A 144,179-nucleotide genomic window follows, 5' to 3' on the forward strand; every position below is an offset into this window, starting at 1 on the left:
TGCAGGTGCCTGGTCAAGCAGGTTGTGCTAAGGTTCAGAACGTTAATGCCTCGCTTCAGGCTCTGATGGCACTCGGGTCTTGTCGTCAGCACATTGTTTGAAGAACTGCCACGCCAGGGAACTCCTTGAAGCTGCCTTTGGGGTGCTCGGTCCCAGGTGGCGGTGGCCAGTAGCAGGCGAACTCTCTTGACGTTCTGCTTTTGCACCCTGCTCCCTCTTTTGCTATGCTGTTGGCTCGGTTTCACCACTGCCTCTTCCTCTGAAAGTCAGTGGCACGACCTTCATTCCATGTGGGGTCTAGGACCTCATCGTCCCCTGCATCGTCTTCCACCCAGTCTTCCTCCCTGACCTCCTGTTCAGTCTGCACACTGCAGAAAGACGCAGCAGTTGGCACCTGTGTTTTTTCATCATCATAGACGTGCTGAGATGGTATTCCCATGTCCTCATCATCAGGAAACATAAGTGGTTGCGCGTCAGTGCATTCTATGTATTCCACCGCTGGGGAAGGGCTAGGTGGATGCACTTGGGAAACCCTGCCAGCAGAGTCTTCAAACAGCATAAGAGACTGCTGCATAAGTTGAGGCTCAGACAGTTTCCCTGATATGCATGGGGGTGATGTGACAGACTGATGGGCTTGGTTTTCAGGCGCCATCTGTGCACTTTCTGCAGAAGACTGGGTGGGAGATAATGTGAATGTGCTGGATCCACTGTCGGCCACCCAATTGACTAATGCCTGTACCTGCTCAGGCCTTACCATCCTTAGAACGGCATTGGGCCCCACCAAATATCGCTGTAAATTCTGGCTGGTACTGGGACCTGAGGTAGTTTATTCACTAGGACATGTGGCTGTGGCAGAACGGCCACGTTCTCTCCCAGCACCAGAGGGTCCACTAACACCACCACGACCATGTCCGCGTCCGCGTCCCTTACTAGATGTTTTCCTCATTGTTACCGTTCACCACAATAAGAAAAAATTATTTGGCCCAATGTATTGAATTCAAATGTAGGCCTTTTTTTTACAGGCACCTAACACTATCTGGCTATCTAGTTATGTACTGTATTACACTAATACAGGCACAGCAGTAACCACAGATTTAGGGGAATATAAATTGTAGGCCTAGTATTTAGGCCCTGGATGAAAGGTATCCTTTTACGGACAGAATTACACTTGGAGATTCACAGTAGCGTGTAAAAAAATATATAGGATTATGCTTTGAGCACTTGTATTTTAACACTTATTGTAATATACACTTTAAGGTCAGCTGCAACGTCAGAGGGGAGACCCCGCGCAGCTGAAAAATAAAACCCATCTGTAAGCGCACAGGATGGTGAGCATGCCTGCAATATTAATATTGAAACAGTAATTCAGGGATATAAACCCCCTCATCCTCCCAAGGAAAAAATAGGCCAGCCCATTAACTTGGATAATATACAGGAGTTTCTGACATTTCTGTCTCAGAAGGGATTACCTAATCAGGAACACGCTTGGTCATCACATGATTACTCTTCTGATTTAGAATGAAAGATTTATCCTGAAACCTCAAAAAACTCAATTATTGAAAAACATTTTGTTCCTTCAGTACAGATAGGTGGAGGTATAAAGGATAGTGCATTTGGGGAAACAATGCCATGCCAAATCTCTTCCTTGGGTTTTCATTTACCCAAAACAGTGAAGGAAAGAATATGGCATATGGAATTTGTGGATGTTTTTTCTCTTTTACCCTCAAAAAAAGAGTTTAAAAAAGATGAGGAAAAAAAAAAAAGTCCTCAATTTTTTTTTTCAATTGGTTGCAAGGATTTTGTATATACTCAGTGGTAATAGGGGAAAAACATCCGAAACTTTGCAGAGGATTATTTCATCATTTAGACTCCTATTTTAGAAGCCTATAGAAATTTTGTAGGAACAGCTTTGTGCGCATATGATGAGTCATTTCGCCACAAACTAGCAGTTTTTCTAGATCTAAATTGGTGTCATAAGGACGGTGGATTATGGATTTATCTTATGCTCCCACAAAGACAATTTTCGTCCCTAACTCCCCAAAAAAGAAGTCTGTTTCTCTTTCAACGAAACTTAATGCAAATGGCAGGGAAACTGTAAATATAAACATGAGTGCACGTTTTGTGCAGGAAATCATCCCGCCTCAAAATTTTGAAAAAATTTAACAATAGCAAAGAATCTATTAGAGGAAGTGACACTGCTGAACTTAACAAGACTAATACAATGCTTAAAAACATATCCAGACAGACAGAGAGCGGATCTACTAATTGACGGCTTCTCTAATGGATTCTATGTTCTCTTGTTTCAAGGTTCAGGTCTTCAGTTTTCAGACAATTTAAAATCGGTCAACATAAATAACAAGGTGGCTTTAGAAAAAATAAAGAAGTCTCCGAAAATAGCGTTTCTTATCCTCCATTTCTGAATTTTAGAGTATCTCCAATAGGCCTAGTCCCCAAAAAAGAATCTAATAGCTTGAGATTAATACACCACTTATCATAACCGAAGGGCAAATTCTGTTAATGATTTAATTGACAAAAAATCTGCTTCAGTACAATACACATCATTTGACCAGGCTTTATCTTATCTCAGAAAAGCTGGGAGAAATGCTTTATTATCTGAAACTGACATTAAGTCAGCATTTAGGTTATTACCTATAAACCCGAATGGTTACAATTCATTAGGCTTTTATTTCAAGGGTAATTTCTATTACGATAAAGCCTTACCCATGGGCTTTTCCTTATTGTGTAATTATTTTGAGGCATTCGCAACATTTTTACAGTGGATGGTAGAATCTCACTATAAAGGAGGTTATACCCTCCACTATTTGGACGATTTTCTATTTATTGGTTCGAGTCATTCCAATGACTGCATAAATTTATTAAATTATTTTCGCCATATTGCGGATTTTTTAAAAATTCCTATAACTGAGGAAAAAACTGTATTTCTAGGTATAGACATTGACACCATTAACATGGAATTTAGGATTCCAATGGAAAAAATGTTTTCAACTAAAGCCATGTTGATAAATCTTTCTAATAGTAAAAAGAGTACTTTAAAGAAAATTCAGCCAGTGCTGGGTTCTTTAAATTTTATATCCAGGGTCATTCCCATGGGAAGAATTTTTCCAAACGGTTATATGCTGCCACGTGGGTAAAAAACCTGTGGGATCATATACAACTAAACAAATTATTAAAGAATGATATATCGGTATGGATTGAATTTCTTGAAAAATTTAATGGAAAATCGGTATGCAGAAAGAATTTGTGGCTGCGGATTCTCTGCACTTATATACCGATGCTGCTGCATCGATCGGTTATGGTGTTGTATTTAAAAAACAATGGTCTGCAGAAAGATCGCCATCTGATTGGTAGATCTTACCATTTATCAAAAATATACATTTTCTAGAACTATTCCCGATTTTGGTGTCATTAACAATTTGGCGAGACCAACTAAAAAACAGACCTATCTTATTCTACATGCATAATAAGGGAGTGGTGTTTGCGATAAACTGCTTGTCTGCAAAATCCGAAGCCATTATTAGCATTTTGAGACAGATAGTCCTTTTATGTTTAAATAACATTTGGATCAAAGCACAATATTATCCATGAAAATCTAACACTATTGCTGACTCTGTCTTGACAGAATCTCGCAAAATTCAAACAACTTGTACCAGATGCAGAAAAAAAATGTATTCCTTGCCCAACAAGATTATGGAAATCGATTGGTTGAATATCATCAGCCTAATTGGTAAAGCGGAAGCAAAAAATACATGGGTCCCATATTCGGCCGCATGGAAGAGGTGGACTATATTCTGTTCAAACAATATTTATAAACCTAATAACAAAGAAATATTACCAGCGATTCATTTCATAGATGAATTATTAAAAATCTAAAAAAGGGGTCAACATATACAAAAAATCCTGACAGGTGTTTTCTTTTTTCAAAAATTATTGGACATCCCCCCTTTATCGGGTAATTTTTTGTTAAAGCAGATTTTAAAAGGCGATATAAAAAACCAACCAAAATTAGCTAGAACTCACCCACTATCATTTGAAAACCTAAAAAAGTTTATCCTTTTCTTACCTTCACTTTGCTTATCCGTTTATGAAGCCTCCCTATTTAAATCCTCCTTTTTACTGGCATTCTTTGTTGCGATGTGGATTTCTGAATTTGCTGCAATAAATAGAAGAGCAGATGCGCCTTTACTTTTAGATGACCTAATTCTATCGTCTAACAAAATTTGTATTTTATTAAAAAGGTTGAAAACAGATCAATCTGGAAAAGGAACATGGATTCATATCAACAAAATTCCTGACCATACTATCTGCCCAGTTTTAGCACTCAGGGAATGGATACAATGTAGACACACTTCTCCAGGACCGTTGTTTTAACATTCAGATGATACCCCTCTTACAAAATATCAATTGAACTATATGTTTCAAAAATGTACAAAACTATTTAAACTAGATGATTTTAAATTTTCATCTCAATCATTTCGCATAGGAGCAGCTACGTTTGCACATAAGCTGAGCCTACATGCAAAAATGATAAAAAAGCTAGGCAGGTGGAATTCTGACAGGTTTAAATTATATATTATATATAAGACCTGATCTCCTATGTTGATCTTTTTCAGAACCGAAGATCATTAGGATAATAGGAAATGAATTGATCTCTTCTGCCTGCGATCGGTCTATAATGCAGTTTAAGTCGGATACTCTAGGCTTTACCTAGCCTCTAGGTGGTTATTTTCTGGAGGGGTATTCACAATATTCGAATAAAAAAACATTTTTGATTGGTGTCTACAATTTAAGAAAATTTGTCCGACCTTGGATCTTTTAATACTTTACAATGGAGATGATGACCTAGGGAAAGTGAGTACCCATTTTATTATAAACGAATTACAGAACTCCCTGTTAAACATACAAAAATTTTACCAAATACAAAAATAGCTTTTTCCGAGATTATAGCAAAATGGGTCTGGAAGTCTGAACAATTACATTTTATGGAAAAAATTTGAATAAGAGTGAATAGAAGAATTGGAAAATTCATATCTAAACTAAATGGAGTGTCAAGTAGACATACAGAACTTGAAGGATTTACGGCTGGTCTGTATGATAGAAAGAAATTAATTGTCCGAAATTGGATTAGATATTTTCAATGTAGGCTTGCAAAATTTTGTAGAAATTGGCTGTGGTGTAGATTAGCCATTTTAGCCATGAGAGGCTATATGGCGAATGGGGGAAATAGTCGCTCAACGAGCGGACTAGGTATTTAAGGTTAGTAAAGAATGGTAAGGGATTGATAATTTAAGCAATGGGATGTTTTATTTATTGGATATATTAATAAGGTAACAATAAACACTGTGGCCAAATATATGCCAAATTTAAAAATAAATTAAGTTCAGAACTTATTTGTGGTAATTTCAATTATTTATTTAGGTTTTTATCTGATGGGTAAATATGACACCATGAGCAAGCCTTTTTGCGGATGCAAGAAAGGGGAACATGGTGTCATGAACCGTCAAATGTTGCATGTGCAATAAGTTAAGATGGTTTAAAATTTACCTGGGTTACAGATGCAAGTGGTGCAGTCTGTGGGGTCCACGAGGTTGGATGAAGATTGGTGGTTCTGGTAAATGACGTCTGGGGGGGGGGTCTGTAAAAGAAAGAACAGCAGGTAGGTGCTGCGCACAGACAGCGGGATTTCGGAAGAAACTCCCAATCAAAGAAAAATATGTCAGTGTTTGTTTGGGGAAATAGTCGCTGAACGAGCGGACTAGGTATTTAAGGTTAGTAAAAAATGGTAAGTGATTGATAATTTAAGCAATGGAATGTTCTATTTATTGGATATATTAATAGGTAACAATAAACACAGTGGCCAAATATATGCCAAATTAAAAATAAATTAAGTTCAGAACTTATTTGTGGTCATTTTGATTATTTATTTAGGTTTTTATCTGATGGGTAAATATGACACCATGCTTTGTTCTCCTTTTGAGATCTAGCCAAAGGGGCACAGAGCTCAGTAAAGTGCTTTGGCCCTTTTATTTCAGCGATCATTGGGTCTCAGCACCTGGACCACCATAATCAGAATTGCATGAAATGGGTACACATTTTTTGACAACTTATTTACAGTATGCCATTATTTATTGACCTGGGGGACATTTCTATAACAGTTTTAGGATATTAAATTGTCGCAAGAGATTGTGTTAAAATGTCACACATTTTATGACTTTTAATGACCCGCGCCCTTCCTACCTGCCTTCAGAAATGGAGTGAGAAGTGGGTCAGGTTTTGGCAGTAGTTCACTTCTAAGTAACATTTATGAAGTGCGAATTTTAAAAAATGTCACAAAAAATTTCCAGCAGGTCACAACTCCACATCAGGTAACCCAAAGGAAAACCTTACACTTGTGCTGAATTTATAAAGACATGCACCACGTTTGTAAATTTGGTGCTAGTCAGCATTGGAACTCTAATCTTAAAACTAAGGGAGGCATTTATTAAGACCAACGATTTGGGGGGGGGCGGAGCCAGCGCTTGAGCCGGATGGACGTGTAGAGCGCTGATCTCCCGTCTGCACAACCCTCACAGCACCTTATCTTAAGCGCACCGAAGCTAAAAATGGTAAAAATCGGGGGCCAAAAGCCTACTGACCTCCCTGGAGGTAATAGATCCCAAAACCAAACGGGGGAAATAGAGAAATTTATGAAAAAAGCAGCCGCTGCTGCTGGAAATCGAGACTCCAAGATGGCGCCCGGCACCCCACGCTCCGGTCACAAACAGTCTGCCGCCTGCAGCAACGACCAGGTAGGAAGTGATCCTGGGGAAGACGATTGCTTACCACTCTCTAGAGCATTCCTGAGAGAAGCGCTGGCAGAAGCCCTGGGCCCCATAAGCATGGACATTTCCTCTATAAAAGAAGATATTAGACACATAGGGAGAAGAGTGGAGGTTCTTGAGGAAACACAGGCCACAATCCTCCAGCATCAGGACGAAGTGTCCTCTAGTTTATCACTGACCCAGTGCCACCTAAACGCAGTGTACACAGCCTTAGAAGACCAAGAAAACAGAGACAGGCGGAACAACCTGCGCTTCAGAGGAGTGTCTGAGACCATCTTAGCAGTGGACATCCCAGAAACAGTAATCCAAATATGTCTGAAGATTTTGGGCCCTGACACGACACATGAGGTCCTGATTGAACGGGCACACAGAGCCCTCAGACCCAAACCGAGGGAAAACGAGCCACCCAGAGATATAATATGTAGATTCCTACACTACCCTGTGAAGGAAGCCATTCTGGCAGGCGCAAGGAATTCTAGCTCAATAGTTTGGGAGAGCAGCAGCATTACCATCTACCAAGACCTTTCACAGTCAACTCTCAAAAAACGCAGAGCTTTAAAACCACTTACAGAATGGTTAAGGCGAAAAAGGATCATCTACAGATGGACATTCCCCTTTGGTTTATCCTTTCTTCATGAAGGACACCGCATCCAGATCTCCTCATTTGCAGACCTAGACAAGACATATGATCTTCTTCAAATTCCCTCACTACCAATTGATAATTGGGACATGGTCCAGAATTTGAACTCTCTTCCAGAATTACCCAGGACGATCCCCTGGGAGCCTCAGCGTACCCCAAAGGCACAAAGAAGCAGCAGAAGAAGAGATTCCTTCTCCACTCCTAAACGCCTTGCCTTGGCGGACTGCTAATTAACCCCTTTTTTCTCTCCATAGGATTAAAAGTACCAAGAAATCCACCAGATGGATCTTGACACTGCTGAGCTCACATATCTTATTTTAGGTTCAAAATTGTGACTACATGCAAATTACGCGGTGTAGAGTTGGGCCTGCTTCTTTTTGGGCCTTGCTCTCCACTGAGTAATTTAGGTAGCGACAGTAGGGACTCCTTATTGGAGCTGTCCCATCTGTTTGAAAGCTAGGTTAGTCATGCTATTACTATATATAGTCTTTACACCGATGATTCCCGCCTGTCTAGGTCATGCTAAACTGAGAAAGCTGAGTGGGAGACGACACCCAATATAATATTCGCCAGGGTTTTATAATATCCCACCAGATCCTGTCCCCTAATAGCTGAACCAGTTGTTCCCCGCCATAAGCTACATGTTTCCCACTGGGTTCTTTCTTAGTGAGAAAAAATGGAGGTTAGACATTAAACCCTACAGAACCCCGAATGTGACAGTGATAATTTGCTGATATTACCTAGCTCGTATCATCCTAATATAATTGATATTATTGAGGGTAGTGCTTCTGGGTATTTTACCCTTCCCCCCTCTTACAAGATGTCTAAGAAAAAAGACAAAAATGTTATGTTCTTCCTGGTTTGGATATTGTTTTTCCATTCCATGTTATCATCTGTTGTTTTACTTCATGTTTTTAACTGTTACTGTTTTGACAGGTACCATGAAAAATATTGTGCGTCTATCCAAATGAAACCGCAGATGCCTATATGGACTCAGGGTTCACTGCGTGAGACTCATCCCCCTGTCCGGACGCTGATGGGCTCCTTGCGAGGCCGCACTCCCCTCTCTGCTTTGCGCCTGGTTGGTCAGATTTTCTTTGCTATTACACACAGAACCCCTCCCCCTCTCCTTGATGAGACATGGTGGACTTTAAACTAGTCTCTTTCAATGTCAAGGGGATGAGGTCCCCCTCCAAGAGATCCCAGATTTTCTCTCTCTTACATAAGGAGAGGTCCTCTGTGGTCTTTTTGCAGGAGACTCATTTCAAACACGAGAACTATCCTAACCTATCCCACTCCAAATACCCAAACTGGTATCACTGTGGTGCCGGGGGTGCGGCCTCGAGGGGAGTCAGCATTGGCTTTGGTAGAGGGTTCCCCTTTCAGTATAGATCACATGTCCAAGACCCAGAAGGCCGTTACTTAATACTCATAGGTCAAATTGGACAATCTATCTTTACTTTTGCCAACTTATACGCTCCAAATGTAGACCAAAATAACTGGCTTACCCCAGTACTTGCGCTTATAGAAAAACATAGAGAGGGATTTCTGATCATAGCGGGCGACCTGAATGTAGCTCTAAACCCGTCATTAGACACCTCCTCTAAAAGATCCCCCTTATCAGCAAAAACTCTTAGTCTGATAAACACTAAGCTTTATAACCTAGGAGTATTAGATGTCTGGAGATGTCATAATCCTGATGCAATAGATTACTCTTTCTACTCCTCAGCCAACAAGTCCTATAGTAGAATAGATTATATATTAATCCCGAAAGAAAAATTACAATTTTGCTCACTCCCAAAAATCGGAAACCTCACTTTATCTGATCACGCCCCCATATTTTGTGAAATCCGATCTGATCAGAAAACCACTAGACAAGCCAATTGGAGATTCAATGAATCCCTTTTAAATAATGCAAAACATACCGCCCTTATTTCCTCGTATATTGAGGAATACTTTCTTATAAATGTTATGCCTGAGATATCACCTCAAACCCTCTGGGACGCCCATAAGGCCTATGTGAGAGGAAGGTTGATTGGTCTGTGCTCCTTCCTGAAAAGAGAATCAGAGAAGAAACTTAATGATCTACTTTCAAAAATCCATTTAGCGGAAAAGGCTCATAAACAATCCTTATCAGATACTCAGTTTACAGAGCTTTCTTCCCTCAGAACTCAATTAAAAAACCTACTAAATGAGCGTTCGGCCAAACTCTTCCTCTCAGTACAACAAAAGGTCTTTGCTCATGGCAACAAAGCTTCCAGGTACGTCATGAACCGTATTAAACATAGGAGAAATTCCCGTTTCGTTCACTCCCTTAGATCTCAACAAGGTAACCTTTTGTTCAAGGCTGAAGACATAGCAGAGCAATTTAAGATATTCTACAATTCCTTATATAATCTAACTGCCCCGGAACCCCTCGACACCTCTTCTACTAGAGAAACCAATATCAACGCTTTCCTCGACACACTTGACCTCCCGACCCTAAACTTAAAACAACGAGAATCCCTGGCCAAACCTTTCACTACCCCAGAATTAGAAGCAGCCATTAAAGCTACTCCCAAAGGTAAATGCCCTGGCCCGGACGGACTCCCTATATCATACTTCTCTGCATTTAAAAATATACTTCTACCACACCTGCTCCCAGTTTGCAATTTGGCTTTATCCAATTCGCCACTCTCGCATGATATGACTAGAGCCACCATAACTATTATACCAAAGGAGGGTAAGGATTTAGCTTTATGTTCCAACTATCGTCCAATCTCCCTCCTTAATGTAGACCTTAAGCTTATAGCTAAGATGTTAGCCACTAGGATACAAAGCTTTTTACCCAAGCTGATCCACCCAGACCAAGTGGGTTTCGTAAAGGGGAGAGAAGGTAAGGACAATACCACAAAAATATTAGACTCCTTGTTTTACGCTTCACATAAACACACTCCCTTGGTTTTGATAGGCACGGACGCCGAGAAAGCGTTTGACAGGGTAGACTGGTTATTCATCAGACTGACCTTGTTGAAGTTTCAGCTCCCAGAGAAATATATTAATGCAATATTTACAATGTACACTCACTCCTCGGCGTCCGTGTCGGTCAATGGCATAATATCATCAAGTTTTCCCATAAGAAACGGGACTAGGCAAGGATGTCCCCTTTCACCCCTTTTATTCGTACTCGTGATGGAGTCCCTCCTACAAGCCCTTAGACAAAACAATGATATTAAAGGTCTGAGAATAGGTTCTCGTGAATATAAAATTGCAGCATTCGCTGATGACTTACTGATCACCACCACAAATCCACATATGTCTATGCCCAAGATTTTAGCGACACTAAACCTTTTTGGCTCTCTATCAAATTTCAAAATTAACGCTTCCAAGTCCCAGATCCTCCATATAGGTCTCTCGCCCACGAGTATCTCATCCCTTAAAGTAAACTCCCCATTCAATTGGCATACCCAGCAATTAACCTATTTGGGGATCAAACTCTCTCCACATCTACATGACTTATTCCGCTTGAATTACTTGCCCCTACTGTCGGCCATGCAGACTCAGATGAACTCCCTAGACTCTCATTACCTCTCCTGGTTTGGCAGGAAAAATATTTTTATGTCTCTGATAATGCCTAAACTCACATACCTAATGCAAGTTCTACCCATAGAAATACCCAAATCGTATTTTACCTCTCTTAATAAGTATATACGCAAATTCATATGGCAAGGTAAAAGCTCTCGCATCTCTTTTGACACTCTGACCAAACCCAGATCATCAGGTGGTATAGGTCTCCCTGACCCGGAAACTTACATGACCGCTATTCAGCTATCTAGAACTATAGATTTAATTAGGGAACCAAATCACAAATCCTGGCCTGAGTTGGAGAACGCTCTTTTCCCATCTTCCATTAGGGCTTTTATACTGGCCAATAAATCATTACCTCAACTCACCAAGATTCCTAACCCTATCATACGTAACACCCTAAAGGTCTGGAAGAAATTTACCGCAAATCCTGAAAGCCCCTTGCTCCCATCCCCCCTCTTACTTATTAGAGATATTATTGAGCTGGCACCTAAAGAATTGAAAGATAGCTGCCCTATAGACATTAGAAACTCTGAAATTGCTGTCTCACAATTATTAGATGAAGAAGGCTGTGTTATTTCAGACTCTGAAATAAACACAAAGTTAGAGACACAGATTCGCAACCCAATGTTACTACGTTTCCTTAAAACTGAGATCCTCATTTATGCAAAACAAATCCCCCAAGAGAGAGAGCTCAACTGGTTCGAGACAATGCTCGGGGGCAAGTACTATCCCTCCAAAACCATATCTAAGATTTACAAACAGCTGAAATCCCCTCCCTCTCCGCCCAAGCCCGCGATTGTAGGTTTGTGGGAAAGAGATTTAGAGCGCAATCTATCATCTCAAGAGATCACCAAACTATTAATCTCCCCTCACAAATTATCCAGATGTATACGCATACAGGAGAATGGTTACAAAATTCTCATGAGGTGGTATAAGACCCCTGATAAAACTTGTCTGTACAATCCATCAGCTTCAGATGTTTGCTGGAGATGTCACACCTCAAAAGGCTCATTTATGCACATTTGGTGGTCTTGCGATCTAATTGAACCTTGGTGGCGCACAATTTTTCAACTCTGTAATAAGATCTGCCAAACGTCTTTCTCTTGTAAACCGGAATTAGCTCTCGTCTCTTTGGGTTTGGAGGGAGTTGGGTCAAGCAAATCCTCTCTATTCTTGCTCCTGTTAGCAGCAGCTAGATTACTCCTGCCCTTACATTGGCTTTCTACAGACGTTCCAAGCATAGACCATTGGATCAATAGAGTGGACCAGATATATAGATTAGAGGAGATCTCCCATTGGGAATCACACTCTAGGCCTAAATTCCTAAAAATTTGGTCCCCGTGGAAGGAATACAGAGGATTTACATAGCCAACTATGGGCACCTGGTCGTACTTCTCAGTGGTTACTTCCCAACAACCTTTTAGAGGGTTGGCAATAAACTGAGAACCCCCCCCCTCCTCCTTTTTCCTTCCTCTATACGTACTCTAGTACATACCTCAAACTCATCCCAGCCTAAGCACTGTGCCTTGAGATCCATCACCTTTTGTTTGTCCCTCACTACTTTGTATGAATAGAATTTTGCTCAAGTCTTTCAGATGTTAGTACCTGTCCGTGTTGGGCCTTACCGCCCGCGTTTTACAAAAACCTGTGACGATTCTTTTGAATTCATAAAATGCCCGCTTTTATGTCACATGTAACTTTGTTGTATCTTGTCTTAAGCTTGTACCATGCTATGACGAATATAAAAACAATAAAAATTGTTAATAAAAAAAAAAAAAAAAAAGACCAACGATTTGGACGCCAATCTTAATCCATTAATTCTCCTAAGTTATTTAGAGGCGCTGGTCTCCTCATGTACATTATGTGCTCAGCTCTATGGAAATGTTAATTGCCACTTTATGGCAGTATTCAGGTATAAACAATCAGACACAATAGTGTAGATGTCTTTGTTTCTTGTATTGATATTTGGACATTGCATGAACAATTCAAAAAGAGGCAGTGGGTCCCATATTTTGCTTGTTTCCCACAGCCCCTTTTATCTATAAGTTTTTCCCTTTGATCTAGTGATGAATGTGAGACCTCAACACCCAGACACCCAGCAGTATAAATGTTTAACACTCAGAAGCTTATTTAATTAAATGGTAAGTACTTTTTGATTAGTTTACCGATTACAGTTGGGAATCTGGTAATTTTTGGGATTTAGTGCTTCATTGTGAAGGGTGAAATAAACTTTTAAAAGTTAAAATACTAAATGAAATAATTACTATTCGGTTATTTGATCAGAGGGCATCTTCCAGGATTTAATAATTCAGGTCTGGAAAGTCTTAAAGTCTCAGGACGCAATTAAATCTCTGTAAAGTGTTCTTGATTTCATTAAGCGTCATTTAAATACTGCAGCTTAGACTAAAGCTAAATGAGTCTTGTTTGAGACCAATAATACAAGTCATACTTGGTTCATTTTGCAGTTAATAGCACGTATAAACTGTCATTTAAATGCTCTCATTTACATCACGGTGTCTTCTTAAACGGTTCTGCAAAGTCTGTGCTCTTCTCTTAACATTTTCGTCTTTCACGCAATAAAATAAATATAGTTAAAAGCAGCTTTTCTTTCACATGCATCCTAAAAGTAGATAGTTCAGGTACAGTTTGGTTAAATGTGTTTATTCCAAGGACACTTTAAAGGGGTTTTCAAGATAAAAAGGACTCTATATTTTTTTTTAAACAATCCCACCTTGTTGTTGGATTGTGACTGGTATTGCAGCTCAGTCTAATTTCAGTAATGATTTTATGAGGGAATCTTCCAAACAATGATACATGTACCACACAGACATAGCTTGTGGCTCTTATGGAGGCTAGCAAACTACTGGTTGGACCCAAACTACTGTAGTTAGGGAAAGAGATGAGACATTAACTCAAGGGACAAGGAGGGCATGAAAAAGAAACAAACAGCAAGCTCTTTTGTAATAGATGGCACAACCCTGTACCATAATGTAGGGTTCATTCTGATTTTCGCTCTGGTGACTCTTCTATTGTATTTATGGAATTACAGGGGTTGTCAAACAATGACTTTTTTTAATTGCACTCCCACTCCACTGGAACATACTTAAATGCTCCCTGTCGCTTGGTTATGGCATTTTAGGGTACAACCTCTCTTCATAGCACTTCTAGTCCCTCATGTAAACTTCCTGCATATATAGGGACACATGCACTCTTGCAGCCAATGAATGGCCTCAGTGGTGAAATTTCCTCAAGCAGGAAGGTTACATGCAGAAGTGGTGTGAAAACAACTTGGGACCCACTTGTCACGCCTCAGTGCGGGAGGGAAACACCACACCAAGCACAGGAGGGAAGGGGGGAACTGGGAACCATGCCCGAGAACCAGAGAAGGAAGATGGACACCTCTTAGTAAAACTCTAATCAAAATGCTGACTCACTACCAGTATGAACAGACCCCAGAGGTAGGTGTGTTCATACACAGTAATACCTAGACCTATCTAGCCCTATAGGACCCTGGTACTAATGGCAGGGACGAGACTACCTGTTCCTCCAAAAGGAAGGATGAACAGGAGTCTCCTTCAGGCCTTATTCAAACAATAGGGAAATGAAACACAAAGAACCCAAACAAAATACAAAAAGGGAAAGGAAAGACGTAAGTTCAAAGGAGCTATAGAAGCACCAGGAACTTCACCGAGATCCACACACCAGCTATCCACAACTTAAACTGAAGCTATAAACTGCACAGCATAGTGGGAGAAGCTACAATAAATATGGAAGGTTAAATGACCACATTAGCAACACCTGAGGCAAGTTGTGTGACCATTACCAGAAACAACACAGACGCCTATTGATCTACAAGAAAAACCTGTCAGATCAAACCACGTGTTGCCAGTCTCACTGATCTCCTGCCACCTGTCGCGGGAACGTCTGTTCCACCACTAAGCTAGAACTGAGTGGAAGTAAGTAGGTAAGTATACTTTCCTTGACAGGTTGGAGGTGATTTTATTTTTCAGTCAATGTTGAACCATACCTTAAGACCTGTTTTTTTTTTTTTTTTTTTTTTTTTTAGGAAGCTATGACTGCTGATTGTTATAAAGGTTAACTTGGCTAAATCAATTTGCAATTTTATTTGGATCAACTGTGTAAGCTTTTCTGCACATATATATCTTAGATTATTGGAAATAATTTCATTGTATGGTCAAGAAGACACCTGTATTATGGAGTTGGTAGATGCCAAAATTATATTTAAAAAATATTGCAATTCATGGCAGGTTTGCATTCAATACAATGGCAAGGCTTGATTTAGTAATATATGTAACCTTATGTATGTGCAATATTTCATGTTGTCATTTTAATTCCTCTTGTAAATGATGTCATTGTTTATGTATCATCACAATGACAACATCTGGCCATCTGTACGCATCAAATTCACATTAAAAAACGTAGTTGTAGTAGCCTTTGCAGTCAGGGGCCAATACTATAAATCATATGTCCAGCCCTGTTTGCTTGACTGCTTTGGTAAATTGCTGCATTTTACAAAAAGAGAGGGCACCATTTAAGTAGGTCATTGGACCGAGACCTCTGTGTTCTGGCCTATTCTTTATTTTTGGTTACAACATGAAATAGAAGAATCTCTTTCCTACTATTTTCCCCTGGTCAAGAATAGATTGCTAGCTCACCAATAGTCTGATACGTAGAACTCCTTTCCATAAGGGTAAATGTTCTCAAATTGCACATGACATCAGTCATAGATTTCAAAGAAATTGTAGTCCATTGATAAAATACAAAAATAGAAGGCGTGCAGGTTTACATTTACCTGCCCCTATTTCATTATTTTGTCTAATTTGACACTAATAGCAATGGCAAGATTACAGGTATTGTATTTTAAACAAGGTTAGACATGACTGCTCAACGTTACGTTGATTAAATCTTATTACTACCATTGGCTTACACATGTATCATTGGATCAGATTTTGGAACGTTTTATCTTAAAACCATTTGTAAACCAGATATCTTACACAAAAGAAAGGAGGAGGGTGCGCTCACCTGGATGATGAAGGAAGCACAGAGCACGCTGGGAACAAAGCGTGAAAGTAACATCCAAAAAAACTGAAATCCAGCTTCCAGTACAAAAAAGTGGCAGCTTTTATTGGAGTGCATTAAAAACTAAAGTATTCATGTCTACGAATCATTGGATCATGAAGTGTTGATCCTTACTCATGACATGACTGGAAGCTGGATTTCAGTTTTTTTTTTTATATCTTACACAATCCAGAGGAAATATGAAAAGAGGTTTCAATAATTTAAAAGCATGAATTTCTGATTATTCAATTAAGTCATTTATCTCCCTCCTGCGATAACAAAAACATGCAAAAACATGCAATGCACACTAATATTTTCAAGGAAACCTGATAGCTAAATGAACTAGAAGAGAAATGATTACCTTAGGGACTAGTGATGAGCGGCAGGTGCCATATTTGATTTCGACGAAATTCGCTAATATTCGATAGAATATTCGTTTTTTCTATTCGTCTAAATCGAATATTCGTCATTATTCTTGTTATCGCGATTAATATGCGATTTAATTAAAATAATCGCGTATTGCGATTTTAACTTAAAGGCTACTCTCCTATTGAAATAGCAATGCGATTAATTCAAGTTATAATTATCGAATTTCGATTTTAACTTAGCACTGCTATATTCCATATTCGTTAATTCTAGCTTAATATGGAATATAGCAGTGCTAAGTTAAAATCGAAATTCGATTATTATAACTTGAATTTTTTTTTTTTTTTTATTGTTATATTTTTTTTCTTTCCCCACTTCCCTAAAGTTGTTCTTACCTGTCCTTTTGGATTCCTGGCTTCCTGGCTGCTCCAGTCAGTGCCCGTTGCCGCTTCTGCCGACTTCTGTGCTCATGGAGCGTCCCCATCACCATGGGAACGTCTCCATATACTAGAATGTACTGTCGGATTTGAGAATTACGTGAAAAATCGCAATTCGATTTTTTTAAAGTTATAATAATCGAATTTCGATTTTAACTTAGCACTGCTATATTCCATATTAGGCTAGAATTAAATATAGCAGTGCTAAGTTAAAATCGAAATTCGATTATTATAACTTGAAAAAATCGAATTGCGATTTCAACTTGGACCTGGTTTACTATGGTTGGCTTGGTAGAATTAGCGAATATGACGAATGTATTCGTCATATTCCACAAAACGAATATAATGAATGTATTCGTCATATTCCACAAAACGAAGATAACAAAGTATTCTGCATCTTCGTTTTAGCTACCTATTCATCAACTTCGCTAATTCTAGCAATCATATAGGAAAGTTTACTATAGAGACAGCTAAGTTTAATTCGCTATGCGATTATATTACTTTGCTTTTTTTATAAATAGAATAATTATAATAATTATCAGGTATTATAATTATTCAATTATTTTTTTTTTAAAAAGCAGTCATATAATCGCATAGCGAATTAAACTTAGCTGTCTCTATAGTAAACTTTCCTATATGATTGCTAGAATTAGCAAAGTTGATGAATAGGTAGCTAAAATGAAGATGCAGAATACTTCGTTATCTTCGTTTTGTGGAATATGACGAATACATTCGTCATATTCGCAAATTCTACCAAGCCAACCATAGTAAACCAGGTCCAAGTTGAAATCGCAATTCGATTTTTTAAAGTTATAATAATCGAATTTTGATTTTAACTTAGCACTGCTATATTTAATTCTAGCCTAATATGGAATATAGCAGTGCTAAGTTAAAATCGAAATTCGATTATTATAACTTGAAAAAATCGAATTGCGATTTTTCACGTAATTCTCAAATCCGACAGTACATTCTAGTATATGGAGACGTTCCCATGGTGATGGGGACGCTCCATGAGCACGGAAGTCGCAGAAGCGGCAACGGGCACTGACTGGAGCAGCCAGGAATCCAAAGGACAGGTAAGAACAACTTTAGGGAAGTGGGAAAGAAAAAAATATAACAATAAAAAAAAAACAAAAAAAAACGAATATTCGAAATATCGAATTTATATCACTATATTCGAAATATTCGCGAATTAGCGAAGTGGCGATATTTACGAAAAAAATTCAATATTCGAATATTCGCGCTCAACACTATTAGGGACCCTGGGAGGTGGACAATATACAAGAATATGATAGATAAGGAATATATTAAACTTGCTCACTGAGGATCCAGAATAAATATGTTTCTATTTTTTTATAAAATATATTTATTCCATAACATGGAAAAACAAGAATAAAGAATATCAGGAAAAAAAAAACTAAGGCTGGAGTTCCCAAACTGGTTTGGTTTGACCTCACCAAATTGCACAGATAGTAGTAGTGGTCAGACTTTAGTTTTTAACTTTGGATGCATGTGCTGTACATTATATATATATATATATATATATATATATATATATATATATATATATATATATATATAATGTTAATACCAGGGAATTAGGCCAGCCACCATACATGTATGGTGCTGGAATGGGCGAGGGCTCAGTAGTAGGCTGCACCTTAGTCAGTGGTGGTAAGATGTATTTTGTTGTTTAATACTTTTAATGCCACAGTCAAAAGCAATATCTATGTAGTGAGACAGTGAGCAATATTTATGTAGTGAGCTTGCTCTGTCAGCCTCCACCCCCTCAATTCAAGGGTGGGGTGTTAATGGGTTCATATGATAGCCAGAGGCCAAACAGGGGTCCCCTGATCTGCCCACCATAGAATGCCTGCCAGTTATACACTGGCAGGCATAATGCACTGTAATTCAGAACTATTATATTATTATACCAACTATAAGAAGGTTGGATGTTCAAGTTCTCAAGAAAAAAAGAGATAAAGTCTTTTATTATTAACAAATTGAAATAAAATGCAGACAGTTAGAGCTCATGCAAATGACCATAGTTTTGGTCCACATCCAAGAAATCTCGTCTTGCAGTGCCGCATACACCGACTTTTGTGTAATCTGACAGCAGCTCAATGCTTCTGTCAGAATGCACATCAGTGCTGCAGCTGGTTGATCGGCTGGTCCACCTAGAAGGTAAAAAAAAAACAAAAAAAACAGGCCAACAACGCAATAAATTTATTAACATTAACTTTATATAACATTTGAAACAGAACATTAACTTTTATAAACTTTATTGAACTTTTGGAACATTAACTTTTTTGCTTACCTGTGATTTATTTTTATTTTTTACCTTTATAGGACAAACCTCTCCTTCCCCATGGGACAATGTGCAAAGCGCAAATCGCCCAGAGATGTGGCGAAGTACATTATGCACTTTGTCCCAGGTGAAAGGAGAGGTTTGCAGCAGCTGTGAGTGAAAGGGCCCTAAGACCCCTGTGTGCCTGTCCTGTGTCACGCATTCCCTACACTAATAGTGTACCTGTGTGTGGTACTTCCGGAAACACTCCCCTAAGCATAGCGCAGGGTGGTCAGGGCAGTGAGGACAGAAATAGCGGGTGTCACGCCTTATTTCACTCCTGCTACAGACACGACATTTTTTTCGTGGTGGCGCTTGGTTTGAGGTACCAGCACTACATTGGGGAAATGTCGCTCGTGTAGACAGCTCACTACACTGGTGGTTGGGGCCACGGAACCTCCTGGATACAGGAGGTTCTCGATGATCTCTTCCTGAAATTTGAGGAAGGATCTTGTTCTCCCAGCCTTACTGTAGAGAACAAAACTATTGTGGACACAGAGGGGCTTTTCAATGACTCCAATTGCTCGATCAATTTCGATTGTCGTGTCTGCGTGAATGGAGGAGAGCATGTAAACGTCACGCTTGTCTCTCCATTTCACCGCGAGCAGTTCTTCGTTACACAAGGCAGCCCTCTCCCCCCTTGCAAGACGGGTGGTAACGAGCCGTTGGGGAAAGCCCCGGTGACTAGGTCGCGCGGTGCCACAGCATCCAATCTGTTCTAGAAACAAATGCCTGAAAAGGGGCACACTTGTGTAGAAATTGTCCACATAAAGATGGTACCCCTTGCCAAATAAGGGTGACACCAAGTCCCAGACTGTCTTCCCACTGCTTCCCAGGTGGTCTGGGCAACCGACCGGCTCCAGGGTCTGATCTTTACCCTTATAGACATGAAATTTGTGCGTATAGCCTGTGGCCCTTTCACAGAGCTTATACAATTTGATCCCATACCGGGCGCACTTGCTTGGGATGTATTGTTTGAAGCCAAGGCGCCCGGTAAAATGTATCAGGGACTCGTCTATGCAGATGTTTTGCTCAGGGGTATACAAATCGGCAAATTTGGTGTTAAAGTGGTCTATGAGGGGCCGAATTTTGTGAAGCCGGTCAAAAGCTGGGTGGCCTCTGGGACGAGAGGTGCTGTTATCACTAAAGTGCAGGAAACGCAGGATGGTCTCAAATCGTGTCCTGGACATGGCAGCAGAGAACATGGGCATGTGATGAATTGGGTTCGTGGACCAATATGATCGCAATTCATGCTTTTTTGTCAGGCCCAGAAAAGTTTTAAATTCGGAAACTTGGACGGGTTTCCACCGGAAAGACTGGGCATAAAAGCTTCCCGGGTTGGCGGCTATAAATTGAGTGGCATACCGGTTTGTTTCTGCCACGACTAAGTCCAAGAGCTCCGCAGTCAAGAACAGCTCAAAAAACCCCAGTGCCGAACCGATCTGAGCTGTCTCAACCCGAACTCCAGACTGGGCGGTAAAAGGGGGAACTACTGGTGCGGCTGAAGTTGGGGGCTGCCAATAAGGGTTTGCTAGCACCTCAGGGACTCTAGGGGCTCTACGGGCCTGTCTGTGCGGTGGCTGCGACGGGGGAACTAATGCACGTGCCACCGTACCAGCTTCAACTGCCCTTCTGGTGCTCGCCACTTCACCATGTTGTACGGCAGTGCTGGTACTAGGTCCAGGAAGGGCTGCGCTGCTGGTGTATGCCTCACCACGTGATCCGACAGCGCCAGCCCCACTCTGCTGCCCTTGAAGCGGATCCTGCTCAACCTGTGGTCTAGCAACACGGAGCCGGGTACGCCTGGTGGTATCAGGGACCTCAACCTCATCGTCCGAACTTTGGGTCAGACTGCCACTGCTTTCTACAGGTTCGTATTCTGACCCGCTGGATTCGTCAGATGAGGGTTCCCATTCCTCATCCGACTGGGTCAGAAGCCTGTAGGTCTCTTCAGAAGAATGCCCCTTACTTGCCATTTGATCAACCAAATTTAGGGGGTATTCCCTGAGACTACCCAAGAAAAAAAGCAAGCCTGTCTTACAAATGGGAGGCTAGCGAAGTACAGGAAGCCGCTGCGATTGATAAAAAATATCAAAACAGATTTTTATCGCCGCAGCGCTTGTGAAGTGACTGTGCAGTGATAAAAAAAAATAAAAAAATTTGTCACTGCGGCGGGGCGGGCGTGGGTGAACGCACGTGTGGGCGACCGATCAGGCCTGATCGGGCAAACACTGCGTTTTGGGTGGAGGGCGAGCTAAGGTGACACTAATACTATTATAGATCTGACTGTGATCAGTTCTGATCACTTACAGATACTATAAAAGTACCAATGCTGATTAGCGATACGCTAATCAGCTAATCAGTGACTGCGGTGCGGTGGGCTGGGCGCTAACAGAAGCTAACTACCTACCAAAGGGGCCTAAACCCAACAGTCAATACTGGTGGGAAAAAAAAGTGACAGTTTACACTGATCACTTTTTTCCCTTTCACTAGTGATTGACAGGGGTGATCAAGGGGTTAATTGGGGTGATGGGGGGGGGGGTGATCTGGGGCTAAATGTGTTGTGCTTGGTGTACTCACAGTGATGTGTGCTCTCTGCTGCTACCAACCGACGAAAAGGAACCAGCAGAGAGCACAGAAGCCATTTAACACATTATATTTATAAATATAAGGTGTTAAATGGCTTCTGATTCGATTTTTTAAAAGTCACCAACCTGCCAGCGATGATCATTGGCTGGCAGGCTGGTGACAAACTTCTCCTGCGCCTTTACCCGGCATATATCTGATTTACAAGAACGTTTAGCCTAATCATGCTGACAGAAAATTACACTGAGACTATAATATTATGGGGGACTATTTGTCTGGCACTAGCACAGTATTGGAGGTTGCAGCAGGATTATAGTATTGAAGCCCCGGGAGGGGGAGGATTAGAGTAAAGTGAGGACTGCAGCATTTACACTAGACTATGGACTTACTAACTGCAGAGTTTACACTAGACAATGTACTGACTGATCACAGTGTTTACAGTAGACTATGGACTAACTGACTGAAGCATTTACATTGCAATATGGACTGACTTCAGCATTTACACTAGACTATGGACTGACTGACCATAGCATTTACACTAGACAATAGACTGACTGCAACATTTACAGTAGTCTATAGACTGAATGCAGCATTTACACTGTAATATGGACTGACTGCAGGATGTGCACTACACTGTGGACTGACTGCAGCATTTACAGTAGACTATGAATTGACTGACCGCAGCATTTAAACTGTAGTGTGGACTAACAGCAGCATTTACACTAGAATATGGACTGATGGATGACAGCATTTACACTGGACTATGGATTGACTGACTGCAGCATTTATACTATACTATGAACTGTCCAACTGTAACATTTTCACTTGTTTATGGACTTACTGACCACAGCAGTTACACTAGTATATGAATTGACTGACTGAAGCATTTAAACTGTAATATGGACTGACTGCAGCATTTACACTAGACTATGGATTGATTGACCACAACATCTGTGCAGTACCCCAGTGGAAAGTGCAATTGTTTGATAATGTACTGTTAAGGTGACATTCTGCATTTCATGTAATGTAATGCAGTGTATGCTCAGAATGTTTTAGCATGAGCTAAATATTGCCAGGACTAACAACCAGCATAAAAATTACAGACTTTGCTGCTGTATTGGGGAAACAAGTTAAGACACCCGATGAGCCCCAGATTGGTGGATTCAAGAGCTACAACATTTTAGTCAGCAAAGTGATCAGCAAACAACATTCTCAGGCCATGCTGCAGTGAAGGGATAACAAGTTAAGACATCCTCCACACTTCAGGTACAAATTGGCGAGTTGCATTATTGGAACCACACACCATTGTGTGAATTATGGACATTGTGACAGATTGTGTCAGAGACTGTATCAAAAGAAAGAGTAATCAGAAAGCCATTGCTGCAAGTTACTTGCTTATTTCATGCTTGGACATCTGGGTGGAATTTGCAATGTGTACCGATAATTTCTGGATGTACTACAACTCCTATTTGGTGCACAGTTTAGTTACTGACTCTCCTAACACCATATGCTGGCCATTACATTTCCATTTCAAGCCTTGCCTTGCACCCACACAGACATTTAACATCAAGAGCACCCCCAAACTACCATCAGATAGGTGCCCAGAGCTACAGGAACTGTCCAGAGGGAACACAAGATGCCCATCCTTCACTGTATAAATCCCTAGGAGTGATGATAAAATTCATTATGGGGGCCTACTGTAAAGCTACATGCAAATACTAGCCACTCATACAGTGGCAGCAGCAACAATACACTACAATATGATTGATTACAGGGGCCCCTGCAGTGACTTCGAGAGGGCAGGTCCATGAGGAAAGGGGACATGGCTAGCCTGACTCTTTCCCAGAAGTCATCTCAGCCACCCAATATGTCTATAATAAACTAGTTACTTTAAATAATCTACCAAGTTTTTCATATGAACATAGGCTGGTTCAGACGCTGTACACTGCTTTTCTATATATAGTGCAGTCAGTCTACTGTGCCATGTGTTACTTGTGCAGGGGATGGGAGACTAGGGGGCCACCTTTCTTAGATGCCCACTGGGACATTCACCTGTTTCTCTGTGGTCCAGTCCAAGACTGGTGACAAATAATCATCAGGGCCACTACCACTCCCATTCTCTGCTCCTGCTCTTCAGAGGCTCACTGCATTTGCACTAGACTGCCGTATGTACTGTCTGATTGCAACATTTACTCTAGTCTATGGACTGACCACAGCATTTACACTAGACTAGTTTAAACATTGCAGTTAGTGAGTCCATAGGCTAGTGAAAATGCTGGTCAGTCCATAGTGTATCGTAAATGCTGCAGTTAGTCAGTTCGTAGTGTAGCGTAAATGCTGCAGTCAGTCCATATTACATTATAAATGCTGCAATCAATCAACCCAAAGACTATTGACTGACTAACTTCAGCATTTATACTAGACTATGGACCTGCCACCAAGTTGGACAAAGAGCAACTGTGGTAGGTGGACATTATAGGCAGCAGGGACACCCTCATTCCTCCATCTACATGAAAAATCCATATTATGGGGGTCCAACTCAGACTTTTTACCCAGGGACTTCCGGCAAGCTTATTCTGACCCTGACCATTATTATAAATGATGTATAGGGGCAGATTTTGCATTAAGGTCCAAAATCTAAAAGTTACATCTGTATTAGGTTTATCAACATTTTAACATGATATGAACATGTAAATGCAAATTCTATGGATTTCACATTTTTGAAATGAAGGAACAAACTATTGTGTAATGTCCATCACAATGAATAAAACTTTGCAGTGTTTCACTGGTACAAAACAGGTACAAGAGTTTTATAATGGCTCTAAAGACTTCAGGCTCTGATTGATATGAAATAACTCTCTTATAGTTGCTTAGATTTATTGTTGTTATGCGAGTCGGAAAATGAACACAAAAGCTCCCGACACCCACAGAACAATTCTACTTTTACAGGAAGCAGTTCTCCTCTAATTGTTCTATATAAACTAATGCACGTTGTACTGTATATTGTAATGGACAATGGAATTTTCTGATGCTCTATAACTTATGATTATAATCTCTAAACCAGTTGGCATATTATATGTTTTGCTTTGCTGGGTTTACAATAGAGAAGTATTAGTGTCTTTATATGGCAAACCACTAGAGATAAATTATGTGTCATAGCAGTCATAGACAGTTATCTACTCCTAGTGTGACTGTTAGGCTACTTTCACACTGGCGTTTTGGTTTCCGTTCGGGAGATCCGTTTCAGGGCTCTCACACACAATCCAAAACGGATCAGTTTTGCCCTAAAGCATTCTGAATGGATAAGGATCTGTTCAGAATGCATCAGTTTGCCTCCGTTCCGCCTCCATTCCGCTCTGGAGGCAGACACCAAAACGCCTATTGATGCTCAGCCAAGCGGATCCTTCCTTACACACAATGTAAGTCAATGGGGACAGATCCATTTTCACTAACACAATATGGCACAATAGAAAACGGATCCGTCCCCCATTGACTTTCAATGGTGTTCAAGACGGATCCGTTTTGGCTATGTTACAGATAATACAAACAGATCCGTTCTGAACGGATGCATGCGGATCTGCACCAAACGCGAGTGTGAAAGTAGCCTTACAGTAATAAGGCCCTTCAGATTTCAAGACATTTAATTACCTTGATATAATCAAGGGGGAAAAAAGTTAAAACCATATACAATTCTGTGTACTTTTGATGTAATGAAATAACCATGCAAAATAAAGGATTAAAAACCTATGGAGCAATCAGGGGCTAATTACTCACTTGAGTTTATGAGTGAAGGAGTCATCTGAATTTGTGGTAACTTCCTAGTTCTTAATTCTAGATTCTGCATTAAAAATATGTTAAGGATCCACACATTCAAGGTATATCGGATATCAGCATTAAAATATAGATTTATATGTTTAAATCTGAATTTGAGATCTGAATGTTAATAGGATTGATAGTGAATTTGAAGGGCATTTGTCACTAATGTTGGATAGGACAACATGAGCTAGTAGCAGGGTCATGACAAAGAAAGAGAGAAACATCTCATCACATACAAAACCCCCAAACCACTGCAGTAGCAGTGTTCATGATGGCCATGGTTTGTAAAGACGTCACTCTTTAAAATGTCACTTTCAGCATACAGGAAAAAATAATGTTATAAAATAACATGGACTACCTGTAAATAGTCATGTGGGTGGTCCCGGTCTCAGAACACAGTAATGAAATATTGAGGCACTCAGGTTGAAAATTTTACAATTCAAGTATAGCTTTATTTCATATTTTCTGCATCATCCATTTGCCCAGTGGTATATATCAATGACAGACTATTTTTGACCGGACGTTTCGGTCACGATGGACCTTTATCAGCGGTCATCTTATCTGTAGGGTGGGTAGAGGCATTCCTGGGGCACTGGATGCAGGAATGCCTTTACCACTGGGCAAATGGATGATGCAGAAAATATGAAATAAAGCTATACTTGAATTGCACAATTTTCAACCTGAGTGCCTCAATATTTCATTACTTGGATAACGGCCTAACAGCCTTTGATTGGCACCGGTGACCTCTTTTTTGAACTGAGTGCGGTTCCTCACTTTACTACCGGTCTCAGAACTAGGCCTACTGTAGCTTGTAAACTGGATCTAGTGGCATGCGCAGTGAAGTGAGGTGTAGTGACCTTGGTGTCATATATGCATGCGCCCGATGCTGCTCCAGCAGGCTTGCAAGCCACAACTGAGTGACTATTCCTGAGACTGGGACTGCCCACATGATTACTCACAGGTAGCACACACTACTTTTTATAACTTCATATGAGATGAGAAAGTCCCTTCAAATTTACCATTAATCTTAGTTAAAACCTTCAGACCTCTAAAGTCGGAACAGAAGACTTCCTCAAAAGTCTATTAGGTCATCTTCATTTCTGTCTTTAGCAGCAAGGAGAGATAACCCTTAGATGAGCACTTCTAACCCCTCATTTTAGTGATAGGTGGGTTCTCAGTGTTCTAACCCCCATTATACAGGTGAAACTCGAAAAATTAGAATATTGTGCTAAAGTCCATTTATTTCAGTAATGCAAATTTAAAGGAATTATATTAATGCAGCTTAAAATTAGAATTTTTTAAAAGGTTCAATATTCTAGGCTCAAAGTGTCACACTCTAGTCAGCTAATTAATCCATACGCCCTGAGCAAAGGGTACCTCAAAATTGAGACTTTGGGGTTTCATAAACTGTAAGACATAATCATCCAAACTATAACAAATAAAGGCTTGAAATATCTCGCTTTGCATGTAATGAGTTTATCTCATATATTAGTTTCACCTTTAAAGTTGCATTACTGAAATAAATGAACTTTGCACGATATTCTAATTTTTCGAGTTTCACCTGTATATCACTATGATGCTTAAAGTTTTTGTAAAGTGTAGTTACTCTGTTTACAATGCTACTGCAGAAGTTTAGGGCTTCATATGGGTCACAGCCAGTCAGATGTTCCAGGTTCCTCTCTTCGTTCCTCCACCCTGTTGGCTGTGATTGAAAGATCTGATTTAGGAATCTCAAAAATCAGTAGAAAGTAGATAGTGCCAGGGTTGTGATTGAAGAAAAGTTTTTTTTTACAGGCCTCATGTACACACAGTAATAATGTTATATGACCTCTTTGTTGTGAAGAGCCATATTAGGACCTTCAAAGGCTTCTGTACTGTACTTTATATATGGACAAATAGAGTTTTATCCATCAAATTCTGTATGAATGCATACAAGGCAGCACTTGTACTTGATGATAGGACAGTGAAGAACTTTAAATCCATAATGATAGTCACGGCGGGGAGTAGGGGAAACCCCCCACCGTGCAATTACAATGACTGTTACGCCAGATAGCAGGGAACAGGGAGCAGGTCACCACCTAACGCAACCCTGAAATCTCCCTAGACTCCTAGCGCATGAGCCGCCTCAGAAGGTAAGGGGGCTCATGCTCACCAACCTTGGACCCTGCTATGCCCTAGGCCTGATGACAGGGCATAGACCACCCATTCATCCTACACCACGGATGAATGGCGTCTCCAGAGGCCCAGTAGCAAACAGGAAGCAAGACCATGGGCTAAACAGTACGGCAGGTAAGTAACAGCAAGATCACAATGCTATCAACACTTACCTGCTGAAGCCGAGATGGACGGAGGCTCCAGGCTGGGAAACCCACAGTCTTGCCTTCGCTTAACCCCTCCCGGAAAGCACACCCCTTTCGGAGCCATCACACCACCATGCGCACCTCCAAACATGGACCACACCAAAACTACATACACCAGGTGGGGGAGGGAAAACAGAAACACACCGGAGGGGACAACAGACAGAGCATGGTAAACAAAATAATAAATAAGGGTAGCTCACACAGACCAAGACCATCAGCCAGGGAGCAGAGCTCCTACACAGACTGACCAGCAAAATCAAACTGACCACAGGCTCCAACACACCAACATATAAGGAGGCCTGAGGTCACACCCACCACTCCTAGCACACACAACTTAACCCCGAGCACACCAAACGGAGAAAGTGCACACATACAAACACACGTTGCCAGAGGCAACCGCATGCATTGACAGCGAGCCGCCTAGCAACAAGCTCAGGCTGCTAGACTGCTAACACCATGTTGCCAGCGGCAACCGCACGTGAGTCTACCAACTAACAGCCCTCACCTGCGGTAAACAACCAAACCTGGCAACTGATAACTGCATGCGGCTCTAAGAGTCACGACCATGACTATAGTCGTGACAGATATATATGTAAGTGCTGGATAACACACTGAAGATTAAGGTCTGGGTGGACCCAAATGTCCAGATACATAAACCTGCCATTTCCTATAAATTTTTTCCATTATTTGGATTCTGTGGACTCATGTATACATTGACTGTGTCAATAAAAACAAGTCTTTCACTTTTTTGCATTAGATTGTGAGTGTGCTGGATTTATTCTTTAATATATGCTGTTTTTTCCCAAGCACCTCACCCCTCATTAACTGCACATGCCTAGAGTGCTTCCCATTTCCTATTTAGGAGCTTTTATCCGTAAGATTCAATATGAATGACAAAGGCGGTAATTCATGATAGGACAGTGAAGGACTTTAAATCCATAATGATCATAAGTTAAAATATATAATGATCAAAACTGATTTTTACTCAGGGAGTCAATGGTGGGTAACTCTACAGCAGTCGTATTAGGGTTAGTCAAACTGTCACCCAGGCCTGTGGACTTTAGGTCTGGGATTTGTTTGCTCACAAGTAGAGTTGAGCGGACACCTGGATGTTCAGGTTCGGCAGGTTCGGCCGAACTTGAAAAAAAAGTTTGGGTTCGGGACCCGAACTTGACCCCAAACCCGAACCCCATTAAAGTCAATGGGGACCCGAACTTTTGGCAACTAAAAAGGCTCTAAAATAGTCCTGGAAAGGGCTAGAGGGCTGCAAAAGGCATCAAAATGTGCTTAAGAGCACGGATAGTGAAATGACTTAAAATAACATAAAATACTGAAAAATAAAAAATAAAAATCTGGATCTAGGAGTAGGAGGTTGAGGAGGCGGTGGATGGGTGGATGTGGCGGTGTAGGTTGACGTGGCGGTGTAGGTAGAAGCGGAGGTGAAGGAGAAATAGATAGCCAACACTGATTTGTGTTTTTTTTTTTTTTTTTAAATTGGGGTATCCCCCAAAATACTGGGACATATAACAAAATAAAACAAAGAATCAGTGCACTTGAGTACAAGAATGGATGGTTGAGGCTGGAATAAATGTCTATTCTGCACAAGGTACGGACAAGTCCTGTGGGATCCATGCCTGGTTCATTTTAATAAACGTAAGCTTGTCCACATTGGCTGCGGCCTGTGATAATGCTCTCTGCCGTGCTAAACACACAATCACACTATACACTGGCTGCAGGGCAGGTCACCACCTCCAAGGCTGACAAAGCTTTTCCACATTTGGGTCATGCTAACCCTGCCTTCTCAGGTGCTGACGGTGCCCCAGCTGCATTGGCGACCTCTTCCTTCGCCTTGTGCTTCCACTGTGCCCCCGCTGTCAGGTGGGAATGCCATCAGCAGCGTGCGCTTGTAGTCGCGCATCTTCAGATCAGTAACAGATGTTTTCACTAAATTTAGTTCCCTGTCAGCAAAGTAGAGCAGGAGTTCATTCACGGCAAAAGGGGGTTCATGTCACCCAGCAATAGAACAGAGGATTTTGAGAGAACGAGGCTCATGTCACCCAGGCACAGCAGGGGTTCATTTACGGCAAAAGGGGGTTCATGTCATCCAGCAATAGAACAGAGGATTTTGAGAGATTTAGGCCCCTGTCACCCAGGCACAGCAGGGGTTCATTCACGGCAAAAGGGGGTTCATGTCACCCAGCAATAGAACAGACGATTTTGAGAGATTTAGGCCCCTGTCACCCAGGCACAGCAGGGGTTTGTATACGCCAAAAATGGTAAAATGTCACCCGCCAATTGAAAATAAGATTTTTTTCAATTTAGGGCACTAAAATTGGCACTTTTTGCATTAAAATGGCTCTAAAATAGTCCTTGAAACGGCTAGAGGGATGTAAAAGGCAGTAAAATGTGCTTAAGAGCATGGCAACTGCTCTGCAAACAAATGTGGATAGGGAAATAACTTAAAATAAAAGAACTGAAAATTACAAATTATTAACCTGCAACTCAGAGAAGGAGGTGGATATGGAGTCGGAGGTTGAGGAGGTGGTGAATGTGTTGTTGTAGGTGGAGGCTGCAATAGAGGAGGAGGAGGCAGCCAACAATGTTTTTTTTTAAAAAAATTATTGGGGTAGGTAGCCCCCCAAATATTGGGACAAATAAAAAATATAAAAACAAAGAATCATTGCACTTGACTTGAGTACAAGAATGTATGTTTGATGGTGGTATAAATGTCTATTCTGCACAAGGTACAGACAAGTCTTGTGGGATCCAAGCCTGGTTCATTTTAATGAACGTGAGCTTGTCCACGTTGGCTGTGGACAGGCGGCTGCATCTGTCTGTAATGACGCCTCCTGCCATGCTAAATACACCTTCAGAGAGTACACTGGCTGCAGGGCAGGCCAGCACCTCCAAGGCATACAGGGCAAGCTCTGGCCATGTGGACAATTTGGAGACACAGAAGTTGAATGGGGCAGAACCATCAGTCAGTACGTGTAGGCATGTGCACAGGTACTGTTCCACCATGTTGTTCAAATGATGCCTCCTGCTAACACGCTCCATATCAGCAGTTCTTGCGGTGAGGGGACAAAGCTTTTCCACATGTCGGCTATGCTAACCCTGCCTTCTGAGGTGCTGGCGCTGACACAGCTGCGTTGGCGACCTCTTCCTCCTCCCCTGCCTTTGCCTTGTGCTTCCACTTGTTCCCCGGCATCAGTCGGGAATGCTCTCAGGGACGCGTCTACCAGCGTGCGCCTGTAGTCGCGCATCTTCCGATCACGCTCCAGTGAGGGAATTAAGGACGGCACATTGTCTTTGTAACGGGGATCCAGCAGGGTGGCCACCCAGTAGTCAGCACACATTAAAATGTGGGCAACTCTGCTGTCATTGCGCAGGCACTGCAGCATGTAGTCGCTCATGTCTGCCAGGCTGCCCAGAGGTAAGGACAAGCTGTCCTTTGTGGGAGGTGTATCATCTGCGTGCTCTGTATCCCCCCAGCCATGCACCAGTGATGGGCCCGAGCTGCGTTGGATGCCACCCCGCTGTGAACATGCTTCATCCCCATCCTCCTCCTCCTTCAGTAGTGGGCCCTGGCTGGCCAAATTTGGACCTGGCCTCTGCTGTAGCAAAAATCCTCTTTCTGAGCCACTTCTAAAAGACCGGACTGAAAGTGTTAGAGATGACCCCTCTTCCTCCTCCTCGTCCTGGTCCACATCCTCTTCCATCATCGCCCTAAGTGACGGAGGTGGTGTTGTTGGTGGGACATCCTCTGTTTGCTGGGCGGCAGGTGCCAACGTTCCTCCAGAGGCAGAGGAAATGGCCGAGGCAGCAGCAGAAGAGGGAGCAGGAGGGGCCTGAGCCCTCTCTTGGTTTTGAAGGTGCTTACTCCACTGCAGCCCGTGTCTCGCATGTAGATGCCTGGTCATGCAGGTTGTGCTAAGGTTCAGAACGTTAATGCCTCGCTTCAGGCTCTGATGGCACAGCGTGCAAACCACTCGGGTCTTGTCGTCAGCAAATTGTGTGAAGTAGTGCCATGCCAGGGAACTCCTTGATGCTGCCTTTGGTGTGCTCGGTCCCTGGTGGCGGTGGCCAGTAGCAGGCGAACAGTTTTGGCGACAGCTGCTCTGCTTTTGCACCCTGCTCCCGCTTTTGCTACGCTGTTGGCTCGATCTCACCACTGCCTCTTCCTCCGATCTCTAAAGCCAGTGGCACGACCTTCATTCCATGTGGGGTCTAGGACCTCATCGTCCCCTGCATCGTCTTCCACCCAGTCTTCCTCCCTGACCTCCTTTTTGGTCTGCACACTGCAGAAAGACGACGCAGTTGGCACCTGTGTTTCGTCATCATCAGAGACGTGCTGAGGTGGTATTCCCATGTCCTCATTAGGAAACATAAGTGGTTGTGCGTCAGTGCATTCTATGTCTTCCACCCCTGGGGAAGGGCTAGGTGGATGCCCTTGGGTGGGAGATAATGTGAACGTGCTGGATCCACTGTCGGCCACCCAATTGACTAGCACCTGTACTTGCTCAGGCCTTACCATCCTTAGAACGGCATTAGGCCCGACCAAATATCGCTGTAGATTCTGGAGGCTACTTGACCTGAGGTAGTAGGTTCAGTAGGACGTGTAGCTGTGGCAGAACGGCCACGTCCTCTCCCTGCACCAGAGGCTCCACCAACACCACCACCGCGACCATGACCGTGTCCCTTATTATATGTTTGCCTCATAGTTAGCGTTCACAAAGCAAAGTAAAAATTGGTTAAGTATGTTAAAAATAATTAACCGCCAATATAAACCCTGATGTAGGGTATTGCCCTCATTTTTATTTTTTTAACTCTATATGACAGCGGTATTTGTGGCCTAAATGTGACAGTCACCAATGCATGTGTAATCAAAGATGACCAGTATATGAACAAAAGTTTTTTTTAAACCGCAGTAACCAAATGGCCGTATTTGTGGCCTAAATGTGACTGTAATCAATGCATGTGTAATCAATGATGACCAGTATATGAACAAACGGGTTTTTTTAACCGCAGTAACCTAATGGCCGTATTTGTGGTCTAAATGTGACTGTCACCTATGCACGTTTAATTAAAGATGACCAGTATATGAACAAAAAGTTTTTTTAAGGACAGTCAGCAAAAAAGCTGTATTTCTGGACTAGCAGACATGCAGATAGATAGTGCTGGTGCACTATCGTTGCATAAAATGGCTGCCGATTAGGTATTGATAGTGACAAACTGAAGTAAAAAAAAGTTTGTTTTCAGCAGAAGTTGGCTCAGTGCAGGCTTAAAAAAATTGTGCACTGCACCCACAAAACACATTAGATTTAGATCGCTGAGTAAAAAGGCAGTTCTTCTTATCTAGAATATAGAATAAAGTGGTATTATACCTACTATAAATGAAAAAATAGAAGCTCTTTCCGCACATTTTTGATCAAACTTGTGTCGGGCACATCTACCAGGTGTCAAGCACATTTTTTTTTTATCAACCATGTTTGCTTAATGGATATGCACCTGTGATTATGATTATAAATGTGCTAGTCTAAATGTTCTTGTAGACTATCTTTACAGAATCATATCATCTGGTAAGTTGACAATAATTACAAGTATTGAGCAAGACTATCTGTTGATTTCTTTTGCCTAGCATTAGGTCTTTTATAGGCAAATGTAACCTTTTTGGGACCTGTGGTTTTTCACTTCCTTTGACACAATGATGACATAATTTGTAGTTAAGTATACAACTCAATCAATTACTATGTGTATGCATGCAAGAAAAAGGCTGATGTACAGTATGTCCGAAACATTGCACTTACTATATACAGTATGTAGATCATTACGGAATAAAAGTTCTTTACTGTCCTATCATTAAGTACAAGTGCTGCCTCTTCTGCATTTTTTGGATTGTATTTTTGGTGGTGAAATAGACTCAGCACCATGATAAGTGTGCATCGGCCCTGTCCATTTCTTGTTTTGGAGTGCTGTTAGAATTTTATTCTTTAGATTGCATATGAAGACCATATTCCATCGGACACCATATTACAAGAGTATTCTTCCCTAAACACATTGTTTCTAGGGGAGAAAATCTTTGACATGCAGCAACCTGCGCTGAATACCAAGTAGTGAAAAACAGTCTCTGTACGGAATGCCTAGTAGAGCACTGTAAGGGGCTCCATGTGGCACTCTACAACCTCCTCAAAGGCATGGGTGAAGCATTAGTCAACCATTAGTGATGAATACACAAAAAGGCAAATGATTGAGTTGCCTCATAAGTTCACATGAGAGCGCATTCTCATTAGCTTATTTTGTTAACAAGGAGGATAGTAACGATAATGTTTGCAAGCAAAATTTAAAGAGAGAAATAAAAGGAGAGTAACCATTCCCGAAGGTTTTATTGCTTCGAGATTCATGAGACGGATGTGCTAGTTGAAGTGAAATTGCAGTACTTTTATCACTTTGATAGCTGGGATAGATTTTTGCTTCCTACGGTATCTTAAAGACTTTTAATTAAATTGGGAGAATATTATCTAGGCCTGAGTCCTGCTGCTGCGTCTCTGTTCTGCTCTCTGATTCATAACCCAACATTACTTTTTCATTCTGAAATAATCTTTAAAGCCTTTCTCTCTAGCAGATCTCATACGTCATAAATAAACTCATGCAGCATTTTTCCAGCTTCTACAAGCAGTTTGCTTAATATGCTCATCCTCCATTTCTATCATTTGGAAGATTGTGCCAGAGTACATGCTGTAGATCTGATGATCCAGAAAGGGGTTCACCTTAGCGGAATGTCTTGTCTCTTATTTGCATTATAGTTCTCCTTCTCTTTCTGCTGGAAAATGATTAACAGTACTCAGCCATGGAGTAAATTTAGATGTAGTAGATATGTGGAGATAGAAGACGTCACAATTTAGTGCTTGATTTCTCTGTAAATTATGGTAGATTGCATAGTAGTTTTATGACAAGCAAAGGAACATTTCAATTTTATAGTGTTCTGTGGCAGATGTGAATATAAACCATAACTTTGAATGCATCAATAAACAATACCTATACAAAGATACAGCAGAAAAAGCTATTGACAAAAATAGTACCAGTGTAATACCAGTTCCAATGCCACTTTTTTTTTAATCCATGCTTATCCCTGTATTCCAACCCCAGTGAGCTCTGGGGGAATTTATGCTTCTACCATCAGGCTTGCGCTATGCCCCTCCACCTCTGTTCTCTCATTCATCTTTTTCCTCTTCTTCCTTTCCCGTCTTTTTAAATGTCCTCATATCTAGAGCCCTTTAGTTACCATTTCCTCTTTGGGCTCACCTACCAATTATGTGAATGCAGGGATGATCATGCAAACTAATAGTGAGTGTTTCATAGATGATTCCTTTCTAATGGGATTACTGTTTATGCCCAAATCTATACTATATATGTATTAAGAATTAGGTCCTATTCTAAGTGCACAGACAAGGAGTAATGTTCTCCCTGGGTTAAGGCCCTGTACTTCTTAGATGATTACATAGTGCAAGTAAGCACCTGTGGATACTTTTGTTAAGGCTCCTTTACACTGCTTGATGAAGCAGATCACTCCTTCCCAACAATCGCCGGCTCGTCAGTGGAGGTGACCGTTGCATTTACATGCAGCAATCCCCACCACAGTATGGGGAGGAGTGATCTATCACATTTAAGGGTTGAATATATGGTTGTTTTTATAAGTATTGCTTTATGCTCTGTGTTTGTCTCCTGATGAACCCTTTTATGTTTTGGGGGAAATGCGAAACAGATTTATGTTTAGAGGCATTGCAGGGTGCACCAGATTGAACATGAGGACAGAGTTACCCTTGTTTGGGCAAGTGCTCTGTACAGGTTATGAGGCATATTGTGTAGGGATACTCGTCATCAATATTCAGTTGTCCTTTTCCTCACTGATGTCAGGATAATGACAACGGTCACACTTAAACAGGGATAGTGCAGCCCTAATACTGCCTTGACCCATTATCCCTACCTACATGCACAATCATCCAAGGCAGTGACCCACAACTGAACCACAGTCCTTATACTGCAATATGTGAAGGGCGACACACAAACGGGAACAAACGGACAAACACTAAGAGAGTAGTTGTAGAGAAAAAGGGTCAAAAGCCAGTTGGTTAATACAGTACCCCAGGGGCAAATTAGAAAACCAAAACACGCCAAAGAGTCAAAACCAGGAGATCAATATGATACCAAAATGCCAGAAGCCAAAACCATAATCGCAATACCAAATCCAGAGATCCAAAATCAGAGGAGTCTTCAATAATGCAAGAAACCAGTAGGGGGAGACAGAGGACAAGAAATTCACCGACACCTGTACAGTGCAGGTGACAGTCTTTTATGCTGCAGATGAGGCAGCTCATGCTTGCGTGTCTGGACATTCAGGAGCCACGGCACACTGCCTCATTGTCCCAGGGCTCCAACATCAGTGAGGGCTGTCCTGCATTCCTGATTCCCCTGGCAACTGGATGCTGCTGCCGGGGGAACCATGACCACTGATTATCCGTCCTCTTCTGCTTGTTGTTGGGGAGGCCATCCCCTCTGGACACCACTTTTTGTCAATTTGTTTTTGGACCTTTTGGACTACTGTATCTGCATTAAAAGTTTTGTTTTATTCCCTCAGTTTTTTTCAGTGATGTGGTTTTGCTGTATGTTGGAGAATATGTACTGTATTTTTTGCTCCATAAGATGGAAAATGGCAATGCATCTTATGGAGTGAATACTAGTGAGGGCTTCCATTATGGAAGTGCTACCTAGCATGCAGGAGATATGGGTAGCGGTGAGTGAAACACTGCTACTGTTGCCTATACTTACCGTTCCATCCTCTTCCTGCGGACGCCTTACTGCACATGTCCTGACTGAGTACAGTGTTAGGACATAGTGTGGAGTGGATCAGGAAAAGACCAGGGAATGGTGAGTGTAGGAGAGACCAGTGGATCTGTAGAATGTTGACGGAGCCGAAGAAGTAAGTTGGGGTCTGATGAGGGTCTGAGGTCTTATAATCAATATGAGACTGATCTGGAGTCTACTCTGAGGTCTGATGGAGTCAGATCTGAGATCTGATGAGGGTCTGAGTTCTAAATCAAAAGGGGTCTGATTTGGGGATCTGATCTGAAGTTGAGTTCTAATAATCATTGGGGGTCTGATTTGGGGTCTGATCTGAGGTCTGATGTGGAATGGGGGTCCGATTTGGGGATCTGATAAAGTCTGGGGTCTGATCCTAGGTATGAAAAAAAATATTATTTTTCTTATTTTCTTGCTCTACATTCTAGGTATGTCTTATGGTCTGGTGCATCTTTTTGAGCCAAAAATACTGTAATTATATCAGTGGTAGATGGAATATAATCTGCCCAATTTTGTTCAGGGGCACTCCCAGACTTTTAGGAAAAGTCTTATAATTTTCCTAAAAAGAAGTTGTAGCTGAAGGATTATTTAGTGTCTCAGGGTAGCAAAATGATTGAGGGGTCCAAAATGCAGAAAAACTGTAATGCAATATGAACTATATACAAAAGTCTCACCATCTAGGATTGGGTAATGCCTGTGCCTCACCAGTGTGCAAAGTCCACCACAAAGGAAAAACATTAAAGTAAACACAAAATGATTCAATGCTGTTACTAAAGATGATGTAGAACTGGATATATTCAGAAAACTACAGAGGAATCAACACTACCCAAGACCACTGATCAACATGAATAAGAAGAACATTTTTTAAAATGAAACATTAGGCATCTTAATAACATTTGCTCTAGTTAAAGAGGACCTGTCGCTAATCCTGACATGTACGTTAGTAGATACTTGAATTTTCCATGAATTAACAATGAGCATTGCTGTCTTCTTTTGTTGCTCCTCTTTTATCCCTCCTCCGTTTTTTTTAACAAACTGATAACTGAGACATACTATTTCCCATGCGAAGTTTAATATCCTTACATGTTATGGTACTGACAACACTGAATGGACAGTGTCAGTCTTTTTAGAGACACCACCCTTAAAACACCAAGTTGTCAATGTATTTAGAAATTTCTCGGAGAAATAGCAAAGGAATGCTCAGCACAGTGCTATAAGAAACAATGCTCCACATTTGTGATGTGATGAAGAATACTAAAAAAAGACCTCTTTAAGCTATTTAGGTAAGGTCCTTTCAACCTATTGCCCCTTAAAGGGGTTATCCAACATCTCCGACAGCCCCACTCCCTGCGTCGCTCCTGGTCCCTGCACAGCTGCTAATGCTTCTCCCTGTACATGGATGAAAACATCAGGTGTCGGGGAAAGCAGCCAATGGCAGGCAGTGACGGGATCGAGCCTCCCTAGCATTGCTGATGCTAGGGAAGCTCGTCCCCATCCCTGACTGCCATTGGCTGCTCCCTCCCGACACCAGATGTTTTCATCCGTGTACAGGGAGAAGCAGCAGCCGCGGTGCGAGGACCAGGAGCGGCACAGGGAGCGGGGTGCGGGGTAAGTATATTAACTGTGAGGGGCCTGGCACATGGGGGGGGGCTGTTGGAGAAGTTGGATAACCCCTTTAACTTCATAATAACCCCCTACTTTAGTCAATTTAACTTATAATTCAAATTTTTACAGACCTCTTTCACAGAACTCTAGGGCAAAACTGAACTGACTACCATTACAAGGCTAGTTTCACTAGTGTGAGATCTGGCAGACTGTTCTGGCAGAAAACAGCCTGTTGGGTTTCCCTGGATCTGGCATTGCCGGAAGCCACAGCTTTCCCATCCGGCCACATGAAACTATAACTATATGCTGTGGCTTCCAGCAATGGCAGATCCAGAGAGACCCAGCAGCCTGTTCTGACAAAGCCAGTAGGAAATTATCCTAAGTTTTTTGCATAGGTAGTGGTTTTTAATAAATGGACATTGCCATAATTTTTTTTCACACATTAACATTGTATATGTGACTATTGTAAGTAATTCTGTTAATGGCTGGATGTTTTTTTGGATATCAATTTTTAAAGTCACTCCATGTATACTGTTTCCTGTCCTAACTCTGTAACTTCTTCAGTGTTTGGACTTTTAGCACAACATACAACCTTGTTTGACTTTCGTAGACAGACCATTCACTCTGACCAGAGATGGAATGGTGATGAGTTACTCAATTAGCATCACATATCTTTATTTAGAACTACAATGAGAACTCTAGAACTGTTATACTGTTATCCTAATCCTACAAATCTACTATTATATTAAGCAAAAGAAGATAGCAGGCACACCACCTTCTGGAAAAAATTTAGAATACTATACGATACTGTATTTGACTATTTATTCAATTAACAATTCAATAGTGCAGGATATCACATAATAAGCAATAAAATCACTCAATAAAAATCACTCCATAAAACCACTAAATAAAATAAAAAGTCACTGTATGACGAATAAAGGAATGTTCAGAGGTATGGCACTCTCATATTGTGTGGACTCCAATATATAAAGTATCCTGAAACATGCCACAATTATGGCAAAACAATGTCCAGCTGTAACATAAAGATACACTCCACTCTTCTCATAGACCGCCCAATGACGTCTAGATGAATAGTTGCCAAGCTTATCAGATTGTCTCAGTGAGACTCTTACCACTCCGTAGTATCCGTTGGTATATCGGCAGGATCGCGTGTCTGCACGGAAAGGTGAGAGGTAAGATGTAATCACCGAGACGCTGAATGGATGTGTTTGGAGCGCTCGGCTCCGTTGCTTGGAGGGCGTGTCCAAGTCAGGTGATCCTGATGGACAGATCAGGTGATCATGTCATCTGGTGCAAAAGTAGGATCATGTGGTACACAGGTCCTTATACCACAGCAACAGTTAGTATTGCAAATGCCCAGGTCCTATGTCACAAAAGGCGTCTATATTGGCAAATAGCCGCTTCAAGAGATGTCATTTGTATCCGCAGAATTCTTCTGTACTTTAGGTCCGGACCAGTACTGGATGTGGATAATGCGTAGTCCGCTAGACGCGTTTCGAGGCCACTTGCCTCTTCCTCAGTAGCTAAAGTACAGAAGAATTCTGCGGATACAAAGGACATCTCTTGAAGCGGCTATTTGCCAATATAGACGACTTTTGTGATATAGGACCTGGGCATTTGCAATACTAATACAATACTGTTGCTGTGTTTTTTTATTTTTATTACTTTTTATTTTATTTAGTGGTTTTATGGAGTGATTTTTATTGAGTGATTTTATTGCTTATTATGTGATATCCTGCACTATTGAATTGTTAATTGAATAAATAGTCAAATACAGTATCGTATAGTATTCTACATTTTTTTCCAGAAGGTGGTGTGCCTGCTATCTTCTTTTGCTACATTTTTACCCCCAAGGTGGGTGACCCAGTGAGCAGTGAACCCACCATTACCCTTCCATCTAGGTGTTGAGCCTCCCCACTTTGACAGTTTTTACAACTACTATTATATTAGTAGATAACAGCAGTAAACTAACAATGAGTTATCTATATAGGAGTTTCATCTCTCTATGCTGACTGCTATAGAAGGACAGTATTGTATGTTTAAGTTTAATGGCACAGTACTGCCAAAATGAAAAATGGCCAAACAACTCTTAAAAAATAGTCTTCTAGGAATATTGAGATTAAAAAAATACTCCATAGCGATGATATCCACCATATGTCCTAAGACAGCATTGACAATCCATCATCCTTTTCATGACAAGAGTATGGTAAAGAGAGTAATCATACAATGAGGTCCACCTTTGCATACTAGTATGAATGCTTTGTTCACTTACTGTCCTTTTTTAACACTTTTACTTTTGATTGAATTCTTTGATTTGACATCTAGGCAAACCTACAAAGATTGGCGTGAGTAGATACAGGTCTCTTTGTATTTTCTCTTGAAGTTAATGTTTCTGTCTGTAGAAATATTTTGTGTTCATAAATGTAAAAGTTTTATAGAAATAGGCAACATTGTTTCTTTTTTATCACAAGTCAATTCAACAAACAGCTTGCCTTTTTCAACTATATTAATGGCCTAAATCTAGCTAACAGTCCTAAAATTGTATATTTCAGCATCTAAATACACAAAAAAATAAAATAAAATACTGTCAAAACTAGGAAAATTATACCTTAGCACAAAAGTGTGCAATATTCATTTGTAAACCTCTAAGACTAATGACAGCTGGAAATTACTGACCATTATTCCACATCTCAAACAAAAAATAACTTAGTTAGCAATCTTGAACATGGTTGGAGACAGAGACATTAATGGAGTAAAATTGAGGTGAACTACAGTTTTCTTCTGTAGCCAATGTCAGTATAATACTCATATGATATACTCATGTTCATAGTGATATGAGATTTTCATTGCATTTCATTAAAAATAAATACTCCTGTTACAATTATTACATTATGAGGACATAATATAACTTTTTTGGTCAGTAAATCAGGTCCAGTAAATCAAGATTTATTATTACAGTCAAATATTTAATCAAATTTAATTGTTAAAGACCTGGGTCTATGGCTAGACAAATTATGTACAAATGGAGCAAATTCAAGATTGTTGCTATCCCCCTTAGGAATCAGCACAAAAGCACAATAGCCAATCCTGCAAGAGGTGAAAAAGAACCGGAGGGTAACAACAAAATACCTAGAGAAGACTCTACAAACTGCAAAGATCTCTGTTCATGTGTCTGCTATCAGAAAAGGAAGCATCATTATTTAGAGCTACTTTGCTGCCTCACGGTCTGGACATCTTGCAATCCTTAAGGGAACAATGAATTCCTAAGTTCAGTAAAATATTTTACAGGAAAATATAAGGGCAGCAGTGCATGACCTCAAACAGAGGAGGCAGTTGGTGATATAGCAAGTGAATGACCCAAAACACAAAAGTAAATCAACTAAACAATGGTTGAAAAAATATGTGATTTGTGTCGTGGAGAGTCCTATAACTGCTACTGAGATGTTGTGGTATGGCCTGAAGAGGCAATGCATTTCGGAATCATTGATGAACTGAAACACATTTGCAGGGAGGAATGGTCCAAAATTCTTCATCAACAGCAAATCTTATTTGCAGCTACAGGAAACGTTTGGTGGAGTTGATTGTTGTTGAATAGGGATCTACCTGTTATTAAATTCACATACATTTTCTTTCTGATCTGTGAATGTTTACTTGTTAATAGTTTAGTTATATTGTGTTTGACTATAGTTGGATAACAATCAGAGAACATTTCATTATATTTTAGAGCAATCTACAGCTTTAAGGGGTTATTAACCTGAACATTTTAGATGTCGGTATTAATACTCTTTTAGCTGGCTGTGGATGCACGGTATTTATGTATAGGTGCCGGCCTCTACATAACTTTGGCGTATCCACCTTCTGTCTAAATCTACGCCAGCTCCATTGCTGGCTTAGATTTAGACTATTTTCTATACCTAAATCAGGCGCCCCATTCCCCACCCATGCGACGCCACGCTAGCTGAGACCTAGCTTGCGGTGCAATTAAGCTTTGTATCGCAATCTGCGACAGATATACACCAAAAATTGGTGTATATCTGTTAGTAAATGACCCCCTTAATTTTAGTGAGTTTTTTATTTTTCTACCACATTAAGGTAAATAACTTACTTTTATACCTCGTTTCAGTAAAAGAAATAAACTTTTTATATTGTGAGTTAAAGAAAGTGCAGCTCACCTTGCAATATATACTTACAGAGAATTCTTAATGCATCTTGTCACTCATTTTGCACCATCACTTAGGAAGTTAAAATAACCTTAGATTAGTTTAAAAAAAACATGAAGTGAATGCAGACCAGTGGAAATGCTACATTAATAAGTATAAAAATGTATTTTAATCGAATTCTTACTTGCTTTTTTTTTTTAACAAAAGAACTAGAAGACCAATCTTTTAGATGGCTGTCACCCAGCACTTATAAACGTATTAATACGCCATGAATCATGTTCTCAAATGGCTTGCATTAAAATCAGTTCATATGTTTTTACCCGTCCAGTTGTGCCTGGCTTGTTATTGTCATTTTGAAATAGAAAGTCAATAGGTAAAAAATAGAAATTTCCTTCTCAATCTTTTGCAATAACTTTTCAACTGTACTATTCTGTGACCTGCCAGAGCTATGATTTGGAACTACTGGACCATTATTGATTGTAAGTGCCTGCCTCAAAGGAGGACCAGGGAACAGGGTATTAAACAGCACTATGTTTTGTCCATTGATGTTTCAGTTAAAGTGCTGACATTCACATAAATTTGAGTATATATTATAGAGTAGATGTCCTTTGTCAACTCTACCGCTTCTGAAGTATGAATAGGTTTGGGAATATTGCAAATAAGTTTTTATAGTCCTCTTCTTTTAGCTGTTTAGAAACTGTTTTAAAATTTGATAACACTATATAGGCAATATACAGACCTTTCTCAGTCCCTATCCAGTTATCCTAATTATTAGGTTCTGGAAAATCTATTGTGTTGCATAACTCCTCTATTATTCCTGCCAGACTTTTTAAATGAATTGTTACCAATTTTAAATGGAGGTACAGAAGTGTGTTACCAGTTTGAGGCGTTTCCCTGTACAGTCTGATACTAGCAGCACTGATTGGATAATATCTGACTGAGTATGGACACACCCCTAAGTGGTAACACCGATCTGGACCTTCACTGTAAACTGGTAGTATTTCAACAGTCATAATAAAGGAAAAGCACATCTTAGAGTAATAAGCATAGATGCTCCAAAATAGTTATTATAAGGGAAATGCAAGTAGTTACTAAAACAGACATGTCAAGAGAGATGACAGGTCCTTTTTAAAGTCATGTTTACTTAGAGAGCCAACATGGTTGAGAAAAAAAATGGCTGCACGACTTTACACATACAAACATTAGAGCTGAGAAATGGGGATCATTCTGAATTAAAGTGGTATTATACCTACTATAAATGGAAAAATGGAAGCTCTTAGTGCACATTTTCGATCAAACATGTGTCGGGCCCATCTACCAGGTGTCAAGGTGGCTTCCGCAGACGGGTATTTTACACTAATATACCGCCTCTCTTGTACTTACCTAAGCCTACATTTTTTTTGCTTGATGGATATGCACCTGTGACTATATACACTCACCTAAAGAATTATTAGGAACACCATACTAATATGGTGTTGGACCCCCTTTTGCCTTCAGAACTGCCTTAATTCTATGTGGCATTGATTCAACAAGGTGCTGATAGCATTCTTTAGAAATGTTGGCCCATATTGATAGGATAGCATCTTGCAGTTGATGGAAATTTGAGGGATGCACATCCAGGGCACGAAGCTCCCTGTGGCGAAACCAACCTCGCCACTGGGTTTTGGAGAGGCCTGTTTATCAGCCTCTTGCCTCAGGATTATGGCCCATACTAACTTTTAAACCCCTGAACCTATTCAAGTGAATTTTGGATAGGTTTGTCCCCAAGTTATACTGTTTAAATTGATGTAAGTTATATGTATGGCCAATGTAAACTCACAAAGTTGTAACAATTTATAATAAGTGTAACTTGTCAGCTTGGGAGGAAAATGCTGGGTGTGTTTCTATTGTGCCATTGTCCCATTGTGTGTTTAAATGGTGATGTCTGTCCTATTATATCCACATGTGTATTGGTGATTTCTCTTTGTCTTGAGAGATAATTGGATTACGCCTCGGGTGTCTCCAGGGCAGAGAGGAGGAAACCATGATGCATTGTGGGGATGTATTGTCTCTGTGTATCCTACAGTGCGGCATATCTGTCCTATGTCACAGTCTTCATTCTGGTCCCCTAGGGGCGTGTACACCAGATGGGCTTGGTTGTTTTATACCTCCCTGTGGGCGGACCTGTAATTGCAACAACTGTAATAAAAACCAGGCTGGTTGTGCCAGCACCTCAGACCACTGCTTGACCCTCAACACGGAGCCTTGTCTCGTTATTGGGGGATCCGCTGTATGCTGTTAGAGACTGATTGCCAGGAGTGTAAGCTGATTCCTGTTCGTCTGCTAGCAGCTATTCGTGAGGTTCCAGTTTGGAGTGCTACTTTGAATCCAGTTCGAGAGGTTGGTGTCCTGCAGTAGCTGTGCCTGTCTCTCAGAAAAGGGGCATATCGCCTAAACGGATTTTAACCCCTTGTCTGCTGAAACGGTCCGTTTCATTGGTGGCAAGCAGCGGGATCGTTCCTACAGCCAGAAGGACAGCTACAGGAGACATCATTTCTTTGGATTTTACAACTTAAGGGCAACGCATGTCTCAGTACAGCGACCCTAAAAGCACCAGGATGGAACCAGCAGTGGAGTACAGATACTCTGTGGAGGAATTTGACCGTATGATGTGGTTGCGGCTGAACTTCTTCGGACCCAATCCAGCTGAGAAATACGTGAAGTTCGTGAGGAGTCTAGTGTTCAAGACCTTACTATACTGGGCAGAAGGTGACGGTCAGCTGCCACGTTGGGTGGACCTCCATCGGAAGTTACAGTTGCGGGACAGGGGGAGCTCAGTCTCCTCTCCCCAGCGGCAGAGTGTCCAGCAGGGAATTGGGAGCCCAGACTCCATTCCCCAGCGGCAGTGTGAATTGCAGGGAATTGGGAGCCCAGTCTCCATTCCCCAGCGGCAGTGTGAAGTGCAGGGAGAGGAGAGCAGCGTCCTCCCTCCCCAGCGGCAGGCTGAGTTACAGGGGGCATAGGTAGTTATTCCTGCCCCCCAGCAGCAGCATGATTTTTGGGGAATTGGGAGCCCAGTCTCCATTCCCCAGCGGCCGTGTGATTTATTGGGAATTGGGAGCCCAGTCTCCATTCCCCAGCGGCAGGCGGAGTTACAGGGGGCAGAGACAGTCGGTCCTGTCCCCCAGCGGCAGAGTGTCCAGCAGGGAATAGAGAGCCCAGTCTCCTTTCCCCAGCAGCAGGACACTGTATTGGGAGCAGAGACGGTCGGTCGCCCTCCCCAGCGGCTGGAAGTATGTATGGGAGAGGAGCTCGTTACCCCCTCTCCCCAGCGGCAGCTTAACGCACCAGGGGGAGACAGTAAGCCCCACAACAGTGCAGATGGGACCGTGGTCTCTGCACTTACAGCACAGGGGGTAGAGACAGTCGGTCTCCCCCTCCAACAACCAGACTCTAAGCCAGGGAGCAACACAGAGACCGGGAGTACCAGCTTCCAACATAACCTTGGTGGACTCACTGGACAGAGACAGGCTACCAAATGCAACAGGTCCAGTATTGGGTTGTGGGTGGGCTGCCAGACTAACTCAGGTACCGACCGGCGTGAGGTCAGGTATCTGGTTAGTCTTTCCTGGGGGAAGAGATGTGTGGTGAAACCAACCTCGCCACTGGGTTTTGGAGAGGCATGTTTATCAGCCTCTTGCCTCAGGATTATGGCCCATACTAACTTTTAAACCCCTGAACCTATTCAAGTGAATTTTGGATAGGTTTGTCCCCAAGTTATACTGTTTCAATTGATGTTATTTATATGTATGGCCAATGTAAACTCACAAAGTTGTAACAATTTATAATAAGTGTAACTTGTCAGCTTGGGAGGAAAATGCTGGGTGTGTTTCTATTGTGCCATTGTCCCATTGTGTGTTTAAATGGTGCTGTCTGTCCTGTTATTTCCACATGTGTATTGGTGATTTCTCTTTGTCTTGAGAGATAATTGGATTACGCCTCGGGTGTCTCCAGGGCAGAGAGGAGGAAACCATGATGCATTGTGGGGATGTATTGTCTCTGTGTATCCTACAGTGCGGCATATCTGTCCTATGTCACAGTCTTCATTCTGGTCCCCTAGGGGCGTGTACACCAGATGGGCTTGGTTGTTTTATACCTCCCTGTGGGCGGACCTGTAATTGCAACAACTGTAATAAAAACCAGGCTGGGTGTGCCAGCACCTCAGACCACTGCTTGACCCTCAACAGGGAGCCTTGTCTCGTTATTGGGGGGATCCGCTGTATGCTGTTAGAGACTGATTGCCAGGAGTGTAAGCTGATTCCTGTTCGTCTGCTAGCAGCTATTCGTGAGGTTCCAGTTTGGAGTGCTACTTTGTATCCAGTTCGGGAGGTTGGTGTCCTGCAGTAGCTGTGCCTGTCTCTCAGAAAGGGGCACATCGCCTAAACGGATTTTAACCCCTTGTCTGCGGAAACGGTCCGTTACACTCCCGTTCCACCACATCCCAAAGATGCTCTATTGGGTTGAGATCTGGTGACTGTGGGGGCCATTTTAGTACAGTGAACTCATTGTCATGTTCAAGAAGCCAATTTGTAGTGATTCGAGCTTTGTGACATGGTGCATTATCCTGCTGGAAGTAGCCATCAGAGGATGGGTACATGTTCTCATTCTGTTTACGCCAAATTCGGACTCTACCATTTAAATTTCTCAACAGAAATCGAGACTCATCAGACCAGGCAACATTTTTCCAGTCTTCAACAGTCCAATTTTGGTGAATTCGTGCAAATTGTAGCCTCTTTTTCCTATTTGTAGTGGAGATGAGTTGTACCCAGTGGGGTCTTCTGCTGTTGTAGCCCATCCGCCTCAAGGTTGTGCATGTTGTGGCTTCACAAATGCCTTGCTGCATACCTCGGTTGTAACGAGTGGTTATTTCAGTCAACGTTGCTCTTCTATCAGCTTGAATCAGTCGGCCCATTCTCCTCTGACCTCTAGCATCCACAAGGCATTTTTGCCCACAGGACTGCTGCATACTGGATGTTTTTCCCTTTTCACACCATTCTTTGTAAACCCTAGAAATGGTTGTGCGTGAAAATCCGAGTAACTGAGCAGATTGTGAAATACTCAGACCGGCCCGTCTGGCACCAACAACCATGCCACGCTCAAAATTGCATAAATCACCTTTCCTTCCCATTCTGACATTCAGTTTGGAGTTCAGGAGTTTGTCTTGACCAGGACCACACCCCTAAATGCATTGAAGCAACTGCCATGTGATTGGTTGACTAGATAATTGCATTAATCAGAAATAGAACAGGTGTTCCTAATAATTCTTTAGGTGAGTGTATATGAATGTCTAAATTTTCTTGTAGTACTTACAGAGCCAGTCATCATGTCTGTTTTGTTGTCTAAAGCATGCTTTCTGTAGTGTATAGTAAAGTAAACATTTTATTCCCTTTTTACCATATTCATTTAGCCTGACACATACTGTACATAAAACTTTGCCCATGGGGTATGTGAATTTGCACATAGAACATATGAGTCTGCGGGGCATGCCAGTCACCATAAGCATCTGACATATTTGTAAGTTGAGGTAGCAACCCTGCATCTAGTTAATTGATGAACTTCATGAAATGCCACATACTGTATAACTTTAATTAAAATTTAAAAAACATAACAATAAATAAATACATATAAATGCGTATATCACACCAAAACTTAACACAAACCCAAATCAGTTATACAAAACATAATGCACCTCAGAACGGTACAGACAACCCCTGTCCAACCCAACTCTCACTACCCCAAAGAACACCACCTATGTACAGTGATATAAATTTACATGCAAATGGGGTCATTTATTAAGACCAGCATTTTAGAGGCAAGTCTTAATAACCCCTTGCGCTGGCGGTGGATCCGCCAAAGTTATGTAGAGCCTCTGGCCTCTACATAACTTAACTTAAATTTAGACCATTTTAGGCATAGAAAATGATAAATGAGATAGGCCTGCTGGCCTGTCCCCTTCCCTGCCCACAACATGCCCCCCTTTTTTTAGATCTGGCGTGAGTGGGGAAAAGTCGCATATAGTGGTGCAAGTAACCTTTGCGCTGCAACCTGTGCTAGATATATGCCATAAAACTGGTGTATATCTGATAGTAAATGACCCCCTATGTGTGCACTTTTTGAAAGAGGATTAGACATGGTATGGGGCATAGAGCTCATTCAGACAAGTAATGTTCATGTTCTTGTGCTGTCAAAGTGTAGAATGGACAGCACACGGACTGAACATTGACAGATGATAGTCAATTGGCTGGTCTGATTTCAATGTCCCACAGTACGTGCAGTAAAATTGCAGCTTGCACTACTTTTGTTTGATTTTTGCGCAAGGATCACTCATTCAATTGAAAAGGTCCTCAAGAGAAAAAGAAAGCACATGCATGCTATCTCCATTCATAATGGAATATATAATCAGCACATAAATTTGCATCTTAATCCACACAAAAATCTGCAACAAAATCTGCACCTTTGTAAAAATCCACATCTGAGTATTTTCTGGTGGATTTTTATTATTTAGTTTTTTTGCCATGTGTGATGGCACCCTTATAAATCCATATAGTTCACCTAATTCTCCTGAACTGTGGATCCACAGTAAGGCAAATCAATCCTTGTGAATCCTTGTGAGACAAAATCCAATATACCTCACCTTAGGAGGAAAAAATCCTTCTTGACTGGATGAATAACCCATTTCCAGCAATCTGGTAACAATAATTTGTAATTTTATCACACTCAGTAAAAGATTGTAATATCTTGAATGAATCAGTACATGAACTACTGTATAACAATCTTCATCTGGTAGAGAGTTCCACAGTTTCATTGCTCTTACAGTGAGGAATCCTTTTGGCCTCATGCACACGAACGTTGTTTGGGTCCGCATCCGAGCCGCCGTTTTGGCGGCTCGGTTGCGGACCCATTCATTTCAATGGGGCCGCAAAAGATGCGGACAGCACTCCGTGTGCTGTCCGCATCCGTGGCTCCGTTCCGCGGCCCCAATAAAAAAATATAACATTTTTTGCAGGCAAGAATAGGCATTTATATTGCCGGGACCCGTTCCGTTCCGCAAATTTCGGAAGGCAACACAGACGGCTTCCATTTTTTGCGTATCCGCGGTTTGCGGACCACAAAAAACGGCACGGCCGTGTGCATGAGGCCTTTCTATGATAATGTAGACAACTTTTACATATAGATTTAATGTAGACTAGATTTTAATTATTATAGTGGGCATCCCCTTGGTATACCTGTTAAATCATTAGGATGAATTGATCATTAGACAATTGATCATTAGGTAATTCTAGTAACTGGTAATGGCAATCATAATTTGTGACCACTAAGTGAAAATGATTACCTTTAAGCTATATGGGTTGCTAACTGTCCGGAGATTTCTGGACAGTCTGTAAAAATAGGTGACTTTTTTTTCCTGTGTCCATGAAAAAAAATAGCGGTGTCCATGAATTTTTTGAGGCTGGTGGTACTTCATCAATTTAAAGCTCACTGTAAACGCTGGTAATGAGTTCTTATCAGTATATTGAGCTATAGACATGTATTACTTATAATCTTTTACCATTCATTATGGTTTTCTAGTTTAACCGTAGAAAATGTTGGCTGTGCATGATTTTGGGATAAGTTGTCCAGATATGATTCTGATATGAATCCTAATGAAGTTTTTTTTTGCTTTTATTGGTTCTGGTTCACATACCGTACATTAGTCTTGGCTCCTACATGCAATGAAGTGCAGTTAACCTTATACCTAATAACCAAATGAAATAGGCAAACAATGTAGTGGAGACTGAGCAATAAAACAAAATGAATACATAACATGTGATTAAAAAAAAAGAGTCACCTTCTGCATTGGATTCTTGCATGGACTTCTAGGTTTTGACCTTTTGATATAATATGCATTTCTGAGTCTCAGATGTGATATAAGGGTTCATTTTGAAAATAAAAGCGAAGACCTTCATTTATTTTCCTAAATTGATGTTTTCACAAAGTTTGGCCACATGGACAACACTATGATATATGTGATGCATCTGATTGACCTGTATTATGATTTGTTTCGTGTAGGAATAGTGGAGACTTGTCGTTCCTCCACTGTCCATTTCTTGTACCACTTTGACTTGCTCAATAAAACTTATTAAAAAAAAATAAAAAAAAATAAAAGAGTCACAGTACTGACACGTTCACTGTCAAGGAGTCACTGCAAATAAATGAAATCTCCAAATAAACAAAATTTACAAAATAAATGAAAGAAAATCATTTATTCATTTATGTTACTTAAATAGCACATATTTCAAAGGACTGTAGAGATTGTCCCCATCAGTCCCGGTTCTCAATAGTGCTCAGAACATCCCTGTCATGATGGGGCATGGGGGAAACCCCCCACAGTGTGGTATCAAAGGGTAAAAGGGGATCAGCCTGGCCACAAGTAGTAATAAGGGAGCAGGTCACCTCCTACAGCGTACCTAATCCTCTCCCCGACTCCTCACCGTATGAGTGGACCCCAATGGCAGGACGGCTCATACTCTGGATTCCTAGAGACCCTGAGTCACCCTGGTAATCCCTCACCAAGGAGCCGGGAAGAGACGACCTGTTCATCCCAGTTATAAAGGAACAGGAGTCTTTATCTGAGGCAAGGGTGCAAGGAGAGGGGAACACATACAGCATATGGGGTTGGCAGGTAAGCGAAACCCATAACACACTTACCTGCCACAGACACACTGACTGGAACCCGTGCACAAGTGCTACTGTCCACACCAACATTAAAGGACACAGCACAAACCACAACCACACAGGAACCCAGGACAGCCATAGCTGCAATAAACGTGAGACAGGGGAAATGTCTAGCAAACATGCTAGACACCAAACATCACCAGCCATGTAACACAACACAATACATACAACACCCTGAACATAACCCACACAAACCAAAAGATAAGAATGGAAAGAGATACTATAATAACATTAATGACCACAAGGGTGGCCCTCACTGGACAGATGGTAAAAGCCAAGAACAGTGAACCTCCAGCATACACCAAGGCTGGAGGAACACTCAGCTTCAGGCATCCAGCAGAGGCTATATAGTCCAAGCATCCACACCCACACACACATAAACCCAGTGTTCACAAAACACTAGGAAGGGAGTTAACCCTTCCAACACCAGACAGAGGAAGCCACTTAAAGGGGAAGTTCACACACAAGCATACCAAACCACACGTTAACACTGGCAACAGCATGCGTGGCAACCATGTCACGGCAATTCCCCAGAAGGCTGAGACACTGCCACCCCATGCTCACACAGCAACACGTTGCCGCAAGTGTGGCAACAGTGTCACGGCGCAAACCAAAGGCCATGACAATCCCTATGTCAGACATACATAACACACTCTTGCTCACAACCAATAACCTGGTATGTTTTGGCTTTATTTGAGAGCAGGAGGAAACCAGAAGAAACACACACAACACAGGGTAAGCAAATAAAAACCATACATAAATTATACTTTGTTGAGTTTCATCCTAGAACCCCAAAGAACTAACAACTGAGACAAAAAATAAGCAGGCTTTGATCTGTGTTTATAGCTTTCAATTACAGGAAACAGACATCTATATATCACCCTTGACTGATAGATCACATTACCAATCCTGCAGAGTGAGCAGAAAAACCTCTTAAAATTTCCAGTGGTGCAAAATGTATACTAATTAGAGATGAGCAAATTGATTCTAAACAAATCAGAACTGTCCCGAATTTCACCAAGATTAGTCATCCAAATGAATCTGAAGTTTAGGTGATTAGTTTTGGACAAACTGGGACAAAATGAAGCCCTCCATTTTACATTTGTAATTCAGTACACTAGTGAGATAAACAGGGTAAGAAAGAGGAAGACGACGATGCTTTGCATTCAGCCTGATAGCCAATCAGGAGGGAGGATATTGGCTGGTCTATCTGACTATATGCTAGCACTGAAGCATAGACACCATTGTGCATTTAGCCACTGATGTGACAGAACGTGAAGAACCGTAGCTCAATTAGAATGGCAGCGAGTGCAGCATGACTTCCCTTGCAACCCGTCAATATGTGGTGTGATGGGCTCCCGATAGGAAGGGCGTAGTGAGCACTGCTCTTGCCTGTTGTTAAAAATAATAATAAATGTTTGTTTGGGGAGCAATGATGAGTCCATTTCTTTACTACTGCCAGGTAAAATTCCAGGACGAGCAACCTTCAATTATTTTCAAGAGATGGATCTATATTTAGATTACTAGGTGCTAAGACAGCAAGTATTATAGCTCTTGTCTAAATGAATGAGGGTAATGTTACTGTCAGAAACGAAAGGAAAACTGAAATATCTGAATACCCCAGGAAAAAATGAGTTAGGGGTCCTATCTTTTAGGCTATGTCTGGATCATGGCCGCCATCTTGAAAGCTGCCATATTGGACCAAGGGCAATTTTTTCCAATAAGAAAAGGGTCATGTAGCATATCAAGGATGACCAGAATTTTCTCAGAAATTGATTGCCGCAACAGCATTAAAACGAAGTTGGGGAACAAATCGACTTCTGATCATGGATCCGAAGCATGATTCGCTCACCCCTACCAATTATAAGTGCACAAATAAGCATATTTTAGTGCATTAATAGCAGTGGATGGTTTGGTCGCACTCAAGGGACATCCAGTTTGGCCTGCATTTTTTTTCAAAAAAAACTGTTGCAATTTTTCTATCATTTATACGTTCACAAATAAGTGTATTTTAGTGTATCAATAGCAGTGGATGTTTTGGTCGCACTCAGGGGATATCCAGTTTTTTTCCAATAAACTGTTGCAATTCTTTTTTACCAAAAAACCTCCCACTTTGTCACCGACCCCCAACTCAAACTGGGAGACAGACTGGGAGACAGAGAGAGAAAATTTGAAAAAAATAAAATAAAAAAGAGAGAAAAATATGAGTCCTGGGAGATCTCAGGGTGTCATTTACTAATTTTAATGCCAATTGGAACACTTTTGATTCACGTCCAAAACAAATTTTCTGACAGTTTCATTAGAATTAGACCAAAAATCAATTTCAAGAATTTCTCTAATCTCTAGTACTGATATTTAAGCAATTTAGGAATAAGAGTTACCGTAATAACAATTATTTCACATATAAAACTTTCAAATGGAGTGTTTTGTTAATTTCAATCTCAGTGGCATTACCACTTTAATGTATGTTTTTGAAATAGCATTTAAACTAGACTTGTGTCTCCCCCAAAGTTTTGCTTTCATAACCCTTAGGCCTCATGCACACGACAGTTGTTTTTATCGGTCCGCAAAATGGGATTCCTTTGTTCTGTGATCCGTTTCCGTTTTTGTTTCCGTGTGTCTTCCTTTCTTTTTGGAGGACCACTATACATAAAGGAAAGTAAAAAAAAGTCTAAGACAGGTTTGCCATGCAAATGATAGGAAAAAAATGGACGCGGACGCGGATGACAATCTTGTGTGCTTCCATGTTTTTTAGCGGTCCCATTGACTTAAATGGATCCGCAAACCGTTTTCCGCGTAGATAATAGGACAGGTTATATTTTTTTTAAGGATTGGAACCACGGATCATGGACGCGGATGGCAAACGATGCATTAGCCGAGTTTTCAACGGACCTATTGAAAGTCAATGGGTCCGCAAAAAAATCACGAAAAACGGCGCAACGGACATGGAATAAAACAACGGTCGTGTGCATGAGGCCTTACCAAGTGTTTACCTCTTGTAAAATGCACAGGAAAAACAGCAGTAGTATAAACTTGAGCTTAAAAATAAAACGTGCCAAGATGAAATATGGACAGACAAGGCAACTATTAACTGAATGCCAAGTAACCGAGACTTTGGCAAGCAAGAGAAGACTCAAGGGAAGTTCTGGGGAGATATGCTGTCAAATTTAGCTAAGTGACCACTTACTCACTATCACAATGAGAAATGTAGTTTACTTAAAAGAGGGAGCAAAGCATCATAGCCTTTGACTCCTACATGACATTTTGACCTCTATCCATTATTAATTTCAAGCTCAGATGAAAGTGATAGGAAGCAAAGTAGGACACACAGACAAAAGCTATTTGAAAATACAATCAAATTATATCAGAACAGCATGTTGCTGGACTTTCTGAGGAATTGAAATAAGAAACTGTTATTTTGTTATTTTATGGCCATATTTCCATATACATATATATTTTTTTAGAAATGCATAAAAAAATCTGACTCCAGGCAGAAATAAATCTATACTGCTGCCTTGTGAAATATATAAAATGTTTCAAGCATTTATACACATATACCATAATTTTCGCTTTATAAGACTCACCCGATGATAACGCGCACCCCAGGTTTAAGAGGAGGAAAAAAAAAAAAATATTTTTCATCAGACCTCATATCAGATCCTCAGATCAGACCCCCATAAATATCAGGACATCAGATCAGGCCTCCATATTAGGACATCACATCTGACCCCCTTATCAGGACATCAAATCAGCCCTCCATGAAAGAACCCCATCAGACCTCAGATCAGCCCACAATGTCAGACCCCCATCAGACCTCAGATCAGCCCTCAATGTCAGACCGCCATCAGACCTTATATCAGCCCACATTGCCAGACCCCCATCAGGCCTTATATCAGCCCACATTGTCAGACCCCCATCAGACCTCAGATCAGCCTACATTGTCAGACCCCTATCAGACCTCAGATCAGCCCACATTGTCAGACCCCCATCAGACCTCAGATCAGCCCTCAATGTTAGACCCCATCAGACCTCAGATCAGATTAAAATAAAAACCTCCTCTTACCTGTCCTGCATCGCGGCTCCTCTCCACCTCCGGCAGAAGTCATACTTCCTTGTCTTCCTGGACTGCGCTGCTCTGTCACCTAACTGCGTGCACCGTCAGGTCATAGTGCATGCATGTGCTATACGTGGTCAGGACTAATTATTGACCCTTTAGAATTGGCTGTTATCAGTTTTGCAGTATGCCACTACAACAAAAAAATTAAATCTTACATCTGTTATATGTCAACCTACATAAGAGGAAGGCATTGGGATGTGACAACCCAGAGTGGACCACTACTATTGATGACTGTTGATGCTGTGCTACTAATGATGTCTGGGTAAGAGCAGGCCTTTTTTGACTGGCCTGCAGATATTGTTTTAAATCCTTGGTAGAAGACCCCACCCAGGAGCTGATGATCTCCATGAGACTTAGCTATATTTACATTGTTTATGCTCAGTTTGGGCTCGTTTATCTGCTGTTCTAATATGCTAAGCCATTGGAGGTTTGCAGTGTTTCAGTTTTCTGTGCTTAGAAGTTATCAAGCTTGCTGCAATTAACATATTAGTATCATCACTGAACTTTGTAAACTCTGTTGCCTGCTCAGTTGCTGAATATTAACTCTTTCTGCTATATATTATCCTCCATCAATCTTCTGCCAGATTCCAAGTTCAAGGATATTGAGAAGTTTGCCAATATATGTCATCTGCAGAAACTAATTGGATGCTGAGGAGAGACATCAAACTATGATGTTATAGGATCCAGGGCCGGCGCTATAATAAGGCAGACCAAGCGGCTGCCTTAGGGCGCAGAAACGGGGGGGGAATGATTTTTTTTTTTATTACCCCGTATATTTCGCCCCTGGGTCTTATGGGGCAAATACTAATGAAGCGCTTCCATTTTGGAAGAGCTTCATTTGTACCGGAGGACCAGGAAGCAGTGAAGGATCTGTACTCACCGCTTCCTGGTCCTTCCACTCGGCTGTCTGCTGTAAAGGGCTGCACACTATGTGACCTCACTGTGCGCAGCCTTCACAGCTGACAGCCGAGAACCAGGAAGAAGAAAGAGAGCGCTGGTGATAAGTTATTTATTTTTATTTTATTTGCGCTGATGGCTGACATGGGGGGGCATGATGGCGGGCATGATGGCTGACATAGGGGCATGATGGCTGACATGGGGGCATGATGGCTGACATGGGGGCATGATGGCTGACATGGGAGCATGATGGCTGACATTAGAGCATGATGGCTGACATGGGGGGCTGATGGCTGACATGGGGGGCTGATGGCTGACATGGTGGCTAATGGCTGACATGGGGGCATGATGGCTGACATGGGGGCATGATGGCTGACATGGGGGCATGATGGCTAACATGGGGGCATGATGGCTGACATGGGAGCTGATGGCTGACATGGGGGTTTGATGGCTGACATGGGGGCAGAGAGAAGATACCAGGGCCGCACAGAGGATAAGCCAGGGTTATTGCATTGCAAGTTTGAAACACTTTTCATAACAGTAAAGAAAGGTATTTTTGAACCTGCAATTTTAAATGTAAATAACACAGTAGACAGAAATCTTACCAGCCTTGACTACATCATTATATTGTTAGTTTTGGGGGGTAATAATCACACCACATACAAATTTGCACACAAGCGTTTTAACAATGAAGAAAGGTCTTTTTTGATTATGCATTTTAAAACACAAATAACAAAGTACAGTCGTGGCCAAAAGTTTTGAGAATGACACAAATATTCGTTTTCACAAAGTTTGCTGCTAAACTGCTTTTAGATCTTTGTTTCAGTTGTTTCTGTGATGTAGTGAAATATAATTACACGCACTTCATACGTTTCAAAGGCTTTTATCAACAATTACATGACATTTATGCAAAGAGTCAGTATTTGCAGTGTTGGCCCTTCTTTTTCAGGACCTCTGCAATTCGACTGGGCATGCTCTCAATCAACTTCTGGGCCAATTCCTGACTGATAGCAACCCATTCTTTCATAATCACTTCTTGGAGTTTGTCAGAATTAGTGGGTTTTTGTTTGTCCACCCGCCTCTTGAGGATTGACCACAAGTTCTCAATGGGATTAAGATCTGGGGAGTTTCCAGGCCATAGACCCAAAATGTCAACGTTTTGGTCCCCGAGCCACTTAGTTATCACTTTTGCCTTATGGCATGGTGCTCCATCGTGCTGGAAAATGCATTGTTCTTCACCAAACTGTTGTTGGATTGTTGGAAGAAGTTGCTGTTGGAGGGTGTTTTGGTACCATTCTTTATTCATGGCTGTGTTTTTGGGCAAAATTGTGAGTGAGCCCACTCCCTTGGATGAGAAGCAACCCCACACATGAATGGTCTCAGGATGCTTTACTGTTGGCATGACACAAGACTGATGGTAGCGCTCACCTTTTCTTCTCCGGACAAGCCTTATTCCAGATGCCCCAAACAATCGGAAAGAGGCTTCATCAGAGAATATGACTTTGCCCCAGTCCTCAGCAGTCCATTCACCAAACTTTCTGCAGAAGATCAATCTGTCCTTGATGTTTTTTTTGGAGAGAAGTGGCTTCTTTGCTGCCCTTCTTGACACCAGGCCATCTTCCAAAAGTCTTCGCCTCACTGTGCGTGCAGATGCGCTCACACCTGCCTCCTGCCATTCCTGAGCAAGCTCTGCACTGGTGGCACTCCGATCCCGCAGCTGAATCCTCTTTAGGAGACGATCCTGGCGCTTGCTGGACTTTCTTGGACACCCTGAAGCCTTCTTAACAAGAATTGAACCTCTTTCCTTGAAGTTCTTGATGATATTATAAATTGTTGATTGAGGTGCAATCTTAGTAGCCACAATATCCTTGCCTGTGAAGCCATTTTTATGCAACGCAATGATGGCTGCACACGTTTCTTTGCAGGTCACCATGGTTAACAATGGAAGAACAATGATTTCAAGCATCACCCTCCTTTTTATCAAGTCTGCCATTTTAACCCAATCCGCCTGACATAATGATCTCCAGCCTTGTGCTCGTCAACATTGTCACCTGAGTTAACAAGACGATTACTGAAATGATCTCAGCAGGTCCTTTAATGACAGAAATGAAATGCAGTGGAAATGCTTTTTTGGGATTAAGTTAATTTTTATGGCAAAGAAGGACTATGCAATTCATCTGATCACTCTTCATAACATTCTGCAGTATATGCAAATTGCTATTATAAAAACTTAAGCAGCAACTTTTCCAATTTCCAATATTTATGTAATTCTCAAAACTTTTGGCCACGACTGTAGACAGGAATCTTATCAACATTTCCTGCATCGTTGTATTGGTGGTTATAGGGAGGAATTATTGCATTACATACATACAACACAGACATATTACATAGAAGTTTGCAAAGTGCATCTTGATGGTAAAAAAAGGTATTTCTTGAACCTGCATTTTTAAACACAAATAACTCAATACAGACAAATCTTACCGCCCTTTCCTACATCGTTATATTGGTGTATTTTTAAAAAAAAAAATTTTTTGGGGGGGGGGGGGGGGATATTTGCATTATAAACAGAGATGAGCGAATTTATTGAAAATTTGATTTGGCTGGTTCACCAAATTTTACCCCGTCCCCGTCATTGTACCCCTCAGATGCCGCGTTTATACATGATCGCGGCATCTGAGTGTAAAATTAACAATAATTCAAACTTACAAAATCAAACTTACCGCCTCCATTTGCTCGAGACGTGCCGGCCGCCGCCATATTGCTTGAAGATCTCGGCCGCCAGCCGGCATGATGACGTAATCTCGCGCCGCACGGAATTTCAGCCGAGATCTTCAAGCAAGATGGCGGCAGCCAGCCCGTCTCGAGCAAATGGAGGTGGTAAGCTTAAATTTTTTTGCTTTTTATACTATAGGTTAAATCGATTCGCTGACACGAAGCACGAGGAGGCGAATCGAATTTATCCTGAAATTCGGATCGAATTCCACTTTGTGAGGGATACCCCCTGCTTCTGAGTGAGATGCATATACTATAGCTACCGTATGTAGCTGAAACAGGGAATAATATGGATGAGACATGAAAGATCTGAACCTTCACGGTTATGATTGTAGAAAGAAGCACAGCGATTATACAAGTAAAAAATAAATAATCTCTTTGATGCTTAAGAAAGGTCTTTTTTAAATCTACATGTTTACACGCAAATGACACATTAGACAGAAATCTTACCAGCATTTCATGCACCGTTATATTAGTGGTTTTAGGGGGAATAAGTATAGCAGCATGTGAAGGCAAAAGCGCTACTATACAGTATGCGACAGATGCTGTGCTGACATAGTAAAATCTGTGGATGTGTGTACAACTCCTTACTGACAGGACATATGAGCTGGCGCTCAATATTTCTGGTGGCAGCCTGGCTGTCCCCGCTTCCGGCACCGGCTGGATCTCCATCCTTGGAGTGGTCACCAAACGTTCAGCCCCAGAGGCAGAACGGGGCACGACCACGAACTTCCAGATTCCCGTGCTCTAGACGCTAATTGTTCAGGGACTGAACAATAGAGGAGCACACGTAATAAGTAAAGCACACGCTTCTCAACCACTTCGATGTCTGCACCGAGACCCGCACTTTCTGACTGACCAGTCACTGACTTTACCATGTCAGCACAGCATCTGTCACAAATGCGTTAAGGAGCTGCTCTTCATGACTTTGGAAGACTCCCCAGAGTTCAGAAGCTTCAACACCTGGAAGCCCCCGGGTCCAAATTCAGTCACCCAGCATTGAAAGAATCGACAGACATAACCATACATGCAGATACGTCATATGATGTACTGTAACCAATGTCCTTAGTCTAGTTTCATCAATGATCTTCACACAAATGCTGCATGTTCAATTCATCAGTTAGGCACCGGGGACAGTATGGCATATGTATGCATGTATACTAGGACATGTTTACATACACTCATACTGTATACACACAAAGCTTGCCATGCTAATCTGTGTTACTGTATTTCAAGGTCAGGCAAAGGCAGCTCATTAGAGACACTTGTCATGTACTGAGTCCATTCAAAAAGACCACCAAATTTATCAGTAAGGATGACTTAGGCTACTTTCACACTCACGTTTTGGGCGGATTCATCATGGATCTGCAAAAACTGATCTGTTACAATAATAAAGCCACGTGCATCCGTCATGAACTGAACCATTTGTATTATCTGTAACATAGCCAAGATGGATCCGTCACAAACTTTAATGAAAGTCAATGGGAGACAGATCAGTTTTCTATTGTGCCAGATTGTGTCAGAGAAAACTGATCCGTCCCCATTGACTTACATCGTGTGCCAGGACAGATCCATTTAGCTCAGTTTCGCCAAGTGGAGAGCAAAACGCTGCAGGCAGTGTTTTGGTGTCCACCTCCAGAGCGGAATAGAGACTGATCAGAGGCAAACTGATGCATTCTAAGCGGATCCTTTTCCATTCAGAATGCATTAGGGCAAAATTGATCTGCTTTGGAACGCTTGTGAGAGCCCATGACTAGGGATGAGCGAACACCTGGAAGTTTGGGTTTGCCAGGTTCGGCCGAACTTCGGCTCAAAGTTTAGGTTTGGGACTAGTGATAAGCAGCATACAATATTCTAATTTGCGATATTTAGCAAATTTTTGGCTACAAATTTTTTCGCCATAAATTAGAAAATTCGAGAATTCATGATTTTTGTGAAAAATCGGCAATATAATATATTCGTGATAAAAATTTGCGATTAGAATGTTCGCGATCAACACTAAGGGGTAGGCAACTTTCCTATTGGTTGCTAGGAATGTTGCTAAGTGCCAATATTCGTAATAAATTCGCGATAAAGTCGCAATTAGAATATTCGCGGTCAACATTATTCACGAATATGAATATATAGCACTATATTCTAAATATTTGCGAATTCTCGGAGTGGCGATATTCGTGATTAAAATTTGCAATTTGAATATTCGCGCTCCACACTATTCGGGACCCGAACTTGACCCCGAACCCGTACTCCATTGAAGTCAATGGGGACCCGAACTTGGGGCACTAAAATGCCTGTAAGGCCCCATGCACACAACCATTCCGTTTTTTGAGGAAGCCGCCTGCAAAAATGGAAGCCGCCCGTTGTAGAAATGCCTATTCTTGCAAAATGGAGAAGAATAGGACATGATATATATTTTTTGCGGGCCACGGAACGGTCCAACGGATGCGTACAGCACACAGAGTGCTGTCCGCATTTTTTGCGGCCCCATTGAAGTGAATGGGTCCGCATCCGAGTCGCATCCGCATCCGAGTCGCCAAAACAGCGGCTCGGATGCGGACCCAAACAACAGCCGTGTGCATGAGGACTAAAATATACATAGTAAGGCCTCATGCACATGACCGTGCCGTTTTTTGCGGTCCTCAAACCGCGGATCCGCAAAAAAAGGAAGCCACCCTTGTGCCTTCCACAATTTGCGGAACGGAACTGGCGGCCCATTGTAGAAATGCCTATTCTTGTCCGCAAAATGGACAAGAATAGGACATGTTTTATTTTTTTTGCGGGCCACGGAACGGTGCAACGGATGCGGACAGCACACGAAGTGCTGTCCGCATCTTTTGTGGCCCCATTGAAGTGAATGGGTCCACACCCGAGCCGCAAAAAATGTGTCTCGGATGCGGACCCGAACAACGGTCATGTGCATGAGGCCTAAAGGCTAGAGGGCTGCCAAAAGGAAGCAAAATGGGGGTAAGAGCAGGACAATTGCCCTGCAAACAAATGTGGATAGGGAAATTACTTAAAATAACATAGAAAAAAAAAAGAAATGATAATAATCTTGAACTAGGAGGCGGAGGTCAAAGTGGAGTAGTAGGTTGAAAAGAGAATGCAAAGAGAAAGTGCGCTGGAGTATAACAATGGCTGGGTGCGGCCGGTATACTTATCTACTCAGCAAAAGGTACGTCAAATCCTGTGGGATCCATGCCTGGTTCATTTTAATGAACGTGAGCTTGTCCACATTGGCTGTGGACAGGCGGCTGTGCTTGTCTGTGATCACCCCCCCCTGCCGTGCGAAACACACGTTCGGACAATACAAGGCGTAAAGGGCAAGCTTAGGCCATGTGCCCAATTTGAAGACCCAGAAGTTAAATGGGGCAGACCCATCAGTCAGTACGTGTAGGCGTGTGCACGCGTACTGTTCCACCATGTTGCTGAAATGCTGCCTTCTACTAAGACAATCCATATCAGCTGGTGGTGCTGGTTGTTGTGGCGTGCTGACAAAGTTTTTCCACATTTTGGCCATGCTAACCCTCCCTTCTGAGGTACTGACGGTGCCCCAGCTGCATTGGTGACTTCTTCCTCCTCCTCTGCCATCACCTTGTGCTTTCACTGAGCCCCCGCTATCAAGTGGGAATGCCATAAGTAGCGCATCTACCAGTGTGCGCTTGTACTTGCGCATCTTACGATCACACTCCAGTGACGGAATTAGGATGGCATGTTGTCCTTGTAGCGGGGATCCAGCAGGGTGGCCACCCAGTAATCAGCACTGGTTAGAATGTGGGCAACTTGGCGGTCATTGCGCAGGCACTGCAGCATGTAGTCGCTCATGTGTGCCAGGATGCCCAGAGGCAATGACAAGCTGTCCTCTGTGGGAGGTATATCGTCTGTTTCCTCTGTAGCCCCACAGCCACGCTCCAGTGATGCCCATGAGCTGCTTTGGGTGCCACCCTGCTGTGAATACGGTTCCTCCTCCTCATCATCCTCCTCCTTCACATCCTCCAGAACTGTGCCCTGGCTGGACAGTTGTGTACCTGGCCTCTGTTGGTCCAGGAACCCACCCTCCGAGCCACTTGTGAATGACTGGCCTCATAACCGGGTAAATTATCCCTCTTTCTCCTCCTCTTTCTCCTGTGCCACATCCTCTTCCATCATCGCCCGAAGCGTTTTTTTCAAGGAGACATAGAAGTTGGAGGACACGTCATCGGCACTGGCCATGTTGGTGGAGTACTCGAAACAGATCAATGTCCCGCATGGAGGCCCACTCATTAGTGGTGAAGTGGTGCTGTTCTGCAGAGCGACTCACCCGTGCGTGCTGCAGCTGAAACTCCACTACCGCTTGCTGCTGCTTCACAGTCTCTATAGCATGTCCAAGGTGGAGTTCCACCTTGTGGGTACATCGCATATGAGGCGGTGAGCTGGAAGACAGAAGTTACGCTGCAGTGCAGATTGGCGAGCAACAGCAGGGTGATAACACCGAAAGCACGCAGAGATGGCCCGCACTTTCTGCAGCAGCTCTAACATATCGGAGTAATTTTTAAGGAACCTCTGCACCACCAAATTCAGCACATGCGCCAGGCAAGGGATGTGCGTCAAACCGGCTAGGCCCAGAGCTGCTATGAGATTTTGTCCGTTATCGCACACCACCAAGCCGAGCTTAGGGCGCAGTTGCACAAACCACTCATTGGTCTGTTGTTCCATGCCCATCCACTGCTCCTGCGCGGTGTGGTGTTTTTCCCCCAAACAGATAAGTTTCAAAACTGCCCGCTGTCGTTTCCCCCTGGCTGTGCTAAAGTTGGTGGTGAAGGTGCTACGCTGACCGGATGAAGAGGTGGTAGAGGAGGAAGTGAAGTAGGAGGAGGAGGCAACAGGAGGCAAAGAGAAACATCCAGCAATCCTTGGTGGCGGAAGGACATGCGCCAAACTGCTATCCGCCTCAGGCCTAGCGGCCACTGCATTTACCCAGTGTGCAGTTAGGGAGATATAACTTCCCTGCCCGTGCTTATGTGGACATTGCCACAGATGGCGTTGCGCAGTGCACACCTAATTTTGTCCACCACTTGGTTGTGCAGGGCAAGGATGGCTCATCTGGAAAAGTAGTGGCGCTAGGAACCACGCACTGTGGGACAGCCACCGCAATAAGGTATTTAAAAGTCTCTGTCTCCACCAGATGGAATGACAGCATTTCAAAAGCCAGGAATTTTGAAATGCTGGCATTCAGGGCCAGGGATCGTGGGTGGGTAGAGGGGTACTTACTCTTTCTCTCCAGTGTTTGGGAGATGGACAGCTGAACACTTCTATGGGACAGTGTGGAGATGCTTGGTGATGGTGAAGGAGGTGGCGGCGTTGCTGCCACATCCTCTGTTTGCTGTGTGGCAGATGCCACTGTCACTCCAGAGGGGGAGGAAGAGGCAGAGACTGCATCAGAAGAAGGAGCAGGAGAAGCCTGATCTTTTGTGGTTTTAGAGGTCTCTACTCCACTGCAGCTCGTGCTTTGCATTTAAATGCCTGGTGATGCAGGTGACGAGGGAACGGTTGAGATGTATGCATATATATCCATGCATGCCTGCAAACACGTGCGGGCATGTATGGTATATATGTGCATACATTAGACATAGCATCATGGGACGATGTGCACAGATGTGCCCAGCATCTGTGCATGTCTGCCCATGGTGATCCCCAGGGGCTCATGCTGGCCCCTGTGGGAAATATGTGTCCCCTGATAATGTAGGGGCTTGTGTCCCCTGATAATGTAGGGGCTTGTGTCCCCTGATAATGTAGGGGCTTGTGTCCCCTGATAATGTAGGGGCTTGTGTCCCCTGATAATGTAGGGGCTTGTGCCCCCTGATAGTGTAGGGGCTTGTGCCCCCTTATAGTGTAGGGGCTTGTGCCCCCTTATCTGTGCCACCTTATATATCCCCTTATATAATCCCCCTTAGATATGATTAATGTATACATGTGTATGGATGTGCCCCAAGCATCAATACACATGTATATTATATATATCCTTCCCCCCCCTCCTACAACTGAAACCAGGTGCATCGGTGTGAATGTGCCCCAAGCATTCACACCGATGCAATCTGGCTAATTACATCAGAATGACCAGACAAGGGTCCGGTCATCCTGATGGATACAAAGAGCTCAGATTCAACAGAATCTGAGCCCTTTGTTGTAATTATCCTCAGCGCTGCTGGAGATAATTACACATGATAGAAGAAGGGGAGAAGCCTCTCCTCCTTCTATTATGTGCATTCCGACAGTGCGATTACTATCGCACTGTCCGGAATGCGAGGTGCAGCAGGCGGGAGATCAAAGGCTTCTCCCGCCTGTCTGCAGCGCGTCCCCGATGTGCTGGCCGGCGCAGTGACGTCATATCACTGCGCCGGCCCACGTGGATGATGAGGGCGCGCGCGCGCCCCCTGGTGGCGCGGGAGTGCGGGCCGCCGGGGGATAAATATCCGGCGGCCCCGGCACTCCGGAGTCTTGACCTGGGCCCCCACCTGGAAGAGGAGCGCGTCCTGCGCTCCGGGAGTCGGCCTCCCACGTGGCAGCTGACCGGACCCCCCTTCCCCCTTAGGAGAGGCCGCAGTGAGGATCGGGACCCCCCCCTGAAAGAGGAGGAGCGCGTCCTGCGCTCCAGAAGTTGGGATCGGGGCCCCCACTGGAGAGCGCATCGGCGCTCAGGACATCGGGACCCCCCCCCTTCCCTCCGGCACAAGGACCGACCGGATCCCTAAGGGCAGCGCATCCTGCGCTCCACCGGACCGGACCCGACCCCTGCAGCCCTTAAAGCCACCATGAGGAGAGAGCGCATAAACATTAAGTATCACCCCTTATTTCTAAACCCCACTGTGATACCCTGTCCCCTGGTTGTACCCCTGGTTAATCCCATGCCTGCTACCCCTGCATCCTGGTTAACCCCCTGATACACCCCTTGTTCCTGTTACCCCTGGACACCCCTGGTCCCTTGCCTGACATTGTGTCCTTTCCTTAGACCCCTGATCCCCTGATCTCCCTTGGTAACCCCTGGTTCCCTGTGTGCCTGCTCTCCCCTGGTACACCCCCCATAGACCCCTGAACCCTGGTTCCCTGCCTTTGTTCCTCTGTAGAGCATGCTTCTGCTCTGCAAACAAATCCTTATAACCCTTCGTCATACCCCGTAGGGACAGTGTATAGTCAGGTGGGGTGGATTATTAATATACTTGTATGTGTGAACTGTCTAGTTAGTTTATGGGTGGAATTGGGAATGTGTAGTGTAGTTTAGGATTGTATATTTAGTGCTGTATTGTAGTGTACTGCGTGCGTAGTGTATTGTAGTGTACTGCGTGCGTAGTGTATTGTTAGTGTATTGCTTGGTGTAATAAATACTGTTATATTTGTACCCTTTTGTGTAGCGTGTACTTGTTAGCGGTAGCGAGTTAGTAAGGCGCATGCAGTTAGCATAAGTGATCAGTGTAGAGCATAGCGAAAGTATTGTGTGTTGTTATTATATAAAGGCATAAATGGGCGGAGTTATCACTAGATGGCTCCTCCCATTTATGAATATTAATTATCAATATTTGCATAAATATTGGTGATTAATATGCCCCCTTTACAGACTGCATCAGAAGAAGGAGCAGGAGAAGCCTGAGATCTTTTGTGGTTTTAGAGGTCTCTACTCCACTGCAGCTCGTGCTTTGCATTTAAATGCCTGGTGATGCAGGTGACGAGACGCAAGTGGTTTGCATGCTGTGCAATTAGAGCCTGAAGCGAGGCATAAATGTTCTAAACCTGAGCAGCACCTTAGAACATTTATGCCTTGCTTCAGGCTCTAATTGCACAGCATGCAAACCACTCGCGTCTCGTCATCAGCACATTGTCTGAAGAACTGCCATGCCAGGGAACTCCTTGGAGCTGGCTTTGGTGTGCTCAGTTCCTGGGTGTGGTGGGCAGTAGAAGGCATACTGACTAGGGGACGCCCACTCTGCTTTTGAACCCTGCTCCCTCTTTTGTTGTGCGGCTGGCGCTGTGTGACCACCACCTCTTCCTCTGAACTGCACACATTACTCGCATGACCTAGATTGCATGTGTGTTCTAGGACCTCACATAAACTACAAGTTTTTATACTTACAAACATTTCTATATATAAACTACAAATTGGCGTGGTATTAAAAAGCAGGAAGTGCTCAACCCCATATGTAGTGGCGCATCTATACAGGGGCTGCAGATCCTGCACTTGTGGCCCACTGCTAATGGCAATCCCCAGCTAAAATGCATACAATGGAGGATGCCCGCAGTGGACCACAAGTACCACAATAGACATCCTACACAGGATAGCAAATGTGTGGATGTGATAAACAATAAAACAAAATAACAATAACTTTTACAAAGATAGGTGCACTCTGCGGTCTTACTAAACCCTCATACTGATTTAAAATTGAGAGATTAGCCAACATATCCTACTGTGGAGGACATGTCTGAGCCCGAGCACCGCAAGTAGCTCGGGACCTAACGCTAAACCTACCTGTGCCATATAATACCAGGAGCCAGTGGGCAAATTACAGGAGCGCAAGGTCAAGCTCACAGCAAACTCCCAGTTACCTCCAGCATACACCCATGCTTACAATTGGAGGAGGGAGAGAGCTCTGAGCCTCACCCAAGACTGTTTGATATAGCCCAGGCCTTTGTAAAAGTTATTGTTATTTTGGTCTAGGACCTCATCATCCTGCACATCATCTTCCACCCACTCTTCACCCCTGCCCTACTTGCCGATCTGCACACTGCAGAAAACCGCAGCAGTTGGCATATGTGTTTCGTCATCATCAGAGACGTGCTGCGGTGGTCCTCCCATGTCCACATACTGAAACATAAGTGGTTCGGCATCAGTGCACTCAATCTCTTACACTTCTGGGGCAGTGCTAGGTGGATGGCCCATGGAAAACCCACCAGCAGAGTCATTAAAAAGCATAAGAGACTGCTGCATGACTTGGGGCTCAGACTGCTTGGCTGATTTGCAAGGGGGTGAGGTGAAAGACAGATGCCCATGGGCTGCAGGTGCCAACTCTGTGCTTTCAGCAGGGGACCGGGTGGGAGACAATGTGAAGGAACTGGAGGCACTGTCAGCCACCCAATCTACTACCGCTTCTACTTGTTCTGGCCTCACCATTTGTACACCGGTATTCGGGCCTACAAAATAATGCTGAAGTATTTGTCATCTACGTGCACCTGAGGAAGGTGTATCAATTGGGCTTGTAGCTGGCACAGATCGACAACCGCCTCTCCCTGCAACAGGAGCTCCACCAGCAGCACCATGACCAGGGCCACGCCCCTTATTTGATGCTCTCCTCATTCTTTGAGGTCACCCATCGAACTAACAGACAAATTAACTATATTATATTATATATTTCCCTGTCACGTATCCAGTGCAGGTGTATCTCACACAAAAGTTGGGTATATTTCACCCACCGAACTAACAGACGGATTAACTGTATTTATTTTCCTGTCAGGTATTCAATGCAGGTGTACCTCACAACAAGAATGGGCATAGGCGGCTGTAGACTTTGTGAGGCCTTAGTCGAAACTCGAACATGAGGCCCCCACGAACACAAGATATGCAAGTGATAATAAAGATTAACCCTGGCTGTACTGTATGTGACATCACTGTGCATATTAATCCTGTACTGTGACTAACAGTACGGGGTTAACATGCACAGTGAGTGACATCACAGTACAGGGTATACACCGTGATAACACAGTCAGGCTTAAGCAGCTACATGCTTGCAGCACATAGTACAGGGCAGGGACGTGCACAGACATTTTGAAGGGCAGGGGCTTAAGTAAAAAAAAAAAAGGGGCATTTGTCATCATTTCAAAAAATGACTGCCCACATACATGATACAACACTTTCTGCCCACATACATGATGCCACATGGAGGGACACTTCCAGATTGTTTTGTGGTGGCAGACAGAAAATAATGTGGTGCTTATAGAACAGACTACACAGTGTAGAGGTATACTGTATATTGTGGGGCACAGTGTATGCTATATGTGTATAACAAACATTTCACATGAAAACTTACAGTTACTTGGCTTGGCCCTTGGGGATCTCGGACGCCACTTCCACACTTTGGCCGGGGGCTCGGTGGAGCTGATGTTGTGTTTTATCCTAATGAGAAAGATTTCATAATAAGTATTTTGAGAAGGTGCAGAGGGATAGCAGAGCAGGGAGAGGCTGGTGCTGCTACTAGAGGGTCATACCATGGGGGAGTAATAAAGCCCACCATAATGCCCCCCCCAGTAGAAATAATTCTCCTTATAATGTGACCCCCTTGTAATGCCCCCAGTTGAGCTAATGTTCCCATAGTGTCCCCCATAATGTGCCAGTATAAAATACCCCTATATAGTGCCCCCAGTAAATTCCCCATAGTGCTCCTCTCCCCCCTTCCTCCTAGTGCCCCCATAATGTACCAGTATAAAATACCCCTTCTTAGTGCCCCCCGGAGATGACCCCATAGTACTCCTCTCCCCCCTTCCCATAGTACCCACCATAATGTGTCCCAGTATAAAATGCCACTGTACAGAGCCCTCCATATAACATACCCCTTCTTTGTGGCCTCAGTAGATGCGCCTATAGTGCCACCTAATAATGTGCCAGTAAAAAGTGCCCCCAATGATGCCCCCGGCCTTAATGTCACATTACTCCCCCTCCATCCATGTCACATTTCTCCCCCTCCATGTCACATCACCCCCTTCTTTTTACATCACCCCCTTCGTGTCACATTTCTTCCCCCCCAATGGCACATTTCTCCCTCTCCATGGGCCTGGAAGCAGCACATTTTACCTCCTACGCACGGTACATTTCTCCCCTGACACCCTCTCCATGATGGCACAGAGACTGGCACCACTGACAGTAAGTTATTATCATCAGGCCTTAATGTAAGGTTCACAGTATAGCCAGCCAGGAGGGGGGGGATAGGCACAGCAGTCAGTAGGACACACACCGATCTGACCTTGGGCTTCTTCAGGCACCAATGTCTGTTTGTGGGCGCCGGCGGCAGCCAGAAACGGACACTAGGTGAGGCAGGGCCCTGGCTCCTTCTTCCCTGTGGCTGCGCAGCACTCTGAGGGCGGGGCTGGCGCTGCATTCAGTCAGAAGATATGCCTGTGTGGCGGCACGCTCCGAGCCTAGCAGCCACTGCTCTCTAAAAGAGGCAGAGAGGGGCTCAGAGCTGCCGGGCTCTTTTAGTCCACTTAGCAGGCCACCCGCGGAAGCCAATAAAATTGTATTTACGGTTGCAGCGTTGTCGGGTGCGGGTGGAAACCAGAGCGAAGCCTCCACCAGCGTGAGGCCTTAGGCGGCGGCCTAAGTGGCCTATATGTCACCCACCGAACTAGCAGACAAATTAACTGTATTTATTTCCCTGTCAGGTATGCAATGCAGGTGTGCCTCACAACAAGAATGGGAATATTGTCACGGATGATCCGCGAGAATATTGAACCGTCCTCCCAATATTATCAATATTACTATCCCTTATTGATCAATGGGTCTATTAAACAGTATTTATTTCCATAGGGCCCTGAAGCTACAGGCCCCAGAACCTTTTGTTCACGTCAGTCAATAGATGCCCAGCAGATAACACAATTACAGCTGTTTTCCTTAGGTTGACCCTACACAAAAGAACTTCCCTTTCTGCAGAGATATCACAGCTAGGTGTGAGACTACACCTGGGGGGAGCCATTTGGTGTCGCTGCCATAAGGGGCTTGTAAGCTAGCTTGAGTCAGACAGGCCGGCACCAAGGTTCACAGATTGAAACATGAATCTGAGATATGATTCTTACCCTTTTTAAGAGAGACCATGCATCTTACGGACGTAAAAATTACATCACCGTGTCACTCAGAATTCACTGGACATTTACATATGACAAACATAACTCTAGGAGATGCCCAGGTAAAGTTATGGTGTTACCCCATCATAGAACCAGTTATTATAGTCATATTTGGTATCCCTGGACTCCATATTTTGTGGGGAATGTGAATCTGTGCTTGCTAATTATTTACAGCGGAGACATCCCGAGATATGGCACAAACCCTATTTCAGAACTGGCATTCATCTCAAAAATACAACCTGCCCCAGCAGGCGGACTCTCCATTCCCCGCCTTGAGTCTGGGATCCTTATAACAAGGGCCTAGAATCTGCTAAAGGAGTTCTCCACTTTTAACAATACCTTAAGAGGGCCTCAGCCAGAGAACCCGTGGGCTGTAGGCATATTCGGATTATTACATTCTGGACAAAGGTTTCTTGGACTTTATCCCTGCAACGGACTATTTCACCAACGGACATCTTTTCTGTGGAAAATAAGTATTTTCTTTCTTTTCTCCCTTTTTGTTTATTGGACTGTACTTTCCTTATTCACTGCACATATTGAGAAGTTGTATTGTGTATATATATATATATATATATATATATATATATATAATAAATGACCTCCAAGTCATTTCTCTAGCCATATGCCTGCTTTCAAACACTGCAAAAACTTACCCTAGCCTCTCCGAAGAGAAAGTTACTCGGTTCTGTTATCCAGATAGTGGGTTCCTTGCTCCCATAAATTGCAAGGTGGTGGCAGTTAAACTACCCTGTGTGTGGTTCCGGTCCAGTCGCTCACACGCTTAATTGCGGTCAATCGGCGGTCCAATCCCTGCGCTTTCAGCCTATCGACTGTACGGACTCAAGTTAGACTGTCAGTGTGCTGAAAGTGGCTGGAGGCTTGTTTGCGGACTAACCACTAGGGACGCTGTGACGGTTTCGTGACCTATTGTGGCCGCGGCGGTCGCAGTTTGTCACATATTGGTTGGCAGCTACTGGGATTCTTTTTGCATGTGTTTAGAACATCTGAACAGAGTTGAGCTAATTTACCTCTGTCAGAACCAAACCAATTTGGTGGTGGTGTGGCTGAGTGCAATACATTTATCTGTGTGTACAGAGAGGCTGTGTAGTCCAGTACCCTCCCCGAAATCTTGTTTTCTTTATCTATCTTTTATTTGGCGTGAAAATGTCCGGGGAATACAAGAAAATGGCTTTGGCAGATCTGGAAAATCTGTGCCAAGAACGGGGCATTGAGGTCAGTCGCAAGACGAAGACCGACCTGATAAAAGACTTGTTCCGATGGCATAGCCAACAACTGCGGCTGTTGGATGTGTCTACTGCGGGAGACACCGGCCCATCTGACTCGAGTCCTGAGGAACCGGAGACTGAGAATCCTGACTACTCGGAGGGGGAACATCCTGCGGGCCCTGTTGGCCCCCCAGCGCAGTATTTCAGTACGGATCCTAATTTTTCTTTAAGTACTCGCCCGGAACTGGCCAGTACTGGACTATCTATTTGTACGGACCCTATGATGCAGCAGGCCCTCCAAAAACTAATGGACACTGACCCGGTAAAGTACCTACAGTACATGGCGGAGCGTGAAGAATGCCGAGCTGAGAGGGATGCCGCAGAGCGGGAGCGCCAGCGTCAGCATGAATTAGACATGGCCAGGGTGCAACAGTCCAGCCGGAGTTCGTCGCCCAGCATCCCCACTGAAGGAACAGCATCACACGTGAGTGCAAAATTGTAATTTGCTCCCCTTGAAAAGGACACTGACATAGACTTGTTTTTGCGATCCTTTGAGAAAGCCTGCCGTCAGTATCGTCTGCCCCAAGAGCAGTGGGCCAGACACCTGACACCCCTGTTGCGCTACAAAGCGCTGGATGCGTTTGCGGAGTTAACCATGGAGCAGGATGAAGATTATTCCGCCATAAAAGACGCTATCATTGCTAAATACCAGGTGACCCTGAAGTATATCGGAAAAGGTTTAGGTCCTTACAAAAGGATCGTATGGACTCTTATCCGGATATGGTCAGCAGCTTACGCACTACATTCCGCCAATGGACTTTAGGCCTAACAAAAGGGTCTTATGATGTCCTAGAGGACTTCTTTGTATTTGCCCTGCGGATGTGAGACAATTCGTGCTAGAACGGAAGCCTGCGTCAGCAACCGCTGCTGCAGAGTTAGCTGAGACTTTTGTAACAACCCGGGTGTCCGATCTGCGTAAATCTGCATCATCTACCTGGAGAGGAGGTCCGCCCAATGGCAGGGCAGACCCCCCTGCCTCTGTGGGCCGTCCACCACAGAGACCACCAAGTGCAGCTACTGCTTCCAGACCTGGGGCACCTGATGGAATCACCTGTCACTACTGCCGCAAGCCTGCACATATGAAATTAAACTGTCCTGAGCGGAGACAGCCACCGCCAGCATCTGGACCACCTGTACCTCGCCGACGACAGACACAGCCAGCCAGCGCACCCCAGCGTGAACCATTGTCCTCAATCGTTTTGTTCGCCGGTGGGGAGGAGATTCACCCCATCACCAGCATCCACCAGCTTGTTACGGTGAATGACCAGCTCGTCACCGGTTTCCGGGACACGGGAGCCGATGTCACCCTGGTGCGTCCGCACCTTGTGTCAACAAAGGACATTATCCCAGACAAGTATCTCACCCTCATTGGGGTGGGGGGCACTCTTTCTCACATTCCCCAAGCCCGGGTTTCCATCGACTGGGGGGTGGGTGTTCAAGAAAAGGTAGTTGGTTCCTGTTTTGTTGGGGTCCGATTTGGGCAAGCTGGTATCCTATTATGAACCCGCCACAAACCCCTCGGGATCCCAGGAAAAGGGTCCGCCCTCTGCCCCCACCCAGGTGCTTGGCACCCAGGGGCAAAAGTCTGGGGGAGGGGGGTTGAATGTATCCAGTGTTAATGTTGATATTATGCATGACGTACCTGCTAATGTGATTTCTACATGTGATGTTGAAAATGCTAATCTGCCTTGCTCCGAAGTCATACCTGTCCTAGCTGTGACTCGGAGTCGGGCCACCCAAAACTTGAACTCAGAACAGGGGGAAGAGGCTCCGGTCTACTCCCACTCCTCTGACCCCAGGGAGGGTGACTGTCAGCAGCAGGCCTCGTACGCCACGGGCCAGCTGGCTGAAACGGATCGTACTGCCTTCGAGCACGCAACTCCAAACCGATCCTAGCCTCGAGGGTCTCAGAAGACAGGCTGCTGAGCCCCTCGCGGACGGGGCCGGGTTCAAAGTGTATTAGGAAGGTGGGAAGTTGTATAGTGAGGCGATACAACCCACCGAAGGTGAAATAACCGTGAGTACCAGGTCACTTGTGGGACCTAGTGCCTTCCGGGGGCATGTGCTGAAATCCGCACATGACATCCCCTTGGCAGGACACTTAGGAATTCGCAGGACACTTGACCGTATTCAGGGGCATTTCTACTGGCCTAGAATGAGGATAGATGTCATCAATTATTGTCGCTCCTGTACGGTTTGTCAGAAGGTAAAACGAGCTGGGAATCCGCGCAAGGCTCCCTTGTGTCCACTGCCAATCATAAGTGAGCCATTTCGCCGAGTGGCGGTCAACATAATTGGACCTCTGCCCATTCCCAGCCACAGCGGTAAGAGATACATCTTGACGCTGGTGGATTACGCGACTCGCTACCCGGATGCGGTCGCCCTCTCCTCCCTGAGGGAAAACAAGGTAGCAGACTTGCTAATTACTATATTTTCGCGTGTAGGGTTCCCTGCGGAGATGCTCACAGATCAGGGACCCCAGTTTATGTCTGAACTGATGGATGCCCTGGCGGCAAAGATCCAGATGACACACCTCGTCTCCAGTCCGTACCACCCGCAAACCAACGGCCTCTGCGAGCGCTTTAACGCGTCATTAAAGCAGATGCTGGCCACGTACGTTGAGTCGCAGGGTCGGGACTGGGAACGATACTTGCCTCATCTGCTGTTTGCCTACAGAGAAGTACTGCAGGAGTCCACCGGGTTCTCCCCGTTTGAACTCCTGTATGGCAGGAACATCCGAGGACCACTACAGCTGATGCGAGAGACGTGGGAAGGCAAAGGTGATCCCACGGATGTCTCTGTAGTGGATTACGTCCTGAAGTTCAGAGACAAAATGGAGTCACTCTCTGCCATGGTAAAGGAGAATCTGGCCCAGGCCCAGGCCAAACAGAAACTATGGTACGACCGCACCGCAGGAGACCGGGCGTTTAAAACAGGAGACAAGGTCTATGCCCTTCTTCCCATACGGCACAATAAGTTACAGGCGGCATGGGAGGGGCCATACACCATAGAGAAGCGTTTGAACCCCCTGACATACTTGGTGAACATGTGGGATAGAAAACAGAAGGCCTTTCACATTAACATGCTGAAGGCCCACCACGATAGAACCCAGTATGTACTCCCAGTGTGCAGCCGGTTAGAACAGGGCGAGACAGACCCTTTGGTAGATCTGCTAGGTGACACCCGGGAGACGGACGGGGAGATAAATGTCAACCCACTGCTCTCCCCGTCCCAGTGAGAGCAGTTACAGGAAGTGTTAGGTCGGTACCACTGAACCTTCTCAGGTATCCCGGGACGGACCAATCTGGTCGCTCACCGGGTAGATACCGGAACACATCCCCCCATCAAGCAATCCGCCTATCGGGTCTCTCCGGAGGTGCAGGCGGACATGCAGCGTGAGGTGGGGGAAATGCTAGAACTGGGGGTCGTTCAGCGGTCCTGTAGTCCATGGGCGGCACCCGTCGTCTTGGTACCCAAAAAAGACAAGACAACGCGGTTCTGCGTGGACTACCAGAAGTTGAACGCCGTAACCACTACAGACGCCTACCCCATGCCTCGCATTGATGAGATGCTAGATAAGCTGGCGGCTGCCATCTATCTATCAATCATGGATCTGAGCCGGGGGTACTGGCAGATCCCTCTTGCCATGGACTCGCGGCAGAAGTCGGCCTTTATCACTCCCTTCGGGCTCTTCGAATTTATGACGATGCCCTTTGGAATGAAAAACGCGCCTGCCACATTCCAGCGGGCTATGAACGACCTGCTGGAGGAAATGCAACCGTTCGCTGCAGCATATTTGGACGATATTGCGGTGTTTAGCCCCACCTGGGAAGAACATCTCAAACATCTGTCCCAGGTACTGCAACGGCTGGCTGCAGCCAATTTGACAGTTAAACCAAGTAAGTGTCAGATCAGCATGACGGAAGTGCAGTATTTAGGGCACCGAGTGGGAGGGAACACCCTGAAACCGGACACAGGAAAGGTTGATGCCATCTTAGCTTGGCCTCGGCCTATGACCAAGCGACAGGTTCAGGCATTCCTGGGGACCGCGGGCTACTATAGGAAGTTTGTACCGGCCTATAGTGCCATCGCGAAGCCCCTGACGGATGCCACTGGCAAGAAGCACCCGAAAGTGGTTACGTGGACCCCTGAGTGTGAGAACGCCTTCCGGGCCTTGAAGCATGCGTTAGCTAGCGCCCCTGTGCTTCAAGCCCCAGATTTCAGCCGTCGGCTCATAGTGCAAACCGACGCATCAGATTACGGTCTCAGTGCTGTCCTAAGCCAGGTGGATGGAAAAGGGGACGAGCATCCTCTTCTGTACCTGAGCCGGAAACTTCTTCCCCGAGAAGTCTTCTGCTCAACTACAGAAGTGTCTGGCGATTGTGTGGGCCCTACAGAAGCTTCAATCCTATCTGTACGGCCTCTCCTTCACAATCATTACGGACCATAATCCTCTCAGTTGGCTGAACCGTACTGCGGGGTCCAACAGGAAGCTCCTACGTTGGAGCTTGTCGCTGCAGCAGTACGATTTTACCATCCAGCACAGGGCAGGCAGCAGACGTCAAAATGCGGATGGCTTATCCCGGTGCAACGGCGATCCAGACCGATCAGCGCAGGTTAGCGGGGACGCCACCCGTCTTGTGGACGGATGTCTAGCCGCAGACGCGGGGGGAGGTGTCACAGATGATCCGCGAGAATATTGAACCGTCCTCCCAATATTATCAATATTACTATCCCTTATTGATCAATGGGTCTATTAAACAGTATTTATTTCCATAGGGCCTTGAAGCTACAGGCCCCAGAACCTTTTGTTCACGTCAGTCAATAGATGCCCAGCAGATAACACAATTACAGCTGTTTTCCTTAGGTTGACCCTACACAAAAGAACTTCCCTTTCTGCAGAGATATCACAGCTAGGCGTGAAGACTACACCTGGGGGGCGCCATTTGGTGTCGCTGCCATAAGGGGCTTGTAAGCTAGCTTGAGTCAGACAGGCCGGCACCAAGGTTTACAGATTGAAACATGAATCTGAGATATGATTCTTACCCTTTTTAAGAGAGACCATGCATCTTACGGACGTAAAAATTACATCATCGTGTCACTCAGAATTCACTGGACATTTACATATGACAAACATAACTCTAGGAGATGCCCAGGTAAAGTTATGGTGTTACCCCATCATAGAACCAGTTATAATAGTCATATTTGGTATCCCTGGACTCCATATTTTGTGGGAATGTGAATCTGTGCTTGCTAATTATGTACAGCGGAGACATCCCGATATATGGCACATACCCTATTTCAGAACTGGCATGCATCTCAGAAATACAGCCTGCCCCAGCAGGCGGACTCTCAATTCCCCGCCTTGAGTCTGGGATCCTTATAACAAGGGCCTAGAATCTGCTAAAGGAGTTCTCCACTTTTAACAACACCTGAAGAGTGCCTCAGCCAGAGAACCCGTGGGCTGTAGGCATATTCGGATTATTACATTCTGGACAAAGGTTTCTTGGACTTTATCCCTGCAACGGACTATTTCACCAACGGACATCTTTTCTGCGGAAAATAAGTATTTTCTTTCTTTTCTCCCTTTTTGTTTATTGGACTATACTTTCCTTAATCACTGCACATATTGAGAAGTTGTATTGTATATATATATATATAATAAATGACCTCCAAGTCATTTCTCTAGCCATATGCCTGCTTTCAAATACTGCAAAAACTTACCCTAGCCTCTCCGAAGAGAAAGCTACTCGGTTCTGTTATCCAGATAGTGGGTTCCTTGCTCCCATAAATTGCAAGGTGGTGGCAGTTAAACTACCCTGTGTGTGGTTCCGGTCCAGTCGCTCACACGCTTACTTGCGGTCAATCGGCGGTCCAATCCGTGCCCTTTCAGCCTATCGACTGTACGGACTCAAGTTAGACTGTCGGTGTGCTGAAAGTGGCTGGGAGGCTTGTTTGCGGATTGACCACTAGGGGCGCTGTGACGGTTTTGTGACGTATTGTGGCCACGGTGGCCGCAGTTCGTCACAAATATGTCACCCACCAATATAACAGACGGATTAACTATATAAATTTCACTGTCATGTATGTAATACAGGTGTACCTCACACAAAAATTGGGTATATTTCACCCACTGAACTAACAGATGAATTAACTATGTCAATTTCACTGTCACGTATGCAATGCAGGTGTACCTGAGACAAAAATTGGGTATATGTCACACACCGAACTAAGGCCCCTTTCACACGGGCGAGAATTTTGCGTGGGTGCATTGCGTGAGGTGAACGCATTGCACCCGCACTGAATCCGGACCCATTCACTCCAATGTGCCGTGCACATGAGCGGTGATTTTTACGCATCACTTGTGCGTTTCTCACACAACGCAGGCCCCATAGAAGTGAATGGGGCGGCGTGAAAATCGCAAGCATCCGCAAGCAAGTGCGGATGTGGTGCGATTTTCAAGCATGTTTGCTAGGAGACGATCGGGATGGTAACCTAATCTTTATTATTTTCCCTTATAACATGGTTATAAGGGAAAATAATAGCATTCATAATACAGAATGCTAGCTAAATTAGGGATGGAGGGGTTAAAAAATAAAAATAAAAAATTAAACTCACCTCATCCACTTGTTCGCGCAGCTCGGCTTGTCTTCTTCCTTCTTCTTTGAGGACCTGGGAGGAAAAGGACCTTTTGTGATGTCACTGCACTCATCACATGGTCCATCACCATGGTGATGGATAGGGTTGAGCGAACCCGAACTGTAAAGTTGGGGTTCGTACTGAACTTTAGGATTTTTGGACCCCCGAACCCGTACATTTCAGTAAAAGTTCGGGTTCGGTGTTCGGCGCTTTCTTGGCGCTTTTTGAAAGGCTTCAGAGCAGCCAATCAACAAGCGGTTAACTGTCTGACCTTAGAAGCCATCACAGCCATGCCTACTAATGGCATGGTTGTGATTGGCCAGAGCAGCATGTGACCCACGCTCTATATAAGCTTGAATCACATAGCGCTGCACGTCACTCTGCTGTTACAAGTGTAGGGAGAGGATGCTGCTGGACTTGTGATTTCAGGGAGAGAATAGGAGAGAATCTAACTCAGCGATCTACATATAAATAGTTGTGTGGGTGCAGGGTACAATCGTTTTACCCTGCCCTAAGCCCATTGACCAAAAAAAAAACAACTTTTATAATTCAGGTTAGGTGGGCGGCGGCCATTTTATGCATGCTTCGTGCACCAGCACTGCATCTGAGCTTTTGGGACATTGCAAATCACAATTTTCTGGCAATCTACAACATCTGGATTAGTCAGTGTGCAATTTAAGGTAGAAATACACCCATCATTTTTTGGGGTTTTAAAAACACACTTTTTTTGACAAAAAACAGTATTTTCCTGTTCTGCAAGTGTTAAATTCAAGTTTAATATATACAGCTTTCATATTCTGTTACCAAAAAAAAACACTTTTTTTTAGCAATCTACAACATCTGGATTAGTCAGTGTGCAATTTAAGCTAGAAATACACCCATCATTTTCTGGGGTTTTAAAAACACACTTTTTTTTATAAAAAAACAGTATTTTGCTGATTTGCAAGTGTTAAATTCAAGTTTAATATATATACAGCTTTCATATTCTGTTACCAAAAAAACACTTTTTTGGCAATCTACTACATCTTGATTAGTCAGTGTGCAATTTAAGCTAGAAATACACCCATCATTTTCTGGGGTTTGAAAAACACACTTTTTGACAAAAAACACTATATTCAGGCCTTGCAGCATCAGCACGTGTGAAATTACAGGCTTATATACTGCTGTCAAATTCAGTTGTTAAACAAACAACAAATTAGTTGGCAGCCTTTGATGCAGATGTCATTGTGAGATACACCCTTAATACATTTGGGTTACATTCAGAGATTTTAAATACCGCCATTTGGTGCACCAATATTTACTTCAGGCCTACACTAGTTCAGACCATGTGAGATACACCCTCTACATACAGGGGTTTGTATTAGCGATTTGAAATACAGCCATTTGAAATACAGCCATTTTGTGCAAAGATATATTTACTTCAGGCCTACACTGGTTCAGGCCCTGTGAGATACTCCCTCTACATACAGGGTTTTGATTCAGACATTTGAAATACAGGTTAACCCCTTAAGGACGCAGGGCGTACCGGTACGCCCTATTTCCCGAGTCCTTAAAAACTCAGGGCGTACCGGTACGCCCTAACTTTAAATCGGGATTCCGGCGCCGCGGGGGTTAATCGCAACGGGATGCCGGCTGAAATCATTCAGCCGGCATCCTGTCACAACGCCAGGGGGGGTCATGTGACCCCCCCGTATCGGCGATCGCCGCAAACCGCAGGTCAATTCAGACCTGCGGTTTGCTGCGCTTTCTGCAGTTTCTGATCCCCGCGGTCCCATCAGAAACTTTAGTGTCCCTAAAATATAGATTTTACACCCCCCGGCGGGTGGTGCAGGGGGGGAGTTGTGGGCGGTGGGGGCGGTGCGGCAGGCAGGATCGCAATCCCCCGCCCGCCTCCTCTTGAAAATTCGCTGGTGTACAGTGGGTATACCAGGGTGTCAGCACATTGCTGACACCCTGGTATAAACGGCTGACATCTGTGCAGATGTCAGCCGTTTAACCCTTTCCATACCGCGGTTCGTACGGACCGCTGTATGGAAAAAGTTAACAGTAAGAGGGAGCTCCCTCCCTCTCCCATCGGGGGGCTGCTGTGCCTTTGCAGCTGGAGCTGGAGTAGTATAGAGCATTGATATTTTAATTATTAACATTTTGTACTACTGAAGTTGTATACTTGAAAATCTTACTTGGATAATGTTTTGCATTTCCAGAGGCTGACATCATCAGCATGATCCAATTTGCAAATTGAAAACTTTGACAATAAGGTTCATAACAAAATTGGATAAGACTTATAACTAAGTGCACACATGACAAATAAGGCCATTACATCTGCTGGATTCATCAATATGTAAGAGAATCATGTAACTTTGGAAAAACGGCAGATGATATTATACATCTCAGTGAGTGCAGTGATAGGATATTATTGATTGATCGTTTTTAATAAGACATGCTAGTTAGAAAAATTGGCAAATACCTTTGATTTGTCAGCTGATTTTTTTATGTTTGACATATACCTATATTTTCACAGAATAAATTTATATGTATATTTCTTGTTCAGTGCAAAGCAATACGAGAGTTAAAAAAGTTGACTTTTATCAATGGTATTTATAAATACAAACTATTCTTTCATGAAACCATTTACCAAAGTGACTCTAAACTATGCTTGTCATCTTCATTACTACTTTTATTTGTGAAATAAAAGTTTCTCCTTGAATGCTAATATAATTTTTTTACTTGTGATGTACAGTACCAAGAAAAAAAGTTCCAAGGGTCCAAAGAGCTGATGTCCAAAGGGGGCTAATGCCCAAAAAGGCAACAAAAGGTGGAGTGTGATAGAACGTCTGTTGCCCACTCCCAAATATATTTCACATTGTCACAGTTGCTTGGATCAATTAATAACAGTATATAGTGTATATACATACATATATAAATGGATCCATTGAGGTTTCCCCTACACACAACACAGCTACTAGAGTTTGCCATGTGAACAGAATTGGCAGCAGAAACTGACAGGGGTCAAGTCCTGGGAAAAAAAGTGTGGGAACTCACCCAAATGCCTCCGCGTGACGTCACGGCGCGCGGCGTACACAAAGGGCAGGGGAGGTTGGGAGGAGGAGCAAGTACCGTATTTTTCGCCCTATAAGATGCACCGGCCCATAAGACGCACCTAGGTTTTAGAGGAGGATAATAGGAAACAATATTTTTCATTCCACCTCAGGTCAGACCAGCCATCAGACCCCCAATGTTAATTAGACCTCAGCTCGCAGGCACAGCCCCAATGCCTCAGATCAGACCCACATGTCAGCCATCAGCCCTCCATGTCATATTTCTCCCCGTCCATGGCACAGACAGACTACAGGCATTGTCTCCGGCCCATCATGTAACCCCATCCTCACCCATGTCACATTTCTCCCCCTCCATTTGATTGCTCTAACACCTAAAGAAAAAATTATAATTTAAAAAACCTGATGTTTCTCCAGATGATCTTATGCTAAAAGTCGTGGTAATAGAGTCTCAAAGGTCTATAGAAGCAGGTACACTATTTTTACAAACCTTTGAGACTCTATTAACACTACTATCAACATCAGGTCATTTAGAGAAACAGCATCTTTTTGTAATTATGTTTTTCCTTTAGGTGTTAAAACATAACTTTCATTTGATTGCTGTAACACCTAAAGGAAAAATCTTTTTAAAAACCTGCTGTGTCTCTAGATGACCTTATGTTGACAGTAGTGTTAATAGAGCCTCAAAGGTCTGTAAAAATAGGGTAACTGCTTCTATAGACCTTTCAGACTCTATTACCACTGCTATCAACATAAGGTCATCTTGAGAAACAGCAGGTTATTAATTTGTTTTCCTTTAGGTGTTCAAGCAATCAAATAAGTTATGTTTTAACACCTAAAGGGATTTTTTTTTTTAAACTTGCTCTTTCTCTAGGTGACCTTATGTTTATAGTAGTGTTAATAGAGTCTCAAGGGTCTATAAAAGCAGTTTCCCTATTTTTACAGACCTTTGAGACTCTATTAACACTACTATCAGCATAAGGTCTTCTAGAGACACAGCAGGCTTTAGAAAATCCCTTTAGGTGTTAAAGTAAATTGCAATCAAATGAACGTTAGGTGTTAAGATTAGGGTCAGAAGCAGACAAGCAGGGTTTTGTTTAGCCTCTTGGCTATTAGTTTTTACATTCATAAAGCTCCACATTGAGCTTCCAGCAGCAGACAGATGCCAGGGCACTTCTGTGGTGACCTCACCTGGGCACATGGTCTTTGCTCAGCAGAGTCCTGCTATACATGCTGGGTAGATGCTAGAATGGATTTGTTAGAAGGAGGTCTGTGACGTCACTGGTCACATGCTCCTTCATGGTCACATGACCCACTGCGAGAACGCAGGCTTCACAACCTCCTGCTGTGTTCAGCTCCAGAGAGAAGGGGGTGTGAAAGGATGGACCAATGGCAGGACAGCTAGCTGATACTGGCCAATCAGCAGCCTCCTACTCCTATCTGCGGCTTAGACAGAGTGAACACTGGCTGGGGAGGGGAGGGGAGGGCGCCCGGCAGCGCTGCTGGCAAGTAAGTGATAAACAAAAAAAAGGTAGTTTTTTCCACCCACCCCTTTCTCTGTGCAGAGTGCGCCCTAAGGCACCCGCTTGGTCTGCCTTATGGAAGCGCCGGCCCAGAACGGGAACGGCGTTCCTGCTGTGAAAAAAGTGCAGGAACGCCGTTCCCACCCGTTCCCCCTCGACTCGACCCCTGGATACTGACCCTTATTAGATCTGATTATTAGAATGAAGAAGTCATAGTGCTAGATAACTGATGTAGCTCCTTCAAGTGACTATTTGTGTCAACTGCTGTTCAGGTACTTGCAGAAAAAGCACCACACAAGTGGAAAGGTGATATGAAAGAATAACACTGAGGGGTTCGCTATTAGTGATGAGTGGCAGGGGCAATATTAAAATTTGCAATATTTCGCAAATATTTGGGCGAATATTCGTCATATATTCGCAAATTTACAATTATTTTCTTGATTGTGGAAATCGGCAATGTAATATGCGAGTATTGCGCGTGCAATCCAGGCGTGGGTCACTGTTGCTACATTTTTCAAGCTGCTAGAAGTTTCATGAGACTGGAGAAAATGGTTGACATGGAAAAACATCACAATAGCTTTATATGCATATAGAGTGCTCCAATATATTTGCGATTGCTCAAATTGGCAATTAATGATGGCCCATGAGCAAGAAGGGAGGTTACTGATGAAAAAAAAAATCTAGAATATTTGAGAATACAAATACATAGCACTATATTCTTAAAAGAACATCGAAAGTTGATAGAGCAGATATCAAATTGGATTGTGAACATCACGGGGGCGTGCGACATGGTGGGGCAGTAAGTGTGCACATGCCTACACAAACTGACTGACAGGGGTCAGCCCCTTCAACTTCTAGGTCTCCAAATTGGGCACAAGGCCTGAGCTCGCCCTTTACGCCTTGGAGGTGCCGGCCTATCCTGCAGCCAGTGTATTGTCTGAATGTGTGTTTAGCACGACTGCAGGGAGTTATCACAGGTTATATTTCCCAATGTTTTGGGGTGTACCTTAATTTAAAAAAATAAAAATAAATTTAAAACCAAAAAGCAGTGTAGGCTACCTCCTCCTCCTCCACCGCCGCTTCCACCTACACTGCCACATCCACCGCCTCCTCAACCTCCTAATCCATATGGACCTTGTCCTCCTAGATCAAGATTTTTTTTTTTTTTTTTTACGTATTTTATGTTATTTAAAGTAATTTCCCTATCCACATTTGTTTGCAGAGCACTTGTCATGCTCTTAACCACATTTTAATGCCATTTGCAGCCCTCTAGCCCTTTCCATGACATTTTTACAATCATTTTAGTGCTCAAAACTTCGGGGTCCCCATTGACTTCAATGGGGTTTGGAGTCAAGTTCGGGTCCCGAACTCGAACTTTTTTCTGAAGTTCGGCCGAACCCGTCGAACCCGAACATCCAGGTGTCCGCTCAACTCTAGCATTCACCTGACAGGAAAGAACTTGTGATTATGTGGCTGGATGTACATTAGGCGGTCACTGGATAAAAATTTTACTGTAGGCCGCAGGAGTAGAGGCCCCAAACATTAGGCATTCACCTGACAGAAAAGAACAAGTGATTATGTGGCTGGAGGTACATTAGGCAGGCACTGGATAAAAATGTTACCATAGGACACCAGAGTATAGGCGCAAACATAAAGCATTCACCTGACAGAAAAAAACATGTGATTATGTGGCTGGAGGTGCTTTAGGCGTTCACTGGATAAAAATGTAACTGTAGGTCACTGGAGTAGAAGCCCCAAACATTAGGCATTCACATGACAGAAAATAATTAGTGATTATGTGGCTGGAGGAACATTAGGTGATTACTGGAATAAATTTTTTACTGTAGGCCAGTACAGGCCCAAAAAATTCACCTGACAGAAAATAACTTTTGATTATTTGGCTGAAGGTACATTAGGCGGTCACTGGATAATAATTTACTGTAGGCCAGTGGAGATGAGGCCCCAAACATTTGGTATTCACTTGACAGAAAAGAATAAGTGATTATTTGGCTGGAGGTACATTAGGCGGTCACTGGATAAAAATTTTACTATAGGCGACTGGAGTAAAGGCCCCAAACATTAGGCATTCACATGACAGAAAAGTACTTGTGATTATGTGGCTGGAGGTACATTAGGCGGTCACTCGATAAAAAAAATTCAGTATGCCACTGGAGTATAGGCCCCAAACATTAGGCATTCACCTGACAGATAAGAACTTGTGATTATGTGGCTGGAGGAGGAACATTAGGCGGTCACTGGATAAAAAATTTACTGTAGGCCACTGGAGTATAGGTCTCAAACATTAGGCATTCACCTGACAGAAAAGAACTTGTGATTATGTGGCTGGAGGTAAATTAGGCAGTGACTGGATACAATTTCTACTGTATGACACTGAAGTAGAGGCTCCAAACATTAGGCATTAACCTGACAGAAAACAACTTGTGATTATGTGGCTGGAGGTACATTTGGCGGTCACTCGATACAAATTTTACAATAGGCCACTGGAGTAGAGGCCCAAAAAATTAGGCATTCGTCTGGCAGCAAAGAACTTGTGATTATTTGGTTGGATGTACATTAGGCGGTCACTAGATAAAAATTTTATAGTAGGCCACTGGAGTATAAGCCCCAAACATTAGGCATTTATCTGACAGAAAATAATTTGTGATTATGTGGCTGGAGGAACATTAGGCGGTCACTGGATAAAAATGTAACTTTAGGCCACTGGAGTATAGGCCTCAAACATTAGTCATTCACCTGACAGAAAATAACTTGTGATTATGTGTTTGCAGGTACATTGAGCGGTCACTGGATAACATTTTTACTGTAGGCCACTGAAGTAGAGGCCCCAAACATTAGGCATTCACCTGACAGAAAAGAACTTGTGATTATGCTGCTCGAGGTACATTAGGCGGACACTGGATAAAATTTTTACTGTAGGCCACTGGAGTAGAGGTCCCAAACATTAGGCATTCACCTGACAGAAAAGAACTTGTGATTATGTGGCTGGAGGTACATTAGGCGGTCACTGGATACAAATTTTACTGTAGGCCACTGAAGAATAGGCCTTTAAATATTAGGCATTCACGTGACAGAAAATAACTTGTGATTATGTGGCTGGAGGTACATTAGACGGTCACTGAATAAAATTTTTACTGTAGGCCAGTACAGGCCCCAAACATTAGGCATTCACCTGACAGCAAAGAACTTGTGATTACTTGGCTTAAGGTTCATTAGTCGGTCACTGGATAAATATTTTACTGTAGGCCAGTAAACGCCCAAAAAATTAGGTATTCTCCTGACAATAAAGGCCTTATATGCCACTGTATATACATAAGACAATGACCACAAGCTCACAACAGCAGAATGCAGCATCTCTTGCAGGAAGGCCTGGAAATGCTGTATTCTGAGAGCCCTCTCTGATGCTTGTAACATGTCTGCCATTTTGTGTTTGTAATGGGGGTCTAAGTACATTGCCACCCAGTACTGGTCCTTGCCCTTTATGCTTTTTATATGGGGAGCATGAAGGCCCCCATATGCACTAAATTGGAAGTGGTGGAGCGCCCTGGCTCCTGCTCATAGCCCAGGAGAATGTTGTCCTCGGTCTCCTTCCCCCAGCCACGGAAAATACCAGGTATCCCCAAAAAGTTTAAAGTCCCTCTCAATGCCTGCTCTGCTTGCTCCTCCTCCTCCCCCCAGCCACCATCCTCCTGTGAATCCTCCTTAGACTCCTGCTGACTTGTCTCAGATAGAGTAGTCCCCCCTGGGAATTCATTTATTACGACTTCCTCATCTTCCAGCTCCTGCTCCTCGACGGCTTGATCAATGACATGACGCAATGCACACTCCAGAAAGAAGGCGTAAGGTACAATGTCACTGATGGTGCCCTGGTTGCGAATGACCAGTTTGGTTGAACTCATCAAATGGCCACAGAAGTCTGCATGCGTCGCACATGAGCAGCCACTGGCGCGGTGAAAAGAAACCAAGCTCCCCAGATCCTGTCCTGCTGCAGAGTACGTACAGGTAGTCATTAACGGCACGTTGCTGCTGGAGCAGCCTATCAAGCATATAAAAGGTGAAGTTCCAGGGCGTCAGGCTGTCACAAATCAGACGTCTGACGGGCAAGTGGTGTCGCCGCTGAACGTCAGCAAGGTGTGCCATGGCCGTGTAAGATCTTCTAAAATGGCCAGAGATTTTCCTGGCCTGCCGCAAGATGTCCTGGACCCCTGGGTATTTGGCAACGAATCACTGCACGACTAAGTTCAGGATGTGTGCGATGCACGGCACGTGTGTCATTTTGCCATGTTTCAGTGCTCTCAGCAGATTGGCACCATTGTCGCACACCACTTTACCAACTGTCAAATTGAGCAGGGTTAGCCACTGATCGGCCTGTGACCGCAAAGCTGAAAGCAGTGCAGGATCGGTGTGGGTCTTGGCTTCCAGGCACAACAGCTGCAGCACAGCATGGCAACGTCTCACCTGGAACATCGAATAAGTTCTGTGGACCTTGGGGGCTGCAGCGGAAGAGGTGGTAGCAGTGGAAATGGAGGAGTCAGCCTAGGAGGAGACTGGAGTAGGAGGAAGAGAAGAAGAGGTAGGCCTGCATGCAATCCGTGGTGGTAACACCAAATCCACATGGTTTCCACGGGTTACATGCTTGATGGCCGTCAGAAGGTTCACCCAGTGGGCAGTAAAAGTTATGTACCTTCCCTGCCCATGTTTGCTAGACCACGTGTCTGTGGTCAGATGTATATTGGCACGACACTGTGTGCCAGAGATATATTCACTTGCCGCTGAACGTGGCTATAAAGCTCTGGGATGCCCTTCTGGGAGTAATATTTCCTTCCGGGGACCTTCCATTGCAGTGTGCCAATGGCCACAAATTTTCTAAAGGCTTTCGAGTCCACCAGTTTATATGGCAGTAGTTGGCGGGCTAGCAGTTCCGAAAGACAGCGGTCAGCCTATGGGCAAGAGGGTTATCCGTCGTCATCAACTTTTTATGCTCGAACATTTGGACCACAGAAGCCTGCCTTTTGCCAGTTGAACGCGACGACGGCATGGTGGAAGGTAGAGTGGAGGACAAATGGGAGCAGAGAAGAGAAGGATAAGAGGCAGGACATGGAGTGTCGGGAGTGTGGCTTTGTGGGGTCTGATGGCGTTGCTTCCACTGGGCTCGGTGATGGGAGGCCAGGTGCCTTCTTAAGGCGGTCGTCCCTGGGTAAGTATTGGGCTTACCGTGAATTATGCATTGACAGCACAAGCTGCACTGCAGAGCCATGTGCCGGCGTCCTGGGAGCACAAGATGTGACTGTGCATGGTGGATTGCTTGCTCCAGATACATTTGCAGTCTACTTTTTGCCTCCTGTGCACTGCAAGTTCTCCTCCTTCTCCTCCCTATCTGCTGCTCCTCCCTTCTTCTACCTCTCTTGTGGGCACCCACGTGAAGACCATCGACACGTCATCCTCGTCACCTTCACCAACACTGACATTAGAGATATCGAAGTAGGCAGCAACAGCGGGGACCACCCTCCTTGGGCTGATCTGGGTACTGTCGTCAGACCGCTGGGTTGAGGCCGTCACTACCTCCTCTTCCTCATCCGATGCCAAGAATTGCTGTGCATCAGTAAGGTCTGGTGATGGATGGGAAAATAATTCCTCTGACTTGAGTGGAGGGGCTATGGTGGTGGTGGTGGTAGTGTCTTTGGGGGTGCACACAGCAGAAAGTGAGGAGGGTGCAGATACAGAGGATGAGGAGGGTGCAGATACAGAGGATGAGGAGTGCGCAGATGCGGAAGGCTGAGTGAGCCACTCAACCAACTCTGGTGCGTCCTTTGACATAATCGCATGCACCTTCTCCAACTTCACACTTAGGCTCCAGCCTGGTGCACCTGCCCGACCGCTACCATTCCTGCGGAACGGCCTGCCTCTTCCTCCGCCTGTCATTTTCAAAATGACCCTGTGCCAAAGTCCCTAGAGAAGAGCAGTATTTGTGGAAACAGGTATATCGCAGGCCTCAATCAGTATTTGGTGGAAACAGGTATATCAATCCCCTTAATCAGTATTTTGTGGAAGCAGGTGTATCGCTGGCCTCAATCAATATTTGGTGGAACAGGTATATCCCAGGTATATACCAGGTATAATCTCCTCTGAATCTGTATTTTGTTGAAGCAGGTATATCAAACCCCTTAATCAGTATTTTGTGGAAGCAGGTATATCGCAGGCCTCAATCAATATTTGGTGGAAGCAGGTATATCGTAGGCCTCAATCAATATTTGGTGGAAGCAGGTATATCGCACCCCTCAATCAGTATTTAGTGGAAGCAGGTATATCAAACCCCTTAATCAGTATTTTGTGGAAGCAGGTATAACCGTAGGCCTCAATCAATATTTGGTGGAAGCAGGTATATCGCAACCCTCAATCAGTATTTTGTGGAAGCAGATATATCAAACCCCTTAATCAGTATTTTGTGTAAGCAGGTATATTGCACCCCTCAATCAGTTTTTTGTGGAAGCAGATATACTGTATAGAAGCCCTTAATCAATATTTGGTGGATGCAGGCATATCGCACCCCTCGATCAGTATTTGGTGGAAGCAGGTATACCGTAGGCCTCAATCAATATTTGGTGGAAGCAGGTATATCGCAACCCTTAATCAGTATTTTGTGGAAGCAGGTATATCACACCCCTTAATCAGTATTTTGTGGAAGCAGGTATATTGCACACCTCATCAATTTTTTGGGGGGGCAACAGGTATATCACACCCATTGCAAATAGTTGTTCCAATATCGTTTGTCCCTCTATATACCTGCGGTATCGCAGCAGAACCACACATAACTGCTGCACAATACAAATGCACTATATACTTTCTATGTTAGAAAGTATATTATAGGTATATCACACCCCTCAATCTGTTTTTTTGGGGGCAACAGGTACATCACACCAGTTGCAATTAGTTATTCCAATAGTGTTTGTCCTTCTATATAGCTGAGGTATCGCGCAGCAGAACCGCACACAACTGCTGCACAAAACAAATGCACTATAATATACTTTCTATGTTAGGCTACTTTCACACTGGCGTTTCTGGGTCCGCTTGTGAGATCCGTTTCAGGGCTCTCACAAGCGGCCCAAAACGTATCAGTTCAGCCCCAATGCATTCTGAATGGATAAGGATCCGTTCAGAATGGATCAGTTTGGCTTCGTTCCACCTCCATTCCGCTCCGGAGGCGGATACCAAAACACTTCTTGCAGCAGTTTTGTTTAGCCTGACGATGCGGAGCCAAACGGATCCGTCCTGACTTACAATGTATGTCAATGGGGACGGATCCGTTTTCACTGACAATATGGTGCACTTGAAAATGGATCCGTCCCCCATTGGATCCGTTTTGACTAAGACTTTTTTTGAAAGAATAATGCAAGCGGATCCATTCTGAACGGATACAAGCGTTTACATTATCGGTGCGGATCCATCTGTGCACATACAAGACGGATTCGCACCGGACGCAGGTTTGTGGCCCTATTAGCTAGCGTTTGGTCTCCCTAACAGTCTTTCCCTGCTCCACAAAGCAACCTTTCCCTACACTGGCAAAACACAGAATGTAAAATGGCTGCCAGATCGGGTTCTGTCATAATGTGAGGGGTGTGTCATGGGTCAAAGTTCGGCGCAATGCAAAAGAATATGGCGTCGGCGGACATCGCCATATGTTTGTATGTTCAGTGAATTGTGAACGCACAAAGTTCGCCTCGAAACGACCGCTGGGCGAACCGCAAGGCCATCTCTACCAACGGTGTTCATGCAGTAGCTGATAAATAGTTTTCATAACACAAAATAGGATCAAGGGAAATGAGGATATCATGTTACGTGTAGCTGGTATTTTTGTGTTCTTTTTTTCTCTCTTTCTAGCTCAATTGTTTTAGAAAAATCTTGCCATAAATCTCTTTGGATGCAAAACCTTTTGCCTACCTGGATGTTAACCTTTTCCCTACCTCTGCACAACTTTAAAGATGGTGCCTGCACCAGAGCAAAGTAGAGACCACAGCCACCGGGTGCCTGCTGTTTCACAAAGCAGACACTCAATCGATAATGCCGATCACAGACATTTAACCCATCGTATGCTGGCATCTGAGAGGTGATTCCTGTAGCTGGATTAGCTCCCATGTGCTGCAATCAGGGAAAGTGTTGGTTGAAAATGAAAGCACTGGTCTCAGTGAAGAAGCCAGGGCTTTCAGAAATCTAGTTCCTTTGGAGCATTGTAGGGCTCCATAACAACATAGAAATATAGCATTGAATTGTTTTACCGTATTGTTACTTTTAGTCACTTAGGGTGATTCAAGATAGGTAAAAAAAAAGGTAAAAAAATGGTTTTAAATAGAGATGAGCAAATCAAAGCTGATGAAGTGAAATTCGATCCGAATTTCAGGAAAAATTTGATTTGCACCAAAGTCGAGGTTCCTTGCGTTTCGTGGTAACGAATCACATTCCTAAAATGGCTGCTGCACGTGTGAAGACATGGAGAAAGGAACTCTGGGAAGGCGGGATCAGCCATAATGCCATGAATGCAGCCAATCAGCAGCTAGCCATCCGTGTGATGTCATCTTAGATTCTGCCATTTACCAGTGTACTTAATGCAGAGAGAGACGTCTGCAGGCGCTAGGGACAGTGATAGGAAAGACTTAATTGTGGTGAAAAAACGATTTATAAGTGCAGAGAAAGGATAGGGAGGAATTGTTCCACAGCATTTGTGTAGAACAGTGTTCAGTAGTGGAGCTTGACTGGGTAATAGGAACAATCCTATTACACCTTGGTGCACTGACTGGGGATCCAAATTGCCATTATATAGCTCTGTCATTCCTGCAAACTGTCCTTGTTATTGGGGTGCAAGTGCTGTTTGATACAGCCATTAAAGACTTGATTGTGGTGAAAAAACAATTTATAAGTGCAGGGAAAGGATAGGGAGGAATCATTCCACAGCATTTATGTAGAATAGGGTTCAGTAGGGAAGGTTACTGACTGGGTAATAAGAACAATCCTGTTACCCCTTGCTGAACTGACTGGGGATCCAAATTGCGATTATACAGCTCTGTCATTCCAGTAAACCGTTCTTGTTATTGGGGTGCAAGTGCTGTTTGATACAGCCATTAACAGGGTTTATTACAAGGAAATATTTCTACAGCACGTCTTATTTGTCCGGTGCAGTTATATGTTGTAAAGCCCTTTTTGCCGTGTATTAGTGGCAAAAGAAAAATATATTTGCCCTTGTGCGGTGCGGTGATATACACTCACCTAAAGAATTATTAGGAACACCATACTAATACGGTGTTGGACCCCCTTTTACCTTCAAAACTGCCTTAATTCTACGTGGCATTGATTCAACAAGGTGCTGATAGCATTCTTTAGAAATGTTGGCCCATATTGATAGGATAGCATCTTGCAGTTGATGGAGATTTGAGGGATGCACATCCAGGGCACAAAGCTCCCGTTCCACCACATCCCAAAGATGCTCTATTGGGTTGAGATCTGGTGACTGTGGGGGCCATTTTAGTACAGTGAACTCATTGTCATGTTCAAGAAACCAATTTGAAATGATTCGAGCTTTGTGACATGGTGCATTATCCTGCTGGAAGTAGCCATCAGAGGATGGATACATGTTCTCATTCTGTTTACGCCAAATTCGGACTCTACCATTTGAATGTCTCAACAGAAATCGAGACTCATCAGACCAGGCAAAATTTTTCCAGTCTTCAACAGTCCAATTTTGGTGAGCTCGTGCAAATTGTAGCCTCTTTTTCCTATTTGTAGTGGAGAGGAGTGGTACCCGGTGGGGTCTTCTGCTGTTGTAGCCCATCCGCCTCAAGGTTGTGCATGTTGTGGCTTCGCAAATGCTTTGCTGCATACCTCGGTTGTAACGAGTGGTTATTTCAGTCAACGTTGCTCTTCTATCAGCTTGAATCAGTCGGCCCATTCTCCTCTGACCTCTAGCATCCACAAGGCATTTTTGCCCACAGGACTGCCGCATACTGGATGTTTTTCCCTTTTCACACCATTCTTTGTAAACCCTAGAAATGGTTGTGCGTGAAAATCTCAGTAACTGAGCAGATTGTGAAATACTCAGACCGGCCCGTCTGGCACCAACAACCATGCCACGCTCAAAATTGCTTAAATCACCTTTCTTTCCCATTCTGACATTCAGTTTGGAGTTCAGGAGATTGTCTTGACCAGGACCACAACCCTAAATGCATTGAAGCAACTGCCATGTGATTGGTTGACTAGATAATTGCATTAATGAGAAATAGAACAGGTGTTCCTAATAATTCTTTAGGTGAGTGTTGCACTTAAGTTTTGGAGTTCCATCATAATTGTGTGTAACATTCTTACTCCCTGTGCAAAGCCATAACAAAAGGACTCAGTAGGCAAAAGAAAAAATATTCGTTGTCCAGCTTTGCACTTACATGTTGAAAAGCCTTTTGTGTTGTGTAAAAGTAGAAAAAAATTAGGGCCTAATTGCCATTCAGCAGTGCAGTGATATATTCTACAGCTCTGTTTGCCGTGTATTAGTGGCGAAATAAAAATATATTCGCCGTCCAGTGTTGCACTTAACTGTTGAAAAGGCTTTTGTGTTGTGAAAAAGTAGAAAAAAATTAGGCCCTAATTGCCATTCAGCGGTGCAGTGATATATCCTACAGCTCTGTTTGCCGTGTATTAGTGGCTAAATAGAAATATATTTGCCGTCTAGCGTTGCACTTATCTGTTCAAAAGCCTTTTGTGTTGTGTAAAAGTAGAAAAAATTAGGGCCTAATTGCCGTTCAGCGGTGCAGTGATATATTTTACAGCCCTGTTTGATGTGTATTAGTGGCGAAATAAAAATATATTCGCCGTTCAGCGTTGCAGTTATATGCTGAAAAGGCTTTTGTAGTGGAAAAGTGGAAAAAATAAGGGCCTATTTGCCGTTCAGCGGTGCTGTATGGACCAAATTACGTAGTGGTAAAAATTTTTTATGTGAAACAGGCTTTTTGGGGGGAAAATTGATGGGTGATTGTAGACCTCCTGGACTGAATTAAGTCATCTTGGGTCCTGCAGTAAACATAATGAAGACGCTAATGACAACACACCAGCAGACTTTGCCTTTACCATCTATTCACAATTAAACCAAGCAGCTTCATTTAGTTGAAAACATTCATGTCTTTTTATCTGCTCCATCTGCATTCGATCTCCACAGCACACAAGACATGACTCTGCTTTGGAGTCCAACTTCAGTTTCTTAAGATCAGGAGTTCCGAATTGTGTGTAACATTGTGCAAAGCCATAACAAAAGGACTCAGTAGGCAAAAGAAAAAAAATATTCGTCGTTCAGCATTGCACTTATATTTTGAAAAGCCTTCTGTAGTGTAAAAGTTGAAATAAAAAAGGGCCTATTTGCCATTCAGCGGTGCAGTTATATGTGGTAAAGCCCTTTTTGCAGTAAAATTTTGTATGTGACACAGGTTTGTTTCAGGAAAATTTGTGGGTGATTGTACACCTCCTATTGTGGTATGGACCGAATTACTTAGTGGTGAAATTCTTTATGTGACACTGGCTTTTTTTCGGAAAATTTATGGGTAATTGTACACCTCTTATTGTGGTATGGACCGAATTACTTAGTGGTGAAATTCTTTATGTGACACTGGCTTTTTTTCGGAAAATTTATGGGTGATTGTACACCTCCTTTTGCTGTATGTACCGAATTACGGAGTGGTGAAATTTTTTATTTCAAAGCAAACTCTGTTGCTCTGTATCTCTTGTGAATTCAATGTATCCAACTATGCCCCTCGCGCGATTTACAACAAATACATTATTTTCATGTAGATCCAAGAATTATGTTGGAGGCATGTAGTGTATGCAAGCCATGTGTGACCCCTCTAATCACTCTCATGCTGTTCTGCAGCTGGTTTTCCTGGACAAACGGAGTCACACAGGGGAGGAACTGCTCCGTGTTCTTCATCAAGAAATCGAATCCTGGCTTTCTCCGTGACAACTCAAAATCGGAACCATGGTGACCGACAACGGGAAGAACATGGTGTCGGCGCTAGGTTTAGGAGGGCTGAGCCATGAGCCCTGCATGGCAGACGTGTTCTATCTGGTTGTCAAGCGGTTCCTGAAGTCTTCCACCCATCTTCAAGACATCCTAAAAATGGCCAGGAAACTTTGCATGCACTTCAGCCACTCGTACACCACAAAGCACACCCTCCTCGAGCTGCAGCGGAAGAACAGCATCCCCCAACATAGGCTGATATGCTACGTTTCCAACCGTTGGAATTCCACCCTCCATATTTTGGACCGACTGTACGAACAGAGAAAGGCCATAAATGATTTCTTGATGATCCAAGCGGACAGGAGTAGTCCCCTGTGCAACTTTGATGTCAGCCAGTGGCAGCTCATGCGTGACACCTGCCGTTTGCTCAGGCTACTCATACACCGCAAAGCACACCCTGCTTGAGATGCAGTGGCAAAACAGCATCCCCCAACATAGGCTAATATGTGACATTTCCAACCGTTGGAATTCCACCCTCCATATGTTGGACCAACTGTACGAACAGAGAAAGGCCATCAACGATTTCTTGATGATTCAAGCGGACAGGAGTAGTCCCCTGTGTAACTTTGAAGTCAGCCAGAGGCAGCTCATGCGTGACACCTGCTGTTTGCTCAGGCCCTTTGAGGAGACGTTATTGGTCAGTCGCCAGGACTACGGGATAAACAATGTCATTCCACTGCTTCATGTACTGGAACAGATGCTGCCAAATCTGGGTAGTCAGGGGACTGGAGACATGGCGCCTGTAACAGGGGCTGCTGTATGCCGTTGTTCCCTTGCTTATCGCTGCAGTACCGGGTGCCATGCTCATCGGTGACCTGTGGTCGGTGCTTTCCATTTAACCGCTGTGGTCCTGGGCTCTGTTTCTGTAGGTGTATTGCTTTTGAGGATTCCGCTCCACAGCTTCCACTCAGCCCTGGACACAGCATTAGTTCGGCTGGTTTCGGGTTACACTGCTCTAAGGGGAGGAGAGCATCTCTCTCGAGGTGACCTCGCTCACCAACCCTGGCTCTCCTGCAGGTATTTTAGTGGCTCAGCCCTCTTCCCAGATGCCTCAGTGTCGAGGTCCTTGACTTTGCTAGTTCCTGATACTCGCGTGTGCTCCTGATCTATACTTCGTTCTTGGACTCTGCTTATCGTCTGATCCCTGCCTGCTTGCTTGTCTCTCCTGTTGCTGACCCGGATTGCCTGACCTGTTCCTGTGCCGCCTGCCCTGACCTTTTGTCTGTCTCACTAAGCCTCTGCCTCATCCTTCGGTACTGCACTGTTGCTCTTGGTAACGACCCTGCCTGCCTGCCTATGGGTGTACTTCTGGTACCTACCCAGGTATATCCTGGTCCGCCTGGACCAGCTGTCACTGACTCGGGGATTGCTCTGGAGTAGCCCCTGGCAACGAAAATAACGGCTCAAGTCTATCCTCACCATCTGAGGCTTTAGTGAAAACCAGGTTGTTGTTTAAACACACCCCTCCAGAGTATATCCAGTCAGTGGCACAATGGGTTCACACCCGCTGATCCGTGACAGCGCCTAGAAAGATGGCGGCAGAGTTTGATACATTTGTATGTCAATATCTCTGTTTACAGTCAGTGAACGGGAACATAATTTATCACAAGGATATGCAAACACCAACCCAAGGGGTGTTAACCCCTAGAAGTAGGTCATCGGCATGAAGGAGCAGTCATTTTCACAGCCCGAAGTATCTTCCCAGAAGCTTGACCTCTACACGTCGATGATCTGCATTGCAAAGCTTGTCTGAAAAAAAAATCCTGCAATGCACCCCCTTGAAGGAAACTCTTGATCCGGTACAGGCTGCTTTGCTCCTTCAAAAACAATGGACTCTGTACAGCGTGACACCGATGTATAATTTCTCATACACAAGACTAAAAGAGTATTCCAAGCACCTGTCTGCCCACATAGCTGCCGAGGAGCAGAAGGGTCTTGCCATTGAAGTGGGCTTAGAGATGAACCTAAAATCCAAATTTTCCAGTTTACCTGGACTCAAAGGAAAGGACAGAGATCCACTGGCTGTGATCATAAAGATTTCATCCAAGCCTCTACTCACCAAGGCAAGCACAGAGGACCGGATTGCGTGGACAGGTTGGTTCTGCGGGACGTACACAGAGGACGATCTATTGGAGGTGTTAACAAAGACATTTAATTGCCTCCCATTCTTCCTGTATAACAGCTCCGAGGTGCTCACGGCTATCGTAGGGACATGGTTCCAAAGAAACTTTGACTGTTTCAGTAAGCTGGTGATCAGTTCCCAGGACCTTACGTGGCTAGCAGCGATATGGACTGGGTATGATGTGTCGGCCACAGAGTTTGTTTTCTCTGTGCCCATCGAACCTCGCATGGACATTTCTTATGCCATCCACGCAGAGGACTACAAGACTTTATGGAATGATATTCAGAAATTAAAGGACGAGGTCACGTTGGAGGAAGTGGACAATTTATTCCAATGTCTTTACTCGCATTTCTTCGGACACTTTAGAATCCACTTATCAGCAACTTAGCTCGTCAAGGAATGAGTTGGAGTCGCTTGTTTGCTGGACTGTCCTCCAATTATCAGCCATAACCCCATACATTTCATGATCAATATGCATTACTATCATGGTCACCCCGACACTGGTCGTCAATCCTTTCTTGTTGATGAAGCACTTTGTTTTTTCAGTTTGTCTTTTAAATCTTGTGGTTTTGCCCCTTCTGTGTTGTATTTTATGTGTGTTAATATCCTGTTTGTTAAATAAAGATTTTTTTTCTCCACCGCTCAAAAAAAAAAAAAAAAATTGGCTTGTGATTTGGTAGCCAAAAGCAGTAGAGGGTACAAAACACAGAAGACATGCAAATATTCCGTTCACCTGTCATCTCTGTTTTGAATCCACTCCTGTTTTTTTTTGGCATTAGCAATATTAATGGATTACTGACCAAATGCTGACCGAGTGAAGGCGGATGCTCCACAGACAGGATCCATTTTTGGGGGTTATTTTTCTGACGGATCAGAGGAAGGGCAAAATAATCAGTGATGTCCACACAAACTTACTGCTGACACCCTCTCCACTCTGTCGGGGAGCTCTACTTGTATAAGCGTTTAATAGAACAGGTTCTGCAGACATCTATGTGGAATCAGCTGACAACGGTGTAAAAGGAGTACACTTCTTCTTGGCGCTAACATTGACCTGTAAGGCTGAGTTCATACTTGAGTTATTTGGTCAGTTTTGGCCCCGTGACTGCCCAAATAAGTGAAGTGTACAGTGATTCTGAGAGTGACGCCTGTCATCTGCATGTCATACGGACTCACAATATTATTTCACTACCGAAGAAGACTCCCTATGCGTGTTACTGCAAGGCACAGTGTTCTGCACCACTATAAAGGCTCTCTGCAGCCGGAAAATATCAATTTTTTTACGTAATTCGTCACAAATTTATTCAGATCAAACCAAATTTTTTAAATATATAAAAATGCAAATCACCCCTTCTCCTAGAATCAAAATAAATAATAAAAAATAAACATAGTAAGCATTACCACATCCAAAAATGCCCAAATTATTAAAATATAAAAATATTCATACTATATGGCAAATGGTCTACTGGAAAAAAAAAGTCAAAATGACTGATTCACTATATTTTTTTTTCTTCACCTCACGCAAAAAAATTAATAAAAAGTGATCAAAATTTCATACACACCACAAAAATAGTATAAATAAAAAACTAAAGATCATCCCCTTTAAAAAATGAACCCTCATACAGATCTGTAGACATAGCTATAAAAAAAACTTATAGGGGCAGAATAAGGCCGTAAAAAAACTGTACAATTGTGGTATTGCTGTAATGGTATTGACCCAGAGAATGAATGTAACAAAAAAACATAACGCAGTGGCAGAATTGTGTTTTCTTTTCAAGTCCACGCCATTTGGAAATGTTTGCCAGCTTCCCACTACATTGTATGTAATATTAAATAGTGCCATTAGAAAGTAAACTTGTCCTGCAAAAAACAAGCCCTCATATGGTTAAAAGTGAATGGAAAAATTTAAAAAGTTTATGGCTTTAGGAAAATTAGGAGTGAAAAATGAAAACACAAGAATGGAAAATCACCAGGTATGAAATCAGGGATTATATCTCCTGTATGACAACGGGGATTATCTACTATGCTGTGTGTCCATGTGACAAAATTTATATTGGTCTAACCACAAGGGAGTTCCGTAAAAGGATACGGGAACATGTAAGAGATATTGAGAAAGCAAAAGATGTCTCTGATCTGAGCGACTTAAAAACTCTCCCAAAACATTTCAGAATTCATCATCGCAGTAATCCCAGTGGTTTACGGTTCAGAGGCATTGATAAAATACATTTGGGGGTCAGGGGGGGCAATTACAGTAAAATTCTGGCCCAAATTGAGACTAGATGGATATTTAGGCTCAAGACCCTTTGGTTTCGGCTCCTTTCTTTGAGCAGTGGCATCATTTTAGGGGGGTTTAATGGGATTATATACCCATTTTTTATAATTGGGCTGTAGAAAATGTTTATATATGTTTTTCCCTATTTTCTAGTATGCTGACCCACGCTTAGTGTCTGATATTCCACCTGTACAGTGTTCATTTTAGGACATGGTCAGATATCATAGTCAAGTATCAAAATAATGCCAATGTGACACCTGACTCTGACACCTGAATCTGACACCTGACCCTGACCCTGACCCTGACCCTGACACCTGACACCTGACCCTGACCCTGACCCTGACACCTGACCCTGACACCTGACCCTGACACCTGACCCTGACACCTGACCCTGACACCTGACTCTGACACCTGACACCTGTCTCTGACAGCTGACCTTGACACCTGACCCTGACACCTGACCCTGACACCTGACTCTCACATCTGACTCTCATATCTGAGTTTGACTTATGCGCTTTATAGGTCAGGGTCAAAGTGAGAATGAGTTGAACAAAAATCCCAAGCTTATACAAGGAAAGCTGGTAGCTCAGTTGTAATGCTGTTGCCCCATGTCCAGGCTTTCTGAGTTCGAAGCCCTTTTCACCCTCAAAAAATGTTTACATTTTATTATGCCCTAGGTAAGAGGCAAATGTAAATGATGTGTGACGCTGATGTGTGACGCTGATATCTCACGTCCTTCACTAGTCAGTGTCACAAAACATTTTAGTTTTACTGTGGTTTTGTATGCTACATCACATAGATGAACAAAAATCACAAGCTCATCCAAGGCAAGCTGATAGTTTAGTGGTAATGTAGTTGCCTCTTGTCCAGGCTTTATGAGTTCAAAACCCCATTCAGCCTCTAAAAAAAGTTTATATTTTATTATGCCCTAGATAAGAGGCAAATTTAAATGATGTGTGACGCTGATATCTCACGTCCTTCACTTGTCAGTGTCACAAGGGATCTTAGGTTTACTGTGTTTTTTTCTATACTACATCTCATAGATCAAAAAAAAACACAAAATTTTGTGTTTAAAGCTATAGCTCAGCGGTAAGACACTTGCTTGGCATGTTGTGTTCATGGGTTCAAAACCCCTTTCAGGCTTTTCATAAAATTAATATTTTATATTTTATTGAGCTCTAGATCAGAGACAAATTCAAATGGTGTGTGATGTAAGTAGTCCCTTTTTATTTTATTAAGAGTACATGGGCAGCACTATAGTAAAGGGGGCCCTGTATACAGAGCTGTATCCTGGATTTTACATATCTACTGTAAATATATATGTGTATTATACACACAGTGTGCTATAGCTTCACCACACTGAGATCTGCTCAGAAAGCTGATATACATTACTGGTTTATCCACAGACACAATATATGATCATACAGATCGCAGTACTATGTGATAGCTTCTAAGTATAGAAAAACCATGTGGTAATGTTATAGCTTGGAGGTGACATTAATGGCTTTGCATGTTGAAGTCCCCAGAAAGATATATGTCTTTTTCTTTAATAGCATATACTATAATAAATAATATGTCATTAACCCATAGGATACCAGCGCTGTACATGTATGTCGCTGGAAACACGGTCGCAAATCCCAGCGCCATACAGGTACAGCGCTCTGATCGGGCGGCCACAGGAGCTACTCCCGCCCCATCAGCTGCAGGGGTCCGGCAGTCATTGATAGTTGGACCCCTGTTGTATGCACCGGCATCGGTGAAAACACTGATGCCGGCTCATTAACCCTTGCACTACCGCGGTCAGCGCTGGCGGCTGCATGTGCGGTATCCCCGTGGTGCTGTCACGTCAGCCTGCTGTCTAGCCCTGTCAGTCAATGGGGGGAGGGGTGTGGGTGCAGAGCACAGGGGGTGTTACAGAGCATTGCTCAGAATAGGGTTGCCACCCATACGGGAATTACCCGGACAGTCCGGGTTTGCAATCCTGTGCCCGGGTACAAGCCTTTCTCAGACCCGGGCACAGGATCAGCTGTGAATGATGGCGGCGGTGGCTGGGCACAGGGAGATGAGCGCTTCCATTGTGGAAGCGCTCATCTCCATAGTCATCTGTATCGACGTCCTCAGGACAGCGATACAGACGGCTGTGCTGCGGCGGGGGAGGGAGAGGCGTCTCCCTCCCCTGTTCCTCTGATAGGCTGCAGGCACAAGGTCCTCAGCCTATCAGAGGCCGGTGCAGGCGGCGCAATGACGCCATCACGCCTCCTGAGCCGTACAGCATGGTACACAGGCCGGGAAGAGGCCTGCATCGTTGGAGGTAAGTAAAAGTTTTTTTTTTTTTTTTTTTTTTTTTTAGAGAAGAGAGGCACCTGAAATTGGCATATATGGGGGAAGGGGTGGAAAGAGACACCCTATACTGGCCCATATTTGGGAGGAGGAGAAATAAGGCACTTGAAACTGGCACATATGGGGGAAGGGGGGGAGAGGCACCTTATACTGGCACATATTTGGGGGGGTGGAGAAAAGAGGCACTTGAAATTGGCACATATAGGGGAAGGGGTGGAAAGAGGCACCTTATACTGGCACATATTGGGGGGGGAATGAGGCACTTGAAACTCGGTCAGAAAAGATTAGGGCCTTGAGGACTGCCTCCTAGAACTGCAGGAATGTCCCTGTGTCCCTGTGTTTCCAGAGCTCTGGAACAGTACAAAAGAGTTGTACAAGGCAACCTGCACCAAGTAGACTGCAACTTCTTTGTACTATGCTGGGGTTTTGCGCATGGCGTTTAGGGTTGCCACCTTTTCTTCAAGCCAAACCCGAACAGAAGGGAGGGAGGGCCCCCTTCCAGGCCCCACCCATGTCCCGCCTCCAGCCACACCCATGTCCCGCCTCCACCCCTGGTCGCTGTCGCACCACGATCGTTACGCCCCTGATCCCGTCACTACAGAAATACAGCGGCTCATACCTCTTACATCCAGTGACATTTTCCTTTGATGTAGATGTTCTCTTTCCTCATCTTCTCCTTTCAGACCTTCAGACCAGACTACCATTTTGTCGCCATTTTTCGTCTCTGCAGTTTGACAACAACAAAAAATAAATCTTAGTTTACTACTTTTCCATCATCCTCTGGACAAATCATCCTACTACCCCCAATACTGTGCCGCTGTGCTCCCCAATACTATACTGCAGAAACAGATAAACCCCCTGATAATACTAGTACAATTCAGAGCCCCCCATATAAAATACCCCTTCTTTGTGGCCTCAGTAGAAGCCCCCAAATAATGTGCCAGTAAGAAGTGCCCCCCATAGATGCCCCCCATGTGTCAGTAAGAAGTGCCTCTTTTCTCCCCCCCAATATGTGCCAGTATAAGGTGCCTCTTCCCCCCTTCCCTTATATGTGCCAGTATCAAGTGCCTCATTTCTCTCCCCCCCAATATGTGCCAGTATAAAGTGCCTCTTCCCCCCCTTCCCTTATATGTGCCAGTATCAAGTGCCTCATTTCTCCCCCGCCCAATATGTGCCAGTATAAGGTGCCTCTTCCCCCCCCCCTTCCCCCCATATGTGGCAGTTTCAAGTGCCTCATTCCCCCCCCAATATGTGCCAGTATAAGGTGCCTCTTTCCACCCCTTCCCCTATATGTGCCAATTTCAAGTGCCTCTTTTCTCCACCCCCCCAAATATGTGCCAGTATAAGGTGCCTCTCCCCCCCTTCCCCCATATGTGCCAGTTTCAAGTGCCTTATTTCTCCTCCTCCCCAATATGTGCCAGTATAGGGTGTCTCTTTCCACCCCTTCCCCCATATATGCCAATTTCAGGTGCCTCTCTTCTCTAAAAAAAAACAAAAACAAAAAAAAACTTTTACTTACCTCCAACGATGCGATGCAGGCCTCTTCCCGGCCTGTGTACCATGCTGTACGGCTCAGGAGGCGTGATGGCGTCATTGCGCCGCCTGCACCGGCCTCTGATAGGCTGCAGGCACAAGGTCCTCAGCCTATCAGAGGAACAGGGGAGGGAGACGCCTCTCCCTCCCCCGCCGCAGCACAGCCGTCTGTATCGCTGTCCTGAGGACGTCGATACAGATGACTATGGAGATGAGCGCTTCCACAATGGAAGCGCTCATCTCCCTGTGCCCAGCCACCGCCGCCATCATTCACAGCTGATCCTGTGCCCGGGTCTGAGAAAGGCTTGTACCCGGGCACAGGATTGCAAACCCGGACTGTCCGGGTAATTCCCGTATGGGTGGCAACCCTATTCTGAGCAATGCTCTATAACACCCCCTGTGCTCTGCACCCACACCCCTCCCCCCATTGACTGACAGGGCTAGACAGCAGGCTGACGTGACAGCACCACGGGGATACCGCACATGCAGCCGTCAGCGCTGACCGCGGTAGTGCAAGGGTTAATGAGCCGGCATCAGTGTTTTCACCGATGCCGGTGCATACAGCAGGGGTCCAACTATCAATGACTGCCGGACCCCTGCAGCTGATGGGGCGGGAGTAGCTCCTGTGGCCGCCCGATCAGAGCGCTGTACCTGTATGGCGCTGGGATTTGTGACCGTGTTTCCAGCGACATACATGTACAGCGCTGGTATCCTATGGGTTAATGACATATTATTTATTATAGTATATGCTATTAAAGAAAAAGACATATATCTTTCTGGGGACTTCAACATGCAAAGCCATTGATGTAACCTCCAAGCTATAACATTACCACATGGTTTTTCTATACTTAGAAGCTATCACATAGTACTGCGATCTGTATGATCATATATTGTGTCTGTGGATAAACCAGTAATGTATATCAGCTTTCTGAGCAGATCTCAGTGTGGTGAAGCTATAGCACACTGTGTGTATAATACACATATATATACAGTAGATATGTAAAATCCAGGATACAGCTCTGTATACAGGGCCCCCTTTACTATAGTGCTGCCCATGTACTCTTAATAAAATAAAAAGGGACTACTTACATCACACACCATTTGAATTTGTCTCTGATCTAGAGCTCAATAAAATATAAAATATGAATTTTATTAAAAGCCTGGAAGGGGCTTTGAACCCATGAACACTACACATGCCAAACAAGTGTCTTACCACTGAGCTATAGCTTTATACACTTACATTTGTGATTTTTTTTGATCTATGAGATGTAGTATAGCAAAAAACACAGTAAACCTAAGAGCCCTTGTGACACTGACTAGTGAAGGACGTGAGATATCAGCGTCACACATCATTTAAATTTGCCTCTTATCTAGGGCATAATAAAATATAAACATTTTTTAGAGGCTGAAAGGGATTTTGAACTCAGAAAGGCTGGACATGGGGCAACAGCATTACCACTGAGCTATCAGCTTGCCTTGGATGAGCTTGTGATTTTTGTTCATCTATGTGATGTAGCATACAAAACCACAGTAAAACTAAAATGTTTTGTGACACTGACTAGTGAAGGACGTGAGATATCAGCGTCACACATCATTTACATTTGCCTCTTACCTAGGGCATAATAAAATGTAAACATTTTTTGAGGCTGAAAGGGGCTTTGAACTCAGAAAGCCTGGACATGGGGCAACAGCATTACCACTGAGCTACCAGCTTTCCTTGTATAAGCTTGGGATTTTTGTTCAACTCATTCTCACTTTGACCCTGACCTATGAAGCGCATAAGTCAAACTCAGATATGAGAGTCAGATGTGAGGGTCAGGTGTCATGGTCAGGTGTCATGGTCAGGTGTCAGGGTCAGGTGTCAGGGTCAGGTGTCAGGTGTCAGGGTCAGGTGTCAGGGTCAGGGTCAGGTGTCAGGGTCAGGTGTCAGAGTCAGGTGTCACATTGGCATTATTTTGATACTTGACTATGATATCTGACCATGTCCTAAAATGAACACTGTACACCTGAATTCCCGTCATCTGAAATTCCATTTTTCTGCTGGGGGAAGCTGCAGGTTTACAAAGGTTTTTTGTGGGGGGGGGGGAGAGGGGTTCTCTACATTCATACTTGGAAGTATGTGTATAATGGGTAAATTTTCATGTAATATGACTATTATAATTATTTTTGTATGTTAGTTTTGTATCATGGCACCATAGCACTTTAAAGTTTTTAAGAATCATGGCATATATTAATATGCTCGACTATATATATATATATATATATATATATATATGTTGTCACTATATTCTTTCTTGTTATATTTTAAACTTTTTGACGGCACTTGTAATTGATTAATTTAATATAAAATCATGTCTAATCACTTTATCAATTGATTTATCATGTACGACACTAGGAGATTGCACTTCAGCACTTTATGGAAAAGCCCTGTATCATCAATATGAATTTAAATCCTGTGTATGGTATGAATGTTCCCCCTATGTATTTATATAGTTTCCAGGAGATATGTATGATACGCATTGTGATCTGGTCAAATATTTCTTATTATTGGACACATCTATTCCATCGTATCCTCCCTCATCACTTGTGCGCATGACTGCTCCGCTCGCGCGCCCTCTTCCGTCCCTCTTCTCTGGTGTAGGCTGGATGTGGCGACGGCGATCAGCATCATTTGATGTGTGACCGCCCTCTCCTCATCTGGCCTCAGGGCGGAAGTAGTTTGACGTGGCGGGCACGGAGTGGTCATGCGCCGTCATGATGACGCGGCGCTTTAGGAATTTATCACATGACACTTAATAGCACAGTTGATTGGTGGGCGGCATCCTCTTTAGCTCATCCCCTTGCCCCTAACCTCTAACTCCTCCTGAGGAAGGGAACAACACGCGAAACGCGTGTCGAGGAGCGCCATTGCCCTGACTTCTGTCCCAGTCCCATAGGTATGTTGCCTCACCACTCAGTGCATGACCTGGTATTTTCACTTGTTTCACCTGGATCCAGGCCGCCTTGCCGTTTAGTAGTGCTGGGGCTCAGATGCGTATCATACATATCTCTTGTTAATTTTTGCATTATATCTTTTAGATGAATTGTTACCTATTTGAATTATTGAGATATTGTTTTTACATTTCACGTGACTGGGCTGATAACGGGGTGATGTAGGACTGTGGCTGTCCCTGCCTAATTACCTATATATATTTAATATTATGTACATTTTATCGATACTTTAATAAAATTGATTTTTTATTTCTCTACATTGGTGTGTTTCACACTCCTTCCTTGTTGTGTTATTTTTATCAGGTAAAGAAGTAGTTACATTTGGGATATTTTCTTGATTCTTTGATGTAAAACAGTCTAATAAGATTTGCTTATCTCCATGTTAATAGCTATTTTATTAGTTTAGTTCCATTAAGATAATCTTGAACACAACTGTATTTTATTTAGGGTTTATTATTTAGGGTTTATTCTACAATAATCCCCTATTCTAAATGGTTCTAACAACACTCCCTTGGAAAAAGATCTTCATGAAAGTAAAAGAATATCACATACTTTTAAGTAACGTTCACTTTCCGGTTCATAAAAATGCTCTTACTAACTGGTGTTCTAGAGTGTTCTATTATGCAACAATGTATTGCAGTTATAGTTATGATGTTTTTCCTGTAAGATGTCTTATCCCTAGATATGGAAAACACATTACTAAGGTACCTTTTGTCATTAATAATATATAGTTTACTGTAACATAATATTTATACTTGAGCTATGAAAAAAAAATTATAATCCCTATGAAATGGATCACATTTCATATCAATTTAAACCAAGGATATCAAACTTTTCTGCTAAACCTTCTTAAGTATCAAGAGATGCATATAATATCAGTATGATTGGTCTTGCTGTTAGGCAGTAGATGCAAGAAAAAAAAAAGCAATAGGCCAAAAAATTTATTTAGTAGATCCAAATATCAACAGTTCTTAACTTTAAGCAGATTTTGTGAAAGATAATTTGCATTTCAGACTATATGAAAATAATGCAGTAGACAAGTTATCAGTGTATTCACCCAGTTTCTGGTTAAATACATTGAAAATATGTGGGATGGTGGCTTAGTTTGAAACATGACAACAGTCTTTGGCTGTGCGGGCATGCTGGGAGTTGTAGTTTTGCAACAGCTGGAGGCACACTGTTTGGGAAACACTGCTCTAAGGCCTGGGCAGTGACAGAAGGGTGCACCCTTTCTTCCCTCAGGGCACACCCTGATGTTGGGGATCCTGCTTGATGGCAGTTGGAGTGTCCTTGGTGTTGTAAGTTTTGTATGGGTGAAAGGCAAGTACGTAGGTGCTGTTCTGTTTCCTGTGAATGGTGCTGGAGTCCATAACAAGGCCAGTTGTAGAAAATAAATAAGTCTCTAAAGTGCAGAATGGGAGTTGTAGTGCATCCAATGGTATCATAGCAATGTATAGATATAGGCCAAAATTGAGATTGTAGTACTCCTTCTATCTATCTCTCCAAAGTCTTCTTCTGGCTGGCGATAAGGTTCTTGCAAGTTTGACTGTAAATCGAGATGTGAGGTACAGGATTGAGATATGGTGGGTTAGACCATGTCCAAGAGTAATTTTTTTTTTTTTTTTTTAACAATGTCTCTCTCATTGCAGTAAAGTTTGTATCAGCCTTTTTCTTTTCCTAGAGAACAAGGTAGTAGAGATGAGTTGCTCTCTAAATTTCTCAGAGATAGTTATTGTCCAGAATGAAGGGCTAGTTCTCTGAGAAGTGAGCGCATTAGGCTTCCTCTACTGTCCTCAGTTATCTTGTTATCTCTTCTAGGACAGGGGCAGACCTATATCCACTTCCTACAGGGCAGAGTCAGAATTATTAACCCTGGCTGATCCAGCTCGTAGATTGCAAATTATTCAAATATTAAATAACATTAAATAACAATAAATAACAAGAAGAGTTTGCAAGTAACTAGTGTTGAGCGAACAGTTCGAGCATAGTTCGGGTCCGTACCGAATTTTGGGGTGTTCGTGACACGGACCCGAACCCGAACTTTTTCGTAAAAGTTCGGGTTCGTCGTTCGGCATGTATTTTGGCGCATTTTGAAAGGCTGCAAAGCAGCCAATCAACATGCATCATACTACTTGCCCTAAGATGCCATCGCAGCCATGCCTACTATTGGCAAGGCTGTGATTGGCCAAGTGCAGCATGTGACTCAGCCTCTTTATAAGCTTGTGCGCACGTCGGGACGTGCTCACTCCCGATGTGAATAGAACAGGGATAGACGCAGCTGATGCTAGGGCGAGAATAGGCAGGGATAATTGAATAACTGGAAGCAAATTTCTCTCCTCCACCTGTGATTCATCTGAACAACTGCAGCTGAGCTGCTTTTTTGATAGGGATTGGCTATTTTTAGAGTGGCCAGAGTGATTTTTCCATCCACATGTACCTGGGCTGACCGCCGGCCGCCATTTTGCGACTTGTAGTGCTGCAGCAGAAGCTGCCACAGTGTGCATTCCAAAGCTCCAAACAAGTCAGACATCTACACCTGGGATTCAGACCAATAGCGATTTAGCAGCACAGTCCAAGGCTATTTTTTTTAAAGGTTGTGCAGACCATTTTGTGGCACATGTTACTGGGCTGATAGGCGGCGGCCATCTTGGGACTAGTGCTGCAGCACAATCTCTCCCAACGTCCATTAATCACTTGTAATAGTGGTCTGTGCCATAGAAATCCTACATCAGGGACTTGGGTGTGCTTGTGTCACCCCTACTAATACCAGTCCACCTGTAATCCATACAGTGAAAAGCCATAAAGTATTCCAGTGACAGAATTTTTTTTTTATTTAAAAAAGGCCAAGTTAGTTTATCTGGCGTTCAATATACTAGATACAGTTAGGCCTGCGTTTCATACATCTGGAATTAGCAAACTAATGTGCTGGGGTTGGGAAAACATATATGTACCCATACTAGAATCTGTCAAAGAAAGCGGTACTCACATATAACAGTCATTCCATCTGTAATCCATACAGTCAAAAGACTGAAAGTATTCCAGTGAGGGAATTTTTTTTATTTAAAAAAGGCCAAGTTAGTTTATCTGGCGTTCAATATACTAGATACAGTTAGGCCTGCGTTTCATACATCTGGAATTAGCAAACTAATGTGCTGGGGTTGGGAAAACATATATGTACCCATACTAGAATCTGTCAAAGAAAGCGGTACTCACATATAACAGTCATTCCATCTGTAATCCATACAGTCAAAAGACTGAAAGTATTCCAGTGAGGGAATTTTTTTTATTTAAAAAAGGCCAAGTTAGTTTATCTGGCGTTCAATATACTAGATACAGTTAGGCCTGCGTTTCATACATCTGGAATTAGCAAACTAATGTGCTGGGGTTGGGAAAACATATATGTACCCATACTAGAATCTGTCAAAGAAAGCGGTACTCACATATAACAGTCATTCCATCTGTAATCCATACAGTCAAAAGACTGAAAGTATTCCAGTGAGGGAATTTTTTTTATTTAAAAAAGGCCAAGTTAGTTTATCTGGCGTTCAATATACTAGATACAGTTAGGCCTGCGTTTCATACATCTGGAATTAGCAAACTAATGTGCTGGGGTTGGGAAAACATATATGTACCCATACTAGAATCTGTCAAAGAAAGCGGTACTCACATATAACAGTCATTCCATCTGTAATCCATACAGTCAAAAGACTGAAAGTATTCCAGTGAGGGAATTTTTTTTATTTAAAAAAGGCCAAGTTAGTTTATCTGGCGTTCAATATACTAGATACAGTTAGGCCTGCGTTTCATACATCTGGAATTAGCAAAATAATGTGCTGGGGTTGGGAAAACATATATGTACCCATACTAGAATCTGTCAAAGAAAGCGGTACTCACATATAACAGTCATTCCATCTGTAATCCATACAGTCAAAAGACTGAATGTATTCCAGTGAGGGAATTTTTTTTATTTAAAAAAGGCCAAGTTAGTTTATCTGGCGTTCAATATACTAGATACAGTTAGGCCTGCGTTTCATACATCTGGAATTAGCAAACTAATGTGCTGGGGTTGGGAAAACATATATGTACCCATACTAGAATCTGTCAAAGAAAGCGGTACTCACATATAACAGTCATTCCATCTGTAATCCATACAGTCAAAAGACTGAAAGTATTCCAGTGAGGGAATTTTTATTTATTTAAAAAAGGCCAAGTTAGTTTATCTGGCGTTCAATATACTAGATACAGTTAGGCCTGCGTTTCATACATCTGGAATTAGCAAACTAATGTGCTGGGGTTGGGAAAACATATATGTACCCATACTAGAATCTGTCAAAGAAAGCGGTACTCACATATAACAGTCATTCCATCTGTAATCCATACAGTCAAAAGACTGAAAGTATTCCAGTGAGGGAATTTTTTTTTTATTTAAAAAAGGCCAAGTTAGTTTATCTGGCGTTCAATATACTAGATACAGTTAGGCCTGCGTTTCATACATCTGGAATTAGCAAACTAATGTGCTGGGGTTGGGAAAACATATATGTACCCATACTAGAATCTGTCAAAGAAAGCGGTACTCACATATAACAGTCATTCCATCTGTAATCCATACAGTCAAAAGACTGAAAGTATTCCAGTGAGGGAATTTTTTTTATTTAAAAAAGGCCAAGTTAGTTTATCTGGCGTTCAATATACTAGATACAGTTAGGCCTGCGTTTCATACATCTGGAATTAGCAAACTAATGTGCTGGGGTTGGGAAAACATATATGTACCCATACTAGAATCTGTCAAAGAAAGCGGTACTCACATATAACAGTCATTCCATCTGTAATCCATACAGTCAAAAGACTGAAAGTATTCCAGTGAGGGAATTTTTTTTATTTAAAAAAGGCCAAGTTAGTTTATCTGGCGTTCAATATACTAGATACAGTTAGGCCTGCGTTTCATACATCTGGAATTAGCAAAATAATGTGCTGGGGTTGGGAAAACATATATGTACCCATACTAGAATCTGTCAAAGAAAGCGGTACTCACATATAACAGTCATTCCATCTGTAATCCATACAGTCAAAAGACTGAATGTATTCCAGTGAGGGAATTTTTTTTATTTAAAAAAGGCCAAGTTAGTTTATCTGGCGTTCAATATACTAGATACAGTTAGGCCTGCGTTTCATACATCTGGAATTAGCAAACTAATATGCTGGGGTTGGGAAAACATATATGTACCCATACTAGAATCTGTCAAAGAAAGCGGTACTCACATATAACAGTCATTCCATCTGTAATCCATACAGTCAAAAGACTGAAAGTATTCCAGTGAGGGAATTTTTTTTTTATTTAAAAAAGGCCAAGTTAGTTTATCTGGCGTTCAATATACTAGATACAGTTAGGCCTGCGTTTCATACATCTGGAATTAGCAAACTAATGTGCTGGGGTTGGGAAAACATATATGTACCCATACTAGAATCTGTCAAAGAAAGCGGTACTCACATATAACAGTCATTCCATCTGTAATCCATACAGTCAAAAGACTGAAAGTATTCCAGTGAGGGAATTTTTTTTTTATTTAAAAAAGGCCAAGTTAGTTTATCTGGCGTTCAATATACTAGATACAGTTAGGCCTGCGTTTCATACATCTGGAATTAGCAAACTAATGTGCTGGGGTTGGGAAAACATATATGTACCCATACTAGAATCTGTCAAAGAAAGCGGTACTCACATATAACAGTCATTCCATCTGTAATCCATACAGTCAAAAGACTGAAAGTATTCCAGTGAGGGGATTTTGCTTATAAAAAATAATATATTTCATTGTGGTGCGAGTTGAATCGCAACAATGAAGAAAAATACTATTAAGGGACGAGGACGCGGTCGTGGTGGTGTCCGTGGAGCCTCTGTTGCTGGTAGAGGACGTGGCCGTTCGGCCCCAGGCGCACACAGTAGGGAACGAACTCCCTCAACTAGCCGGCAGAATGTACCGCAATATCTCGTGGGGCCCAATGCCGCTCTTAGGATGGTAAGGCCTGAGCAGGTACAGGCATTAATCGATTGGGTGGCCGACAGTGCTTCCAGCACGTTCACCACATGGTCTTCCACCCAGTCTTCTGCGGAAAGCGCACAGGTGGCACCTGAAAACCAAGCCCATCAGTCTGTCACATCACCCCCAAGCATATCAGGGAAACGGTCTGAGCCACAAGTTATGCAGCAGTCTCTTCTTCTGTTTGAAGACTCTGCTTCCAGGGTTTCCCAGGGGCGTCCACCTAGCCCTTCCCCAGTGGAGGAAGACATACCATGCACTGACGCACAACCACTTATGTCTCCAGATGAAGAGGACATGGGAATACCACCACAGCAGAGTCACCGACTCTCTGATGATGACGAAACACAGGTGCCCACTGCCGCGTCTTTTTGCAGTGTGCAGACTGAACAGGAGGAGGTCAGGGAGGGAGACTGGGTGGAAGACGATGCAGAGGACGATGAGGTCTTAGACCCCACATGGACTGAAGGTCGTGGCGATGACTTTCACAGTTCAGAGGAAGAGGTAGTGGTGAGACCGAGACAACAGCGAAGCCAAAGAGGGAGCAGGGGGCCAAAGCAGACGAGCCGCCGCCCCCAGAGTTCGCCTGCTACTGGACATCGCCAACAGGGACCCAGCCCCACAAAGGCAGCTTCAAAGAGTTCCCTGGCATGGCACTTCTTTAAACAATGTCCTACCGACAAGACCCGAGTGACTTGCACGCTCTGCCATCAGAGCCTGAGGCGAGGCATTAACGTTCTGAACCTCAGCACAACCTGCATGACCAGGCATCTACATGCAAAGCATGAACTGCAGTGGGGTACACACCTTAAAAACCAGGCACTCGCTGAGGCTCCCCCTGCTCCCTCTACCGCAACTGCCTCGGCTTCCGCCTCGAGAGGAATGTTGCCACCTGCCGAGCAGCAAACAGAGGATGTGCCACCGACACCACCACCACCGCCACCGTCAACTAGCGTCTCCACTATATCACACAGCAGCGTTCAGCTCTCAATATCTCAAACCTTAGAGAGGAAGCGCAAATTCCCCCCTAGTCACCCTCGAGCCCTTGGCCTGAACGCCAGCATTTCTAAACTGCTGGCCTTTGAAATGCTGTCATTCCGGCTGGTGGACACAGACAGCTTCAAACAGCTGATGGCCATGGCTGTCCCGCAGTATGTGGTTCCCAGCCGCCACTACTTCTCCAAGACAGCCGTGCCTTCCCTGCACATGCAAGTGTCCGATAAAATCAAGTGTGCACTGCGCAACGCCATTTGTGGCAAGGTCCACCTAACCACAGATACGTGGACCAGTAAGCACGGCCAGGGACGCTATATCTCACTAACTGCACACTGGATGAATGTAGTGGCGGCTGGGCCCCCGGCGGACAGTTCCTTGGCGCACGTCGTTCCGCCCCCTAGGATCGCAGGGCATCATTCTCTGCCTCCTGTAGCCTCCTCCTCCTACTCGGCTTCCTCCTCCACTGCTTCCACCAGCTCATCCGGTCAGCCACACACCTTCACCACCAACTTCAGCACAGCCCGGGGTAAACGTCAGCAGGCCATTCTGAAACTCATATGTTTGGGGGACAGGCCCCACAGTGCAAAGGAGTTGTGGCGGGGTATTGAACAACAGACCGACGAGTGGTTTCTTCCGGTGGGCCTCAAGCTAGGCCTGGTGGTATGCGATAATGGGCGAAATCTCGTGGCAGCTCTGGGACTAGCCGGTTTGACGCACATCCCTTGCCTGGCGCATGTGCTGAACTTGGTGGTGCAGAGGTTCATTCACCACTACCCCAACATGTCAGAGCTGCTGCATAAAGTGCGGGCCGTCTGTGCGCGCTTCCGCCGTTCACATCCTGCCGCTGCTCGCCTGTCTGCGCTACAGCGGAACTTCGGTCTTCCCGCTCACCGCCTCATATGCGACGTGCCCACCCGGTGGAACTCCACCTTGCACATGCTGGAGAGACTGTGCGAGCAGCAGCAGGCCATAGTGGAGTTTCAGCTGCAGCACGCTCGCGTCAGTCGTACTGCCGAACAGCACCACTTCACCACCAATGATTGGGCCTCCATGCGAGACCTGTGTGCCCTGCTGCGCTGTTTCGAGTACTCCACCAACATGGCCAGTGGCGATGACACTGTTATCAGCGTTACAATACCACTTCTATGTCTCCTTGAGAAAACACTTAGGGCAATGATGTTAGAGGAGGTGGCCCAGGTGGAGGAGGAGGAGGAGGATGAGGGCTCGTTTCTAACACTTTCGGGCCAGTCTGTTCGAAGTGGCTCAGAGGGAGGTTTGTTTAAGCAGCAGAGGACAGGTTCACAAGTCGCCAGCCAAGGCACTGTACTGGAGGACGAGGAGGATGAGGAGGAGGAGGTGGAGGGGGACGAGGATGACGCAAGTTCACAGCGGGGTGGCAGCCCAGGCCCATCACTGGTGCGTGGCTGGGGGGATACGGTGGACGATGACGATACGCCTCCCACAGAGGACAGCTTGTCCTTACCCATGGGTAGCCTGGCCCACATGAGCGAATATATGCTCCAATGCCTGCGCAACGACAGCAGAGTTGCACACGTTTTAACGTGTGCAGACTACTGGGTGGCCACCCTGCTGGATCCCCGGTATAAAGACAATGTGCCCACTTTAATTCCTGAACTGGAGCGCGACCGTAAGATGCGCGAGTACAAGCGCACGCTGATAGAGGCGCTCTTGAGAGCATTCCCACATGTCACAGGGGAACAGGTGGAAGGTGAAGGCAGAGGAGTGGCAAGAGGTCGCCAACGCAGCTGTGTCACGGCCAGCTCATCTGAGGGCAGGGTTAGCATGGCAGAAATGTGGAAAAGTTTTGTCTCCACGCCACAGCTATCTGCACCGACACCTGATACGGAACGTGTTAGCAGGAGGCAGCATTTCACTAACATGGTTGAACAGTATGTCTGCACACCCCTCCACATCCTGACGGATGGTTCGGCCCCATTCAACTACTGGGTTTCGAAATTGTCCACGTGGCCAGAGTTAGCATGTTATGCCTTGGAGGTGCTTTCCTGCCCGGCGGCCAGCGTTTTATCTGAACGCGTATTCAGCACGGCAGGGGGCGTCATTACTGACAAGCGCAGCCGCCTGTCCACAGCCAACGTGGACAAGCTGACCTTCATAAAGATGAACCAGGCATGGATCCCACAGGACCTGTCCCTCCCTTGTGCAGAGTAGTCCTTATTAACTGCCTAAAACATGTCTTGTTGTGCTACGGGCCACTTCTTTATTTGATACAAATTTTATGAAACCCACAGTTGAATGAAACTCTTCTCTGTCTGGGCGCCGGGGCCTAACCAGATGAAAGTGGCCGGTTAAACTAACGGGTGACATGAAGCCATAACCTCTGCCATGCTACCTCTGTCTTCTGTCTGGGTGCTGAGGCCTAAGTCAAATAAAGCGGTCTTCTGCTGTGCTGGGGGATATGAAGCTAATCTCTGACCTCTCTCCTCTGTCTGGGTCCAAAGGCCTAAATCACTGAAAGAGGCCTTTTCCTGTGGTGTGTGATATGATGCCAGAATATGTGCTGTGGGGCCTCTCTCCTCTTCCTGGGTGCAGGGGTCAAATAAACTAAATTGTGGCCTACTCCTGTGGTGGTTGATATGATGCCTGATTCTCTGATGTGGAACCTCTCTCCTCTGTTTGGGTGAAGGGGTCAAAGTAACTAAATGGTGGCTTCTCCTGTGGTGGCTGATATGATGCCAGAATATGTGCTGTGGTGCCTCTCTCCTCTTCCTGGGTGCAGGGGTCAAAGTAACTAAATGGTGGCTTCTCCTGTGGTGGCTGATATGATGCCAGAATATGTGCTGTGGGGCCTCTCTCCTCTTCCTGGGTGCAGGGGTCAAAGTAACTCAATGGTGGCTTCTCCTGTGGTGGCTGATATGATGCCAGAATATGTGCTGTGGTGCCTCTCTCCTCTGTCTGGGTCCAAAGGCCTAAATCACTGAAAGAGGCCTTCTCCTGTGGTGTGTGATATGATGCCTGAATATGTGCTGTGGTGCCTCTCTCCTCTTCCTGGGTGCGGGGGTCAAAGTAACTCAATGGTGGCTTCTCCTGTGGTGGCTGATATGATGCCAGAATATGTGCTGTGGTGCCTCTCTCCTCTTCCTGGGTGCGGGGGTCAAAGTAACTCAATGGTGGCTTCTCCTGTGGTGGCTGATATGATGCCAGAATATGTGCTGTGGGGCCTCTCTCCTCTTCCTGGGTGCGGGGGTCAAAGTAACTCAATGGTGGCTTCTCCTGTGGTGGTTAGTATGATGCCAGAATATGTGCTGTGGGGCCTCTCTCCTCTTCCTGGGTGCAGGGGTCAAAGTAACTCAATGGTGGCTTCTCCTGTGGTGGCTGATATGATGCCAGAATATGTGCTGTGGTGCCTCTCTCCTCTTCCTGGGTGCGGGGGTCAAAGTAACTCAATGGTGGCTTCTCCTGTGGTGGCTGATATGATGCCAGAATATGTGCTGTGGGGCCTCTCTCCTCTTCCTGGGTGCAGGGGTCAAAGTAACTCAATGGTGGCTTCTCCTGTGCTGATTGATATAAAGCTGATGGTTGTGCCATCTGACATGGTTGCCAGGGTCTGATTCAATGGGGGCCTACTCCTGTGGTGGGTGATCTAAATGCCTGATTCTCTGCTGTGAAACCTCTCTCCTCCGTCTGGGTGTAGGGGTCAAAGTCTTTCAAAGTCGCCTTCTCCTGTGCTGATTGATATGAAGCTGATGGTTGTGCCATCTGACATGGTTGCCGGGGTCCCATTAAATTGTGGCCTACTCCTGTGGTCGTTGATATGATGCCTGATTCTCTGATGTGGAACCTCTCTCCTCTGTTTGGGTGAAGGGGTCAAAGTAACTAAATGGTGGCTTCTCCTGTGGTGGCTGATATGATGCCAGAATATGTGCTGTGGGGCCTCTCTCCTCTTCCTGGGTGCAGGGGTCAAAGTAACTCAATGGTGGCTTCTCCTGTGGTGGCTGATATGATGCCAGAATATGTGCTGTGGTGCCTCTCTCCTCTTCCTGGGTGCGGGGGTCAAAGTAACTCAATGGTGGCTTCTCCTGTGGTGGCTGATATGATGCCAGAATATGTGCTGTGGTGCCTCTCTCCTCTTCCTGGGTGCGGGGGTCAAAGTAACTCAATGGTGGCTTCTCCTGTGGTGGCTGATATGATGCCAGAATATGTGCTGTGGTGCCTCTCTCCTCTTCCTGGGTGCAGGGGTCAAAGTAACTAAATGGTGGCTTCTCCTGTGGTGGTTGATATGATGCCTGATTCTCTGCTGTGAAACCTCTCTCCTCCATCTGGGTGTAGGGGTCAAAGTCTTTCAAAGTCGCCTTCTCCTGTGCTGATTGATATAAAGCTGATGGTTGTGCCATCTGACATGGTTGCCAGGGTCTGATTCAATGGGGGCCTACTCCTGTGGTGGGTGATCTAAATGCCTGATTCTCTGCTGTGAAACCTCTCTCCTCCGTCTGGGTGTAGGGGTCAAAGTCTTTCAAAGTCGCCTTCTCCTGTGCTGATTGATATGAAGCTGATGGTTGTGCCATCTGACATGGTTGCCGGGGTCCCATTAAATTGGGGCCTACTCCTGTGGTGGGTGATCTAAATGCCTGATTCTCTGCTTTGAAACCTCTCTCCTCCGTCCGGGTGTAGGGGTCAAAGTCTGTCAAAGTCGCCTTCTCCTGTGCTGATTGATATAAAGCTTATGCTTGTGCCATCTGACATGGTTGCCGGGGTCTGATTCAATGGTGGCCTACTCCTGTGGTGGGTGATCTAAATGCCTGATTCTCTGCTGTGTAACCTCTCTCCTCCGTCTGGGTGTAGGGGTCAAAGTAACTAAATGGTGGCCTACTCCTGTGGTGGGTGATATGATGCCTGGTTCTCTGCTGTGGGACCTCTCTCCTTTGTCTGGGTGCTGTGGTCAAAATAATAGTAAGTGACCTTCTCCATTGGTGGGTGACTTGAAGCCTGATTCTGTGCTATGGGACCTCACTCCAATTAATATTGTTTAATTTTTATTTATTTTATGTTAACTCATCATTTCCCTATCTACATTTGTTTGCAGGGGATTTAACTACATTTTGCTGCCTTTTGCATCCCTCTAGCCCTTTCCGGGTGTGTTTTACAGCCTTTTTAGTGCCCAAAAGTTCGGGTCCCCATTGACTTCTATGGGGTTCGGGTTCGGGATGAAGTTCGGGTCGAGTTCGGATCCCGAACCCGAACATTTTTCGAAAGTTCGGCCGAACTCGTCGAACCCGAACATCCAGGTGTTCGCTCAACTCTACAAGTAACCTATTATGTGGGGTACTACATAGACATGACAAGTGTTTGATAAGTTTTCCCTATACTAGAACTTCAAGGTTTGGCAAGTCCACTAAATGGACATTCAGTTCAGTCCATGTCAAAGTTCAGTTAGTCAGTTCAATCAATATTAGTGTTGATTGAGCACCAAAGTGCTCGGGTGCTCGAGTAGAACACCTCGGGATGGTCAGGTGCTCTACCGAGCAGTGCACCCCTGCACAATTTGAAGTCAATGGGAGAACCCAAGCATTAAACCAGGCACCCCATTCTCTGAAGAGGGGAGGGTGTCTGGTTCACATGAAAAGGTCAGAAATTGATGGAAACTCCACTGAAATTAATAAGGAACAGCATAGGGAGGATGTCTGGATGCATCTTGGACTCCCGGATCGCTGCTGGGAACGATGTTGTCCCAGTAGTACGCCAATTTTACAGACTGACAATAATACGCACAAAACCAAAGATCAAATCGATTTTAGAGGAAAAATTGTTAGGAAGCATTCTTTCCTGTATATTTACTTGTATATAAAGTGCAAGTGCTGACAAAAATTGCAAGGAAGAGGCACTCTGATACAACCTGTATATCTCATAAAGGAGGGCCTCATTCACATTGTGGTACAATTGTTCAGGTAGTAGGACTTCTACACTCATAAAGCCTATGCACTAAGTGAAAGGGCTGCCAAAAATTACAAGGAACCGGCGCTCCAAAACACAGTTTATTACACATAATGGAGGGCATCATACACACCCTTGAAAAATAATGATTGATGGCCTGCTGGTGACCCTCAAAAACATTAGGGGCGAGGGCCTACTGCTGATCTGACCATCTAAAACATTAGGGGTGAGGGTCGGGTGCTGAGCTGACTCTCTAAAACATTAGGAGCGAGTGCCTGCTGCTGATCTGACCATCTAAAACATTATGGGCGAAGGCTTGCTGCTGAGCTGACCATCTAAAACATTATGGGCAAAGGCCTGCTGCTGAGCTGACCATCTAAAACATTATGGGCAAAGGCCTGCTGCTGAGCTGACCATCTAAAACATTATGGGTGAGGGCCTGCTGCTGATCTGACCATGGAAAAAATTATGGGTGAGGGCCTGCTGCTGAGCTGACCATCTAAAACATTATGGTCGAGGGCCTGCTGCCGAGCTGACAATCTAAAACATTATGGGCGAGGGCCTGCTGCTGAACTGAACTGTTTTCCTGAACTTTAAAGCAAAGACGGCTACGTCAAAGACCGGCAAACATCGGAGAAAGCTCTGACGATACGAAGTCCCAACAAGCGCACAGTCAGCTGATGATACGGAGCTCCAACAAGCGCGGAGTCAGCTGATATCCGGTTCATTACGAACCATTAAGCCCGCACAAAGATAAGTGGACATCGACTAGACAGAGGTAACACTAATACAGTTGCAATAATAGGTGGGACGCCACCTGGGTAGGTTACCGCACTGTAATAAATATAGCAGCATAAAAATCACATAAAACAAATCACATGAGTAGCAGCGATAGGTGCTTATCAAAGTGCAAAGTGCGAATAATAGCAGCAATGATAATCAGATTCCATAATGTGGACAACCGCAATCCATATATTTAATCTTTAAAAGTAATAGTCCTCTTATATATCCGAGTAATACTCTTGAATAAGCAGATTATCAAATAATCGTGGTTCCGTGTGATATTGCTACTGACTTACAGCTGCAGCGCACAGATGAATGTCACAAGTCCTTTAAAGGAGACAGAGAAGACTAAGGCTGAGTTCACACGAGCGGATGCCGTGCGTGACATCCGCTCTGTGAATGACAGCCAAGACCCGATGCAGACTGCAGAGGCATGGAGCATTAACATGACTGATAATGCTCCGTGCCTCTGCAGTCTGCATCGGGTCTTGGCACTCTTTCACGGAGCGGATGTCACGCACGGCATCCGCTCGTGTGAACTCAGCCTTAGTCTTCTCTGTCTCCTTTAAAGGACTTGTGACATTCATCTGTGCGCTGCAGCTGTAAGTCAGTAGCAATATCACACGGAACCACGATTATTTGATAATCTGCTTATTCAAGAGTATTACTCGGATATATAAGAGGACTATTACTTTTAAAGATTAAATATATGGATTGCGGTTGTCCACATTATGGAATCTGATTATCATTGCTGCTATTATTCGCACTTTGCACTTTGATAAGCACCTATCGCTGCTACTCATGTGATTTGTTTTATGTGATTTTTATGCTGCTATATTTATGTGATCTTTATGATGCTATACTTATGAATCAACGCTATTTTAGGGAGCTTAAATAAATATTTCTCAATTTTTGACCACATATTTGAGTGCCTGGTCGTCTAATTGTTTTACTTATTGACCATCTAAAACATTATGGGTGAGGGCCTGCTGCTGAGCTGACCATCTAAAACATTAGGGGTGAGGGTCTGCTGTTGAGCTGACTCTCTAAAACATTATGGGCGAGTGCCTGCTGCTGATCTGACCATCTAAAACATTATGGGCGAGGGCCTGCTAATGAGCTGACCATCTAAAACATTAGGGGCGAGGGCCTGATGCTGAGCTGACCATCTAAAACATTTGGGGTGAGAGTCTGCTGCTGAGCTGACTCTAAAACATTAGGGGCGAGTGCCTGCTGCTGAGCTGACCATCGAAAAAATTATGGTTGAGGGACTGCTGCTGAGCTGAAATCAAAAAAATTATGGTTGAGGGTCTGGTGATGAGCTGACTCTCTAAAACATTAGGGGCGAGTGCCTGCTGCTGATCTGACCATGGAAAAAATTATGGGCGAGGGCCTGCTGCTGAGCTGACCATCGAAAAAATTATAGTTGAGGGTCTGCTGGTGACCTGACTCTCTAAAACATTAGGGGCGAGTGCCTGCTGCTGAGCTGACCATCGAAAAAATTATGGTTGAGGGCCTGCTGCTGAGCCGACCCTCTAAAACATTAGGAGCGAGGGCAGCCTAATAAACATGTTGATATGATGGAGGAGGATAGGAAAGGGAAGATTGAACCATATACCCTTTTTTGTGGTGGAAGGGGTTAATGGGAATACATTGTATTCAATACACCATAAAAGCCACAATTAAAGTGCCTTTATGTTCAGCTGCTTTCCACTGGTGGAGTACAGAAGTCAGGGGTAATCCAGGCCTTGTTCATTTTGATAAGAGTCAACCGGTCAGCATTTTCAGTTGACAGGCGGATGCGCTTATCAGTTATTATGCCCCCAGCAGCACTAAATACCCGCTCTGACAAAATGCTGGCGGCAGGGCAGGCCAGCACCTCCAAGGATTAGAGCGCCAGTTTGTGCCACGTGTCCAGCTTGGACACCCAATAGTTGTAAGGCAAAGAGGGATCATTGAGGACATACACACGTACTCCTTTACCATCTTCGAAAATGTTTCCCTCCCTGTGACAGTAGGCCGCGCATCAGCGTGAAGGTGCTGGCGGGGTGTCATGAAACTGTCCCAGGCCTTGGAAAGTGTTGCCCTGCCTCTGTTGGAACTGCTGTGTGTTCCCATCGTCTCCCCTCCCCGGTTGCCCAAGGAACTATGTACTCTGCCACCAGCGTTTTCAGCTGGAAATTTTTGGAGTGATTTTCCCACAAGAACCTTCTGGTATTGCACCATTTTGCTAGTCCTCTCCACCAGAGGAATGAGAGATGAGAAGTTCTCTATGTAGCGGGGGTCGAGAAGGGTGAACAACCAGTAATCGGTGTTGGCCAAAATGCGTACAACGCGAGGGTCGCGGGAAAGGCAGCATAACATAAAGTCAGCCAAGACTTTGCTGTCCTCATCAGGAGGATGACTCTCAATCTCCTCATCCTCTTCCTCCTCTTCTGCCCATCCACGCTGAACAGATGGATTAAAACCCTCTATGGCTACTACCCTCTGTAGCGGAGGCAACCGTCTCCTGCTCCTCCTCCTCATTATCATCATCAAATTTGCGCTGAGAAGACGAACTGAGGGTGGTCTGGCTATCACCCTGTGTACTGTCTTCCCCCATTTCCACCTCTTCCACATACAAAGAGTCCGCCTGCCTTCATTGTGAGAAGCGAGCGTTTCTGTAGACACAGAAGTGGGATGGTTATGCTGATAACAGCGGCATCGCCGCTCACCATATGTGTTGATTCCTCAAAGTTGCGTAAAACCTCACAGAGGTCAGACATCCATGCCCACTCGTCGCTTGTGAAGAGCGGAAGCTGATTGGAAAGACGATGACCATGTTGCAGTTGGTATTCCACTACTGCCCTCTGCTGCTCACAAAGCCTGGCCAACATGTGGAAGGAGGAGTTCCAGTGCATGCTCACATTGCACAACAGTCGGTAAGCTGGCAATAGCAATCGCTGCTGCAGCGCTGCAAGACCGGGGAAAGATGTAGATGACTTTCGAAAATGGGCAGACACACGGCACACCATCATCAGTAGCTCAGGCAAATTGGGGTAGGTTTTGAGAAACCGCTAAACCACTAAGTTTAACACATGGGCTAGACAGGGTATGTGTGTGAGCTTGCCGAGCTCCAAAGCCGCCATCAAGTTACGGCCATTATCAGACACAACCATGCCTGGTTGTAGGTTGAGTGGTGAGAGCCACAGCTCAGTCTGGTCCCTTATACCCTGCTACAGCACTGCGGCAATTTTCTGTTTGTCATCTAAGCAAATAAGTTTCAGCTCGGCCTGTTGCTGCTTCCCCACTGCAGTGCTACACTGCTTCCAGCTACTGACTGATGGCTGACTGGTGCGGCAAGATGAGAATTCAGAGGTGGAAGTGGAGGAGGAGGCGGAGGTGCAGGAGGAGAAGGGGGGTTGCAGCCACTAATGTAGTTGGTGGTGGAAATCCTGATGGAAGTAGGGCGCGCAATCCTTGGTGTCGGTAGCACCTGTGCCATTCCAGGGTACGACTCTCTCCCGACCTCCACAACGTTCACCCAGTGTACCGTCAGGGAAATGTAGCATCCCTGGCCTCAAGCACTTGTCCATGTGTCAGTCATTAAGTGGACCTTACCAATAACTGCGTTGGTCAAGGCTTGGGTGATGTTACGGGACACATGCTGGTGTAAGGCTGGGACTGCACACCGATCAAAATAGTGGCGGCTAGGGACTGAATAAACGAGGGGCGGCTGCCATCATCAGACTGTGGAAAGCCTCAGTGTCCACAAGCCTAAGTATTCCGCGCGGATGCGATGCGTGAGGTGAACGCATTGCACCCGCACTGAATACCGACCCATTCATTTCTATTGGGCTGTTCACATGAGCGGTGATTTTCACGCATCACTTATGCATTGCGTGAAAATCGCAGCATGCTCTATATTCTGCGTTTTTCACGCAACGCAGGCCCCATAGAAGTGAATGGGGTTGCGTGAAAATCGCAAGCATCCGGAAGCAAGTGCGGATGCGGTGCGATTACTATATTTACATTTAGTCAGATGACTATTGATTGCCTACTCTTGACATGTGCATTGTGATTTTATTAGTCTTGGTTTACTTAAAATTTAACTTTTATTAGTTATTTTTTAATATTTGTGAATTCTAAATTCTAACCTACTAAGTTTAAAACTTTCAACGTTCGACCGCAGACTGCCCGATCCCCTGAAGACGCCATGTATATGGCGAAACATGTCGGGGGGCAGTAATTAGGTTTTAGAACACAGCCGACCTAGATATCGTGTGCTAGCTACAAAGTAGCTGTTAGGCAGCTCAATAAGTGAACGCGTCGCCATTTGAGAGCTAACAGACCAGTACAATAAGCAAAGAGGGCAAATAGACTACAGCCAGTGTAGCGTCACCAACAGCCGCCAGCTACAAAGTAGCATGTTATGTTGTTTCAATAAGTCAGCAAGTCCTGATTTTAGTTAGTAGGCAGCATAGTTAGCAATGTGCTATCATTACAGTTTAAAGAGTATATATAGAGATACACAGCGAAAAGATAGATAGCCATGCAATATACTGCCACTTCAATATAAGCAAATACTAAAAAGAAAAAAATATAAGTATAGCACACAGCTGGTCGACCGTTGAAAGTTTTAAACTTAGTAGGTTAGAATTTAGAATTCACAAATATTAAAAAATAACTAATAAAAGTTAAATTTTAAGTAAACCAAGACTAATAAAATCACAATGCACGTGTCAAGAGTAGGCAATCAATAGTCATCTGACTAAATGTAAATATAGTATAAGTGCCTCTACATGTGCAGGGTATCTAAGAGTGTAAAAACGATGCGGTGCAATTTTCACGCACGGTTGCTAGGAGACGATCGGGATGGAGACCCGATCATTATTATTTTCCCTTATAACATGGTTATAAGGGAAAATAATAGCATTCTGAATACAGAATGCATAGTAAAACAGCGCTGGAGGGGTTAAAAAAAATACAAAATAATTTAACTCACCTTAGTCCACTTGATCGCGTAGCCGGCATCTCCTTCTGTCTCCTTTGTTGAATAGGACCTGTGGTGAGAATTAAATACAGGAACAGGACCTTTGATGACGTCACTCTGGTCATCACATGATCCATCACATGATCTTTTACCATGATGATGGATCATGTGATGACCGGAGTGACGTCATCAAAGGTCCTTGACCTGTAATGAACGCTCACCACAGGTCCTGTTCAGCAAAGGAGACAGAAGGAGATGCCGGCATCGCGATCAAGTGGACTAAGGTGAGTTAATTTAATTTTCCACCAGCACGGCACAGAAGCAGCGACTTCCTACCACATCTCAGTTGGAGTTCCTGAGAGGTTGTGAACAGGTGAGCTCTATGCACCAGTTCACATGCGGCGCTGGACGGTGGCCGTCGCTGCATCTGTGCCGTGCTGGTGGAGTGATGGGACCCGGGGCCCAGGTGGCCTCACTGCACAGTGGGGCCGCTGTGCGGCTGCTGGATCCCATTGCCTGCTGGAGCGGTGTGGAGGCGCGGTGGTCGCCGCACAGTGCCGCGCCATGGTTAGAGTAGGTTCCCACTTAAACAAGAGGCAACCTTGTCGCGGTAAGTGGGCCTATGCTCTTTGATCAAACTGTATACTAATGCCTCTTTATAGTGCACAGCAAATGATTGATAATAGTGCTGTACAGCCATGTTTTATCAAAAGAAATGCTGAATATTGAAAACAGTTGTTATATCAGAAGCATAGGTATGAGGATGTGCAATTTAGATTTTCTCTCCATATTAACACAATTTATACGTTGTACCTTCTTTTTCCCCCCTCTGAATCAGCACTCCTCCCCATGTGGCTCAGGTGCTTTTAATCAGCAGAAGTCTGCAAAGGGTCTATAAATTCCTACCACATCTCAGTTGGAGTTCCTGAGATGTTGTGAACAGGTGAGCTCTATGCACCAGTTCACATGCGGCGCTGGACGGTGGCCATTGCTGCTTCTGTGCCGTGCTGGTGGAGTGATAGGACCCGGGGCCTAGGTGGCCTCACTGCACAGTGGGGCCGCTGTGCAGCTGCTGGATCCCATTGCCTGCTGGAGCGGTGTGGAGGCGCGGTGGTCGCCGCACAGCGCTGCGCCATGGTTAGAGTAGGTTCCCACTTAAACAAGAGGCAACCTTGTCGCGGTAAGTGGGCCTATGCTCTTTAATCAAACTGTATACTAATGCCTCTTTATAGTGCACAGTAAATGATTGATAATAGTGCTGTACAGCCATGTTTTATCAAAAGAAATGCTGAATATTGAAAACAGTTGTTATATCAGAAGCATAGGTATGAGGATGTGCGATTTAGATTTTCTCTCCATATTAACACAGGGGAAAAGGAGGCAGATGTTAGGTGTGGCCCACCTTCTCCCTTTTGCCACCCCACTGCCTCTTCCAGCCTGTTGCGGTGCTGCGGATCCCTCCCCCTCTGTACTGCTGTCTTTGCTCGGCTTGCCACCTTCCCAGGTTGGGTCAGTGATTTAATTGTCCACAACCTCCTCTTCCACTTCCTCACTCTGGTCATCTCACTCTGGTCATCCTCCTGACTTGTTGACCTAACAACAACCTCAGTTATTGACAACTGTGTCTCATTACAGTCATGTCACTGATATTTGAGATGCGGAAACGTTCTACAGGAGAGGTACCACAGGTAATTGTGCTGCTGTCACCAGCAGCTAAGAAAAAATTACAGTCAATGTCGCTGATATTTGGGATGTGGAAACGTTATACAGGAGAGGTAACACAGGTAATGGCGCTGCTGTCACCAGTGGCTAAGAAAAAATTTGTCAATGTCACAAATATTTGGGATGCGGAAACGTTATACAGGAGATGTAGCGCAGGTAATGTCACTGTCCGTAGCGGACACGATCTACGGAAAAAGTATACTGGATGTCACAGATATTTTTAGGATGCGCAAAAGTTATACAGGAGATGTAGCGCAGGTAATGTAACTGTCCGTAGCGGTCACGGTCTATGGAAAAAGTATACTGGATGTCACAATTTTTTTTAGTATGCGCACACGTTAAACAGGAGATGTAGCGCAGATAATGTCGCTGTCCACACCTTCTACGGAAAAAGTACACTGGATGTCAGATATTTTTAGTATGCGCACACGTTAAACAGGAGATGTAGCGCAGATAATGTCACTGCCCGCAGCGTCTACGGAAAAAGTACACTGGATGTCACAGATATTTTTAGGATGCGCACACGTTAAACAGGAAATGTAGTGCAGATAATGTCGCTGTCCGCAGCGTCTACGTAAAAAGTACACTGGATGTCACAGATATTTTTAGGATGCGCAAACGTTATACAGGAGATGTAGCGCAGGTTATTTCACTGTCCGCAGCGTCTGCGGAAAAAGTACACTGGACGTCACAGACATTTTTAGGATGCGCAAACGTTATACAGGAGATGTAGCGCAGGTAATGTAACTCTCCGCAGCAGACACCGTCTCCAGAAAAAGTACACTGGATGTCAGAGATATTTTTATGTTGCACACACATTACACAGGAGATGTAGAGCAGATAATGTCGCTGTCTGCAGCGGCCAAACAATTGCAAGCTATTTAGCGCAGGTAGACCTAAAAATATATATTGCTGCCAGATACAACAATAGTCCTTAAAAGGTCTTTTGGGTCTCTAACAATTGCATGCAATTTAGCTCAGGTTGCGCTAATAATATATATTGCTGCCAGACACAACAATAGTCCTTAAAAGGACTTTTGGGTCTATAACACCAACCTGCCTAACAAAAAAATAAAATTCAATTCTCTACACTATCTGTCCCTTCTACAGCTCTCCCTGACTAAGACTGAGCCGAACCACGTGTCATCGGGTGCTTTATAGCACCTGATGACGCATTCCGGCCAGCCAATCACTGTAATGCCAGTAACCAACATAGCTACGGCATTACAGTGAGTGGCAGTACTTACCTGCACGTTTATTGGCTGTATAGTAGCCAACAAATGTGCGGGAAAGAGACTTGAGCATCGCGCTCGAGCAAACGCGGTATTCGAACGAACACCGCAATGTGCCGAGCATCGCGATGCTCAAGCCGAACTGGTGTTCAGCTGAGCATGCTCGCTCAACACTAATCAATATGCAAAGATGACATATATTGTATGGCATTTAGAAAATTTTCCACCCAAGAACTTTGAGGGAAAGGGGGATTCACATGAGCATTTCCCTTTCCGTTATAGCATTCTATTCAAATGTGATTAAAATTTAAAATAACAGAATTTGGAAAGCCAAATAGAACACTTTAAAAGGCATTCCGTTTTAATCCGTCCTAATAGACTTGAATAGACAAAAAGAAAAAACGGAAACCTAGCATTCTATCATGGTTCCATTATCTTGGACGAAATCCAATTCCATTATTTTCTGTTTTAATCGCATTTGAACGGAATTCTATAGCGGAAAGGGTAACGCTGATGTGTCGTCGTCCCCCCCAACAGGGAAAAAGCTGTTTTGTATTAAAACTGACTATTTACTAGGTTTGACATTTTTTTATTGAGCATTTTTCAGGAATATACAAACTGATGACATGATATAAAAATGATGCAGCATAGTGAGATTTTAGGTACATTACTCTACATACCATTACTTACAGAACACATGGTAAGGATGGATCCATCTTTATATGATCAACATACTGTAGTAGACTAATGGATCCTGCTGACAAGGTAGCAAACTCTGTAAGAAACTTCTAGGACCGTGTGGACTTGATGGAAAAGTTAGGTTACATTCACACTAGCGGCAGGCGGGATCCGACAGGCTGTTCACCCTGTCGGATCCGTCCTGCCGTTCCCATTGAGTGCACGGCGAGAGGCCGCCCAACTAAAAGTACTGCATGTCTGACTTTTTAGTCTGGCGGCCTCTCACCGCGCACTGCCGGTGTCAATGAGGACGAAGCGGCAGTCCGGCGGCACGGCGAAATAGCAGCAGGACAGGCTGTTCACCCTGTCGGATCCCGCCTGCCGCTAGTGTGAAAGTACCCTTAGGCTTATATTACATTACACCATCAGGCAGGTGACTGGAGAGAAAGCCTAGTATGCAACTTTAGGGAGGTCATTTATGAAACAGAAAAACGCCTAAATTCGGCATGTTTCTGTTGCAGATTGTGGTGTAAATGCAATCTGCAACTTCTCCCTACACACGCCAGGTCTAGTAGCGCGGGTGGAGAAGGGGATATTCCAGTCGGTCCGTCTCATTTACCATTTTCTACGCCTGTTTTACGCATAGAAAATGGTCTAAATGTAAGGCAGCCTACGCCTCTTCATAACTCCAGCGGATCCACTGCCAGGTATAGGGCTTATTAGGAACGGCGTCTAAAACGCTGGCCTTAATAAATGTGCCCCTAGGTTTCTAGAGAATATATATCTACTATATGTACTCTTTTTCATTATGGAAAACGTCTAGTATGTGTGCAGACTATTGTAGGCCACTCCAGGCAATTCTCCTCTGGGTTACAGGCAAAGATATTCAAATAATGTTCATTCAAAAGGAAAAGACAGTTAAATGGAATGTCTCACTTCAGCAAAGAGCATTTATTATGTGGAGGAAGTTTATACAAGGCACTTACTAATGTATTGTGATTGTCCATATTGATACCTTTGCGGGCTGGACTCATTTTTCCATCCATATTATACACTGCTCATTTTCATGGTTACAGACCACCCTGCAATCCATCAGTGGTGGTCGTACTTGCATGTACAAATGCCAGCCTCTCTAGTGGATGGGACTGTGGGATCGCACATAGGCTTGTGAAAGCACGACCACCACTGATGGATTTGTACAGTGGTTGTAACCATGGAAACAAGCAGTGTATAAAGTGATGGAAAACTTAATCAAGCCAGCAAAGGAAGCAATATGGATAATAACAATACATTAGTAAGTAACTTCCTCTACATAATATATGCTACGGATGTAGTAGAGTTAACACTCATGATTTATGAGACATGTTATCTAAACTAAATGTGTTAATCAAACACCTTCAATTGCTTTTCAATGGCTTTTGTCTCAAGATAACGCGATGAGATAAGAAATCTGAGTTAATAGCTTGAGTGCTAACCCTGCTACATCTGTATTTGTTGCAGTGAGACAACCCCTTTAAGGCTAGTTTCACACTTGCATTTATAAGACCCAGCAGGCTGTTCCAGAAGAACCCCGGCACTCATGCTGGCAACTGTCTGTTTCCCATTATAGTCAATGGGATCTGATGGTCAATGTCCATATTCGGTGAACTCTGATTATCGCAAGTGGGAAACTAACCTAAACCTATCTGATGCCAGCAAATGTAAAGATGTGCTAGTTTTCATATATTGTTTCTAGACACCCAGTGTTACCTCGCTTACCATAGCCCTCACGTGTACTCCTTGGTGCTCTCCCTAAGGAGAAATAGTACCCTAACCAAAGACTCTCAGGCAGCCAAGCAACTTTTCCTTACTAAGCTCTGTTAAAAGGTGCTTAGTGTTTACTAGCGTGGGTTGCCAGCACCCGGGGCAAGCCATGTATTTCGCCCCACTCAACCTGTGGACACGCCCCTTTTTACAGATAATGTAGCAGTTCTATGTAACACCACAGATAACACAGTGATAATTCTCTGATTACAGATAATATAGTAGATGGGTGTGAGGCCCCAGAATTCAGAACACGCACAGTGTGACCTGAAGTCTGGGGACAGGATGCGGCAGGGTGGGCCATATTCTCAATCCACCCCCCAAACCTGCCGTGAAGCAAATGTGTTTGGACATTACATACTTCACTATAAATATACAGTATAATACAGCACCACATCGCTCATCCATCCAGTGACATCCCCTTTGATGTAGACTTTCCTCGGAGATAAGACTTCTTTCAGCTGCGTCTCATCTCTGCAGAGTTCTATTATTGCTAGTTATTATCATTATATATAATGGCCCCCTCTGTTTAATGTATAATGGCCCCATGTATAATTATTATATATAATGGCCCCTCTGTATAATATATAATGTGCCCTCTGTATAATTATAATATATAATGACCCCTCTGTATAATATATATTGGCCCTCTGTATACTCTATATTGGCCCCTCTGTATAATAAATGAAATCCGCAGCACATCCAAGTAGTGAAGAAATAAAAGAAGCTTTAATAACCAAGCATGCGACGTTTCAATCCTCTCAATGGGATTTTTCTCAAGCAGTGACGTCTGTATAATATATATTGGCCCCTATGTATAATATATAATGGCCCCTTTTTATAATATATATTGGCCCCTCTGTATAATATGTAATGGCCCCCATTTTTTCCCCCACCTCCATAGTGCCCCCAGTATGGCCCCAAATACTTACATAAAAATAAATAAAAAATACTCACCTCTCTTCATCGCCTCATGTAGCCTTTGCTCAGGCATCCAGGCTCAGGCAGTCAGGAACACATCACCGTGCCCTCCTGCGCCGATTCATCACATCATCTTGCGAGACCTGGCTCAGGAGGTCACGGTGATGTAATCGCGATCTCCTGCGCTATTCTACTGCTTCATAGGCTTCAGGCCTGGCCTGGAGCTTATAAGGCAGAAAGGAGGGGATGGGAGCTATAATTATACTGCCTGCTGTCTGGCGCCCCCTACAATTTGGCCCCCCTCCATGCTATGCCACTGGTTCCTGGTATGAGACACTCAGCTTTCCTTCTTCCAGGTTTCTGGGAAAATCAAAATTAGTACATCTTAACATCTGCCGGTAACAGATAGGCTTAGCTGTGTTTTCCTGAATAAATTCTAATTTGAATATATTTCCTAGAAACTTAGGGGAGCCTTGCCTGGCCTATAATACTCCGCTTATATAATACAGATAGTAGACAGTCTCCATAATGAGAAAGAATGCCCTCTAGACAACATATACAGTACAGACCAAAAGTTTGGACACACCTTCTCATTCAAAGAGTTTTCTTTATTTTCATGTGGAATTATATACATAACAAACAAGTGTGAAACAACTGAAAATATGTCATATTCTAGGTTCTTCAAAGTAGCCACCTTTTGCTTTGATTACTGCTTTGCACACTCTTGGCATTCTCTTGATGAGCTTCAAGAGGTAGTCCCATGAAATGGTCTTCCAACAGTCTTGAAGGAGTTCCCAGAGATGCTTAGCACTTGTTGGCCCTTTTGCCTTCACTCTGCGGTCCAGCTCACCCCAAACCATCTCGATTGGGTTCAGGTCCGGTGACTGTGGAGGCCAGGTCATCTGGCGCAGCACCCCATCACTCTCCTTCATGGTCAAATAGCCCTTACTTTCAACGTTTTCCCAATTTTTCGGCTGACTGACAGACCTTCATTTCTTAAAGTAATGATGGCCACTCATTTTTCTTTACTTAGCTGCTTTTTTCTTGCCATAATACAAATTCTAACAGTCTATTCCAGGGCTGGCCAACCTGCGGCTCTCCAGCTGTTGCAAAACTACAACTCCCAGCATGCCCAGACAGCCTACAACTATCAGCCTACAGCAGGGCATGGTGGGAATTGTAGTTTTACAACAGCTGGAGAGCCACAGGTTGGCCAGCCCTGGTCTATTCAGTAGGACTATCAGCTGTGTATCCACCTGACTTCTCCTCAACGCAACTGATGGTCCCAACCCCATTTATAAGGCAAGAAATCCCACTTATTAAACCTGACAGGGCACACCTGTGAAGTGAAAACCATTTCAGGGGACTACATCTTGAAGCTCATCAAGAGAATGCCAAGAGTGTGCAAAGCAGTAATCAAAGCAAAAGGTGGCTACTTTGAAGAACCTAGAATATGACATATTTTCAGTTGTTTCACACTTGTTTGTTATGTATATAATTCCACATGTGTTAATTCATAGTTTTGATGCCTTCAGTGTGAATCTGCAATTTTCATAGTCATGAAATTAAAGAAAACTCTTTGAATGAGGTGTGTCCAAACTTTTGGTCAGTGCTGTATATGTTGCCCAGAAACCTAGAACTGCACGCTAGACTCTCTCTTTCTCTAAAAATTTTGAACTAAAAATCCCAAATTTTTGAGGAATTCCAAATTTATCACTGGGACTTTTTAAAAAGTCACAAAAAAGCTGCAGACTCTTGTAAAGGAGGGAGTGGAAAAACTGAAGTAACATTTCTAGACAAAAGTGTTAAGCTTAAAGATGCACCAAATATAAAAACACTATGCGATATTTGATAAAGTTCCGCACTTTAACCCCTTAAGGACACTTTAAGTGCTGATAACTTTAAAATGCTTTGACTTATCCAGGCCATTCTAAGATTGTTTTTTCCTCACATATTGTACTTCATGACACTGGTAAAATGAAGTAAAAAAAAAAATCATTTTTATTTATAAAAAAATACCAAATTTACCCAAAATGTTTTAAAAATTGCAAATCTCCAAGTTTCAATTTCTCTACTTCTATAATACATAGTAATACCTACAAAAATAGTTATTACTTTACATTCCCCATATGTCTACTTCATGTTTGGATCATTTTGGGAATGATATTTTATTTTTTGGGGATATTACAAGGCTTAGAAGTTTAGAAGCAAATCTTGAAATTTTTCAGAAATTTTCAAAAACCCAATTTTTTAGGGACCAGTTCAGGTCTGAAGTCACTTTGCGAGGCTTACATAATAGAAACTACCCAAAAATTACCCCATTCTATAAACTACACCCCTCAAGGTATTCAAAACTGATTTTTACAAACGTCGTTAACCCTTTAGGTGGTCCACAAGAATTAATGGAAAATAGAGATACAATTTCAAAATTTCACTTTTTTGGCAGATTTTCCATTTTAATAATTTTTTTCCAGTTACAAAGCAAGGGTTAACAGCCAAACCAATCTCCATATTTATAGCCCTGATTCTGTAATTTACAGAAACACCCCATATGTGGTCGTAAACCGCTGTACGGGCAAACGGCAGGGCGCAGAAGGAAAGGAATCCCATACGGTTTTTGGAAGGCAGGTTTTGCTGGACTGTTTTTTTTTACACCATGTCCCATTTGAAGCCCCCCTGATGCACCCCTAGAGTAGAAACTCCATAAAAGTGACCCCATCTAAGAAACTATACCCCTCAAGGTATTCAAAACAGATTTTACAAACGTCGTTAACCCTTTAGGTGTTCTACAAGAGTTATTGGCAAATGGAGATGAAATTTCAGAATTTCAATTTTTTGGCAAATTTTCCATTTTAATCCATTTTTCCCACGGCAGGGTGCAGAAGGAAAGGAATGCCATCCGGTTTTTGGAAGGCAGATTTTGCTGGACTGTTTTTTTTGACACCATGTCTCATTTGAAGCCCCCCTGATGCACCCCTAGAGTAGAAACTCCAAAAAAGTGACCCCATTTTAGAAACTACAGGATAGGGTGGCAGTTTTGTTGGTACTAGTTTAGTGTACATATGATTTTTGGTTGCTCTATATTACACTATTTGAGAGGCAAGGTAACAAGAAATAGCTGTTTTGGCACTGTTTTTATTTTTTGTTATTTACAACATTCATCTGACAGGTTAGATCATGTGATATTTTTATAGACCAGGTTGTCACGGATGCGGCGATACCTAATATGTATACTTTTTTTTATTTATGTAAGTTTTACACAATGATTTCTTTTTTTAAATAAAAAAAATCATGTTTTAGTGTTTCCATAGTCTGATTTCAGTTTTTGGGCGATTACCTTGGGTAGGGTATTATTTTTGCAGGATGAGATGACGGTTTTATTGGCACTATTTTGGGGTGCATGTGACTTTTTGATCGCTTGCTATTACACTTTTTGTGATGTAAGGTGACAAAAAATTGTTTATTTAGCACAGTTTTTATTTTTTATTTTTTACAGTGTTCATTTGAGGGGTTAGGTCATGTGATATTTTTATAGAGCCGGTCGATACGGACGCGGCGATACCTAATATGTATACTTTTTTTTTATTTATGTAAGTTTTACACAATGATTACATTTTTGAAGCAAAAAAAAATCATGTTTTAGTGTTTCCATAGTCTGAGAGCCATAATATTTTCATTTTTTGGGTGATTACCTTGGGTAGGGTATGATTTTTGCGGGATGAGATGACGGTTTTATTGGCACTATTTTGGGGTGCTTGTGACTTTTTGATCGCTTGCTATCACACTTTTTGTGATGTAAGGTGACAAAAAATGGTTTATTTAGCCCAGTTTTTATTTAAATATTTTTACGGTGTTCATCTGAGGGGTTAGGTCATGTGATATTTTTATAGAGCCGGTCGATATGGACGCGACGATACCTAATATGTATACTTTTTTTTATTTATGTAAGTTTTACACAATAATATCATTTTTGAAACAAAAGAATATCATGTTTTAGTGTCTCCATATTCTGAGAGCCATAGTTTTTTCAGTTTTTGGGCGATTATCTTAGCTAGGGTCTCATTTTTTGCGGGATGAGATGACTGCTTGATTGGCACTATTTTGGGGTGCATATGACTTTTTGATCGCTTGCTATTACACTTTTTGTGATGTAAGGTGACAAAAAATGGTTTATTTAGCACAGTTTTTTTTTTTTTACGGTGTTCATCTGAGGGGTTAGGTCATGTGATATTTTTATAGAGCCGGTCGATACGAATGCGGCGATACCAAATATGTATACTTTTTTTCCCCTATTTTTTACCTATTTATTTTTTCTTTATTTGGGGAAAATTAGTTTAAAAAAACGTTCTTTTTTCAACTTTTATTTTTTCACTTTATTTTTTGACCCACTTTGGGACTTGAACTTTTGGGGGTCTGATCCTTTACAATGCATTCCAATACTTCTGTATTGGAATGCATTGGCTATATGAGTAATACCCTGTGTATTACTCATACAGCTTCCGGCCTGTGAGATCCAGGGGGCTGGATCTCACAGGCTCGTCACCGGAAGGCAGCGCGATGCCTTCCTTAGACATCACTCTGCCTTCCATGCCATCGGGTCCCCCCCCACAGCCCCATGGGGACCCAATGGCACCACCACCGCAACTTAGAAAATCCGCAAACCTCAGGTCTGAATTGACCGGTACGTCATTGGTCCTTAAGGACTCGGGAACCATGCCGTACCGATACGTCATGGGTCCCTAAGGGGTTAAAGAGGACCTGTCACCTCTCCTGACATGTCTGTTTTAATAGCTGCATGCATTCCCCATGTAATAACAATTCTGGAGCATCTATTATTATGGCTCTATGGTGTGCTATTCCTTTATTATTTCTACTAGAATGAATAAATTGTTAGCAGTCTGCAGTAAGGGTACAGAGGGGTGGTAACCAGTTGGGGGTGTGTACGTGCACAGTCTGACAATGGCAGCACTGATTGGATAGAGTGAGTCTGTGCAGGTACACCCCCCCAACTGGTTACCACCCCCCTGTACCCTTACTGCAGACTGCTAGCAATTCTTTCATAACTTCTAGTAGAAATAATAAAGGATTGGCACAACATAGAGCCGTAAGAATAGATGCTCCAGAATTGTTATTGCATGGCGAATGCATGAAGCTATTAAAATAGGCATGTCAGGAGAGGTGAAAGATCCTCATTAAGTGTAATTGTCTGTAGGATATATCTAAAATGGAAGTGTAGAACTGACAAAAATACTGCCACAAAGGACATTTATTATATTTTATCACTGGCTCAATTACACTTTCAAATTGCTTTTTTTATTAACTTATGTACCCAACAGAGACTAATGTCAATTCATGCTAAATCAGTTCCGGGGGTGATTGTAATAAATCATAATTTGTTTTCTTTTTTTTTGTTTCAGATTCTTATATTCCATTTATCCAGATCAAATTCTATAGCAAAAGATTTTTTAAAGTACAAGAAATATTTTGTATATGCAGTATTCAGTTGTTAAGTTTGTTTTCAAGTACTTCCTACAGATTGATGTATTTTTCATGCTGGTTATATGCGTTATTTATGGCATGAAATGCTGAAGATTGAATGTGATTAGCACAAGAAAAATGGGGGCATAAAATTTTATTTGCTTTATTATTGATCAGGCTCATGGTTTTCATATGCTAGAAAAGTTACTGAAAGTCAAGAAAGCTAACTAAAAATGTATTTAAAATGCACAATGCTTGATTGCCAAAAGCATATCTGATCAAAGTTTCTTGTACAGAGTAGTGTTAAACTATTATCTTAGGTTGTCTTTCCAGGAAAAGTCCTCTCCACATTATCTATATGAGCAAAAATATAAACGCAACACTTTCGGTTTTGCTCACATTTTGCATGAGCTGAACTCAAAGATCTGAAACATTTTCTACATACACAAAAGACCCATTACTCTCAAATATTGTTCACAAATCTGTCTAAGTCTGTGTTAGTGAGCACTTCTACTTTGCGAGATAATCCATCCCAGCTCCCAGGTGTGGCATATCAAGGTGCTGATTAGACAGCGTGAATATTGCACAGGTGTGCCTTAGATTGCCCACAATAAAATATATTGCTCAGTGTATGAGAGTGGGTGTATATTTTTGCTCAGTGTATGAGAGTGGGTGTGAAACCACTGTGTTAACTAACTGCTATGACTTTGGGCTAAAACTAAGGGCGTTATTCTGGCACTGCTGGCAGTATTCACCCTCTAACCCCTATACTGGAATCTGGACTTCCTGCAGGGGAACCACCAGGCCGAAATCTCTTGGAGTACTCCTGGTATGGTTGATAGCTGACCCATAGGGATTAGAGATCAGTTCAATGCAACAAGGGATCAGGCAAATTCAAAGTAATTAACAGAATTAAGGTCAGGGTAGGCAGCATTTGTGCGAATACCTGAAAAAGATCTGAAGTCAGAGTGGGCAGCAGAGGCTCAAAATGGTAAACAGGCACAGGTCAGGTCAGGCAAGAGAGGGTCAAGAATTGGGCCGAGTTCAGTACATGAGCAGACAACAGAACAATATATATTTAAAATTAGTCTACTAGATACCTTTATTTCACATATGTCTAAATATATATTAAAACACTTTCATCACTTTACTTTTTAAAGACTGTAATTAGGGAAAGAGTTGAAAAATTCAGTTGTGGCACAGTGTATTTATTCAGTAATCACTGTGAAAACAATGTTGCTATTAAATCAGCAACAGTGTTATATGATAGTGAGTCCCTGCTAAGAGCTAGCAGCTCTGTCTGCTGCCAGCCCTCCTCCTTGTATGGTGTCACTATCTTATATACCTTCCCATTATATTCCATTTCTATACCTGTGCCTCTACACTGTTTAAATAAACTCTCAAACACTGCCTCCAACATGTTTTGCCTGACACTCTGAAATCTTCGGGGGATCGAGCAGGATATGCTTGAAGGGACAGGGATGGTCATTTAAACCTTCTGCTTGCTGCATCACTCAGGGATTGTCCTATTCTTGCAGCCTTTTTTACTATGTGTCTTAGACCTCTTGCACACGACCATATGGCTTTTTTAGTATTTTGCGGTCCGCAAAAAACGGATCCGCAAAACATACGGATGACATCCGTGTGCATTCCGTTTTTTGCGGAACAGAACAGCTGGCCCCTGATAGAACAGTACTATCCTTGTCCATTATGTGGACAATAATAGGACATGTTCTATCTTTGAATGGAACGGAAAAATGGAAATACGGAAATGGAAGGCATACGGAGTACCTTCAATTTTTTTTGCGGATCCATTGAAATGAATGGTTCCGTCAGTGATATGCAAAAAAACGGAACGTAAACAGAAAAAAAAAAGTTTGTGTGCAAGAGGCCTTATTGTGAATTAGCAAGATGATCGTTTACTAGAGCAATCCTCCCAGCTTTTTGATCTCAGTGTTTGACTTGCACTCCCATGACAAGTGCGCTCCGTACCTTGGGAGCAGTGATGGTCAGTTCGCAGTGTTCGCCTGCGAACACATGCGGGCTGCCATCTTGACTCACCCGTCCGGCGATGCACAGGTAAGCCCTTACCTATGCCTGTGCCAGGAGCCGGTCTGAAATCAAATGCGGTCACCGGGAGTAGGCAGTTCCGAGAATAGCCCGATGAAGGCCCCTGGCGGCTGTTCTCGGAACTGCCTGCTCCCAGTGACGGCATTTGATTTCAGACCGGCTCCCGGCACAGGAACAGGTAAGGGCTTACCTGTGCATCGCTGGACGGTAAGTCAAGATGGCAGCCTGCATGTGTTCGCTGGTGAACACTGCAAACTGACCATAACTGCTTGGGAGTCAGCGCATGACTGTGGATTTAGATAAATTCTCCTTCAATTTTTTTCATTGCGCATGTCTGGAAACTGAGTTATATTTGGTATTCTTGTTCCACAGGGCGCATGTCAGTGAACTTAGTAGTAATTGACGTCAAATTCTTATCTTTTTCTAAAGCATGTGTTTAAACCATAAGGAGGAAATTAACTCCTATATTGCTTTGGATTTTATACTCAATTATATAATTAATAATTGATAATCAATCATTAAAAACTGTTCTGTTTCAACAAAATAGGTGTAATATAGTGTTTGTGGGGGAATATATTTATTTTTGCTATACCAGCTGATTCTAATATAATGTTTAAATGATTGTTACACTGTTCTCACATTTAAAAAAAAATATGTGCATAATCAGGTAAAAATAGCTAGATCTATTCATTACTGATATTGATTTTTATTTGTAGATTTTTATTTTTTATAATTCAGGGTATCCAGACATCTTTGTCGCATGTTTCCCTGCTTTAATTCCAGGTCAGTATATTTATTTTATTCTTACTTATTGGTTACATCATAAATTAGTATTCTGTAATACAGTATATGTTCATTTATTTTGCAGCTAATATTACCTAGTATTACTCTATTTTATTACCACTAGGTGGAGCTCCAGGTTTTATTCTATGGTATCCGTGGCAAAAAAAAACAAAAAAACAACAACAATAAAGTTGATAGTATTATTGCAGCAATTCATCTACACTCATTTTCATATATTTTTTATAGTTTACTTTTATGATCATGTATTGTTATATCATAACTTATTATCACGGAGTCAAATAAATGCGGAAGAAGTAAATCCTTAATTTAGTCCTAGGAGTTAGGCTTTTAAGGCAGTATATCCACCTGGTTTTCTCTAGTTGTAACTTTTTATTAATATTGCCCTGTCTCAGGCCCATTTTGATTTTACTGATGCCCCAGAATTAGAGTTTTGTCATATTTCCTCAATGTTTGTATCTAATGTGCCTAGACAGAAATGTATCAGAGTATTAATACAGGACATTCATAGATGCTTGCAAAGAGCCAGTCGCCTCCATCTTGATTGAAGATCTAGTGCGAAATCTTGCGCGGCCCGTGATCTTGCACGTCATGATGTCGGCGGTGGCGGCCGGCGTGGTGATGTCATAAATCAATCTTCAATCAAGATGGAGGCAGCCAGCCTGTCACAAGCAAATAGATGAGGTAAGTACGATTTTTTGTTTTTGTTTTTTACTGCCATTCAGGGAAAAGTGATTCACTACCACAAAGCAAGAGGAAATTCGGCTTTGTGGTGAATCTAATTTCCCCTAAAATTTGTGGACTTCGATTCGCTCAACACTAAAAAGGCTGCAAAAATAGACAATTCTTGAGTGACGTGGAAAGCAGAAGGTTTAAATGACCACTCCCGTCTCCTCAAACATATTCTGCCCTATCCCCTGAAGATGCCAGAGTGTATGGCGAAACATGTCGAGTTTGAGAGCAGAGTTGATTGAACCCGAACGGTAAAGTTCGGGTTCGTACCGAATTTTAGGTTTTTCGGCACCCGGACCCGAACATTTCCGAAAAATTTTTTATTCGGCTTTTTAAAAGGCTGCAAAGCAGCCAATCAACAAGCGTCATACTACTTGCCCCAAAAGGCCATCACAGCCATGCCTACTATTGGCATGGCTGTGATTGGCCAACTGCAGCATGTGACCCAGCCTCTATTTAAGCTGGAGTCACGTAGCGCCGCCCGTCACTCTGCTCTGATTAGTGTATGGAGAGGCTGCAGCTGCTGTGAGGGAGAGATCAGGGAGAAATCTTATGAAAAACTGCTTCTTTACTCAGCGATCTACAGCAAATGTGTTTTGTGGGTGCAGTGCACAATTGTTTTAAGCCTGCCCTGAGCCAACTACTACTGAAAACAAACTTTTTTTCCTTACATTTTGGCCAGAAATACAGATTTTTGCTTACTGGGGTTAAAAAACCCTCTGATATACTGCACATCTGGGATTAGACGTGCATAAGTGACTGTGAAATTTTGGCCACAAATACGGCTTTTTGCTTACTGGGGCATACTGGTGTAAAAAAAAAACCATCTGTTTCATATAGTGCACATCTAGGATTATAGGTGCATAAGTAAGTGTCCCATTTAGGGCAGAAATACAGCTTTTTGCTTAATGGGGTTAAAAAACCCTCTGATATACTGCACATCTGGGATTAGAGGTGCATAAGTGACTATGAAATTTAGGCCACAAATACGGCTTTCTCATACTGGGGCATACTGGGGTGAAAAAAAAAACATCTGTTTCATATAGTGCACATCTAGGATTATAGGTGCATAAGTGAATGTCACATTTAGGCCAGAAATATGGCTTTTTGCTTACTGGGGTTAAAAAAAAACCTCTGATATACTGCACATCTGGGATTAGACATGCATAAGTGAGTGTCACATTTCGGCCACAAATGCGGCTTTTTGCTTACTGGGGTTAAAAAACCCTCTGATATACTGCACATCTGGGATTAGACCTGCATAAGTTACTGTGAAATTTAGGCCACAAATACCGCTGTCATATAGATACCCAACATCAGGGTTTTTATTGGCGGTTAATTATTTTTAACAGACTTAACAACTTTTTACTTTGCTTGGTGAACGCTAACTATGAGGCAAACATCTAATAAGGGATGCGGTCATGGTCGTGGTGGTGGTGTTGGTGGAGCCTCTGGTGCAGGGAGAGGACGTGGCCGTTCTGCCACAGCTACACGTCCTACTGAACCTACTACCTCAGGTCCCAGTAGCCGCCAGAATCGACAGCGATATTTGGTCGGGCCTAATGCCGTTCTAAGGATGGTAAGGCCTGAGCAAGTACAGGCACTAGTCAATTGGGTGGCCGACAGTGGATCCATCACGTTCACATTATCTCCCACCCAGTCTTCTGCAGAAAACGCACAGGTGACGCCTGAAACCCATGCCCATCAGTCTGTCACATCACCCCCGTGCATATTGGGGAACGTGTCTGAGCCTCAAGTCATGCAGCAGTCTCTTATGCTGTTTGAAGACTCTGCTGGCAGGGTTTCCCAAGGGCATCCACCTAGCCCTTCCCCAGGGGTGGAAGACATAGAATGCACTGACGCACAACCATTTATGTTCCCTGATGAGGACATTGGAATACCACCTCAGCACGTCTCTGATGATGACGAAACACATGTGCCAACTGCTGCGTCTTTCTGCAGTGTGCAGACCGAAAAGGAGGTCAGGGAGAAAGACTGGGTGGAAGACGATGCAGGGGACGAGGAGGTCCTAGACCCCACATGGAATGAAGGTCGTGCCACTGACTTTCAGAGTTGGGAGGAAGAGGCAGTGGTGACACCGAGCCAACAGTGTAGCAAAAGAGGGAGCAGGGTGCAAAAGTAGAGCAGCCGTCGCCAAAACAGTTTGCCTGTTACTGGCCACCGTCACCAGGGACCGAGCACACCAAAGGCAGCTTTAAGGAGTTCCCTGACATGGCACTTCTTCACACAATGTGCTGACGACAAGACCCGAGTGGTTTTCACGCTGTGCCATCAGAGCCTGAAGTGAGGCATTAACGTTCTGAACCTTAGCACAACCTGCATGACCAGGCATCTACATGCGAGACATGGGCTGCAGTGGAGTAAGCACCATCAAAAACCTGCTCCCTCTTCTGCTGCTGCCTCGGCCTCTTCCTCCGCTTCTGGAGGAACGTTGGCACCTGCCGCCCAGCAAACAGAGGATGTGCCACCAACACCAGCACCTCCGTCACCAAGCATCTCCACCATGTCACACGGAAACATTCAGCTCTCCATCTCTCAAATCTTGGAGAGAAAGCGTAAATTCCCACCTAGCCACCCTTGATCCCTGGCCCTGAATGCCAGCATTTCTAAACTACTGGGCTTTGAAATGCTGTCATTCAGGCTGGTGGAGACGGACAGCTTCAAACAGCTCATGTCGCTTGCTGTCCCACAGTACGTCGTTCCCAGCCGCCACTACTTCTCCAGGAGAGCCGATCCCTCCCTGCACAACCAAGTATCTGATAAAATCAAGTGTGCACTGCGCAACGCCATCTGTGGCAAGGTCCACCTAACCACAGATACGTGAACCAGTAAGCACGGCCAGGGACGCTATATCTCCCTAACTGCACACTGGGTAAATGTAGTGGCGGCTGGGTCCTAGGCGGAGAGCTGTTTGGCGCACGTCCTTCCGCCACCAAGGATCGCAGGGCATCATTATTTGTCTCCTGTTGCCTCCTCTTCCTACTCGGCTTCCTCCTCCTCCTCTTCTACCACCTCCTCATCCGGTCAGTGACAGACCTTCCCCACCAACTTCAGCACAGCCAGGGGTAAACGTCAGCAGGCCGTTCTGAAACTGATGTGTTTGGGGGACAGGCCCCACACCGTGCAGGAGTTG

This window comes from Bufo bufo, chromosome 6 (assembly GCF_905171765.1).
Source record: "Bufo bufo chromosome 6, aBufBuf1.1, whole genome shotgun sequence".
Lineage (NCBI taxonomy): Eukaryota > Metazoa > Chordata > Amphibia > Anura > Bufonidae > Bufo > Bufo bufo.